General features: G+C 38.6%; 5 protein-coding genes and 1 long non-coding RNA gene across 22 annotated transcripts in view; 2 read left to right on the top strand and 4 right to left on the bottom strand.

Moving 5' to 3' along the window:
- vapal (VAMP (vesicle-associated membrane protein)-associated protein A, like) overlaps nucleotides 1–712 on the top strand; it is a 19,949-nt gene extending 19,237 nt beyond the window's left edge. The window contains exon 6 of the mRNA XM_055058340.1: nucleotides 1–712. This exon is cut by the window's left edge and continues 2,616 nt beyond it. The gene's annotated coding sequence lies outside the window, so the exon portion shown is untranslated.
- On the bottom strand, nucleotides 670–23,596 carry LOC129378062 (protein APCDD1-like). Its single transcript, XM_055058335.1, has 5 exons — nucleotides 23,278–23,596; nucleotides 15,638–15,809; nucleotides 14,221–14,746; nucleotides 3,967–4,288; nucleotides 670–3,368 (listed from the first exon to the last, which is right to left on the bottom strand). The coding sequence occupies exons 1-5, from the start codon at nucleotides 23,315–23,317 to the stop codon at nucleotides 2,911–2,913; spliced, it is 1,518 nt and encodes a 505-aa protein (XP_054914310.1). The 5' UTR covers nucleotides 23,318–23,596; the 3' UTR covers nucleotides 670–2,910.
- LOC129378071 (uncharacterized) lies at nucleotides 5,016–5,983 on the top strand. Its single transcript, XR_008608024.1, has 2 exons — nucleotides 5,016–5,224; nucleotides 5,314–5,983. It is a non-coding gene; the product is annotated as an uncharacterized LOC129378071 (long non-coding RNA).
- A 27,978-nt stretch (nucleotides 23,597–51,574) lies between the features above and the next one.
- On the bottom strand, nucleotides 51,575–57,118 carry LOC129378064 (zinc finger and BTB domain-containing protein 14-like). The gene is made up of 2 exons (XM_055058338.1): nucleotides 57,023–57,118; nucleotides 51,575–55,039 (listed from the first exon to the last, which is right to left on the bottom strand). The coding sequence occupies exon 2, from the start codon at nucleotides 55,014–55,016 to the stop codon at nucleotides 53,841–53,843; it is 1,176 nt and encodes a 391-aa protein (XP_054914313.1). The 5' UTR covers nucleotides 55,017–55,039; nucleotides 57,023–57,118; the 3' UTR covers nucleotides 51,575–53,840.
- A 2,048-nt stretch (nucleotides 57,119–59,166) lies between these two features.
- Nucleotides 59,167–121,256, bottom strand: LOC129378058 (protein 4.1-like). Of its 16 annotated transcripts, XM_055058319.1 has the most exons (27): nucleotides 120,861–120,984; nucleotides 110,287–110,352; nucleotides 95,596–95,771; nucleotides 93,117–93,260; nucleotides 89,538–89,642; nucleotides 89,269–89,311; nucleotides 89,104–89,179; nucleotides 88,665–88,883; nucleotides 87,883–87,970; nucleotides 84,797–84,949; nucleotides 84,119–84,216; nucleotides 82,745–82,920; nucleotides 81,821–82,023; nucleotides 80,936–81,526; nucleotides 77,329–77,382; nucleotides 75,255–75,290; nucleotides 74,890–74,955; nucleotides 73,434–73,634; nucleotides 71,646–71,693; nucleotides 70,739–71,338; nucleotides 69,792–69,824; nucleotides 69,385–69,450; nucleotides 67,128–67,211; nucleotides 65,968–66,066; nucleotides 65,659–65,739; nucleotides 64,074–64,189; nucleotides 59,167–60,135 (listed from the first exon to the last, which is right to left on the bottom strand). In XM_055058319.1, exons 3-26 carry the CDS (start codon nucleotides 95,758–95,760, stop codon nucleotides 64,079–64,081), a joined length of 3,540 nt encoding a protein of 1,179 aa, XP_054914294.1. In that variant the 5' UTR covers nucleotides 95,761–95,771; nucleotides 110,287–110,352; nucleotides 120,861–120,984; the 3' UTR covers nucleotides 59,167–60,135; nucleotides 64,074–64,078. The 16 variants fall into 16 exon arrangements, with proteins under 16 accessions (XP_054914294.1, XP_054914290.1, XP_054914298.1 ...); XM_055058315.1 differs by lacking the exons at nucleotides 110,287–110,352; nucleotides 120,861–120,984 and adding an exon at nucleotides 121,029–121,256; XM_055058323.1 differs by lacking the exons at nucleotides 110,287–110,352; nucleotides 120,861–120,984 and adding an exon at nucleotides 121,029–121,156 and having other exon boundaries at nucleotides 95,596–95,738.
- A 2,963-nt stretch (nucleotides 121,257–124,219) lies between these two features.
- Nucleotides 124,220–131,373, bottom strand: part of LOC129378061 (transmembrane protein 200C-like) — a 12,719-nt gene continuing 5,565 nt past the window's right edge. Inside the window, exons 2-3 of one of the 2 annotated variants that reach the window (XM_055058334.1) lie at nucleotides 129,387–129,544; nucleotides 124,220–126,961 (exon numbers count right to left, since the gene is read on the bottom strand). In XM_055058334.1, coding sequence (XP_054914309.1) covers nucleotides 125,399–126,928 — 1,530 coding nt within the window. In that variant the 5' untranslated portion in view covers nucleotides 126,929–126,961; nucleotides 129,387–129,544 and the 3' untranslated portion in view covers nucleotides 124,220–125,398. The remainder of the gene's footprint in view (nucleotides 126,962–129,386; nucleotides 129,545–131,373) is intronic. The other variant, XM_055058333.1, reaches the window with a different exon arrangement.

Raw genomic sequence — 131,373 nt, forward strand, 5'->3', positions numbered from 1 at the left:
TAATCTTAGAAATCTGAGAAAAAGAAATCTTGGAAATATCAGATCCAGAAGTAACAAATGTTTGACTACTGAAACTTGGAAAATGTCTGGAAAAACCTAATTCAAATTTGTGACCTTTGAAACTTTCTTTCCTTTGGAATATTTCTCAGAATTTCTAATTTTTGAACTCCAAAATTTCCATGTTTTTCCATAAACCTTTTGAGTTCTTTTGGTGATTTATTTTTCCTTTCTAGTAAACAAAGAACCACATGAAGCAATGTTTAAAATGTCTAACTTTGTGACCAAAACAATTTTTTGTTTACAGTTTTCGTTAAATGATCAAAACAAAACCATTAATACTGTAATCCAATATTCCTGCTTACCCGACAAGAAATTCAAACGTTCCACTTGGCAGAACATCATATCCTGGAACAATCTTGACGTCATTTCCTGTCATGTGAATAAACTAATTAAATAACTTTGTGCTCAAATAACAGAAAACGTTAATTTCTGGTTCCGTTTAATGATATTATCTTCATGTTATGATTGCTTAAATCTAATAATTTTGGAAGGAAACGTTGAACGTCTGTAGTTTTATTGGCTCAAACATGGCGGAGCTCGTGGTCAAGCTGTTGAGACCAAGGATGCAAAACGGCGACATGTTCGGGAAGAAGCAATGACTTGGACTGATCACGGTGTAAGTAAGCTCTTTAATAAATGAGAATGGCAAGTTTGCAGCGTTTCGTGAGTTTATAAAATCTCCGGCTGTCTGCGAATAAAACGTCTTTCAGGTGAATCCAGGCGACTTCATTTATTTCAGCAATTGCTTTCAAAAAGTTAATTTCAATATTTGTAGGTTCACTGTGAAATATTTCTGATTTTGATAATTACACAAAATGCTCATAAAAATACCAAATGTAGTGGCTATTAACCAATGTGAGACTGCTGACTGTTTTTAATAACTAAAGGACTTTTAAAAAAGTTTTTCAACAAAAGCCATTTTAAAAAAGCTTGAACAAAAAACTAATCTTGCCAATTTAAGACTTGATGTAAAGTTGTCTTTAATCAAGTTAAACACATTAGTTTTTTCTTTGACATTGGAGTAAAAAAATAGTTATTACAAGTAAGTTGCTACTGATTTGGTACAGAGGTTTGTTGCTTTGAAAGGAAAGTTTAGTGGAAGGAAAAACTGGTAGAAAAAACAGCTTACGATTCTGAACCAAACCTCTAAGCTGAATCAGAGAGCAGGTATCATCCTGGGTGTCTTGTTAGAACATCTTAGCTTTTCTAATGCTAAAGTGCTACACTAATACAGTATTTAGCTGAAGCTAACGCTAAAGCGCTAACTTCAATTAAAATATCTGCCCTTGAAACCTTCAGCACCATTTTTATTTTAACGTTATGAATTTATCTGAAGTATGTTTAAATCTTTTATGTTTTTCTTGTTTAACATAAAGTTACAAAAAAATGAGAGGAAACAGAACTGCTGCACACCCCTTTCAAAATAAGTGTAAAAGTGAAACTATTTGAAAAATTTCTAACAGTAAAAAAAAAAAAAAAAAATTCAACATAGATTCCAAACTTTATTCAACTTAAAGTTTATAAAACAGTCTTGTAAATTAGCTGGAAAATTTCATTTAGTGAAAGCTAAGAGAAAAAATAAATTTAGTGGAAGTTTAGAGAGTTAGCAAACATTAGCTCTGGTGTTAGCAGCTTAGCGGAAGCGTGACCACCACTAGTTAGTTTTCCACCTCCTTTACTGGATAAGTAAAAGTTTAAATTGAAATATGTATTTTGAAAAATCCTGGTTATATGCAACTCTAACCCCAACTTTCTGAGAAATGGTCCAAAAATAAGTTTTACTTTTTGAATAAAATTGCTGAAACAAATGGACTTTTTATATCCTTATCTAAAATTAACCTGTGAAAATCCTGCGACTCACTTTTTTTTTCTTTTTTTTACAGTAAACAGAATTTATTGAGTTTTTCTCCTGAAGACATGATTTGTCTAGAATATGTTTCCACTCATCAGCCTCTTCTTTTTGCTGTAAGAACCGACAATGTGACGTATGCTGGATAAAAACGATGCAAAAAACAAACATAATCTCAGTTCTGTAGGTATAAAGAGATTTTTTAATCTAGTTGTGGATCCATAGTCGCGTGGATTCACTCTAAAGTGCAGTTCCTGCGGAGCAGCAGTGCCAAGTCTTTGGTGGAGAGGAGGTCAGTTCTCACCCTCTAGATCCAAACAAACATTTATTATGTTTCCTTGAACAGGTTAGAATAAGTCTGTGGCCTAGTCAAAACATGTCAATTACATTTTTCTGCACAAAATCATTCTATTATGAGCTGCTTTAGGGCCTCTTGTCACTATAAATTCAAGAAGCAGCTACTGGCGACAAACCCAACTGAACCTTTGCAGTCACACGTCAGAGTGGCTACAAACTTATGCTCAATTATACATTAGATCTTTGAAAAGCATTAGTAGAGCCTCCTGCACAACCAACAGGAATGCAGCAAGTGGTTTCTGGACAGTGTGTCAACAACAAAAGTCTTGTCCAGGAACCGTTGCCAACAGTAAAACCAGTAAAACCATTGCCCAACAGTAAAACCAGTAAAACCATTGCCCAACAGTAAAACCAGCTGATCAAACGGGTTGGAACTCCGCTGGTGTTGCTAGGTAAAGGGTCTGTTGATTTCCGGAGGTTTTTGAAACGGCTCATTTTCCAGAAATCAAAAAGCATAAACTTATTGTCAAAAAAAAGTCTGGTTGGGTTTTTGTTTTTTGCCGCTTTGGGTTGTTTTTAAAAGGCGTTTAGGCCCAAACTGAAGTACAAAAATCTGCAAAAATTAGAATTTTGCATAATGCGTCCCTGCTAAGTACATGAGTTGTTGTTGTTTGTGTAGAAAGAAAACGCCTCTGCTGCCGTCTCTAACTCTGACAAAGCCGCATCAGAGCCGTGACCAGTAGTACGGCGACGCATCCGCTGCGGCCGGCGTGCCGCCCCGAGCCGCCGTTGTGGCGCAGCCGAGTCTGCTCGGCGTCATCGTCCCCCCGGCCGCGGTCGGACCGCTGGCTGCTGGACGAGCACTGTACCAGGGGCATCTGGTAGGAGCTGGCTCTCCTCTCGGGGCGGTCCGGGCTGGTGCCGTCGCTGGGGCGCTGGCCGTTGTAGAGCAGGTAGCGGCCGTGGGCGTCCTGCTCCATGCGGAAGAGCTCGTACTCCGTGTGGGGCAGCCGGATGCCGAGCGCCACGCAGCCGTTGGTGACGGTGACGTCCTGCTCCACCCCGACCTGCCACGAGCCCTGAACGCCGCACTCGTCGCCGTTGAAGACGTTGAGGAGGGAGGTGGTGGCCACATCCATGGGCGTCACTCTCATGTGGTTCACTGGAGGACGGAGACGGGAGGAATCAGCTCTGTTGAGTTTATCAAGGCTAAAACTGAAGTATTTGGAAAAATGCAACCTTTATTTATTAGTTTATTTGTAATTTTTGTTACATGAAAGTTGTGCCATCTCACTGAAAAAAAAACTAAATCTGGCAAAATAGTTTTGTTTAGTTTCTAGTGCAGATAGTTTAGTAAACTAGATTAAGACAAGACTAATTTTGAATAAACTTTTCTGCAATATATACAAATACAACGGAAACGATTAATTAGATTAATTGTGATCAATCATTTGCTGAAATAATCTAATAATAAATCAATAAACTGCCAGTTTTTACAAACTCAAAACGAACCTTTTTCTGTAATAACAAAATAGTCAAACTCAAAAATGACGCAGATAACTTTTTAACAATATATATGAGTATGGCTGGAATGATTAATCGTGATTAATCAGTAATTGAAACAACTGTTAGCTAACAGAGGAGCATCTTTACTCCAGATGCGTCTTGTGAGAGATTTTGGTTGGGAAATACGACACCAACCAGTCGAACGCTTTTCGTCTCTTAATTACAAACTAAAGTAAGAAGAGAAGTTTGCAAACCTTTGAAGACAAAGTCGGTCCCTCCCATGACGCGGGTGGAGGCCAGGCCTCGGCTGTAGCGGCCCTGGGCGTAGATGTTGAAGGTGGGGTGTTTGCAGGTGGGGTCGGAGTAGTGGTAGTAGTGTCCCTCCCAGGTGTGGTTGCTGTCGTGGAAGATGAAGTGGCGGGTGAGGAAGAGGACCTCGGGCCGCACTTCGCAGCGCTGGCTGACCCACTGGCCGTACAGGCCCACGGTGAGGTCGGCCCGCGGCGGCAGGATGGGCGGATGGAACTCGTCCGAGCGATAGATGATCCGACAGACGATGCAGCCATGGTCGTGGTTCTGGAAACCAAGGCATGATGGGCTCAGTTAGTCAGGATGGAAGACAGTCATTGTGATCCAACATGGAGGCAAGTTACGTTACTGGCAAATAAAAAATGTATACCTCACATTTACTTTTTAAACTTTAATATTAAATACATGCATTGACTATTAAAAATGTTGTTCTGGTAAAAAGGTATAAATACAATAACTTTAAAATAGACTTGGTTCACTTTCAGCCGGCGTGGTTGCACTGTGTCAAACAAACCAAACTGATTAAAAAACTGTTCCCCTCCTCGCCTGTTGGGGCACTGCAACAATAACTCCTAAAGGAAATGTCATGAAAATCTCTGAAGACATTGAGCACAACTTCCTTCTTTGCTAAAATGGATTAACGTCAGATTTTAGTGATTGTTTTGGTAAAAGTCTACAAGCCATTTCCAGCACTACTGTGTTGTTGTGATTGTATTTACCCAGAATGCCTTGCACTGTAATCTGTTTCCTATTGAGCGGTCTCTGGTCTGCTAGGTGTTGTTGTAACCCACATAAAGTGGGGATAGCCTTTTGGGAACTAGAGATTGGGTAGGCGGGGTAGTCTGCCTGGCCAATGGGAAGTTTGATTCCCATGAATGTTTAGACCAATCAGAGAGCGGAATGCCACAGAGGCTCCACCTTCTTTCCCGTGTTGGCAGCATTGATTGTGAGCGGGAGATCCGATCCTGAGCAGACAGCTGAGCCAGAGTGAGAGTCTTTTGGTTTCTTTCTAATATCATTTATTGACTTTGAAGGAATTTTTTTTGTAAATAGTTATTGTTTAAATCCAACTTATAAGTTAGAAAGAGTGGTAAGTTTCAGAAAACTGAACTTCAGTTTTTCTGCTGTTAGAACCACTAAGATCAGTTGGAACTGTTGCACTTTCTGGCAGTTGATTGGCAGTTGTTTTCAGTTCAACTGAAGGTAAAGCCTATATAATAATGTATTTTTATTTTACTTAATTCATTTTCTTTAAGTTAAAACTTAAAAAATATGCATTTTACACTGTCTAGTGCCCTCCGTGTCTGGAATGAGAGTCCCTGTCTAGTTGTTTTGAACGTGCTGCACTGAGCATATTTTGTACCTTTCAATTGGTTTTTATTCTTTTATCTTGTTGTCAAATAATGATCTTTATTTGACCTACTTAGTTATTAAAACGTGAACCTTTGCTGAGTTTGTGTAAAATGTAATGTTTTATTATTGTTCTTGGAAAAGGATTTTTCGAACAGTTATGAAACATAATAAGCTAGAATGGTTTAATAATAATTCTATGTTTCTGCTGGTCTTGTCTGTTGACAGATCAGGTTTTTTTTTTTTTGTTGTGTTGTTTTTGTTTTTTTTTGCTTTTTCTTCTCTTCTCCTGGATTGTTCCTGGAGTGGATTCCCCTACTGACTTTGATGGCGAGCCTTCCCACCTGGACTTAGAAAGATCTGGATTTCCTCCCATGTTGAGTGAGACCTGAACCAGGATTTAATTTGATTCATTTGTCATCTAAAAGAGATTAGAGCGCAAACTACCAGGGTGCACCCAATAGATTTAAATTTGATATTTAGCACTTGGCCAAGTATTGTTGTTTTATTTCATGTATTTTATTGTGTGTAATTTTATTTTCTTAATTGTATGTCTTGTCCACTTGTGAGTTTATGATTCATGTTACTAAAGCTAATTGTTTTTTAAATTCACTCAACTGTGTATGTGTGTCATTTAAACACCCATCGTGCTCCGACAGCCGAACCTATTGGCCCATCTACCTAAAACATATTGTACCCTTCTCAACTGTGTTACATTCACATATGCATTCAGACCACACCAGCATTCACTTCAGCCAAATCAATCTAGTTCAGTTGGGAACCAAAATTGCAACACGTTACGTTTTCACCTGGTGTGGTTTTCTTTCACACTGCACTATCAAATGAACCAAACTAATGCAAAAAGATGTTCCCCACGCTCCCCTTTATTCACCCTAACCTTGAACAAAGTGTGAGAAGTTTTCCTTTTTTTTGTTCTCTTCTCACTATTCTCATATTAGTTCATCCAAGGCAGCACATTTGTCAGCTTTATTTTTGTATTTATGGTGTTTTTGCAAATCAATCAGTTTCCTAAAACACCTCTGGCTGAAATAGCTCCAGGGATTTGCTTGTTCAAACCTTCTGGCGGTCTCTGGCTTCGGCCCGGGAATAATTTGACACGCGCTTCACTTTCGACTCCGACATGTTTGAGAGGTTTCTTCTATGTCCAACCCGTTTCTCATCTGGATGAGCTCAAGATCCAGGCTTTGACTCAGACCAGGACTTTCCAAGGAACAGAAATGTGTTTTAAAAGTGTCTACTGTTGTGAAAGTCCAGATGTAAAGGTGCAATTTGTTCCTGATCTCATCTGCGCTTTAATCTGGGCCTTGAGACAGATAAGAGCATTTACTCAACAGACCTCAGCAGATTGAAAAGATCAGAAGTAGGAAGGTGCCAAAAAAAAAAAAATAAAACCTTAAAATCAAATCTAAAGCTAACCAACAGCTGGCGACGCCCTCTCCTCTCCAGAAGGTCGCATAAATAAGATAACCATTATGTGCTTTATAGATTAATTTATCAATCAAATCAAAGCAGGTTTTACTGTTTGCCAACTTACAATCAGTACTCCAGTTTTTAGCAATTTTGCAAACGTAGAAATTCATGCAAAATCAACATTTTTTAAGACTGATCTAAGTCTTTTCAAAAAAATTTTCAACTTTTCAAACTCACAAATGTATTTTTTTTAGCAAATCAAGCAAATTTTCATCTTTTCAAACTCAGAAATTTACTTGCTTTTTTGTTCTAGAAAATTTCTGAAACCAATCAAAACGTTTCTGAGTTTTTATGGCAAGTTTTTGATAAGTCTGGTTTGTTTTTGACTATCAAACAAAATATGTTCGTTTTCTCTAGAAATTTTCTAAGATTATGCTAAAAAATTATGAGATTTTTCTAGCAAGTTTCTGACTTTTGGAGACCAGACATTACTTTTTCTTTTTTTTTAGAAAATTTCAGCGATTAATTTCAGAGTTTTTGGACTCCATAAATTTATTTATTTTTTCTAGAAAAGTTCAGAGATTAATTTAACATTTTCTGAGTTTGTAATAGCATGTTTTTTTGACTTTTCAAATGCAACTTGTTTTCATCTAAAAATTTCTGAAAGTAACCTGAAATTTTCTGATTTTTTTTTTCTAGCAAATGTTTTACTTTTCAATCATGGGAATTTACTTGACTTTTCTAGAAAATTTCTAAGATTATTCTCAAAAATTTAGAGGGTTATCAAGCAATTTTTTTACTTTAAAGTTCATAAATGTTGCTGTTCTAGAAATTTTATGTGATTATTTTGAAATTTTCAGGTATTTTTGTGTAAGTTTTTGACTTTTTAAGCTCAGAAATGGTTTCTGATAAATATCTTTGATTAATCTCAAAATGTCCTTGTTTTTTCCAGAAATTATTTGACTTTGTAGTTTAGAAATTTATTTTTTTGTGTGTATTTTATTTTTAGAAAAATTCTGAGATTATTCTCAAAATTTGGGAGATTTTTCAAGCAAATTTTTGACTTTTTATACTCAGAAATTTATTTGATTTTTTCCTCAAAAATTTCTAAGATCATTTTTCATATTTCTGCGATTTTTCTAGCAAACCTTTGACTTTTGGAGTTCAGAAATTTCTTAATTTTTATATGAAATTTCTGAGTTTTGGGATGGAAATATATTCTTTTTCTCTAATCTTGTCCTAGTATGGCATCACTGAATGTGACGTCAGAAAGTTGGGGAGCATAACAGAAAAAAATCCTGCAACATGATGGGAAAAAAACTTGCATCCAAATATGTTGGGATAAATAAATCCATCACAGCATGCAAGAGTTGAAAGAAGAAAACTCAGATAAAGATCCAGCTTCGCCTCGGCGTGATCGCATCCTGTCCAGATGTCTGGATGAAACGGAGGAAGCCTCAACACCTCGAGTGAAACTGAAGGTCGCCGTGTTGCAACAGCATCAACACGAACATACTGTTCAGATAAAATCATGTCTGCTGCACAGACCGGACAGCTGCGGCTTTCCAACTGCAGAACAACTGGAAGCTTTCAAGCGCTACTCAAGAAAATGTCTTCCAAAGACCGAACTCCCATGAGGCTGGTTTGACTCCGTCATTGCAGGGTGGGTAAGGTTTAATACCCAACCTCCTAAACTCGGTCACTGTTTTCCCAGACAACCTGTCTGCAACGGCCTTCAGGAAGAACAAATGAAAAGAAGGAAAAAGGAGGAGAGAAATCTGCAGATGAGATATTCCCAGTGCAGCTCCATAAACGCCTCGGAGTGAGAGGTTAATGAGAACACTGGGATTAAAATGTTCTGGAAATTTGTATTTTTTATTAATGGTTGTACCACCATCATAGATGTTCATGTGAGCAAGAGTTGATGCAGACCTGCATGAAATCAAAAAACAAAAACAAACATTTGTTCTGGTTGCATTGTAATCCTGTCAGCAGATGATAAAGAATAAGACTGGATGTTTGTGGCTGCATTTCCCTGAAGTTTTGGTGGAAATATTTTTTATTACTAAATAAAATAATTCAGTGAAGTGTTAAATCCAGCTGGGAGGAACTTGGACAAGATTTTTGTTTTCCAGATTGCAAATAAAAACGTTACAGGCACAGTGACACAGTTTCAAATGAGTCGGTTTGTTTTCTTTTGCTTTTGTAAGGATTCTTCTTTGTTGGTTCCAAGTTTATTCTTCCACTGAGAACATCTGGACGAAACCCGAGCAGAAGGCATGATGGGAAAATGACAGACCAATAAAACTGCAAAATGTGAAAAGGAATGACGCTATTTGTTAGCATAACATTGAAAGAGGAAATTATTTCCTTGTAAAGTTCTGGTTAATGATGCTTAAAAATATACACAGCTGTTCATACTGTTGCGATTGTTATTTTCACAATTTTTCCCCCAATATTCAATAAAGGTGAATAAATAATTACCAATAACTCAAAATGAATATGATTGAATGTATTTTAGCGAAACAAATCACACCTCGTTATGTGACTGGTGTCCTAAAGAAACGTACTGCAAATGGGAATAGTTTTCTAAACCAGTATTTTATTTCCCACCCTTCTAACTGGTGGTCCGCGGGTGCCCTCTAGTGTTCGACCAGGTACTGCATGTAAACGACCGTTTATTTGCCGTGACGTCAGAGCAAAGTGAGACGCTACAGCTAGGTAGCTGGTAAGCTGGCTAGCTTACCAAACTATTCCGGTTAAGTGGCTTAAAAAGAAAAGCTGGAGATACCTGTGTAAAGTTTTTAAACATTATTGAAGCTCATGTTTATTAATATGAATGCAGATATCGGCCTTAATATATACGGCTTTTCTTGTGTGTGATTCCCGAGGCAATTTCTAGTTGGGTGGACCGTTAGTGGAACAAATGACACTTCTTTATGTCACAGGTGTCCGAAAGAAACATTTTAACAAATGGGAATGTTTTTCAAGAGCAGTATTTTTAAAATGTTACCTATGAAAATCAGTAAATACTGAGTCTGTTCTCTATCTGAAACAGTAGGTGGAGCTATTGTCAACAATAACTGTGTTACTACTGGTCAAACGTTTCTGTTTTGTTGCATCTTTATTTTAAAAAAAATGAAACAAATTGAGATTTTTCTTGAATTTATATTTGAACTTGAACGTTTGTGATTTTTCTCATCATGTAAACTAAAACAAAAACAGAAGTTTATGGAAACTACACAGCATCAAATACATCAATCAAGCAAGAATTGCATAATGTGGGAGGTTAAAGTAGTTAACTTAATAACTACTGGCACAAAACAAAACATTCTGAGTGCAATTAGTGGTTTGACCAAAACATTAAAACAATGTTTTTTCATTTATTTGCTTAATTACTTTTTTTTTTAACTTCCAATTTGTTTGAAACCTGTGGCCTTGAGGTGATGAAACTGATATTAGCTATATTGTTTGTAGCTAATTGTGTCTGTAAGACCTTAATTTAACAAGAATATAGTTTTAAAGCTTCCACTTCTGGAAACAATTTAAAAATGTCCAGTTTTACAGCCCAAAAATGCAAGAAGATAAAAAACACTGAAACTGATTTTAACTGAGTTAATTTATCATAAATGAGCCTGTAATAAGCAAAATTAAAATGAGCTAAATAATTTTCATTCTGATGATTAATGCTTTTTGAAGGGCAATTTTGTCAACAGAGACTTTATAAACCATTTAACTTATGGTGTTGGTTGAGTATGGTTTTAATTTATTTGTTGTTTTTAGTCATCTTGTTGATTTATTTCCGGGATATTTAACATATCTTAATCAATAATGCTGGTTTGATAACATTTTCAACTAATAACCTTTAATTTTATGAACTATGGAACAATTTATCATCCAGTAAAATGTGACAGGCCTACTTATTGTTGTAACTTTTTTTTTTATCTTAAATTAAAAATGTATATATTTTGAATATTGTGAATATTTTTTTGCACCAAATAATCATTTTTATCCTCCTGTTGATTAATCAGCTCCTTAAATAGTTGATGATTATTCCAATAATCAATTAATTGTTTCAGCCCCAACTGTAAACCATCTTGTTTTCTCTGTTGCAGTTTATCATAAAATAAATTAAGGAAATATCTATGGATCATGCTGTTTTAATAGTGATAATAACATTTTATAAAATGTACTTTACCTGCTATATAGTGACAATAAAAGCAATTAACAATATAAAAATTATAAAAAAATTTTAAAACATAATAACATTTGATTTATTAATTGAGCTTTATAAGATATAAACTAGAAACCAGAAATATTAAAAACTACATTGAAAAAAAACAACCAATTATTAAGTAAAGGGAATTTTTAACCCTAATTTCATTTAAATAAACTCCCACAGACACTTAGAAACAGTATTTTTTAAAATATAAATGATTTCCAGTGAAATTTCTGGATGTAAGCGACAAGATAAAAGTAGCGGTTGCGTCCCAGAATAGATGATTAAAAGCCGTCGTTCGTCTCCCTCGGTGATGTAACGCTGCAGCCAGGCGAGAGAAAATGAAAGAAACAAATTTCTCTCTTGCATCACCGCCGAGATCCACCCAGTAACCACAAATGAACATGCTGGCACCAGTAAGGGCTCTGGGCTGGAACCAGTTCTGGGTACAGCAGCTTAAAATTAATGGATTGGATAGTCACTAAAAGCCCCTGAGTAAAAATGAAAAATGTTGCAGCTTAAAGAGGTGGGTTAGCCGAGCAGCAGAGCCTTTTTAATCACAAAGAAACAAGACAATTAGAAACAAATTTACTGTTTGTTCCCATGATTAAGCAATACTTTCTTTATATAAATAAATATTAATAGGATTTTAAGAAAAGACGGATTAGTTCATGCATTTTGAGTTTAAAAAAAGAACTGGAAAGCATATCCAGATATGTTTGTTGGCGAATTAAAATGTTAGCTTAACGTCGTCTGTGCAGAGATAAATCTAACTCCATTTATCACTCTTTTTTTAAAAGAGGCAGTAAAATGTGTCTTCAAGGCACATAGTGTTACTTTACAGTTAAGTAACCAGGCTTGTCACTATAACAATGTTTGCTAGATGATAAATTTTCAAAGACTTTATTGCAATAAACAATAATATTGTTATTTGAAACCATTTTCAATAAATATAATGGTAATAGAATAATGCAAGAACACATTCTCAAAGATGAATAAACTTTAACTCTAACAGAAACTACAAATAAAACTAATCATAAAGTCTCTTGAGACCAAAACACTGAATTGAAAACTTTCACCATACAGTTTTTGGTAGAAACAGAGAAAAGAGAAAAACCTTTAAAAGTTTAAAAAAGATTAATTAATTTATGAGAGGTCTAAAAATAATTATGTAACTTTAAGTCTTTAAAAAAATTATATATAAAATATGACTTAAAAGATTTTACTTTACTCCTTTATTAACGCTCTAACAATGTTTTTTTTTTTAAATCAACATTTCAAGAAGAAGTAGCTCATATAATGAGCTTAGCAGATATTCCACCAGGGGTTTGCTAATTGCTGCTGGCTAGTCTGAAGGAGCTGAAGGAGGGAGGGCTGCTCTGTTTGGTAGATCATGGGAGGAGTTGTGCCTTGGAGGCGGAGCTTAGTCCACCCAGACGTTTTCGACAGCTTTATAAGATATAAAATATGGAGACTAAAGGATTTCTCAGCACTCCAGCTGTGTTTTTGATGAGTGGATGACATTATAATATGATGAAAATCTCAAAAAACGCCAATTTTACATATTGGTGCTCCTTTCACTTCGAGGTTCATGACGAAACCAAGTTTGGAAATACTCTTTGTCTCGAGCCTGAAACCAGACCCAGTTTTCTGGAGGATTTAAGGCGACTCCAGTTTCTATGAATGCGGCATTTTTAATTGTTTCCAGAGATATTCCCCGGCTTCACACTGCGCCTCTTCAGGTCAAAGGGGGTGTCAGTACAGCTGTGGTCTTTTCGGCTCAACAGGGGAGACCGTGTGATCCCTCCACGCAACACCGAAGCCCATTATTCCGGTGGAAAGGGGTATTTATTTAGATAGCCGACTCCAGCAGGATTTCATTGTAATCTTAGCGGACTGTGACAGTGAAAACATAAGTCAGGAGTTTGTAGCCAGCAGGGAAACTCCTGTTCAGCAACGTAAACAGAGAAATTACATCCTGTCAGCACAGCAGAAGTTTTGGATTTGAGATGAAATCAACACAGTTTCTGCTTAGTTTATATTAACACACACTGACATACAGAGTTGCTGCAATTCCTTTGCATTTGGTGGTGAAAAGTGAGATTCTTCTGACATCTAATGACACCAGGGAAAGCCTTCCTCCATTTATTTGAACTACATATTGAAGATATTCAACAAATAAGTTTATAAACACTTTCATTTCAATCCCTAAAGATACAGTGTGTAACTTTTATAGAAAAAAATGTTTTTTACTTATTTGTTGAAACTGTCATGACAGTTTAGTATGAAATCACATTTATGAAAAGATTGGACTCCTCTCCCTTCTCCCATTACTAACTAGCAACAACCAATCAGAGTTGGCTTTAGTGCTGTCCATCATCTTGTGTAGGCGCAGCTCACACCCTCCCCCTTTCCATATGTTTGCCTATGTTAGGTTAGCATGGTCATTCAAGCTAACGTTTAGCGAAGACTGAATTCAAGTTAATGTGAGTCCTGGCTATCATTTAAGCTAACTTGAATGCTAGCTTCAATGCTAGTTTATGGATAAACAGTGTCATTATTTGTCTATAAATAAACAATATTTTTGTTTATCTACAATGATAAAAAATGAGCATCCATGATTTTAGTCTTTTAGCGAAGAGTAAATTCAAGTTAGCTTCATAGCTTTAATACTCGTTAGCTTCACAACTGGTTTGTACTGAAGCTAACTAGGGTCAATGCTAACTAGTTTTCAACTCCGCTAGCTTCAATGCAAACCAACATGGATTGAAAGCTAGTTATCATTCACCCAGTTAGCTTTAGCTAATTACCCTGCATGCTGGTTAGCTTGAGCTAACATTCAAGACAGTTACTTCAGTTATTAATAAATAGCATCATTGTTGATGGTAGAAAAAAAGTTTTCCTGGAACAGCAAGTTGTTTCTGTGCCATTAGCACATTAAGCAGCATGAGAATGATAACGTGATTGTCGTACTTGAGCTTGATTGACAGCGCTAAGAGATGGAAGAGGTCAATCTTTTCACAGACTACACATATTCTGCAACATCATAATGACAGTTTTCTTTATGAAGGTTCCATGCCCAGTTTAAAGGGTCAGCATGGCTACTGGTTATGGGTCAGTATTTGTTTAAAAGATATCCAAATAAAGACTCAAAAACAGAACAAGTCACCCTTTTTTGTTTGTTTTTAAAAGAACCAACCTTGGCGTTCTGCAGGGGGATCTGGTAGCTGGACGGTTTGTAGTAGAGCCTCTGCGACGGCTCAGTGTGGATGTCTCCCAGAAACAGCTCCTCCACCAGGTGATCCAAGTTGTGATGCAGGTACTGCTTCTCCACCCGCAGCAGCTGCAGCTCGTGCATGGTGAAGTTCAACTCTTTGGAGCAGTCGAAGCCTCCCTCTTCGTTCCACAGCTCGTACATCACGCCGGGCTCCCAGGACCCCCTTGTTGCCCCCCTGCAGCTGCGGCCGAGCCGCTCGCTCAGCTCTTTGGCCTTAGCGGCGGTGTGAGGCACGGTCTGGACCTGGTGGAGTTGGTACTCTGCCTCGGTGCCGCCCCGGAGTATCCAGGAGGCGTGGCGCAGGCGGAGACGGCCGCTGATGACCAGCGTGTAGGTGGGTTTGGTGCAGTGGTTGTCTTCGTAGTAAAACTGGTGGGCCTGGAAGGTGTTGTTGGGGTAAAACTTGTAGGAGCGGGTCAGAAACTCTGGGCCAGGTCTCACCTCACAGCTGCAACAAACACACAGGGAGTCACATGAAACTCATGAAAAATTACATTACACTCCACATTTTTAACCAGGGCATGAATTAAAACGAGGGATGAAACAATTAATCGGTTTAATTGTGATTAATTGATTATTGAAATGATCATCAACTTAGTAAATCGATTAATCATTAGCAGATGAAGAAAAGTAAAAGATTGTGATATTTTAATGTTTTGCTCAGTGCTATGAAGGCAAGTATGGAGGGCCAAAAAGGCCAAAATTAGCTAAATACATTTATTCAAATAAGTAACTAAATGCACCATTAAGTGAATAAATGTTTTCAGGCCAGAAGGATTAATGATGGGCCATGATTAATCAATTATTGAAATAATCGTCAACCAAGTTAGAAATTGATTAATTGTTAAATAAGAGACTAAAAAAAAGGACATTTGCTAAAAGAATAACATATTCAGAACCATAATTAAACCAAAACTGCAAAATAAATTTATGCATTAAAGATAAAAAGACCTTCTTTGTCTGTAAATACATTTTACCCAAAACTCCTCAAGTTGCATAGTTTTAGCTTCATCTGGTTAAAGCTAAAACTAGCTTGTGTTTGCAAGTTAGCTAACCTGTCGAAAAACTACCATTTGCTGCTAGCTAAGAGCTAGCTTAGAAGCTAGTTGTATTTTAGCATTTCCTATATAGGCAGTAAAATCTTATTTAAAAAGAAATTTCTTATACAAAGGCTCAAGTGGTTAAATAAAAATTTGTAGAATGTGCCATTTTAAAAAAAATCTAATGAATCAATTAATTGTCAGAATAATTGGTAGATTAATCAATTGATAAAATAACCCTTTCTTGCAGGCCTAATTTAGACCTTTGTGTGAAATAGCTAGCAGGAAAAGCAGCTAACCTGGTGGACACCCAGTGGCCCTCCACGTTGGGAGGCATCTGCACGGTGATTCGGGCTCCGTTGTGGAGATGCTTCAGCATGTGGTTGCACAGCGAGTCTCTGGACGAAGGGCCGAAGGTTTTCTTCAGAGAGCGATGACTGGAGTGAGGCAGAGAGGAGCCTTCAGCCCAAACTGAGGGAAAAACAACACAATTACATTTAGAGGATGACCCTGGGGTAGAGCTGAATGAAATGGTTCAAAAATAAAATTTCCGATTTTAATCAAATTCGTTTTTACACTCAATTTTATATATACACATATTACAAATGACAGAAAATATTTTCAACTTATTTCAGTCATCCCTTCTGTGAGTTGTTTTAGGAAAACGCTCCAAGAATTGTAGTTTAATTTTGAGAATATAGTTATTTTAGCAGAAAAAAAATTATTAAAATCTGTTTTAATGAAAATAAACAGTTCTTTGCATAATTGTTTTATAGTCCTGCTACTGATAATAAGTCTCGCTGTTGTGCTAAAAGATTAACTATTCCTATGAAGTATTAGTTGTAAAACTTAAACCAAAGTATAACTTCATAAGATGATCCATGTTATTTTAATTTTTTGTCATTTTTTTGTGTAGGATTTCTTATAGACTTACTACTTTATTATGGTGATAAATAAAATAAAAAATTGTGGCTCTAATACTCAACATCCAAATAAATAATAGAACAAGATTGTCAAACAAGATGGCCGCCCTTGGCTTGCTGACATCTCTGTGAACTATAGAAGCACAAGGAGTAAATTGGTGTAAAAACCCCTGATTTTCCAAAACTAAATCTTCAAAAACAGAAAACTCAATTCATGAATAAAATTGACTTATCGCTCAAAGCGACTCTGGGTTTTTATACTCTTCTGAATTAACTGTGCCGGACTCATAAAAGGTAAATTAGAGCAAGATCAAAAAACGAAAGAACCATGGTTTAAAGCTTTACTCGTGGTTTTAATTGACTGAGCAGCTTTGAACTTCTTTTGAATTCTTAATTTAATCATCTTACACCAAGCATCAGTGGTGCTTCTTCTAAATAAAAAATGTGTCTGATCGAGATGAATAAACAGTTTAAAGGTGTGATGCTTTATGCCCGAGTTCTGCCGGCCCGCTTTCCGTCCAACCAAACGGAAAACAATAACCTCAGCGCTGGAATGAGCCTGTCGGGATAAAATGTCGGAAATGAAAGCATTTTCAAAGCCCACAGACAGAGACCGGCCCTGAGGCTCACATTCCTCTGAGGTTTTATTCCATGTAATGCCCCATATCATAAAAATCTACCTTGAAATATGAAGACTTGGCTCTAAACTCTTTCTGTCAGACCCGACTGGCCTGGAAGGATCATCCAACGCGCTAGAATGCCACTGCAGGCTGCTCTGTGTTTTTAATTTGAGACTGATGAGACAAGAACGGGAAAAACCCCCATTTCATTAAAAGAAACCAAAAGCCCAGAGAAAGCCAAAGCTGCCTCCAGCTGTTTGACACCAAATTGGCCCGAAAAATTTTAAAAACAAACCACAATATGGTTTTAAGAAGCTGCACTGTTTGTTGTTCGCGCCTTCAAATTATTTCAGAAAACACAAATAATGACGATGTTAATCTAAAATAAGTGTTTTCACAGCTGATAGGCTGGTAAATTTGGTTCCATTTGGGACCAAAGTTGTAACCTTTGTGACATTTTTTGCTCTGTGGCTCTCTTTCACACTGAGTCAAACAAACCAAACCTTTGGAAAAACCTGTTCCCCTCCTCGCCTGTGGGGGCGCTGCACCAAGGACCACTGAAGAAAATTACATAAAAAACCTCAGAAGAAGACATGAGCACAACCTTCTTCCTTTCCTTTTTCACAAAATGTAAACAAACCTGAAGTCGTGTCAGTTTTTAGTGGAAGAGCCATTTCTTCCTGTAGCACAAGATTTGTGTGTTTATTTTTGGTTGTTTTTACCCATAATGCCCTGGGCTAGTCCATTTCCTGCTTTTGGAGCAGTCTGCAGCCCACTTGGCTTTCACATATGCATTCAAACCGCACCAGAGTTCACTTGTAGTGTTACTAAAGCTTGCATTTTTGATCTGCATGAGAGTTCGATTATACATTCACACTTCCCCAAATGAACCGGACTTTCTAGACAAACGAACGAGAGTTTGATTAAAGTGAAGTAAACAGAGCTGGTGTGAATGGCGCTGTGATACGTCAACACATTTTTACTCAAGTAAAAAGTAAAAAGTAGCTATGTAAGAAGTTGCTCAAGTAAGAATAAAAAAGTATTTGGTCAAAAAGAAAACTCAAGCACTGATCAAAACGTCATTTAAATATTTAAAACTTACATCATCAGATGGACCAAAATATAAAATTATGTTAAAGGTTTGATATGTTAAAGGCAAAAATTTTAATAATTAATATATATAACATAATTACAAAATAAGAAAATAGGCAAAAGTTTTTTTTTCCAAATAAATTTCTTTCAAAAACTGCAGGTGTGTTTCCCTCTCGTTTGAAGTGTCTGATCTTATTTTCTGGCAATAAGTGAAACATTTTGTCTAATTTATCTCCTTAAGCTGCGATCTAAAGTTAGCTGCACCGTCCAAACCTACTAAAAATTTCAGCATCATAATGAGATGTAAACTAGTTTTAGATTAGAGTAACAAATCTTTTTACATTAAAGCCAAATGTGAACCAACTGCTAAATGGGAACCAGACCGACTGGGAAATAAATGAGGAAATGATTACAAGGAGCCGATATGTTCCCCGTTTGAAGTCTCATGTGTCTTTCTCAGGTGACGGACGCACCGGCGAGCGGAGCGCCATCTTTTTTAACTTCTCCCTTCATTAAGGCAATACTCATAAGAACTGAGACGTTTTCTGCTGCCGCTGCTTTCCCAAGCTGCAGCACTCTACCTCGAATCAAAGTGACCACAAAACTCCCAGAGCCCTAAACCACAGCGAACATTTCCAGTTGGCCTGATCCCACTGGTGAGGTAAGAGCACTGGGAGCTCTGACAGCAGCCGAGTCAAAAAAATAAAAAAGTCCGAAGAGCCGGAGTGGGAGCCACACAAAGGACTTTTGTTTGTTTTATCTGAGAGCAGATAGAAAGTAAAACCAAGTTTAAAACATTTAATTTATTGCTGATATTTAGACTCTACTGGAGTTCAAATGTCTTTTTTTAAAGAGGACCTAATGTGTAAAATTCACTTTTTTAAAAAAAATTTCCATTTGAGTCTCAACTGCTGCTAAAAACAGCTCCAGCTCTTAAAATAAATCCACACAGTTCATGTTTTTTGGTGTCTGGAAAACGAGCCGTTCCCGATTACTGAGTCACAATGTTACCTAGCAACTCCAGCCTGTTACCTAGCAACCCAAGCCTGTTACCTAGCAACCCAAGCCTGTTACCTAGCAACCCAAGCTGAGCTCCAGCACACTTGGTCAACTGTTGTTGACTTCCCATTCAGAAAATACTTGCTGAATTCTTGTTGGTTGTGCAGGAGGCTCCACTTTTGCTTTTCAAAGATGTACGGTTGTATAATTGTGCATCTGTCTGCAGCCATTTTAACGTGTGAGCGTGAGCATTGATTTGTGGGCGTGGCCAGCAGCAGCTTACTCGGATTTAAAGCGACAGGACGCCCTAAAACATCTCATTCTGAAAGATGAGATGTTTTAGGGCGCACTAAAATCTGATGAATATCATTTTAAAAATATTAATAAATGTTTCCAGCAAGTCCAAGTTTACAAAATCAAAACAAAATACAGAGAAAATCAACTGTGCTACATTTGTGCAGCAAAACAGTTTTGTGTTGTGATCATTTTTAACATCTAAATAAAAAAATAAAAAAAGGTTCCAGGGGTCACCAGAGGTCAACATGTCATTCCCGCCCACAATAACAAAATTGATAGAAATTAATTTAGCTATGTTTGTGCAGCAAAAATTTGATAGACACAAAATAGACACATTCGTAAATGTGGGGGTTCGGATTGACCTTTGATGACCTCTGGAAACATTATTTAGATTAGATTAGATAGGACAGATGGGTCGGCTAGCCAGTTAGCTCGACAGACAGATAAGGTCACCAAGTGTTTTTCATACCGTTAGCCAATTTATTCACCATTCTTGAATTGTAGTTATGGCCAAACAAAATCATTTCAGGGGCTACAAATGGCCCCCGGGCCACACTTTGAACACCATCGAATGATGTGTTACATCTTTAAATTACTCTGAATTTTTACAAAGTCAATTTTTTACCCTATTTTACTTATTTTGAATGGGGTTTTTTTGTTTATATTTTGTCATTTTTTGCTTCCTGGTGTTTTTTAATCAACATTTTTATAGCAATAATTACCCAAAAAGTGCCACAATATAATTTGTGAATTTAGATGCAAATGTCAATTAAAATTTGAATACGTATTTGTAGTTATTACAGAACAAAACATAGAGATGTTTGCGTGGCTTTTATTATTTTGATGCAAATAATAAACATGAGTGAGTTCACTGTTTACGCAAAAGCAGCAGGAATATTAAAGTTTCTGTTTTTAATTAAAATGAGCATAAAAACTTTAACAATAGAAGCAAGACATAAAAGCTAGAAATTGTATTTTACCACATTGATGTCAATACGAGGCTCATGCTGGGATGAAACCCTCCCATCTGTAACACGTGTTTGCACAGAAACAGACTCTTCTCTGGTGTTTGGTCTCAGAAAACCACTTAAGCTGAAAACTTCACTGCTTTTATAAAATCTGACAAGTTAAGCCCCATTTAGACTCAAACTTAGTTAGTGTGGATCAAAATAACATTATCTAAAAAGATTCATTTGGGCTCAAAAAGCTGACTCAGCATTTCAGTCTCTCAATGTTCCTGTCAAATATGCTGATTTTTTTTCTTAACCAAATAAAAGTACTTTAAAAAAAAAGCAATAAAAGGTTAAAAGTTTGGTGTTTTCATCATACAACACACTAATAAAGGATAGATGTGGTTAAAGCAACGCAGACTTTGTTTTAGAAAGAGTTTTAGATTTCTTGGTTAGATATTTTTTGCTTTTAGGAAAATTGTGAAATTTTGGGTCACTAATGTGTCTCCACTGTTCAGAGTGATGTCATCGCGCCCAGGGCGGCCATCTTGTTTTCAGAAACATGTTGTACAGCTTTTTATTTATTTGGAATTTGAATTTAGATCAAGAATAGGACAAAATATAAGCATCAGGCAAATGTTTAATTTTAATTTTTATTTTTTTAACAAAAATAAAGTCCAAATGTGAAAAAATAAAGTTATATGAAAATAAAGTCCAAATATTAGAGGAATGGATAAAATTTTATAAAAACTCGACAAAAACTAGCAAAAATCTATTATCCGCACCTTTCTCCATTAAACGTTTTTCGTGTAACTTTGATACATTCTCTTGGTGAAATTGCACCTTTATTCGGCTATTATTATGACTATCTTCTTGTAATTAAACAAAAATTACCATTCCCTGGCCTTATTACTACACTGTACAACTCACAGAAGGGACGACTGAAAGAAAAGCCACTTTTTAAAAACATTTTCTGTCATTTCGATTTTGGAAAAAACAGCAGAAAAATGGATTAAAATTGGGAATCGGATCCATTATTCTTAAGTCATACAATCCAGCCCTATTTAAAGGTTCATGAAAAAATGATTTCACAGTCTGTTAATCTTCCATTTCTGCTTTTAAAAACACTCTGCATGCGAGCTCTGAGGTTTTTCTCCTCCAATAAATTTCCAGCACACTGTAATCCACACTGACAGAGCATTTTTGTTGCAGCTGTGAAAACCTGCAATAACACACCGCTTAATTGAGACTTTAAGACACTTAAACGCACTTAAGAATAAGTGGAACGCCAAGGCGTCCTTTTTATCTCCAGCAGTTCTTTAAGTCCGCTGCCAAAACGCTGCTTTGTACTGTCAACTGCAGCAGATGGAGCGGGTCAACGGCGGGCCCATAATCCAGCGCCGCTCAGACACGGGTTTTTATCAGGAAGGGATGTTTAAAGTGGCTCTTAAACCCGCAGAGCTTTCATCTGCAGAACAGCCTGAGGGAGGCCCGGCGATGCCCTCTGACCTTCCAACATGATTCACTGAGGAGGCGTTATCATTCAAACCTGCCAATAAACAGGTGCAACAACCACCAGTTTACTGCTGTAGTTCAGGTCAAAGGTCAAATCGCACACTGATGTATTTCAACCATTTTATTGTGATTAATTAAGTCTTTTAAGAAGATTTTAATCTTACACGTTACTAATAAAAATGTTTTGAATATGTTTGAATATGTCAGCCTGATGAAAAAAAGAAAAAGTTGCATCGTACTAAACTAAATGCTGAGTCAGGAGGCTGGCGGTAACCATGGAGACCGCGGGACGTCAGACTCTCGGCTCGAAGCTGATTAAAAGCCTTTGAGTTGAGCAGGAAGCATTTGGGGCTGCGGTACAGACGCCAGAAACCAAGAGCCTTCATCAAAAAGGTGGTGTAGGGAGTTCCAGAAGTGCCAAAAAATAGGATGGATTTCAGGGGGTTTCTTTTTTTTTCCCCCCACAAAAGTGAGTCGATTTGTTTTACTTTTTTTTCTTTTGTTTTACTTTTTTCTTTCTTTTTTTTTACTTACACTGAGTTTGGAGTTAAATATTTTCTTATTGTTCAATTGTGAGTAGATGTTTTTTTTTTTTTAATAAAAAACAAAAAACAAACTATTTTAGACATGTAAATATAAGTTTAGTAAGTAAAAACACCGGAAATCCCCAGTTTGGCAAAACGCTTAGATTTCTTTTTCTTTTACTAAAACTTCTGTAAATTGCTTTATTTTACCTGAGTTTTATCAGGATCTATGTTTTACAAATGTCTGTAATCTTATATTTCTAAATCATTTTATGTTGTATCCTTATTTTCTTTTAAACTATAGCAGTTGCTGCAATTTTGATACCAAGATTATTGGAGTAGGAAGTTTTGAGTTGCACAAGAAACAAAATTAGATAAAATCTTTTTTAAACACGTATTTCAGAAAATCTTATCGGGCTTTGAATTGTTGGATTTAGAGTCTCATCTTCCTCTTTACAACATTATCTGATCAACATTAGCTGAAACAGGTGCTTGACAGCCAAACAAACAGGGTGGAGATGAAGCTTTGTTTATTATGTAAACAGAAATTAAACAAGCATTTCACCACCATCCATATCTTCATCAAACTTAAGTCTCAAAGAAGTTTGAACAGTAATGGCTAAATATTTTGTCACTGTTTCTGGAAGATATATTCTGTTTGTGCACATTTTGCCAACACATTTTTTCCTTCCACTAAATTTCCCATTAACACACTTGGCTACAGCTCTAAACTTTTTGAACCACCTCTGCAATCTTTATTATGACTGCTAGTCATAGTAACATTTTTGCTTTGAAAATATGTTTTTACGAGTCTTGTGTTGTATTTTAGTATAAATTAACCATTTTAATAATAACATCTCTGAGGGCAATAAATTATATCAACATACAAGCTTCAATGATTTCTATGTTTCTGCACATGGGAATTACAGGTGGATAAAGTGGAATTCAAGTCTCTTCTTTGTTGCAGCAAATCAAGATAAATCAAAAATAAAAGTGAAATAAAAAATAAAGTTTCTTACCTAAAAAAGCAACAAGCAGCACTGCAGGAGTAAGCTCCATTTCTCCAGCCTGTAGCAGCTTCTCAATAGGCAGGTTTGCTCTGTTTCCTTTTAGTTATTCCCGCAGAAATCCCGGATTAATCCAGAGTTTGGAGCAAATTCTCCTGCGAAATCCGAGCATCATGGCAGAGAACAAACCTCCGGTCAGGCAAGAAATAACAAAACCATCCAAGGTTCGCAGGAAAACCCGCGCACATAGAAGCCAGAGGTGAGTCCAAACGCTTCTGTGCGCTGCAGCGTTTTAAATGAGGCAGCGCGGTGGATGATCGCGTCCTGCATGCGTCCTGCGCCCCGGAGGAGTGTTTAAAAAGTGAGTCCAGACACCGGAGTCATCGCCCCGCCCGAGGAGAGACTCAAAGGGCGTGGGCGTTGTTCTTTAGTGGCCCATTTAAGGTCCAGACTGCGAGGGGGAAATGGTATACATGTTTCTGTGGCGGTATGGAAAAGAAAAAAAGCTCAATATTTAATGTTTAAAGTGCAGCGCTATCGACTTGTGACAATTCTATGGAAGTCCAGATGTGCCAGAATTTGATCAATTAAATTCAGACTGAAATGCACAATAAACTTTTAATTGACACATGCATTTTGATGAATTAGTTGCTTAGCTTAATATATTGTGGTACTCTGGAAAAAAATTGCTATAAAAATGCTGATAAAAAGCAAAGAGAAACAAAACATGTAAGAAACCCCTCCCAAAAATTTAAAGCAAGCAATAAATAAATAAAATTCTGAGAACATTTTTATTGAATTAAAATATTATTTGCCTATGGTTGGTAAAAAATAGTGCATACATGTCATTATTTGACATGTATGCATTAAACCCACGAGTGATTTGAGAAAAAGTTGCTGGATGTTTGTGGACATATATAATATAAAATTTAAAAAACCACTTCAAGGGCCACATGTGGCCCACGAACCGCGATTTGGGCACCCGTGATTTAAGGCACAAGTGTGGACAGAAGTGGATTTTATCTTCTGTTTCTGATCCAAACACATTTTGTGCCATACAGTGCTGGGATATTGTTTGCAGTGTGAGGTCTAAGTGCATGTTTTCACTCAGACGCTGAAGTCCGGGAGACGGAGGCCCCACCAATTCAAAAACAGTATTTCATGTGCTAAACCTCAAATCCTCCTCCTCCTTAATCAGAAGAGCAAAGCTCCTCTGAGGGACTTCTAATTAATTTCCATTGTTTGGAGTCTTAAACCCCTCACTGCCACCTTCCTTGGTCCTTGCTACGCTCCACAGTGTTTGCTCTTTTACTCTAATCCTGGATCCTCGCTCTGGGAGACTGAGTCCAAGCTTACAAAGTCCTTCTTTTCTCATTCACCGGAAAAGCCGTTGAGCAAGATCCGGACAAACGCGGGATTTAGAAGGAAGCCCATGAGGGGTATTAATAAGAAGCTCTGCATTGAGGAGAGGCTGGAGGCTTGTTCTGCTGTGCTGACCCCTCTGTTGTCCTCTGTGGCTAATCAAGGCATCGCTGCACCCTCTTTGTGCTGCAGCAGGAATGAGATCTACATGAGGTGGAAATGAGGCGGCTTTGATAGTCAAAGTCGCTCAAAGGGACGGTAAAACCTGCTGCATTCGGGTCAAACAGTGTCACAGAAACTCAGTTGCGCTGATTATGAGTTTGCCTCTGATTGATGGATTTCTCTCCAACATGTTTTTCGCATTAAGCCGTCTTCATTAGTGTCGCCAAACATGCCAGTGCAGACGAATGTGTGCGGGGACATTTCAAAGCTGCTGTCTCTCTGTTTCTTATTAAGAAGAACTGGATGACTTTGCTGTTTGCTGTTTTCTGTTTTCTTCGCGTCTCGCTGCAGACCCTCGCATCATGTCTATAGGGTGCCGTAAAAGGCGGAATGAGGAGGGAGTGGCGCACGTCAAGCATAAAAGTTCCACTGAGTTATGAGATGTTAAGGGCGATTATGCAAAACCCGCTTTTTGCGTGTTTTCGTACTTCCATTTGGGTCTCAGCTGCTTCTAAAAACAGACCAAGAGCTTAAAGAAAACACGCCCAGACATTGTAAGTTAATGTTTTCTGGTGTCTGGAAAAGGAGCCATTTCAAAAACCTCCAGATTGTTAAGTCACATTCGAAGGGCACTGGACCGTTATCTAGCAACCCAAGCTGAGCTCCAGCACTTTTTGATTTTTACTGCTGCATGCACTGTACAATGGTTGCTGGAAAAGACAAGTGTTTTGTTGTTGACTTACCATCCAAAAGTCACTTGCTGCATTCTTGTTGCCTGTGCAGGAGGCTCCACTTTTGCTTTTCAAAGATGTACAGTTGTACCTGTTTGCAGTCATTTTCATTTTTGCTGTAAACATTGAGTTGGGGTAAGTGGCCTGCAGCACCTTATTTAGGTTTAAAGTAAGAAGAGGCCCTAAAACAACTCATTCTGAAACAATAAGAGAATATTTTTCACTTTTTCTTGTAAATATTAAGAAAGCGCCTTGCAAGAGGGCATTGAACGTACAAATCTAGAATCATACTCCAAAGACGGTGCAGCTGTAGGGAAAGTGTCCAGACATTTGCCTTCGAAGAAGTCGGGCCAATTGAACTTCTTCTTCTTTATTAGATTTTGACAGAAACTCACATCCATTAATGTTGCACTGCTTGGATTTTGATGCTCTGTATCTTTATTCAAACTCTGCTAATGAGAGTTGTTCAAAAACACTAAATATTTTTCCTTTTGGCTTTTTTTTAGCTTTCTCTTTGTTTTGCTGCTTTTCGCGCCCGTTCCAGTGAAGGGTGCGTGGTGACGTCAGAACGTCCCGTAGTTACAAAACAGAGCCCGACAGCTTTGTTTTATTTTTTAAAATCAGTTTCGGGGACATTTTAAATCAATTCAGAACCATAGAAACAAAAATCCTGATTCTTATGTGAATCGATTTTAAAACTGAAAACAAGTGTCAGACATGGGCTGCAGTGAAAGAGCGAAACACTGAATAACATGAAGAGGATAAACCTTCAGGATCACATGTAGGTCAGAAAATATACAGACAGAGGATGATGTCTGGGCCCCCTTCTGTTTCCATCTGGAGACACCCTGCAGTACAGAGTAATGCAGTTAAGTTTTTGTGCTTTCATTGGGTTTTGACATTGTTTCAATGCACACACTGCATATCAAGCAGTCATGGTTGAGTACAAAAAGCAACAAAAGAAATATTCAAAACCCCCAAATAACTTGATGAAGACAACTTTAAGAGATTTGCTGACTCTTTAGAAGCAAAATACATGGAGATTATGTTGCTAATATTTGCTTTTCATGAGTTTCTGCATTCTGAAGGAGTCCTTCAAACCAACAAGCCCTCTTAGATCATTTGTTTAAACGCATCAGAAAACCTGTGATTCTTTAAATTTTTTTTTTACAATAATCAAACATGAGAACGTTCTCCAGAACTCGTCTGGCTCCAAGTTTCAACACAGCCAACATCTGCTGCCTCAAAGAGATATTATACAGTTAAATCAATCCAGGCTGGGAGCTGAGAAACGGAGAGAGAAGACAGAGGAGGGAGGTCTGGCTCAGAAAATGTGCAAAAAGAGATTCTATTGTGTGAAGCTCCTGTGAAAAAAGGAAAAGCTCCCTGGGTCAAGGATAAACTGTCCCTTAGGATGAAGGTGTCTTGAAATCGAAATAAAAAACAAGCATCACTGACATGTTTAAATATAGATAAGGTGAACCTGTGAGAGGGAGACCAGGTTTATTGGCCGAGTTTGAAATCAATCTGTGATTATTCGTTACTTGCTGTGACATTTTATGGGTTTAACACCGTCATGTTCAATTGATGACATCACCTTAGGAAGTCACCTGGTGACATCACCACAGCACCGACCCCCTCCAATCAAACTTCCTGGAACTCCGCTTGGGTTGCTGGAACTCCATGCATATGCATGGATTGTGACTTAATAATGCAGAAGTTTTTGAAACAGCTCTTTTTCCTGACACCAAAAAAACATAATCTTATAACTAAAAAACAAAGTTGGCTGTTTGTAGAAGCAGTAGAGAACAAAATGGAGTATAAAAACATGCAAAAAGTGAATTTTACAGAACAAGCCCCTTTTTGGAACCATGTTGTTTTGGTATAACACACAAAATATGACTAAAATACACTGAAATTTGTGATTACAATTTGAGAAATCTGATCAAAGTAGAGCAGCGTACATCAGTGTGTATAATGAGGCAACATAAGCAGTTTGGACATGAATGATTATTTCCTGGAGTTCTGATTGACAGAAAACGGAGCGAGATGTGATGCAACGCTGACAAGAAAACACCCGGCTTTGCAACAGGAACCTGACAACAAACCCGAATCGCTCACAGAACCCATTAGCTGTCATGTTTCCTCTGATGGATCGTTTACCTTGGGCGGTTTTCATGACTGCTGAGGCCGTTTTCCAGATATGGATGAGAACCGGCTGGCCCCTGTGGCTCGAATCAGAAGAACAAAGTGAAAGCAAAGGAGAACTGATGGCTCCAACTAAAGCTAAGATCAAATACTGTAAATGCAATGAAAAGCATGATACAGCATCGTCGTTTTTTCATTCAAAAGGGACCCAAAAGTGAGCGAAGCCGTGGCAGTCCCACGGTGCAGTGAGGATTTTTGTGGTTCCTGTGGGCTCCGTGCCGCTCGAGGGCCTCTGACCTCATCTGACGGGCCCCTGTCTGTGATGCCAGCTGCGTGGTGAACATACAGGCTGACTCCGCAGCTCTCACAGGAAACAGCCTGTGATTTACACTACGCATCCAACCAAAAATACATACAATGCATTATTTTGGAGCAATGAGAACATGTAAAAAATAAAAAAAAATCTATGTACAGCAAAAACACAAAATCTTGACCGAGTATTTGTGATTTACTTCTGGTTCAAATATCTTAATTCACTTAAAATAAGAGAAAACTGACTTGCATGTATCTTTTAACCAAGATATCAGAGTTTTTTTAAAGTCAATAATTCCTTATTATTGACAAAAAAGTGAAAGTTCAACTGGCAGATCATTTAATTTATAACAAGATATTTTTCCCATAATATAAGAATAATAATCTGCTAGTGGAACTAGCTCTTTTTCCTACCATACCAGTTAATTACTAGCTTAAAACAAACGACTATATCTTGCTGAAAAGTTACTTTTGTCTTGTCTCAAATATACCAAGACATTTGCATTAGAAACTAGACAAAAATACTCGATAAGTTTGTGTTTTTGCAGTGCTGGAACCAGCACGGGTTAATGTTGCAAAAGAGGCAAAAAGAGAATTTGTTCAATGGATGGAGGCTTCTTTCTACAGAAACTGGACCCTTCACACAGGTAAAATGGAGGAGATTCGTTAAAACTAAATAGATTAGGAAGAGATGGTGAAGAGAAATCTATGTGTATGTGTCGTTTGTGAGCATGAAGTTTCTCAGGTATCTGCTGATGTCTGGATCTTGACACTGAAACAAACCCATTTTAAAATGAGCCTGCTGTGCATTTGTCCAGACTGCTGGTGGGACTTGGGTTTTCTCACTGCCTGAATATAAATAAAAAAGAAAATATGTCAGCTTTAATGAGCTCACTGGCGAGACTCAATGAAAGAGAAAAAAAAAAGAGAAAGCGTATAAAACTGTTTGCAAAACCTAGATGTGGTTAAGAAATGTTATAAAGTGCGAACTGTTTCCAGTGTCTCATGACTGAGAAAACAGATACTTTGGCCTTAAGATACAAATTTAAAAAGAATATATTTAAAAGCATCCATTACACTACCAGCCATGTTTTCTGCCTTTCAATGCCATAGAAAGATACGCAGCTCTATGTACATTTTTATTCCGCATTTCTATATGTTTGCATATAGTGTCAATAATATGCCTGGATGCTTTACTCTTTTTGTTTTTACAAATCAAACATAATCAACTAAATTTGGCTTTTTTGACCAAAATTTACAAGTAAAAACTCAATTATTGTACTAATAATGTAAAACTGATGTTGAAGTGAAAACAAAATAATAATTAAAATATTTAACAGAAAATAATTTTCTCAAGTGTTTCTTTCCTGTTGCAGCAATGATCTGATAACAATTTAACTTTATCTCATGCCAAGCTGTGCAGACTCTCAGTCTACAACCATGAAGATTCTTTCTACTCGGCATGCTGAATGTTTGAAGAAGCTGACAGTTCAGGAGAATCGGATCTGGCTCCTGAAAAATTCAGCTACTTAATAATTACAGGACTGAATTTTCAGCTCTAGGTTCTTAGTTCAAACATAAAGAAAAAGACAAAAGACAAAACAAAAACCTCTGTGTTTGAGAATAATAATAATACAGTTTTATAACTTTATTACAATAAATATGGAATAAATGTATCAGAGGCACAACAAAAGTCACACATGCTTCACAAGTTGCATTTTCATTGACCATAAAATTGTGCAAAATTGAAATTACAAGAAATAAATTCAGATGATGGAAACACAATTAAAAAAAGAGGCAGACACTTGTTTTTAATTACGTATCATCTGAACAAACTCATTTATGTGTGATTTTAATTGGGTATTTTATTTAATGGAAACACCACAATTACAAAATTGTGGTTTCTCAATATTTGTGGAATATAGTGTAAATGCAGCCAGTGCCAGAACCGCAAATCCTTCCTTAAAAACTTCAAGTACTTTGAAAATAGTTTAATATTAGACTAAATTTCAACTGATCTAAAAAAACATAAATCTATGATTTATAGAAAGGCATAAAGAATTAATTTCTAAAAGCAGCTGGATACAGATTCTTTACACTTAAGAGTTAGAGGATTACAAATAAGTCAAATACAATTTATCATCTTATTTTTGTTCAAAGCATTTTCTCCTGGGTGGTACAAGCAGCTGCATGGCTGATAAAGGCTTTATGTCCCTCAAGGAGATTCTGCTCACTAAAGGAAGAAAAGAGGCAGTGAAAAAGACTCTTGGGACGTTTCTGACAAGAAAGAGGCGCGATTGTGACGGTGGGAGGTAAGAAGGCGTCCATCACTCAAACTCTCCGTCTGTAACGTTGGTTTTAGTGGATTTATTAGGTGACTTGATTATTTTATTTATGTCAGCGCTTCACAGAGATAAAATCTGATCTAAACGATATGACTGAATTTCTGTTTTGACAGTGAAGGCTCTTGCAAATGTTTTTGATTTATATGCAAACATTTGGGAAAATGAGATGGTTCCTATTTTACTGCAAATCATCACTGTTTCTCATCTTGCTATGGTTTGTAAAATATGTCTTGCTGAGGTCTGATCATGAGGAAATGAAGAAGCTTTTGTGGAACATCAAGTCCAGACATTAGGCTTCAACACACTCCCGTTCTGATTTATGTATGTTTATGAAGGGGACTCACAGTGTTCCACTATATAGGAAAGGACAAGGTTTGTGAGTTTTTGTTCTTATGTTACCTTCTCATTTACATTTTTTCATGTTAAAAGATTGGCCCCAGAGTGGTGCATGTACACTGGTACATTGCAAAAACAGGTTCTCAGTTCAGATCCTTGCCGTTTTCTTTCTGCGTTGAGTTTGGGTTAATTGCTCACTCTAAACTGCTCTTAGGGATGAGTTTGTGTGTTTAGTTATTTGTCCTGTGCGCCTCTTGACCTGTGATAAACGGCCTAGGCTGCAGCTTTTCTCAAGCTAAATGACTGCTGAAGATGCAAAGAAGATGGATATTAGAAGATCAACTAATTGTCAGGGAACTGAATTGTAAGGCTTTCTGAGAAACCAATGACTTAGAAACTTAACTGAGTCATCAGTCTAGTGTGCAGGTTCAAGCATTCAGCATCCAGAGGGGAGTGACTTATCCAGATAGAATTGTGCTTAATTAAATAATGTTGTCAATGGTGCATATTCAAAAATTTTTTCATTTTTTTAAAAAAGGCGACTAGCAACAAATATTTTGATACCTGAACATGAGGATGTGATGAAATTTTAGCAAACTGCATTGCTGAAACCAATAGAAAGTTTCAACAACTTAGGAAACAATTGACCTAAATAAGAGAGATGAGTTTAGGCAAAATATTGTACAACCCAATACATTTAGATACAAATGCCAAAAGTCACATAGAAACATAAAGACATAACCTTAATTAAACAGATTATAATAAAAAAAGTTGATTTGGGGGTTAGCTGCACTTTAATAAAGAAGAAAATGAACAGAAAACAAAGCCCTATACCGCAGGAAAGAAAGCAAAGCAGATCTATAATTAAAAACCTGACCCATGCTTAACTTCTTCAGCACATTTCACAACGTGGGACCCAGAGGTTTCTGCCTTCCTGCTGACAGCGTCCACAAATATGCCACTGGATTGTTAAAGGGGAAAATCCACAATTAGGAATCAGTTTTTTTTTGGTGCCAAAATGTTCTTTCAGCTTTCAGAGAGATTTTAATGTGTTTCATGTGGTTCTGGTACAAACGGCACAAACAGGTCATTGTTTATATCTGAGATGTCAGTACGCCTCTGCTCAAATGTCAGCAAGACAAACTCCTCTGTGTTTACGACTCGACGGTAAAACAGGTTCTGATCCTGCAGCTAGTTAAAACAAACAAAAAAAGAGCCTGATCTGTCTTCATTTTTAATAAACACAATCAGTCAGTGTTTCCTCTCCGTTTATTCTACGCTGGGTTTGATTGTTGTCCAATCAAAACATCGCAACACTCACCATTCTGCGTCTACTGCCCAGTCTTTCTGCTACTCGGCTTTGGACTGGTTTTCTGTATAAACAGTCACCTGATGTGTAAAGATAAACACTTCACATCATGTACACCTTTGTAGGAAAATGTAAATGAAAACAAGAGGAGAAATGCAAAAAGAGTGACTATTTGGGACAGTAGTGTCTTGATGGAAGTGGATCTAATTTGGCTCTGCTCACCAATCGCTCAGGGGAAATTCTTAATGTACGGTTTCATGTTTTTGTGGCCGTGGCTGGAGATGGAGCAGCGTGGGCTTCCTGCCAATCTGCTGTGTCACATGACGGTCATAAATCATAACTGCTGTGAGGTTTCATGCTATGGTGCAGTGCAGGCCCTTTCTGGAGAAGGAGGGATTTGATTCGGCTTGCGTTCGGCGCTGCTGCTGATGCTGGTGTGGTTGTTGGTGGTCTGGCGGTCAGACGGAACGGTTCTCAAGCGCAGGACCGATGAACATAGAGAAACAGCTGCGTCATCACATGTTCAGAAGACTTCACAGTCCTTTAGAGGAAGCATCAACATCTGCTACTGCAAAGGTTGTGTTTTTAAAATTCATTTTAGTAACTAATCAAAATACCAGTAAAAACTGAAGTTGCAACAGCAACCAGTTTGGGGTTTTGAGGTGCATTTTTACAATAAAACAATCTTAAAGGGGCTCTATTATGAAAAATTTCACCGCTGCTTATAAACACCCCCTGTTGTCTTTTTGTACAAATCAGCAGGCACTACACCTAGCAACGCCCGCGAGGAACAGTCTGTTACCCAACAACCTGCGTAGAGCTCCAGCATGTTTGGTCAGCTGGTTTTACTGCTGTATGTGCTGTACAATGTCTGCGAGAAAAGAAAAATAATTTGTTGTTGACTATCCAGAAACCACTTGCTGCACTCTAGTTAGTTGTGCAGGAGGCTCCGCTTCTGCTTTTCACAGATGCATGGTTCTATAATTGTACATCAGTTTGCAGGAATTTTAATGTGCCAGTATAAATGTTGAGTTGCAGTTTATTTGGATTTCAAACAGCTCATTCTGAAAGGAACTAAAAATAGGCAGCTTAAAATATCATTATCTAACAATGACTTTGTGCAAAACAATGTAATGAACATGTTTTGTATCGCACATAGACTCATTCTAATCTGTTCAATCTTTAACAAATCTTTAACTTTAATAGCAGGACAGAGAGAAGAATGTGTAATTATTTCTAGCATTACATCATCCGAGTCACCCAAGTTTGTTTTTTGGATTAAATGAAAAAAGTTTTATGGACTTCAACCTGTGATCTGCTGACCTTTCACTGCTTGGTTCATCACAACTGTGCATGTCTAGAAATTTAAAAATAATCCTCAAGTTGGCTTCCTAAGTAGCTTTGTTTTACCACTACAAAGTTTCTTCATTTTCATGTTTCTGGCCTCAAATGTTGATCTTTCCAGCTTTGGTTTTAAAATAAAGCACCCATCTATGCCGACGATGTTATGTTTTGTGCCAAAAACAAGCAGTCACACAAAGAGCATTTCCAGCTCATGTCTCCATTAGTCTTTTCTGACTTTTGGTGACGATAATGCTACTAAGTCCTGCTTTAGTGTGGCTCAATTTACAGTAAGTCAACCCCCACCAACACAGCCCATCTTCTCTTTCTTCCTCTTTTTTTTTATTTATATATTTGCCAATCTACCACAAGCCAGTCCAAAGAGCATCTGGTTCCTTTTGGGCTTGTGGTCACAACACTGAGAATGCCACATCAAAGCTTTTTTTTTTAATACAGCCAACAGAGAGAAGAAGAGGGAGGAAGAAGAAGAGAGAAAATCTGGGACAAATTCTGTTTCACACACATGAACCACAAATCTGTCCGTCCACATGGAAAACTGCAGCACACTTCAATAGCCATGCTTTAAGAATCCATCAATCTTCATGCTCCCTCATACAGATAGTCTGGCTCCCACGCTCATCTCTTTCTATGCTTTAGGGGATGTTCCAAGAAGTCTAAAACCTCTGGAAGTTTATTGTCAGTTTCTATTAGTGAAACGTGATTTTTAGGAGATTATGTCAATAAAACTGTGTATGCCAGATTTAACCACAGTCTTCTTTGTGTATGTGTGCCTAGAAATCCCTGCACAAACATGTCTGCTCATGAAAAACATCAGCACTGATCAAAACAATCCTTCCTGACTTCAGGGTTGGACCCTCAAAACTGTCTTTAGATCAAATGTAGAGAGTTGCTCCCTTTGGAAACATGACCTTGGAGCAACATCCTCTGTCAATCAGTGGTACCAAAACACAAACATGTGTACATGCCAACTCCTGCAGCTTTTAGACAGCTGAGATCTAAAGGTACAGATTGCATTTTGTTCAGACAGGTTTGAACAACTAATGCAAAGGGTAATAAGATGCTATCCAATTACACTTTGATCTGTAGTTGAAGCAATCAAATGTCCTAAGAAGTATCGCCAAGACGGGCCAGAAGTGTTGGCTCATATGTCCTCATACTGACAGAAGTCACTTAATAAGAGGTAGTGACCGATTATAAACCCAAGAAAGGTGAAGGAAATTAATGTAACATGTATTTGTGTGAACTTGGTGGCTTTGAAGTGTCGAGAGTTAAAAGTCACTCACCAATAGCTGCGTTTCAATTACAAATGTGAGCAAATCTCTTTCCACATTCTGCTAATGTTGAAAAAAAACAACAACACAATTTTGCAATTGCAACTTTTTAAATATTATTTTGGCATCTCAAATTTTTTTTATGGTCCAATTCTCTAGTGTGCGTGAATATTTGAGAGTCACTGTGTGCAACCATCTGAACAGCTTCAACAAATCCACAAATGAGTTTCGTAAAATAAGAGCTTAGTCGTTTTTGCAGATGCATATTTAATTTCCGTCCTATTTTTGGCTTTTAAATGAATGGAAACAGTTGCAAGAGTAAAAGTACAGTTTTATAACAAAGGACCAACAAGGTCAGACCAAAACCCTCCTTGTCCTTTTTTGTCATGTAGATGTTTGCAGTGCAAATATATGTAAAGCATTATGTTTAATTGGTCTACTAAACTTTAAAAGACGGGTCTTGACATAAAATATAAAGTACACAGTCAAAACTTCAATATACTGCCTTTATGGATATTCTTTTAGCTCTTTAACAACATGTCTGAATAAAGAGCAGCTCTTTGTCTCCCCAGAACAATTCAACATTTCCAGCCTCAGACAAAGAGTTTCTTTTTAAACACCCAAATTCTTGGTTTTAAAAGTTTTAAAGAAGAGATTTCTTTTCCAGGCTTCGAGTCAGATGAAAGCTGTCGACAGAAAAAACATGCCAGTGGTTTGTTTCATGTGGACGAACTGAGGCAGTTTAAGGATCTTTTTTTGGTTTTCCTCTTAAAGATCAAAGCATTTGGGATGATCTGTTTTACTGGGGGCCCTTCCACAACAACAAGATCACAGACAGGAAGCCTTTTCTTCCTTCACGGTGCCCTTGTCATCAACAATGAAGCCACTCAGCAGTGTCTGACTCTCCCATAAGTCACAGCACATGTGTACATGTGATTGTTTGCATTGAAGGGAAATCTGACACTACAGAGAGCTAAACATTTTCATTTGCATGCCATGTATTTCTGCTATGTACAGGGTCATGAATGTAGCAACAAAGTCTCCTAACCCACAAGTGTTTGTGCGATGTGAGGAAGTGTTGAGGTGACGGTGACCCACAAGACATATTTAAACACGGTTTTCCTGCATTTCTGAAGCCTTCATTACGATCCCAGCAGTTCATTATGAACTGTCACGTGCCAAAAAAAAGAGAAAAGGGATAATTATGATATAAAAGTCCAGTAATGTAAAAAAAAAAAAACAATTCTACCCAACTATGAACAAAAAGCAACAAAAAAACTATTTTGCTTTGCATGTTCAGCAGAGAGATACCATAGCAATAATAAATTAGTTTTTAGCAGTTCATTTAAGCTTAGCAAACTTTTCCATGAGTGTAGGATGTAAAAACACTATTACAGCAATATGGAATAAATATTACATACAGATGAACTATTTGTCCTCTTATTGCCACCTACTGGCTGGAATCAGCATATCTGCATCTTATTAGGGGAGATAAATGTTCTTCCCTTCAGCTGGGATAAATAAAATAGTAATAACAAAAATAAATATTCAATTTAGCCCTGTTAATATATTTTTTAATAATTTATTTCCCCATTAACAATGGGAGTTAATTTAAGCATTTTTTGCAGGGAGGAAAAAAATAGAAACAAGATGGAAGAAGATAAAGTAACCCTGTCAGGCCAGAAGGTGAAGACAACATTTTCATTAAGACACCTGAAATTAAAAAGGCAAATTTTATTTCAGTAAACCTAAATTAACTAATGTTGGAGGTCCTCTGATGTCACTGGCGACCCATAATCCATTGTGGGACATTCCGGTGGTGGTGAAAGGCCAACAAAGGTTTCCAATATACAGGGCATAAGTAACATAGTATGGTGAGTGAATTTTGGTAAGTCGTGGTCAAATGTTGCTTTGGATACGGACCCATCCCATCATAGATCCTGAACAGTGAGGACTAGAGGTGTTTCCACACACCGAACCAAAAAGCGAGTCACGCTGGTTCCAGGAGGATTTAACTCCCCACATGGTGAGGAGTTGGACAGGAAGGGATATTTGTTGCTGTGGTTTCCAAAAACTGTACACATGCACAACTTCATGTGTTTAAAAGTCGACTACAACTTGATAACAGTCGAGTCAGCGTCGACTAGTCGCAGTGACATCACAGCGGAAATGTGTCACAGAATACGTAATGAGGTCATTTGCGGTCTTCGAAGACTTAATCCTGCATAAGTGTGTTATGCAGGATTAAAGGAACAAGAAGCAGAACATCATCCTGCACTTATTCTTCAGCAGTGGAGAAGAAAAGTTGCACAAAGTCGGGTTAGATGTTTAAACCATAAATACAACCTCTACGCACGCAGCGCCCGCATTAACCACTGCATTGCGTCCATTCTGGTTGCCTTTGCCCCTAACGGTGCGTCACACTACGCACATTTCATGCATCAGGTGCGTCTGGTCACAATCAAAGTCCACCTGGAAGCTCGTTGAGGGCCCATCGTTTCGTGCTTGAAGCGTTTAGCGTGACGTGATTTGAAGCGTTTCACACATCAAATGTGTCCAACAAGTAGACCTGCAGTAGAAGACAACGGCTGACACGCCTTGACTTTGAATGTAAACCAAAACGCGTTTGGTGTGAACGCACCACAAGATAAGGACAACTACATTAAAATACCACCTTTCTGCCTTACTTCAATGACATGTTCACTTGTCTTTCCTAGTTTGAAGAATGGCCTTCATGTGTATTTTTGTTTACATCTGGAGACAAACCAACACTCACTGAATCTCCCCCCCTGCAGAAACACCTCAGCTACTGAACTCAAGACTCTGACTAACCACCTTGCAGCTGGACTCAGCACTTTAAGTTAAGACTATTTTGTACCTTCTAATGGGCTCTGAATCATCTCGGATGCTTGTTCTCCTAATAGAACCACAGGAATGTCAGTTTACAAAATGGAAACGAGCAAATTTTAATTTAAAAAAAATGTAATTTAAGAAATCCCTCATGGTTGAACTCTAGACCATCACAGCGTGTTCCTGGAACTAAATCAGCGTCACGACAAAGCAGGTTCAACAATAATTCAAAACAAAACTTTATGAGAAGTCGTTTTAATCATCTCCTTCAAAGTTTCCAAAACTCTAAGTTCGTTTTCTTGGAGCTCGAACGCAATGTGTAAACCATCATCTAGCCTCTCCTTAAACCCAGTTCTTGATGAGAACATTGTGTCTGTGTGTGCGTGTCACAGGCTTTTTGTTATCATCAGATTGTTTCAAGATGATGGCGAACAATAAGATTTGGATGCCCACAGGCATTTACAGTCCACAGAGGAATGTGGAATCTGTGTCTTATTAAAAATCTGTTTTAATCGTATGAGTGAAAGACGGATCGAGGCTGTGAAAGCCGAGCAGATCAGCTGCAGCATATTAGGACGTAAAGCTCGACAGATCTCGCTCTTCTTGTTTAAAGAAGTCGATGCCGTGACGTCTCTGTCACCAGATTTATTTCTCCTCTCTCCATCTTGTTTGCATAACATCAAGAGCTGAGGGAAGTAGAAAGATAATCCACTTTTTTAATGAGTTGCTATGGGGTGTATGGTGCTTTATATTATACCCAGTGTAGATGATTTGAGTTCTTGTGTTTATTGAGGACATAAACATGACCGCCTGATGTGAACTGTATATATAAATAATAATTTAATGGATTCTTTGCTGGTTTTACTCTGTTTTTGTATAAGTTGGATTAGCTTTGCCCATGTTTAGACAGTTATTTTTTTATTTTAAAATTGAGTAACATGATAAAACATGCTTTGCAGATGATCAATTGTCATTAAATTGCAGTCAAAGACTGCAAAATATTACACTGAGCAAAATGCACCTGAAATAATAAACAGTTTTTCTTGATGCATGTAAATTTAAAGTTTTGGAACTAATAATTTTCTGCTACTAGTTTAAGACATGTGTTTGTTTAGTGAACATATTGTCAATTTGCGCCATTGTACAGGGCATAAAACCAGCTGGGTAAGAACCTGGGCTTCCCTGAGGTTTCTAGGTGAAGGCCAGTGCCTGCGGATTTGTGACGTTTTTTGAAGCTGGTCATTTTCCAAAACATTAACTTATTGTCCAAAAATACACCTGGGTTCTTATTTAAGTGCTTGAACTGTTTTTAGGAATATTAGAGACCCAAATGGAAACATAAAAATGTCTATTTTAGCCTTTAACCTTTTATTCTCGTTTGTCCTCCAACTCTTCTTCTTCTACGCTATGAATCCATGTCATATTCTTCTCCTTTCAGCCCAATTGATTACTTTGATTACATTTTGCCAAATCAAATGCAACCTGTGCAGGATGTTGATGAGGGAGGAAAAGTAGGTTTAACAAAAAAAGAAACTTGAATATTTGGGAACCTACAAGGGCAACACAAGACATAAAGAAAAAAACAAAGTATAACTGGGAGGAGATAAAACAGGTGGACTGATTAAGAATATAAAGTAGATAGTAAAATGGAACAAGTACAAAATTAGAAACTGTGGCTACTTAGAGAACACTGCATAAAAAACAAGAATGAAAATGAAACCCAGACATGGAAAAAAGTAGCTTTAAGTTGGTGCGATGCATTGTTTTCAATTAACCCCCACAGATTTGTAAAGTAATTAGCTCAGGATCTCAGAGTCTGCCAGAGTAGAAACTCCTTTTCTGCTCTAATCAGCCTCAAGGAGTTATGCTCCAGCCTTTTGCATATTAGATTAGATAAATGCTCCCTTTCAAAAATGGTTTGCAAACATATAGAATACATGTGTCAAACTCAAGGCCCGGGGGCCAAATCTGGCCCGCCGTAGCTTTTTATGTGGCCCTCTAGACTCCAAATTACATCAATAAGTTCCTGCAGTTTTTCACAAATATGCAACAAAATCAACAGATCCCTGCATTTTTTCTCAAAATTTATCAAAAACCTCGATTTTTAGTCAGTGTTGCCTCAGCTTTAGCTGATATCAAATTATAGTCGGTGATCAACTATATGGCAAGTAAAAATAAGTAACTTTTAACATCATACATCACGTAAAAATTCTTTGTGAACATTTAATAAATTAGCACCATAGAATATGTAGTTTTGAATGCAAAAATAAACAAAACACTAAAACAATTATAAAATCCTGGAGAATCTGATCACTGTGGAGAGATGTTCATGAGTTTGGTGGCCCTGATGTAAAACTTCAAGGTACAGAGTTTATTGGATGTTTTTAAAATAAATAGATAAATAAATAAAAGCACATTTTAAAATAAAATTGAAGCACAAGTGCCTTAAAGAGCTCTGTGTTTCACAATCTGAGCATGCCCAGATGTGATTTTGTTATTGACACCCTCTAAATGAGGATGGACCAGATGTCATTTACAAAAACAAAAGTTTTGGAGGCTTTTAACTTTATTAATGACCAAAAAAAAAAATGGTGCGTGACTTTTTGAGCCATTAGAAACATGCAGAAGATTTGTCACGAATCCTCTGGAACTCGTCTATTCCTCCGCTTTCCCCCTCCAGACATTTCAAACATTTCATTACTGATGAGATGTGAGGCAATGAATTTTCAAACATCAGTGACATGTCTTGGCAGGGTCGGTTCGTCTCGGCTCACCAGCATGTTGGAAACAGATGGGAGGAGAAATGCAGGACAATGTCTAAACCATCACCAACACTTCTGTCATGGCCTGCCTTGTTCAAAAAAAAAGGAGAAATTTTGCTGCAAATATCTGTATCTCCTTTTTACATTTAAGAGAACCAAGATTTTTCCCCTTTTAATTATTTTATTTCGATCTTAAAGAAATCAGTGGTGGATTTAGTATTAGATTAGCTGTATTGTCAAAAAGTCCAAAAAATACTAAAATACTTTGTATTATATCACTGAAAGGAAACAAAGAAAAGGTTTAGGTATAAACATCATTTGTCATTTAGTTAATTTGTAATTATGCTATATGTTAGCTCTAAATTTTAGTCTATAAAATACACATATTTGTGCTCAACTTTCTACTTTTATCAGTCTAGTGACATAATTTCTAAATGTTTAATCAGGTGTCATCAGTAACTTTTTTTGCATTAAAATAATTTTATGAACAGCTGCTTTTTACTGTTACTTTAGTAAAAATATTTTTTGAAGTATTGCTGCTTTTACTGGAGAAAAGTTCTTGATATTTAATTTTAAGGCTATCAAAGGATTCTGGACAAAAAAAATTATGAATTGATCAAATTTGTGGGTCAAGGCTCTACTGCAGGGAGGGCAGTTGCCCCCTCTGCCTACCCCTCTAGATCTACCTCTGAAGGATAGAAACTTCAACTTGAGTCTGTACAAATTTGTACTCCCGATATTCTGAATTTCTTGTTTTCTGCTTTTGTAACAATAAATATCCAATTTTGACTGGTAAAGTTTCATAAAACCTTTTTTTTGTTTGCATTTACCTCATGAAGGTTATGGAGCGCAGTTCTTCAAAGTAGGAGCCACCAGGGGGCGCCAAGGCTGCCTGAAGACGAACAAAAGTAAAAATTTAAAAAATAAATACTTTTCTTTAAACCAAAATTTTAAATATTTTTTAAATCATAAAATCGTATCTGTTTCCAACCATTGTAGAGTAAAATAACATTGAACTGTTATTTGTCATGTTCATATATTTCTGATTCATCTAGCTGTTTCGCTCTTTTAGCTAGCAACTAAAACCAGAAAATACAAGGCAGTATTCTTTCCAAACCAATGGAATAATAACTGAATAGAGACTAAATGTTGGTGCTTCTTCACATATTTTGTCTGTGGGTTTGCTGAGAGAATCTTTGCCCAAAAGCTAAAGTTTGGGAACCCCTCATTTAGTGCAGTACAAATTAACAATTGACTGAAAACTTCTGGAAACTGGTCCAGACAAAAAACACAAAACAAAAACAAAACAAAAGCTAATAGTTTCTTTGTTGAGTGTTATTTTTTGGGGTTTACTGATACTTTTTAGGCCCAACAAGTGTATTTGCAGGTGCTGAGTTTTGGTTTTTGAGAGCCAAATCAGATATGGAGCAACAGAGCAATTTGTATGAGCTACACAGACCAACTTTCAGCATTCTTCCTTTCAGAGTCAGACCACCCAATAGGACCCACACCCTCCTACTTCTGCCCCTGCAGCTCGCCTCCCCCCTTCTGTCTCCGGTTACAGTCACCGGGCTCCAAAAGAAAATGTCACAGAAAAGGAACTTGGACTTCAAAGAGCGACCAATCTGAAGTGGTCCGAGTTAATCGTGTGCATCTGTTTTCCAAAGCTCAGAGACTTCAGACCTGCAGGAGGGTTTAGGCAACAAGCTCCAAACACAAACCGGGAGACTCCTGAAATTATTACCACTTGGTGGCCGAGAGAAAGGAGCTCAGTGGCGAATGCTGTTGATCAGGCCACATGGGAGGAGGAACCCATGTGAAGGGTCTGAGATTTCAGTTGAAGAGGCTGTTTTTAATTTGTTGTCTTGACCTCAGTGTTGCGCTGAGGTTACCTTCAACGGATAACCCAAATCAGTTCAGGCTAAATGAAACATTTGGCACGTTTTTGTACTTTCACTTGGGTCTCAACTGCTTCTAAAAACAGCCAGGGCGCTTTAAAAAAACACACCCGGCTGTTTTTGTTCGTCAATAAGTTAATGTCCGTTTCTAAAAGCTCAAATAGTTCAGTCACATTCCAAAGGCACCGTGCCGTTACCTAGCAACTCCAGCAGAGCACAGCCTGTTGCCCAGCAACACAAATAGCGGAACTCAAGCGTGATTGGTCAGAAGCTGCTGGAGAAGCAATTTAAATAACTAGTTCTGAAATATTGTTGTGAGGAGTTGCCAAAGTGCAAAAGAAGAATCTGATAACATGCACAGTTTAAGCAAATCGTGTAGAATTTCTCAAAATGGTTTTTGCAAAAAGAAAAAAAAAGAAAGAAAATGCAAATGTTACTGTTCAGCGTAAAACATGTTCTTACCTTGCAGTTCGATTTTCAAGAAACAGGAAGATAAAAAAGTTAATTTTAGTGGGAATTAACATGAGTTTCAACAATATTTAATCTCCCTTTGGGATCAATAAAGTAATTTGAGTTTGAAATTGGTCGAAATTGAGCTGAGTTGCAGTGATTGATCAGAAAAGGAAATACAAAAAGCATTAAGGTGATTGATCAGACTTGCAATGACTGGTGAAAATTGCAATTTGTGAGTTTCTGAATAATGAGTGAATTTGAAGTGATAATTGTGATTGCAAAGTTGCAACTTCCAGGAGGGGCTGATTAACCATGGCGGTGGCAGTGTTATGCTGTGGGGGACGCTGTGTGTTATCACAGATGCTCTCTGTCAAATCTAACTGACCTTGAGCTACTTTGCAAACACAAACAGGCAAAATTCCAGTTTCCAGACATGAAAAGCTGTTTTTTGCAAAAGGAGGTTAAGATGTGCTCGGATTTCAAAATGGCGTCAGATGGCGGTCACACAGTTCCAGTGTTTAAAACTCAACCTGCTGCCATGAGAGTGAATGTTTCTGATTTGGATCGCCCCACCCAATGAGTTGAACAAAGACAAGATCGTTACAAATGGCTTCGCAGTGATATATAAGTTTGCACAGCTAACCTAAAGGTAAACACGTTACTGCTAATGATGACGAGAGACCTCATTAGCTTGACTTTTATCCGACTGCAGCCCAGAAACAGATTTTGGGACCTGAGCTTGGTAATTAAAACACACCCCTAAATCTACACACACACTCACTTAGCGCATGTTTTTTCCTGCAGTGTACACACACCTAAGACGCTGCCTGGTTAGTTTGGAGAAACCTGGATGATTAAAAGCTTCCTGGGGCCTGATAAGGCTCTCTGTCCACCGATCACAGATACCTTGGCCAGAGACACAGATACTAACCCGCAGTAAATGTGTGCAAAGGTGTCGGGCAACAAAACCAACATCTGAGAAGCTTTAAATGTAAACAGGGAGATGAGGAGTTAGAGGAAGAGGATGCGTCTGCCATGACTCCTGACAACTTTATGGTCCAGGTGGTCGAGGTTTGCAAAAGGACAGACCGGGCAGAGCTACGGTGCTGCGCAAAACTCTTAAGTCAGCCCATATTTATTGTCTTATTCAACAGTTATTTATGCTTTTCAGTCTCAGAGCTGCCCTCCTTAGGTTGAAAGTGGCTACTGCAGTTGAATTTTCCTGCAAACAGCACCAGAGAAGTGATGCTTCATAGTGAAATTACCCCAAAACTGTACTGAAGTAAGAGTGACACAACTTCAAAATATTTTTACTCAAGTAAATAGAAGCCGTTCAAGAAATTACTCGAGTGTAAAATAGTATTTGGTGACAATGCTGCTGGTCATTTAAGCTTTAAAAATTACATCATCACACCGACCAAATGTAAAGTTATGTGGAAATTCTTCTGGTTTTTTTTAAAAAGATAAAACCTAATATATTTTATATAATTACAAAATAAGGCAAAAAGACATATTTTTACAAATTAAATTTTCAAAATAAAACTTGTGAAATTTTCTTATTTTTTCTAGAAAATAATCTCAAAATTTCTCAGTTTTTTTGTAGCACATTTTTCTGTTTTGGAGCTCAGAATTATTATTTTTTTTTTTTTAGAAAATTTCAAAATGTAATCTCAAAATTTCTGAGCCTTTTTTTTATTTTTACTTTTAAAGCTCAGAAATTTACTTGAGTGTAATCTGAAATTTTATTATTTTTGGCTGAAATTTACTCTTCCTATTTTTCCCCATACGCCATAATATGGTTATGCTTTCACAGGGGAAACTACACTTTCACTTTAACTTTGTAGCATTCCCATAGCATGATGCTGCCACCACCATGCTTCACAGTGGGCCCGGCTGGATTCAAAACTGGGTTGCTGCCAGTTTTGGTTCCCGCAATAACATACAACAAAATTTGTTTGAAAATAGTATGAATACTTTTGAAAGGTACTGTATGAATCATTGAAAGAGTAAAGATAAACATAAAAAAGATATATAAACAATTTTAAATTTCAACTTTTACCAGAGTGAGATCTCCACTGTGAAAGCAGGAGCTGCAGGTAAAACTCAGATATTTTTTTTTATCTGCGCTATTAGAGAGGAGAAAAGGAGGTTTAAGATGAGAAGATAAAATCCTGAATGAGTAAAACAAGGATGAAGCAAAGTGACAATGTGGGAGATAAAAGATCTAATAAAGACGGCTAAGAAAAGCCAGAAGACAGGATGGGATTAGATGGAGAAGAAAAAGAGTTGGAAGAAGAAAGCAGTGAGGTGGAACGAGTGAAGAGAAATCTGTAGGAGAGACGGAGGAGGAGGAGCTGGGCAAGGAAAATGAAAGAGATAAAGAAAGTCAAAGGAGAAGATAAAGAACATGAAAAAATAGATGGTAAGCTAGAGGGACAAAAAGGAGCAGGAATCATCTGAAAGTAAGAAAAGTGAAAAGGAGCAAAAGGAATGCAAATGAACGGAAAACAATTATTTAAGAAAGATTTGGAAAAGGAATCGAACTCAAGGAATTTATGAGAATAAAAAGAAAGAAGAATAGGAAGGAAAGATGAACAAGATGAAAAAACCCCTGAAATTAAATCATTTACTTCAAAGATGTAGAATGTCAGAGAAAATAAAAATAAACCCAACAATAATAATAAATACAACTTTCATGTCCAGTTCCACAGAGAAACTAAAGCTTATTAAATTACAATCATAGAAAAGGGTTGAAAAATAACAGAGAAATTGATGTAAATATTGTGAGAAAACAGGAGAACAAGAAGAGCAAAACTGAAAATAGATAAAAGAAGAAAGTTACAGACGAAAGATCAAATAAAAAGAAAGAAAAGAACAGAGATGGAAATGAGAATAATAGAAAAGGAAGTTGTGGAAGAGGAAAACAATTTAAAAAAAACTGTCAGATTAGCAATAACGTTATCAATATTTTAATGTGTTTCCATTCAGAGATTCTGCTTTAACTGTCTTTGGCTGCAGAATAAATCTCCCTGCAGGGCTGAATAAGGCATCCTGCGCAGGTTTCTGGAACCAGAAGGAAACGGTGCAGGTGGGAGATAAGAGGCAGCGCAGGCGGCGAGGCCCGGACTCCCCGCTGCGGAGGGACGCGATGCAAATCTAGCTGCCGGAACATCTGGTCTGGGAATCGAACAATGGCTCCCGCAGTCAGATCCAGATGACTCGATAACCCGAATCCAGCCACGTGACGTGGCGGGTCAGCGCAACGGCGGCCAACAAAGACGCAGCCTGTCTGCGGGCCGCAGCTAATAAAGCTGGAGGTCAGAGGTCAGAAAGGAGCTCATGTGTTCAGGGTGATGAGTGAAAACACCGGCACATTCCTGAGAGAAACACCTGTCATATACATGAAGGAGTGTTTATGAAGGGTCATTTGTTAGAGACACTTTTGATGAAAAGTTTCATTAAATTTTTGACCAGTTGTATGATTTATTTTCATTTTGACCTTTATAATTCCACATTTTCTCCTTGACATAATTTTTTAATATGAAATAATTGAGTTTCCTTTTTACCAAATACTTTTTTCTCTTGAGTAATTTCTCGGACAGCCACATTTTCTTTTATTTGAGTAAAAATATGATGAAGTAGTGATACTCTTACTTGATTAAAATCTTTTTTTGTACTCTACCCACCTCTGCTCTGCTCCACAAATCATTCAGCAGGCCAGCAGTGCACCAGTGGAGGACAGTAAGTGGAGATGCACATTTGGGAGAGGATTTATGGCTTTTTAAAATCATAAAAGCAGAAGACAGATCATGAAGTCTCTTAAAAAAGGAGAAGAATTTCCAGATGGTGCTCAGGCGGAGAGGACGACATTATGCCTCATGAATGTCAGCAACTCTGATTAAAAGCCATCATGCTGGCTTAAGAAAAAAAACCCAATATATATATAAATAAAGAAAAAGCCATGAGCCTTCTCCTTTCACACTCATCAATCATTTCATCTTGTTTGTACACAGTCGTTTTATTCTCTCAGAGTGAGACAGAGATGAGATGAGTGTAATTAAAGTTTTTTTTCTTTTTAATTAGATGCTGTTCTTTTCTGGGAAGCCTGTGGCGGCGCTGGGTGGAGCCTGAGTGGAGACAGGAGGCTTGTGGTCTGGCTGATGGAACCCGGCCGGCCCGGCGTAATGGAAACCGGGTGTTCACTCTGCACATAAACACACACACGCACACTGAAGCTGGAGAGAAGCTGTGTACAAACGCACATAAACCCGTGCAGACATGACTCTTAGGTCACAACCCACTCAATACTAATATGTACCACATAACGCTCTCATGCTGCGCTGTGCAAAAGTCTCGAGTCGTTAGGCCTGTCGCAATAAGCAATAAATTAATTAATGGTGTCACAAACTAGCTCGATAATTTCCATTTGAATTTAAGTCGCTCTCCTTCTACCGAAAGCTGGATGACAAAAGTCTTCAGCATGGTGCATCAGTCTCAACTGGCCCCTTTTTTGAACGGCCCAGTCAAAGTCCAGATCCAAATCCAACAACATTGAGACAGTCATTGAGTGGTTTTGACAAGAAGTGACATGGAAAAAATGTGGGTTTTACATGTGTGAACGAGTAAAACGAGTCCATCAAAGAATGGACTGAATGCAAAAGCATGCCACACTTTTCAGAAATTCACTGTCATTTTTTTAAGACTGTGCACTTTTTCCATTCATATTTGCATGGAAAACCACAAAACAACCACAGAAAAATCCAACTAAAATACATTGCAGTTTGCGGCCAGAACTGTCACAACTCATTTCACTGAATATTTTTAAAAACTGTCTTAAATTGCCAGTTTTTTTTTTTATATATGTCACAACTACTACATGATATTGTCTAATTGTTTGCATTTATATACTTCTACTGTCTATTTTTGTTATTTCCATTTGTCTCGTCAAACAGATGTATGTCTTATGATGCGTGTTGCTGCCGTTTTTGGCCAGGTCATCCTTGTGAAAGAGATTTTGATCTCAATGGGTTTTTTTTTTTTGTAAAATCTGGTTTAGTAATAAAAAATTGTCCAGAAATGTGCAAAAGCACAAAGGATATTAATACTTATGCAAAGCAATTTATGCTGCCAATGTCAGAATCTAAAATTTAAAAGAAAATTTTAACAGTCAGTCTGAATGTAGGCCAAGAAACAGGAAAACACAGGAGGGATTTAAAACTTTTGCACAGTTGGGTATACATGCATTTATGTAAAGAGAGCAAACTCTTCTCAAACACAGCTCAATAAATACTGATAATGTGTTCATGTGCGTGCACAAGCATGCATGCATGCATAAAGCAAATGAAGACTGACACAGGGCGACCTGCATGAATGCACGCTCTGTGCATTCATCCCTGCCTGCCATTCACACAAAGATATGTGCATTTGCACAGATGCATGCAAATATAGACAAACACTGTGTGGAGCGCACACACACACACACACACACACACACACACACACACACACCACACACACACACACACACACACACACACACACACACACACACACACACACACACACACACACACACACACACACACACACACACACACAGCCTGACAGTGATGCAAACCCATATCCTGCCTTTGTTATGGGTTTTAATGCACCCACTCTCTTTCTCACCCTCACACACATTTATATACGTCTTTCTATATTCACAAGAACTTTGCGAAATTTTTCATCCATTTCTATAATTGAACCCAGAGCTGGATTTACAGGGTTAGGGCATCAGTTTGCTGTGCTCTGCACTTTGCTAACGCAAACAGATACAGTTACAAATTCAGCCTTTTATCAGCCAAACAACATTTCCAGGATGACAAGACGAAAGTCCCATCCAGATCTAGAGCACAGATGTCAAACTGAAGGGCCATGGCCAAATCTGGCCCGCTGTAGCTTTTAATGTTAACTTTATTGATTAGTTGATTAATATTACTTGCAGACTTTTTCCCATTTATGACATCTTCCCTGTTTTACGTAAAACGAGTCTGCCAGTGGAGCTAATCCTTTTTGAAAAATCTACATCTAATAGTTATTGACTCAAAACAAGCTTAATTATCTTGCTGAAAAGTTACTTTTATTATCTTATTTCAAATTAAATGTTCAAGATATTTGCACTAGAAAGCAGACCAAAATACTTGGGAAGTTTTATTGATCTGAGGATGTTGCATTAACTTGCATTTATTTTAGTGACTGCATTTATGCCTAACTCAAACACTAACTTTACCCATTACCAACATATTCCTAACTCTAACCGTAACCACAACTTAACTTGCGCCACACCTCTAAACTTAATCAGGAGAGCTCAGTACAACAAAAAAGAATCAGAGGAAAATTCCCAGGCTTTGTTGGTGTTTTTGGTTCTCTATATGTTGCATGTACAAACACACGCACAGAAACAAGAACAAGGTCAGGAAATGCAGAAAACAGATCTCAGGCATCCACCGACAGTGAGGTCAGGGTTGCCTTTTCCATTATACACTGATGTCATTTTTCCACAAAGCTGCTTCAAATCCCATGTGTTCAAACTCTGCTCCTGTTGGCACGCAGCAGGTTGTTCTCCCACTGGGCTGTGAGGACGAACAACCAAGACAAAGGCAATTTTATTCCCGAGTCTACAGCGCCCTGACGCTCCGCTGGCATCTCTCCAAGCGCATGTAAATGCATGAAAACACTGAGGTGTGACAGCGCATACATTTCACTCAGACAGCCCGTGTTTTTCACTCTGAACTCAACTTCCTTTAATAAATACTGCAGGTTTTTCCATCAAACCAGCATCATTTCTGGCTCCCACAGTGATGGACGGTGGACACCAGCAGGTCAAAGTTGGACAGGAACGGGTCAGTCACTATGAGCAGGGCACCATCTAGTGTTGCATGCAGAGTATGGGACAACGCCGAGGTTTCTACTGATTTTTTTCCCTCCAGGTTTAATTATATTCAAAATAAAAACAGCTTTGCTGAAGCTGCAGAATGTGACCTGAGATGGCTGAGTGGTTGAACCTTCACAACAAACCAAAGGCTGAGTCAAAATGCATAAGTTAATTTATACAATATGACTACATAAATAAGCTGTTTCCTTTCCAGGCATTCTCAGTCAAGTCACAGATTGACTCCATTCAAGTTGTAAATAGGCCTGTAGCAAGAAGCAATAAATCAGATAATCACTTGATAAATTAAAAGGAGCTCAATGATTTTTGTTGTTTGTTTAATTTAGCGTTTCTCTCTCATCAAAAACTGGATGGCAAAAGTCTCCAGTTTGGTGCTTTGGTCTCAACTTTGTTTACAGAGTCTTCATAAAAAAATTCCTTTGTCGTTTTGCTTATTTATTATGTCTTTAAAAAGACTTACAGTTAGAATTTAAAGTTTATTGATCTTTGGGAATAAAATAATCTGGTATCATTTTGCCATTAACGTTATAGTACTTGAAAACAGCCTCAAAACAACAATGTTATTCTTTATCACAATAATAACACATTTTCGTCCAGCAAAATGTGTTATTGTGAGCGGCCTAGTGATTACTTGGGATTTGTATTTATTGTGAATAAATAATATAGTAGTTTTTGTGTAGAAAATAACAGGAAAACAAATAAAATATACTTTAAAATGTATAAAAATATATGCACACACAACAGCAATGTTCAAAACAAATATTAACTAATTAACTACTAGTTGCTTGTTTTGAACAATGTTTTGTATTTCCTGTTTGCAGTGGTTGCATTTATTCACAACATTTGGATAGTTAAGTCATTCAGTATGCTAACATTAGCATATAATGTAAAATTACCCAAAATCCTAAGGGTACCTTAAATCTGAGGTGTCCAAAGAGGTTCCTGGAGGGCCGGCATCCTGCATGTTTTAGTTCTCTCCCTGGTGGTTTAACAACCTTCTCAATGTTCTTCTTTGGGGTTTTAATGAGAGATCATTTGATGCAGGTGTGTTAAACCAGTGAGCGGAGTAAATCGACCCTCCAGGACCCACTTTGCTAACGGAGGGTGTCACCAGTATGTTGATTTACTTAGACCTACGCCATTCAGTATGATTAACCTAGCTAATAAATGAAAAATTTGCTAAAATGCTTAGTTTATGTACAAAGCTAACGTTAGCATGAGGTCAACCACTAGCAAGCAGAGTGAATAGCATGTTGACACTAGCAGTGGGATGAGGATCATCAGCAACATGTTGACCAACAAGAAATGACTCCATTCAGTGTGCTAACATTAGTGTACAAAAAAACCCAAAAAACAAAACAGTGTACAAACAAAAATGACCCAAAATGCTATGGCTAGCTTAAATGCTGCCAGTAGCACATGTGCGTTCACCAGTATGTTGATTTACATTGACATAATCCATTCACCTTGATAAACATAGCTAAAATATGTAAAATGCTTATTTTGGCACAAAAGCTTATTCTACTGGCATCTACAGCGAATTGCTGGGTTGCAGATGACGTAGTATAGACGTCACGCAAAGCAGATGGGGTCAAGAAGTAAATGCACCCCTTTGATGCAATAAAAAAGTAGTTAAACTAAATTTAATATTACTGAAATAATCATTTGTGCTCCATTATAACATTAAAATATCAAAAAAAAAAAAAAAAAAAAAAAAGTAAACGTACCCGTTTAGGCGTGGGTTTAGAATTTCTACCAAGCCAATCAGCGAACATCAAGGCAAGACGTGAACGATGACGTCGATTTTCTGCGCCGTTTTAGAATTGTAGTCTGCCTGTAGTTTTAGCAACGGCAGCCGAGGACGTGAACGAATCCGTTCAATCCCTGCTTCCCAATTTTGACATTAAAAGCCATTTCATTCAGCTTGGCACGTCTCTTCTCGCAGCGCAGACAATTCCCGATAATCTTCGTAACGTCGAACCGGCGCATTGCATACGTCACGGGCAGACGTTAGCCAAGCCGTACCGTAAAGAAACCTTTGTAAAAGTTCTGTCGCTTCCACAAACAGACAACAACATTAAAACACAGCAAATGGTGTTTATTGTCAAAGTGTAGGAGTAGGACAATGTTATATGTGCATGATTTCAATATTGTGAACTCTAGTTGTGCAACAAACTAAGCTACAGTATATACAGACACCGATCATTATCTGTGGAAAGCCCCGGATGACAGTCGTACTGTATAACAGTAAATCTAGTTGGCCGGTTCTGCTCGGACAGGACAGTCTCTGAGGACGATCCGTCAGGAGTCCAAGACTTTGGTTTCGTCTGCGTCTTACTTTTACAGTGTAATATCAATCAATACAACTAAACACATCCATTTAAAAACATCCACATGAATATACTCAATGCAACAAATGTTATGCAGAAAATTATTTTCTCCCCTATTCCCTCTTTCCTTCTTGGACTCTGTTTTTATCTCCATAAAATCCATAAAAGGTTAAAAGAACATTTAAATGTTTATTTTATTAAAAAGAAAAGAAAAAAAAATAACGTTATGAGAACCCCTCCGGTCTAGATAGCGACGATGCTTTGTGAAAAATATATGTATAGTATAGTGAACTAAACATTTACATGACTTTACAGGTGGAAGGACATAACTCTTTAGAATTATAATAATAATCATAATGATAATAATAATAATACAGCCTCACAGTCTTTATGAACATGCTCTGCTCTCCTGTTCTGCACTCCCATCACTGTCCTCGTGCTTGTGTCAGTGTGTGTAAGTGGGATTAAAGTGTGCATGTTAGCAGGTCAGTCCACTGGCATCTCAATCAATTACAATATCATCAAAAAGGTAATTTATGTCAACAATTCAATTAAAAAAAATAAAGTTAAAAAAGCATTTTTCTAACAATTTGACACTGGCTACAACCTGAAATTCTCATAAAATCACTTAAGATTTTTAATACAGAAATGTTATGAACGTTTAGTGGAAGGAAAAAGTGTGATAGTAGGCGATGTAAAAACACAGGAAACACCTGATGAATGTTACACATTTGGCTATTTCTGAATCAGGCCCAAAATTCTTCTTTAAAGGAAAGTAAAATTTGCGTCTTCAAGGTTAAATGAGGTCCAGTGTAAAGTTTTCACAGTCAGTGATGATGATTTGACGTGCAATGTGCATCTACTTATCTACTCTGGTCCTCTGTCTTTCATCAAACGTGACTGACTGAGAGATAACTCTAAAGTTAGCAGCTACATAAAATAACCATCTGTTAAAAATCTTATAAAAATAGTTTTGTGTTCATTTTAATCCTTAAAATTATGTTACTTTGTGTGAACTGTAGGGCTGAAATGATTAATCGGGTTAATCGTGATTAATTGATTCATCAAATAATCCTCAACTAAATTAGTAATCAATTAATCATCAACTGGAATATAATGACTAAGAAAAAATGTCATTTGCTGACAGTCACAGGATTAATTAAGCTAAACTGTAGAAAAATACAAACTCTTGATTGCATTTTAAGCAAATTTAACTCATTTAAAAATTTAATTAGCATTTTTAATACTGCATAAAAAAAATAGTTTTTTTTCCCCAATCATAAGAATTTTTAATTATCAATGGTCAGAAGAAAAACAATAACTAAAATAAACATTACGACTAGTGGAATACATTTTTTTACTACAGTTGTTTGTGTAATTAAAACATGTTTTGACTACAATCCTCTAAATCAATTATATAAAATAATTTTGGGTCAGACTGAAATCATGAATGCTGATTATGATAGTATTAATAAAACTACATACTGACAAACTTAAACTATTATATATTTCTCTCCTTTTGATTTGTGCTTTTTAAGATAAAAAATATTAACAATATTTATCTCAAAATGCTAATTATGTGGCCCTCTAAACTCACGAGCCTAGAGCCACAAAAATAGCTGTGGTGGGCCGGATTTGGCCCACAGGCCTCGAGTTTGGCACCCTTGCTCTAAAATAACAGAAATTAACATTTTAAAATGTTCTGTGTGTAATTAATTGTTTTTTTCCAAACATGGAGTTTAAAGGCCATATTGAGAAAAAGACTGAAAAATAAAATTACGAGAATAAAGTTGAAATAATAAAAGAATAAAGGAATTATATTTTGAGAATAAATTCATAATATTATTGACTTTATTTTCGTAATTTTCTTTGCATGGCCCTCGTCCTCCGTTTTGGACTAAATGACTGAAATAAAATTACCTTATTGATTATATTCCTATTGACTGAGACGCCCCTGTATGTCAGTGTGTGTGTGTGTGTGTGTGTGTGTGTGTGTGTGTGTGTTCGGATCGCTCAGCAGTCCCCAGAGTTGTGCGAGTGTGACCCGGTCTCCAGTTTCCAGTCTCTCTGGTCGGCGGCCTCCGCCTGGCCGTGCTGGGAGGCGGCGGGCGACAGCGACATCTGTCTGCGTGGGTTGGCGCTGTGCATCGTGTTCCAGTGGCGCTTCAGGTCCGACGCCTTGATGAACGCCTTGTCGCACGAGCCGCAGTTGAAGGGCCGCTCGCCCCGGTGCTGCCGCTCGTGGTCCTTCAGGTGGGACTTGTGCTTGAAGGCCTTTTCGCACATCTGGCAGGCGAAGGGCCGCTCGTTGCTGTGCACGCGCTCATGCCGCTTCAGGTCTGGCCCTCGGATGAAGGCCTTGCCGCAGACGACGCAGCGGTGCGGCTTGAAGCCCGAGTGGATCTTCAGGTGCTCCTTGAGGTGTGCGGCGGTGGTGAAGGCTTTGGGGCAGTGCTCGCAGCCGTACGGGCGGTTGGCTGTCAGCAGTCGCTCCTTCTTGGCGTTGTGGTCGAGCGGCTTGGCGCCGGCGCTCTGGCAGGAGTTGTGGTCGCGGTGGCCGTAGAGGAGGTACTCCAGCTTCATGTCGGCGGCGGAGGTCGACGACCCCCAGCCGTGGGCGTGCGGGTCCTTCCCCAGCCCCGTGTTGTAGCTGTGCGGCTGTGAGACGTGGGAGCCGCCGGGGCCGATGGCGTCCATCCCCTGGTCGTAGAAGCTGTTCTTCCTCACCTCCTCCATGGCGAGCTCTTTCAAGATGGCGTCCTGCGCCCGCATGCCGTGGTCGTCCGGCGCCTGGTTCTCGCGGGTCTTCATGTTGGTCAGCTCCCGCTTCTGGGTGCAAAGGTTGTCCAGGAAGTTGATGCCGAGGATCTGTCCGGACGACATCATCATGTTGATGTCCTTCTTCCGGACCGCCAGCCGCGCCGTGTACATGTAGTTGAGCACTTCCTCGAAGATGTCGGAGCGGATGAAGTCGAGCTCAACGATGGAGTTGTCCTCGTCGTTCTGCTTCTTGAAGAGCTTCTTGAAGTAGTTGCTGCAGGCGGCCAGGACGCAGCGGTGCGCCCGGAACTCGATGTTCTCCACCACCACCACCACGTCGCAGTGCTCGCCCTCCATGCGCTGCTGGTTCAGCATCTTCAGGAAGGTGGCTTTGTGGTCGTAGTCGATGTATCTCAGCAAATCAGACATGGCGCAGGTCAAACTGGAGCAACCTGCAGGCGACAGAGACGCAGGTTAAAAACTTCTTAAAGGGGCGGCATTAACCCTGTCACCAAAGCAGCTGTTGCTGGATGATAAATAGTCCCAGTAATTATTGCAATAAACAGTTAATATTGTTGTCTTTAGATGATTTTCAATGGCATAATAGTGCAAGAACACACTCTCAAAGATCCATTAACTTTAAAATATAATTAAATGAAAGAATCAAGGCAAAACTGACTCCAGGAATGTTTTTGATGAAGAAATAACATTATAACATGATGCAAACGCAAAAAAGTTGATTTCACAAAGTACTGCTTGTTTATTGACAGGATATTATTGTCTGTGGCAACTAATAATACTCTTAGTAATCAATTATACCAATAATTAATTGGATGGAAATGTTGACACATTCTGCAGACATTTTTTTATTTAACCACTTAAGCCTATTTTTGGAACTATCAAAAATACATTTAAAGATGCAAATATACAAACTTTTTAAAACAATTGCCTAAAAGACAGTAACATTTGTTATGTGATGCTAACAGCTTAATTTCTGAGCAGCAGACATAATCCTCCACAGTAATATGAAATAAATTAAATGCACTGCTGCTCCACCACCTTTGCTTTTGTCACTCTTCTCTTTAAATCTATTCCACCGTATGGACAGAAAACCGGGCAGAGACGTGAAAAATATTCCAATTTATGTTTATTACCATCATAATCTTGTGACCACCATATGTTAGCTTTAGCGTCTCAAATGCTAAAATATAAATCCAGTCCATAATAAACTGAGAAAGCCTCCCATCGAACAGAATAAAACATTAGTATGCAAGGAGTGAATGTGTAGTTCATGAAATACATTAACTTACAAAACTGCATCAAAGTATTCATTTGAGATGAAAGATTCATTAGTGAAATTCACAAAGAAGCTTAAAAATGTGCAATAAGTTCCTTGATGGAGGTTGTAATCTCAAATCCAGCAGGAAATGAAGTAATTAAAAAAACTCTCTTATCTTTATCTTTTATTTGATCAAAAAATAATCTGCATTTGCTGTTTTACTTGTTTATAAACAACAGGTGGATAAAGTTCTTAGTTTTTATGACTGAGTTGAAATGTAATTGAGACATCAGACTATAGAAAATCGGAATTGAAATCTCAGTCAGGAAATGTCAGATCTTTAACACAAAACAGAGAAATCACTGAGTAAATAACTCAGCTGATGTGATCCCGAGTTTTCCTTTACCTACGTCATTTCCTGGATTCTACTTAGGTTGACGTTTTTAAGCTGTTTGATGAAGAAACCGGCTTAAAATCAGCAGAAAATAATACTTTTAATATAACATGTGAACATTGCAAAGCTTTTTATGGGTGTTTAGGTGTGGAAGTGGTTTTACGAGGTGATTACAAACTAAAGATGCGCTTTAATTTCCTCACCAGAACAGGGCTGCATGCAACAGCAGAGGGGTGGAGCTCTGCTCGCATGCCTCTTAATTGTAAAACAAACAAACTGAAAGGCAACATTTGATGCAACATGCAACTAAAAGCGCTTTTATTTACAAATAAGATGCGAAGAAGAAAAAGAAGCGGCTAAATCAATCATGCAAAAAGCCTCTGGAAATGAGAAAAACGCGACAGGCCCCAACAGCGAGCTGAGCCTCGGTTAAGCTAATCAAAATAAAAATAAAAACACAAACGGAAACAAACACACGCACTGTTCTGCGGGCCACCGGCGCATTCCCGCGCCGGTGTGTGCGTGACAAGCAACGCTGTGTGCAGGAAAGAATCAACCTTAGCGAGAATATTTCACATTTCACTGCGCCCAGCCATCTTGGCCAGCCAACCAGCCTCGGTTAGTGTTTCTGCAGCCCGACAGGCAGCGCTCCGACAGCGGCGACACCGCGCGGGGCACGTACCGCTACAAACCGGGCGGCGAGGCGGCCGAACCGCGGCGCTCCGACGCGACAAAGAGAGGAGAAGGAAAAAGCGCCAATACCCGAAGTCTGGACGATCCCTGTGTTGTCACGCAAGGCAGTCGACGACGATCCAGATCCAGAGTTGTCGTTTTTCCTCTTCCTCCTCTTGTTGTGACTGCGCGGCTCCGTAGGAAACGGGGCATCTTTCTACTGCCACCTAGCGCACCGGAGAGGGTACTGCACCCACAACATCGTCTATATGTGGACAGAGGAGTTACTCTGATTTGGAAAAAAATACAGCGCCTGCGAAAGTGTTCATACCACTTGAATATCTTTCATATTTAACAAGTTACTGCCATAGCATATTTTAATAATTATGCGACAATCCAACAAAGATAAACACAGTTGTGAACTGGAAGCAGTGGCGGATCAAAAAAAGCGACTGTTGTTTTGTATGCAAGTTTTCGAGTAACAGGTGAATTTACAAATCCAGTCCTAGTTTGGAGCTTTTTTTTTTTTTTAAAAACTGAAACAATTATTGTCTATATTTCAACTTTTTATGATTTTCTTTTGTTATACCAATTGAAATGTTTCATGTTTTATGTTTGCATGCTGAAAAATGATACACAAATAAACTTCTCTTGCCTGAAAACTAAAAAATGAGGTTCACTTCTACCAGCTTTTGAACATCTAGAAAATAAAGCTGTCAGAATGGATGGAAAGCATCCATAAACATTAATTTACAAGTCTCGCCATGAAATCTTGATCAGATTTATTTTTGTACTTTGACTAGGACATTTAAACAGATGAATATGGCCCACTCTAAACCATTCATGGTTGTTTTTCTTCTAGAAGGTGATTGTTCCTGTTCTTGCTCCCCACCATGATGCCACCACCGTGCTTCAACATGGAGCCGGTGTGTTCAGGCTGCCACACATTTATGTCGGCCTACTGCGAATTGATGACAGTTTTATTAGTTCATTTGCATGTAAATGACATACTAAAAATAAATTATCGCTTAATAAAAAGACTGACCTTTCTAAAAGATATTTTGTATTTCTGAATTTCCACATTGTGGGACATTTAAGGGATACTTCTGTTATTAAATACTTTCATTGCTGGGTTGGTTCCAGATAATCATACATGGGTGATTGTTTTAATCTATATTGGGATTAAAGAAAGTTTTAAAACAAAAGGAAAGTTTGTTTTTGGCCTAATTTAACTACTAAAATCCACAAAAACAAAACATCACCACATTCACCATAAAGGGGGATATGAAAAAAACAACTTAGTATAAATGACTCCATAATGAACTATTTCATATAATCTGTTTGATGACCAAAACCATATGAAACAGTTTAGATGTTAATGCAACAGGTGCTTCATAAAATAGATAAATTAATAAATAAATTATGCGCATTTTAAACGTACTTGGAGCCTTCCAATGTCTCCTGGTGTGACGCCTCTCACCAATTCACTACTCTTTGGCTCGCAGACGATAGGTGCTGACGTCATTACGTGGTTACAATAATAAAAACTGCTGCCGTATACTTCTTCAACTAAAACAGTAATGTATGTTTAAGGCTTTATAAGTTTCTCAGTTACTTGAGCATAAACTAATAAATTTCATAATTACACGTAGAAATGCACAATATATCGACATCAACATCGGTACTGACCGATATGAGCAACAAATATTTGTTTTTATCTGATTCTGGTTGGGTTTTTGCAAAGTGTCAACACTGTTGTGAAACATCTAAAATATTGGTAATCGGCCATAATAATGCACATTATATGTCAGTTCAGTTATTGACTGTATGGTGTTTGGTTTGTAACTTTCTGTTCTTATTTTGTAAAGCACCTTGAACAAATAACCTTGACAGATTGACTGAATTGTCGTTGCTGAAAATGTGCCAAAGAAATAGTTACCTCTTATCAAAGAGTTTTATATAAATTAGAAGGAAATGCAACAAAATGACAAACCAACGGAAAGAGCAAAAGAAAAAAGAATCCAAAAAAGTATAACCCCAGGTTTAAGAATAAGTAGCTTGTGATTTATAAACTAGGGGTTTCTCTGGATTCTGATAATGTTGATCTAAGGTATCGAGTCGTTTCTCTAGATAAGCTAATAGGAGCAAAATCAATATCCCAAATTTCCCAGTTCCAGGTTATTCTGCAAGATTCGAGTCATTTGTTTTGCACAGTAAATGGACTGAAATCAGAGTGTCTGAAAGCAATCAGAAACAGCAGCTGCTGTACTGTTGTCACTTTATTATTTTAGGAGTAAACTGCAAATTAACAAGAAATGCGTCCGTCTCTGTTTTCCTCCCCTACGCTGTGGAAAACGCGGCTGCAGGTGAATCGGAGGAGCAGATAAAGGCTGTGGATGTCAGGGGAGGATAACAGATTTCTCTCTCTGGGCTTTGCGTCTCTTTCGGGCGGAGCTTGGCCTTCTGAGCCCTTTGCCCCGCGGCCGCGCCGTTGCCACGCTGACGCGGAGCTTGTGCTGTGGCCGATCGTCCACGCCCTGAGAAAAAAAAAAAACATTCCCAGCCTGCACCGGCACGTCAAAGTCATTTTGTTTTTTCGTTTTCCTCGCCGAAAGTGGAGCTCGAGGGGGAGGAAAAACCAAAACGTCACAATAAAAGTGAGAAACAAAAGACAAGAAAAGTGAAATGAATCCAAATGACACAAATCAACCTTAAAAAGATCATCGTAAGCTGGCTTTGCTGGAGAGGCTTTGATATGTACAGTGGCACCGGGTGGAAAATCATTGTGTGGGGGTGAAGCAATGCTTGGTTTTCTTCTACATTGAGGTTAAATAGTGTTTGCTCTCTAACATGTACAGCCTACAGCAATTACAAGTTCCTGAAGTGATGGCTTTATCTCATAAATAAAATGCTGCTACAGTAATTATCCTCAGCAATCATAAAAATGCATCAAAGTCGTAATAAGGCAGTGAAAGCAGAAGGTTTACTTCGGATTCAGGACCATTAAAAGGAAAACAAAAACGAATCAGACGAGGCCGTTTGGTTGGTGATGCAGCTTGGCGTCCTTCTCATGCAGAGTGTGTTTGTTGGTTTTGCAGGTGATGTTTGTGAGTGGAGCGGCGAGCTGCAGCGTCCGTAGAGGAGGAGCCTTCAGACAGTCCGGACGGTGAGATGTGATCGCAGGAAGAAGAGCTCGGTTATTCCTGGAAGAGCAGAGCGAGAAACAGAAGTGAGAAGCTGCTGCGTGTTTTATTACCGCTGAGGCTTTTTAGCCTCAAAAACACAAAAAAAATACTGCAAATATTTCTGGTCCAGGATCCTACTGCAAATATTTAAGTAACTTGAAATGAGACAAAACTAACTTTTCAGTAAGAAATATTTGTTTTAAGTAGATGATTCCTTAATACTGGTAAGAAGTTCTTGTTCCAGTGGCAAATCATTTAACTTAAAATGGAAAAAAGTGTCTTGTTATGACAAAATAATCTTAAACTTCAGCTACTATTTTTATGAAGAAATTATTGACCTAAAACAAGCTCACATACCAAACTGAAAACTTGTAAGTAAGCTCTGTCTTATTTCCAGTGTACTAAGATATTTGCTGTAGAAACTGGACCTGAATATTTGGTTTGTTTTTGTGTTTTTGCAGTGTGAGAGCGAACAAGATGAAGGGTTGCCACAGGTTCACCCACATCAACAGAAGCAGAGAGACAAAAACAAACAGACGCATAAAGGTTAATGGAAACGCCAAAATAAACATTTCCTTATTTCAGTGACTCTGCAGTGCATCACGCTTTACGCAGCAGAAGAAAGAAAGAGAACAAATGTAGAAACTAAAACAATAATAGGACAAAATATCTACTTTTCTTTTCATTAGTGGAATTACTGACTAAACAGTAAGATACATTTTCAATTCAATATTATTATTATTCATTTATTACTGTTAATACATTTTAGTGACAGTAAGGAAGGGTCTCTACAGCAGAGAGAAGGTAAACTAGAAAATAACAAAATTTCATGTTTTGAAATCTCACCCTGTAAGCCTGACTGATCCGAGAACAAAACACCAATTTACCCCATTTCAATAACTTTAATGGATAAAATATAAGCCAATTTTTATTTTAATTACCCAGATCAATAAGTCATTGAGCCATCAGGAAAAATAAATATGAATTTATAAAAAATAAATATGAATTTATAAAAATAATCCAAATAAATCGTGATAAAGTAAATAACCTTCCTGATCAAATAAAAGCAGGAATATAGAATATAGAAAGAAAGTCATCAACAAAACAAAGTGTTCTGGTTTTTAACTAATAATTCTGGTAATTCTAACTGACTTTAAACAAGTTTAACCTGATTTAACTTCAGACAAGAAGAAGAAAAACAAGTGTATCTGGTTTCAACTGTAAATAACATTTTCCACATTCAGGTTTTTCATCAAACGTTTATTATAAAGCTGTGCAGCTTTAAAGTCAAGCACTTTCAAGGACTTTATTCATAAATTAATAATTTTCCAACCTTGAAAATGTTGAAAACACCTTATATAAATTCAAGTATTTTCCGGAGGACACGTTTATAAGTATGACCCAAAACATACCAAAAACAACGCCTACCCGGTGTTTTGGACAGTACAGAGAAAATATTCAGTACAATGGCGCTAATGCTATTGAAACACTCATTAAACAAACCTACACACACACACACACACACACACCCACACACACACACACACACACACACACACACCACACACACACACACACACACACACACACACACCCTGACATGAAGGCTGCAGAAACAAAGCCAAGCGTTCCCATCTGGTGAGTCATGCAAAGCGTCCTCATGCATGCCTGCGCCTCGGGATCTGATCAGCCGCTAAAGGAACGAGCTTCAGAGCAGAGAGCGGGGCGGAGCGGCGCGGAGCAGGGAAACGCTCAGAGAAGTGAAAAGACAAGTTTCTTCAGGCGCAGTCACACCTGCCGAAACCTCAAGCTGCCGGCGGCAGGCCAGTTCAAACACATTTGAGAAGTTTGCAGACACAGAAACGAGGATCGATGATCCATTTTCCACAGAGTCAAAAACACAGTTTGTTTTCTAGCTGGAGGTCAAACTCAGTTTCTTTACACTTCAACTTTGAAATCCTACAAGTGCTTTCATCACTAAAATGAGATTTATTTTATGGATTAGCCCAAATAATAATGTTTATTTGGTCGTTTTCGTCTCCAATCGCTCATTAAAAGACTTTGGACTTTTCCAGAATCAACATTTCAGAGTTCAGTTCTTTACGACAATTCTTAATTAAAAAAAAAAAAAAAAAAAAACTGAAGTGAACTCTGAACTATTTACATTTACACAGCGGGAAGAACTGAAGGACTTAAGGAAGAAAAAAAGTGGAAAAAAGCAAAAGATTAGGGCTGCACAGTGGTGCAGTTGGTGGCACTGTTGCCTGGCAGAAAGAAGGTCCTGGGTTCGACTCCCAGCCCGGGTGTTTCTGCACGGAGTTTGCATGTTCTCCTGTGCATGATGAGTTCTCTCCAGGTACTCCGGCTATAAAATAATAATCTGGTTCTTTATATTTTATTCAAACGTCACGTCTCCTCGCTCAGAGCCGAGGATAAAGAGTTCGCTCCAGTCAGCCATAGATGATTATTTCACAGCGCTAATAATACAAAATGAAGCCGAATTAAAGTCACCTCTACTAACTAACAGATTTTAAAAACACAGGAACATTAATGACTCTGCTTCTCTGCAACTAAAAGTCTGTCAGTGATTTGCAATCCTGAGGATTTTTGATCGTTTAAATTCTTTTTCTAAACTGAAATGGTGAAAAATATTCTAACATTACTGGATGATACGACTTCAACTGCTGCTCAACATAACTTCATCAATGTTCCCTCTCATATTAATTGATTTTATTAATATATTCAGTGTGAAAACACTGATATTCAGCATGTGATTTAAATACGGTGCAAATAAAAAAAAAACTGTAAAGTTTAGGTGGAAAATGTAACGGGTTGGGAGATGAGGTAGATTTCTACCCTGATGGTCTGATCTGGTGCCGTTTCCTGCAGGAGGAAATAAACCCCTCAGGTTTGTGGATGAGGCGTCTCCAGCCAGATTTTCCTCAAGCTTTCCGAGTAGCACATCGTGTAAACGGGCGTCAGGTTTCAGAGCGTGACGATGCGCTTGCAGCCCGGAGCCGAGGCTCTCTGAGGATCAGCAGCCGGTTGAGCCGGTATTTAATCTCCACTTGTTCAGACAACAACAGGAACGCAAATGGTTTATTCTCTTCTTTGTGATCAACGTATAATTATTTTTAATTGCCCAAATTATCTTGTTTTAAGCGTCGTAAATTAAATGAGGTTTGGTTTTTGTCCACCAGGGGGGAGTGTTGGACCTAAATCCACATGACATTAATATATTATGCTCTCTTGGGCTGTATGAAACATGTTCATTAAATATTTTGGACAACATAATTATTAGAAAATTAGATTTTAGCCTGATCAAAACACACGCACCATTATGCAATTGTACATCTTTGAAAAGCAGAAGTGGAGCCTCCTGCACAACCAACAGGAGTAGAGCAAGGGGTTTCTGGATGGAAAGTCAACAGTAAAACGCTCGCCTTTTCCAGCAGCCATTATACAGCGGTAAAACCAGCTATAAAGGTGATTGAGGTCAGTTTGGGTTACTGGGTGACAGGCTGCGTTCCGCTCGGTTGCCATGTCACATTTGGGAGGTTTTTGAAACTGCTAATTTTCCAGACACTAAAAAACATTAACACAATATTTTTTTTCTTTGTTTGTTCAGTGATATATATATATTTTTTATTTTAACTGCGATCACATGCATTTTCTACTTTCATATTAAATAAGTTATTATTAAAAAAAGAAAAACACAAAACAAAACGAGCTGAGTGCTTATTTTTTTAAGCGCTTGGACTGTTTTTAGTAGCAGCAGAAACCCAAATGGAGCAGAGGTTGTGTTATCCAGCCTGTGTGAGAACAAACACAAGCAGCCCAACACGGCGATGCAACAAGCTGCGAGCGCGACAGAAGCGCGACAGAAGCGGCTTGATCCAAACCAAATGAAAACCAGGCAGGCTGGGGAACGGGACCCGGGTCCGGGTCGGTCTTACCTGGGTCAGTCCTCCCCCTCCTCTGGCGTGATCTCTGTCTCTTTATGCACCACTACTTTGGTCACTGACATGTCAGGGTGCTGCTCTTTGGCTTCCTTTATGGCCTGAGCCAGAGCCTGAGTACGGAGGGTGCAGTGGCAGGAGGGGAGCACCAGGGGGAGACAGAACGGGGAAGAGCGGTTGCATTGTCAGTCACCTTACAGTCAGATCTGCCATTAATCCAGAACTCAGTCACACGGTCACATCATATCACAGCTTGAAAAGCTAAACTTGTTATCAAAACTGAATCAAAAAGAAGTTAATTAATTCAAAAATTATACAGAAAAAGCGCTGATTTCTGTTCATTCTGATGATTATGGGTTACACTGATTAAAAACAAAACTCAGTTAATTAATTAACAAGTGAATTTTACACAAAATCAATAAAAAATAATTTCAACAGAGAAATCTGGTAGCAGAACCACGACGAAGCCCAGGTGGATTTATAAACCTCTGTGATGCTTCAAACTTTGTTTATTTTAGGCTACAGGGTTCCTTCACATTTTTTAAGAAAGAGACACAAGGAAGGAAGAACAGGGAGGACATAAGGGAGGAAGGAAGGATATGAAAACAATAAGGATGAACACAAGGGAAGGACACAAGGAAGGAAATGGAAAATGACCCAGAAGGATGGACAATAGTAAAAAATGTAAGAGCAAAAAACAAGGATGGAAGGGCAGAAGGAAAGAAAGGCAAGGCACCAAAAAGAGAACAAAGACAAAAGGAAGAAGAAAGGAATAGTGCAAAAAACAGACATCAGGAAGTTGGATACAAAAATAACAAGACAGAAGGAAGGAAAGGAAAGGAGAGAAAGTGTGCAAGGGCACAAAGGAAGAAAAGAATGACAGCGGGAGAAAGGAAGGATAAATGAAGGTAAAAAGGAAGTTAGACAAAGAAAAAAATGAATGAAGGACAGAAAAAGAAAGGCAGGATAAAAAACTAAGAATAAACAGAGGAAAGGAGACAAGGAAGGACGCAACCTTTGACAATTGGGAAGGGGAATTAAATCTGGAAAATTATATTTTTCTATAAGAATAATGATTGTTATTTTTTGTTTTCTCGTAGCTATTGGAAAATACTCTAATTAAATCCCAGACTGAATAGAAATCCTGGTTTTCTCCTCAAATCTCCAAATTAAAACAGAAAGTTAGAACTTCAAATTATGCAAAAAACTCTTTTTGTTCATATTTCATAGACACTTTAAAGTAGTTTGATTTTATGTTTGTTTTCCTACCCATCAAAATATTAGTGTGATTACCAATAGGTTACCTATTGATGACATAAGTGTCACATTATGATTCCTGACAACATGGCTTCCTTATAAAGAAACCATGTTCCTTCTAATAGGAAAACATATTTCTAATCTGAATTTATCCTGCATTTCCTGCAGCCGTGAACCATAATCATGCAAAAAAAAACCAGAAATAAACACCTGAGACGTATCTCTGAGTGTAATGACTGTACTCAACAAATAGGTTTCACTCTTTGAAATGTATTTTTGACATTTATTAACTTTCCAGAGGTACTATGGTAGAAACGAGACAGACCTCGTCATGGTCGATGTCTGCGTCTCCGGTAATGACGATACGCTTCTCGATTCGAGTCTCTGAGATTCCTCCTTTCACCGTCTGATCAACAGAAAACAAGAACCTCTAAAAACTGAATCAAAACATTTTTAACAAATACAGAAGATAAGTTTTAGTTCAAGAATTTGCCTTTAAAACGTCCATAAAAAAGACCAGAGTTCCCAGAAAAAATCTCAACTTGTTGCAGAAACTTTAAACAAATGTTCTGAAGAAATCATTTGATTTCGGGTTTGGCAGGCGGAGGTGAAGAGACCGCGGATGCCCTCTGACCTTTGTGATGTGTGTGGTTGTGGTGGTGCTGGTGGTTTCCGAGGTGATGGTCTGAGCGCTCAGCAGCACCCCGGGGTCAGCGTCTCCGTTCGTGTCAACCTGTTAGACAAAAAAATAAATAAAATAAAAAAAACCCCAAAAAACATTTTTTCATACCATTTAGATTTTGCCTATTTTCTTTTATAATAAAGAAATGACAACATTTTATGTTTTGAAATGTTGCTCATCAGCCATAAACACTAATTTAACAAAAAAATTCCCCAATTATAATAACTGTTGAAAGTATAAAATGTAAGATCATTAAGTCACTGAACCGTTAGGAATAATAAATATTCATTACACTGAAACAATCCAAACAAATCACATTCAGGTAAATTACCTTCCTGCTCAAATTAAATGCTTGTAATCAAATACAAAGAAAGCTACAAACAAATATAAAAATTTTATGCTAGGTTTTCTTTGCATTTAGAAAACAGAAATAATTTTGGACATTTTGATTGATCTAAAACAAAAAAAGTTTACTCTGATTTAACTTCAGACTGTGGGAAATGAAATGCATTTGTCTTTTTATTAGGTGTATGAAAATATCTGGTTTCAACTGTAAAATTTTCTTTCCAAATTTAAGCTTTTAATCAAACAATAGATTAGACTTTATATCAAAACTGCAGTTTGAACATCAACCACTTTCCAAACCTGTTAACGTCACACATTAGAAATTAAACGATGCTAAAGAAATTACAGATTAATAAACCGAATTCGGTGTTGAGGTTCTCCTGATGAACCAGCTCAGCGTCGACTGAATGTCACATAAAAAGCTGCAGAGGCAGTTTCTCCTGCCCGACCGATGCACACGATGCTCCAGTTGGGTCAGAGCCATGAGGTGGACATGATGTCACCAAGTGCCCAGCGGAAACATCCTGCAGCTTTAAGATCGCTGTTATTGATCGTAAAGAGCCCAGCTGCGGAAAGTATGGAGCTCTGACTGGAAACGGCCAGACAGACCATAACTGACTGAATCTATCCAGCAGACTCGATCATCCTAGAAGCTAAACGGACTCATCTAAAGAACCATTACTGAACGCTGCAGCGTTTTGTTGTCAACGAGTCGAACATTTTCTCTCCAGGACAGATCAGCAGCTTTCACAGAGTGAAAGAAATACCTCGGCCGACTCGTAGGTGATGGTTTTTGTCTCTGTGTGGACCACAGGCACGTCTTTGGCAGCAACCTCCACTCCGTCAGGAGCCTGAAACATTAAAAAAGAAACATAGAAAACAAAAAACCATGAACATCTAAAAACTATCTGGGATCCAGCATTCCTACACATCTTGGTGTCCGAACTGAACAGTTTTCCAGGCTCTAATTCCCACAGTTCTTCGACCATTTAGGTGAAAATTTTAATGTATAAACACTAATATTCACAAATTATGAGACATTTTTATTGAGGTCAGACTGGAAGTACAAAACCTGCAAAAACCAGAAGAGAAAGAAAGAAAAGAAACAAGTAAATACTGAAGGAAACGAGTAAAAGGAAGTAAAGAAACCACTAAATGAAACTAACGGAAACAGAAACAAGTAATGAAGAAAAAACTACAGAAAATAAGGAATGAAGGAAACAAATAATGAAGAAAAGAACTGAAAGAAGGAAGAAAACAATTAAAGTAAGGAAAAAAACAAGTAATGAAGGGAAGAACTAGAAGAAGGAAGGAAACCACTTGAAAAAAGGAAACAAGTCATTCAGCAGGAAAAGAATGAAGTCAGAAAAGTAACAAGTAAGAAGAAGGAAATTAAATTACTTCCCTCTTTCCAAGTAAGACATAAGAAAACAAACAAAACAAGCAGCTAAGAAATGAAGGAAACAAAGTAATACGGAAGTTAAAAAAACAAACTAGGAAAAATAAGTGAAGGAACTACAAAATGAAAAATGGTGAAGCGGAAGAGAAATTAAAGAAAGGAAGGAGTAGGGAAATAAAGCAAAAAGGAGAAAAAAAAGGAAATAAAGGAGGGACTGTTGGATGATAGATGGAACATTTAAAATATCACTTTTTTTTGCCCTTTCTGTGTTTTGTGATAAAAAACAAACAGTAGGTTGAAGCCACCTGGGGTCAACAGAGGTCATCGCAGCTTCGACTTCCTGTTTCGAGGATCACATGAAGTAAGAGGGAGCAGCAAGCTGCCGACTTTACAGAACATCGGGCAAAATCACGGGGAGAGGCGAGTCACTCCTCCCCCCAAACACACGATGGCTTTTTCTCGACTTACTCAGAAAAATATTTAACTCCTATTCCAGATCCTTCTAGCATCACACATCCCAATGGAAACAAACAAGTGTTCACTCCATCGTCGCCATTCGTTTTAAAGCAGCCTCCTCTCTAACGCACATGACATCAAATTAGGATAAATAAGCTCCACATGTCAGCCAAAGACGGAAACCGAACCACTGAAATCTCCAAACAAGCAGGCAGTCATACATTACTCCCTAATCCAGCGAAGAGGAGGCTGCTGATGAGCCAAAATCACAAGGTTTCCATTAACTTTCTGCACCACAATCACATTACAGGCCCTCTGATCTGAGCAGCTGCAGAACGGACAGATGCCACGAGTCGATTAGTGGTAACTGGTCAGACTTGGTCAACTGGAGAGGAACTGGTGGGAAGGACGACAGTTGGAAAGTTGCTTTACTCTCTGAATCGTCTTCCTAGTAGAGAAATGCAAAACGCCCGGCAGGACTTAGGGAACATCGTCTGATTTTGTATCCAGTGTGATTCAGTAATTAAACATTCTACTGTTTTTTTTATGTTACCACCTGAAACTCCTTTTACCAATAAGGTGTGTTTTTGCAGAAAGAAAACACAGAGCATCTCCTCTAAAACTTAGGTAAAGTCACTCAACTGTAATGACAGTTAGATGATTAATATGAACTCTTAACCTCATCTGTGGTGGAAGAGAGACAAGATGTCTGGCTGGGATTTTCCTTCCAGTGGTTACATTATGAAACATATTTAAAATTGCTCAAAACTGTGTGGAAATATTTATAATTTACAAATGATGAATACATTTCTTCAAATGGAGATGGTTTATTTTTTTTGTCCCTCTGTTGTAAAAAAAAGTATTGAAAATATAACTTATACAGGATGAAACGTTCAACACCATCTTCCCTCAAAGCACCTCCCTAAAATTTCAGGGCAATAACAAAAACCCAGTCTTTAATATTTTCTGACTGATTTCTCTTCCACTGCTCCTTAAAGTACTGAAGCTGCAGGCATGGTTGAGTTTGAAAGTTATATTTGCAGCCAGGAAAAGTAGGAGGAGTGGCATAGTTTGGTGGAAACACACACATAGAAACAAACATTTATGATCAATAATGTCTGATTTTAACAATCCAAACTAAGCTGAAGGCTGCAGTGCTCAAAACTGACCTTTGGTTTAGCGGACTCGGCTTCGTTTTCAGGAACGACTACCGCCTTCTCCTGGTCAGCTGATGCCTGTGAACGACAGACGCACCCTTGTTCAAGTTTTGCATCGCAACTTCAAACATCACAGTCTTGATTCTTATCACTCCTGATAAGGGAAAAAAAAAATCTTCAATTAGTTCATTTTCACTGGGTAAAATGAAGATGCAGTGCCTTGCAAAAGTTGAGATGCAGCCACAAACTTCTGTTTTATGTGATAAAACAAAGTAGCAGAGAGATGAAAGAAATCCTGAACGCTTGATTGGAAAAGTCTGATTGTATTCCCACAGCAGGATGCTGCCACCACCGTGTATTACATATAGCTTCTCATAGCTTTGCAAGGCACTGTCTTAATCCAGAGAGCCGGCGTTCACCTTGTGAGACGGAGTAACCCATCCAGGCGCAGACTGGTGAAACAGCGACGAGTGATCACAAAAGACAGAGAGGAAAGGTAAAAAAAGGACAGTAAAACATCACAGTGAACAGAAACAGGTCAGAACAGGAGGAAAAAATAAAGATGTGAAGGCAGCTAATTGTATGGAAAAACCAATATGAAGCACAAAATCTGGATTCGGAATCTACTGGAAACATTTCACAGATTTTTCAGGTAGATCCATACAATAGATTAATGACCTGTCCTTCAGGGTGGAGGTGGGGATTTTGGAGGATGTGGGGGGAAAAACTACAACCAGAGGTATGAAGTAGGGGTGCACCAATTTATCGACCAGCTGAAACATTTTTTGGGAGATCGGCCGATACCACTGTCTGCTCCTGATCCCTGCGAGAGCAGAAGATGCAAATATGCACGTCATGTCTGCATGTTTGCAGACTTCACTGTTGTCAACTTAGCGACTTTCTTGCTATATTTAGTGACATTTCAGATGAAAAAAAAAAAAAAAATGGTACTGGCCAAAATTTTAATCAACAGGTCTGGATTTTTAGAGGTTAATTGGCCGGAAAACTGCAATCAGTGCACCACTACTATGAAGGGACCTCTTTAGGGGAAATGAGAACAAGGAATAATTTAGCTGGAAAAAAAGAAAAAACAAACAAAAGTCAGTCAGAGCTCCTGGTAGGTTCCTCATCGATGGGAGAGCGCTGCTCAAGCATGTAAAGCTGCTCAATAAAATGCAAAACAAACCTTAAAAAAAGACTTTGGGTTAAAAAACGAGCAACAGAAAGTGGCGGTTAGCCTCCTGAAGGGTTATTAGCCATGCTGGGTTGTTCTGTTAAACCGATGCAGCGATGGGGGGGAGGCGATGGGGGAGCCGGTGGGGGGGGGGGTATGAAGGGCGGATTGCTTTGGGTTTTCATACAGTACCACAGCTAAGGACGCAGAAACCGTAACGTGAGTTGGGCTCGACTTCGGCTGGATTCCTTCGGCTTTCTGCTGCGGCTCATCCAAAGTCTTCAGCTCTTCCACTTCCTTTGTAAACACGCCGACGACCTCTGAACTCTCCACTTTCTCCTCAGAAATCCACGACGCCATCGCTTTCTTCGGCGAGTCGACGCCTCTAATCTGACTCACGTCACCATTTTTAATCTCAGCTTTTAGCAAAGCTTGGCGTTTCTGCTCCTCTTTGCCGTCGGTTTCCGATTCCGCCCGGCCCACCAGCCCTCCTATTTCTTCGTCCTCTTTGTTCTCCGCCTGCTTAAAGATGATGAGCGTGCCTTTCTTGTCGCTGATGGCCTGCGACACTTCCTGCCTCACCGCTCCAGGGCTGAGCTTCGTCGCCGATGCCTCTTCATCCTCCTCCTGGGAGTCCGGGGTTTTGCCCCCGGCCTCCTCCCTCAATGTCCCGTCCATGAAGACGTCGTCGTCCATGGTGGTGGACAGGCTAATGCCGTGGGGTCCCGAGGAGGTGACCCCGTCTGTCACAACGCTATCCGCCACATATTTCACCAGATATCCCGCCGCCGCCTCGTTGGAAAAAAGGAACGGCTCAGGTTAAAAGGACAGAAGGCGTCACGCAACGAGAACCAGGCGGACGCACAAACACAGGCAGAGCACCACAAGTATCCGGATACAATTTACCTTTCAATAATAAAAATGTAATTAACTTCATCTGATCAGAACGTTTGGCAGTTTGGGCCTACTTTCACATCAGATTGATTAACTGATTGAAATCATATTCAGAAGGATCTACATGGAAAGACACAAGAAGAGCAAAAGCAACATAACAACAAGTAGAAACGTCCAAAATGCCCAGAAACAGGAAGTAGCTCACCACAGTGTCTTCAGGTCCCGCTTCCTCCTTCGTCTGCTCATCTTCCGCCTGAAAGGACACGGAAATACAAAAAGTTTGAAAACATTCAGGATTTAAATCTCCACCAGGAGCGCTACTACTAAAGAAAAAAAGATGACCCAGCTTTTAAAAACATAGTTAATTTGTTACAAGTAATCTAATTAGGTGTATCCAATAACTGTATTAGGTTTATTTTTACAGTCAGTTTTAGTCAAAATGTGAAACTTATTGCTTATATTAGATTAGAGACTTTTTGAGTTGACAAATTCATATGATAACCAATTGCCAATGAGATAATGTGACAAATCCAGTACTAAAACTGAAAACACAAAGTGCGAAGTGAATTATATTGTTAACACTGTAAAAACAAAAACAAAACAAGCAAACAAAAAACACCACAAAATGTTAAAACATAGAAGAAACATTAAAATGTGGAAAACCTCTGATGTGAGAATATTTATTCACTGTTGGAAAAACATTTCATGTGAAAAAATGATTTTTTAAAATCTTGTAATTTCAGAAACTTCATTAGAAATCCTTGACTTTTGTTTTCCTGTGGTATGGATAAAGCAGGACAGATGTCGAACTCTGTTAGTCTGTTCAAAATTAGAAAAACAAGAGAACATCCAGTCATACCATCCAAACAAAGCAATGAAAGAAATTCAGAGCTTCTTTTGTGAAACAGTCAACATAGGCAGAATTAATAATGCCGCGCTCCTCCCATAACGGTCTTATGTCCCATTGTTCAGAAACTAATACTTCGAAGCGAAACCCGACAGACCAGCTGGCGATTCGAGTCCAGATCAGCCCTAAAGTCAAACAAACAGTCAGACAGACTGCTGGTTGTACTGGCAGCTACACTTACATCCCGACAAAAAGACACTAGAATCCAGAAACACTCAAAAGTGAGAAAATGTGATGAAAAAGAAGGAAGTCTGAAGCTTGTGTTAGTTTTAAAGATTTAGCATTAGGGCTAGGTGGGGAGTCGAGTTTTTGGCTTTTGAAGATTTAATTTGTGGAAAATCTGGATCTCCCCCACCTACCCACCCACCAAACGTTGTCGGGTTTCCAGCGCGTCTGAGACGGCCATCTTGTTTGACAAGTATTTTACAACTTTATTTGGACTTTGAATTCAGGTTGATTTTACAATTAGGACTAGGACGAGGCTTTTTTTTTTAATTATGAGAATAAAGTCTGAATTGTATGAGAACTGCAGTACAATTTTTTTTAAATTAAAGTAGGGATGACAAGCTTTACAAATAGTAATTAATAGAAACACTTTTAAAATATTAGCATTAAATTATTATCAATAGCAGGACTTCATGCAAGTAACTGCATTTCGAATAAAGATCTACATAAACTGACCTGTAATATTAATTACAGGTGAAATAACCTGCCAATGGAAAAATACATTTACTAATATCATAAGTTAAAAAGTTTTGCTCCACTGACAGATTGTCTTATTTAAAACTAATGCGTCTTTCCTAGATATTGGGGAATTATTTAGTTAAAACAAGCTGCTAAAAAGTTATTTGTAAGTTAGTTTTGTCTTGTTTCAAGTGTATTCAAGATGTTTGCACTAGATTTTGTGTTTTTACAGTGTATAAAAACTCTTGGAAATCAGACGGATTCTGATGCCAAATAGATAAACACTCCCATAAATCGGAGCTCACCACCCTAAAATGTACTCAGCGATGATTCCTACTGCTTGTATTTCACTAAAATAAAGATGCCCCACACAGACATGCCGTCATTACGGCTGCAGCTTACGTCCTGCAGCTCCAGCGGCTCTATCATCGGGGCTTCGTCTGCTCTGGGCGAGCGCAGAGGCGACGACGACAGTCTCTTCTCCCACTCCGTCAGACCCGGAGAGCCGCCGCCGCCGCCATTGCTACCGGTCTCCAGGAAGGAGCGCTTCAGCTCGCTGATGTTGGTCTGGTGCTTGGCCACCTCGGATGGAGGCTCAGAGTCCTGCGGCCGACGCATCGCGGCACAGGGAGGGAATGAGGAAGGGAACGGAGTCAAGCTTTATATAAGCAACAGCAACTCGTATCTCCAAATGAGGTACGAGGTAGAAAAATCTGAATGCTGCTTTTCTCTGGGTTCCTACACATGTTCATGCCAAAACACTACAATATTCAAGATTGTCTGCAAGTACAAATACAAAAGCTCAATATGAGTTTTTGGCAGATATTCTACAGTGAGACAGATTGGATGAACTGGGGGACAGATGAAAAGATATCTGCATTAAAACCAGATGGATGGATGGAAGATGAAACTAACATACAAGTAACTTTTCAGAAGAAAACAGAGCTCGTTTTAGGTCAATAATTCCTTAAATTGATTTAAAAAAAAGTACTAGTTCCTCTGGCAGATTTTATAACTTATAAGATGGGAAAACGTCTTGTTAATAAGTGAAATAATCTGCCAGTGAAATTAGCACTTTTAAAAACAAAACATCAATATTAAATATTTACTTAAAATAAACTATATCTTGTTTAAAAGTTACTATGCATGAGAAAACTAACTTATTTTCAAGTTATTTTTGTCTTTTTTTTAAGTGTATTAAGATATTTGCAGACCACAAATACTTGGGTAAGATTTTATGTTTTTGCAGTGTTGATATAAAAATGGATGGATGAATGAATGCAAGCTGGAATGAATGGATGAACAAGGATAGTGAATGGATGGATAGAGAGATGACGAAGTGATGGATGGATGGTCGGCAGATGGATGTTGAGCTTTTGAAGAATGTGACAATCTGAATTTATCCCAGATTTCTCCCTCATCTTATTAAAAGTAAAGTTCTGGGTTTTTCCCAGACTGTGTAGGAACCCTGATTTCTGCAGACTTACACCACAAACACACACACACACGAACACACACTTTGTTACTATGAGGGAAGTACTTGTAAAGGCTCTGCACAGCCTTTAAACAGAAATATAAACTTAAAAGCTTAGAAGTAACTTATTTAGAGGAAAAAAGTTAGAAAAAAGTTTCGTGCTTTGTATTTAAGCACAACACTCCCACATTTCAAAACAAACCTACTCCAGTTTAATTTGGTTATTTGTTTTTAAAGAGCCTGAAAGATCACAGCAACAACTACTTCAAACTGCAGTCAAGAAAACCGTTCGTAACTCTCTGATTTATCTGTTGATCAGAAGTATTAGTAATTCCTTAAAAGCACCTGCATGCATATTTCAGATGTGCTCCGTTTCTTACCAACCTCTAGCATCAGATTACTGTGCCTGATAAAAACATTTTCCCCTTTTGCTCGTTTTATGAAACTATACTGCAAAAGATAGAAAAAGGGCAAAGGAGACATTAGGCGCTGCAGTTCAACTCTTATCTGGAGAAAATGGGAGCTTTGGCTTCTGTTGCAGGGAGAAACTAAAACAATCATGCCAAAAAATAAACAACTTAAAAAGGACAAAATCCCACTCTTGGGTGTGGCTGAATGATAACCCAGACAAAATGAACAATTAGTTGGCTGTTTGAGGAAAACCAAAGTAGAAAAGAAGGAAAACCAATGAGTGAAAGCTGATTTTGGTTCCTGTCACCCAGCGGGGTCACACAGCGACCCCGGTGTACCTGAGTCCGCATCTCGGAGTCTTCATCGGCTTCCGACTGACAGCGAGGAAAACAGAGAGAAGAAAGAAAGTGAGAGAAGGCAGAAAACCGTTGTGAAAGAGAGGCGAGGTGGATGGTGAAATCAGAAAATAAAGAATTACATGCAGACATTAGAGAAATAAAGAATCTGCTTTTCAGATTTGAAACACCACAGACACAACTTCTGGCTGTTAAGGTTTTAAAGCTCTAACATGAGAAAGATTTCACTTTTAAAATGGACATAAAACCGAGCTGCATGAAGTCAAGTGCAGGTAAAACCAGAAGTTTAAACACTCTGAGTAAAAACTCTTCCTCACTGTCTAAAGTTAAATCAGACCAATTTAACAATTTTTTTTATTTTGCTATCATAGAAGTGCACCAGTTCCTCCTGATGTTTTTCTCTCTCTCATTATTGTGACAATTAGTAAATAAAAATAATTTTGGCGATTCTAACCAGTAGCGCCAGCAGCTGTACGGCTCTATGCTTTGTAGAGACTTTAGATTTTTATTATATAATTATTGTACTATTTATTATATTTCCCCTTTGCTATATACAGAATTGTTGAAAAAAACTGTCTTTTGTGCCAAAAGTGGACACATATCCGTCCTAAACCTGAATGTTATTGGTCCATTTACTTTTATTTGGCGGCTTGGCGTTTTCTGTAAGCTAAACATGAATTAGCAGATTTTTAACCTGCAACCAGTTTTAAGAGGGATCAAGTGAATCCCGCCTGAACTTTTTATCCTGTGTACGGTCTGCCTGCGCTTTCACAAGTTATTTTTCTGTTCGGGAATTGAAGCGCTGACGGGACACCCTATCACTACTCCATTGACTGACCGTGACGCCTTCCCCAACGTCACACTAGACCGGGAGACGTAAACAGTTAAATCTAATCAAAACGTCCTCCGTCTCCTCTCGGACATCACCTGAACCTGGAAATCTCCATCCTCATCGTCCCGTGGATCATATGGGGAGGCTTTGCATTTCTGTCTTGGTTATTTAGCATATTTTCCTCAAAATTGGGCATCAAGTGGGTCACATCTGCTGTTTCTGTACTATGCGCATCACGTTCCTGTATCATATTTGTGCGGCAGGTTTTGTGAGTTTGATCCATGTTGGGGATGCAGCTGCGTTCGTGTGAATCAGGTAGGTGTGCTTATCCTCTGATAATATCCTGTATGCGCCCCTGACTAACTAACCTAAAACAAGAAAAGTTTGGTCTGATTTGACTTCAGACTGTTGGAAAAAAGGTGCAACTGCCTATTTATTTACTTACTTCTGATTTCTACAACTTAAAATTTTAAATGAAAATAAATGTGGTAGTTAAATTTTTCGTATGCATCTGTTTTTTTTTTCCAACCAAAAACACAGCATTTTTTTAGATAGTAATTTTTTATTATTTTTTTTTACTTGTGCTATTTTATTACAGAATGATGCTGTAACTTGGAATTTGGCTGGATTTAGTGCAAACAAAACAAAGCAGGAGAATTAAAGTAAATTACTTTGAACATGCTTAAACAGTCTTTCCTGCAAATTCCCATTAGCTAAAGGGGTCACAGTGGAAACTCTTATTATCTTTAAATAACATCTCACAGTGAGTGGAAAAACTGTGTTACAACTAAGGCATGCTACAACTTGAACCCCTATTGAGCAAGGTAACAATTTGTTGAGTTCAAATGAACAAAAATCCAAAAAGAACAACAGAAATGGTCCTGGCTGCTATAAATGGTTTTCTGCTAAATGCATTTTATATTTTAGTTGGTAAAAACTGATGAGTAATACAAAAGTTTTATTGTAGCATCAAACAAATTACAATTTGTGTTATAATGCGCTTTTAAATGGCATCATAAAGGAAAGGCCCACAGATCAGTGAAATTAAACTAAAAGAACTTATAAAAAAGGAAGACACTCGAAAATAAGAATTGCAAAAACAATAATACTACAAACAAAAACAATAACTAAATTGTGCAGACCAACCATTTGAGTGACCATCAAACATTTGTAGAAAAAAAGCATTTCTTTTGCATTTTTCTACTCTCTTTTTGTCGTACAAACCTCCGTGGCGGTCATCTCTCCATCACAGGCAAAGTCCGTACGTTCGCTGTCAGTCTGCGATTGCAGACAAAAGCAAAACATTCCGAGATGCAAACGAGAAAAAGAAGAAGGACCCAACTTGTAAAAAAAACTACATTAATAATCAACACAGATCTGTTGCGACCACACATGAGAGGCTGTCAGATGATGTCACTGATGTCAGACAAGGACCACAGCTAAAGTCTGAAACTTACCAAAAACAACACCAAAAAAAAAAAAAAAAAAAGAAAAACAAAGCAAGCAGAACAGACTCAGAGGAAGCTGATCGGAAAGTGGACTGTCGCTCAATTTGTTCTGAAGAGGCTGCAACCTTGAACTGCAGGGTAGAAGTTTACATACACTCATCTTTAAATTTATAAAGTAGCATTTTGAACGGTTGTTTTTATAGGGTGGAAGGGTGACCCAACAATTTCAATGGTTAAAAAAATTTGGGTTTCAGGACGACAGAATTGGGCTGTTGAAGTAGTTTTACGAGAAAAGACAAAATGTGTCTGACTTCTGTTTCAAACCCCTCTTATGAAAAGAACGCCACTGATGAACACTTTTATTCTTAGCTTGCATAAAAAAAAAAAAATCACTTGAAGCTTGATAAGAAAGCTAAATATCCATAATCAAACGTTCACAGGCTGAGCCTGAAATGATCAATGCCACCTGCATGTCGGGCAAAATGACAGGTAAAAGTGGCTGTTTTGATTTGACAGCTTGAAATACATTCAGAATAAATACACAGATTCATGGGGGTGAGGATCTTCTGGCACACAACTGAATGCATTTTAAAAATGAAGGAGTTGTGTCCTGATGAAAGTCACTGATTGAACTAGTTGGTCTAAACCAAAGACGCGGCTTTTAAATACGGCTGACCTGCCGATTTAAAATTTTGCTGATACCGATTTTAAAAACAATTTTTAACTGAAAAGACAGCAAATATTGCGACGCCGCAGCAGTGGGGCAACTATTTTCAACCACTGATGTGCAGACGTGACCCAGTGGGCCGATCTACTTTATTTTGGGGTTTAAAATTGTTAGAATTATTTGTTGCATCACCTTTCCACACTGGAAAAAAAGAAAATAAAAATCAAGACCAAGTTATTTTAGGTCTCACTGCTCATGATGGCTGCCTGTAAACTTCTTATCAGCATTGCGTACACCTGTGGATTATTTTGCAGTAAGACACGGTATCAGAATGAAGCTCATCATCAGATTTGATGAGCAGATTTTGTGGCTGTACAGTCGCCCGACTTTCAGGCCCTCCCCCTCCTCTCCGTGCATGTCAACATGGCGGTGATGTGGAGGCGGCTGGCGATCCTCGTCTCTCTGCATCGCTTCATTAAGCTCATTGTTGCAAAGCGCGCTGCTGGATGTGAAATAACACATCCTGACAGCGAAAATCGACAGAAACATGATGCCGATAAGTGGTCGATTTTAAAAGTTTGCGGCTTCGGCTGAGTTGGAAAGAGATGCAGGGAGACCGAGCGGAGAAATGATGTTAAGTGACGATTAAATATGGTGTCTTACAAAACTATCCATATAGACCAACGCAAAGTTTGCAAAATTGTGAAACGGAAGGTCTGGCTTTCAAAATGTTTTACAATAATATCTGAAAAGTGTGGCATGGATTTTTACTTGCCAAACAGCTCGAGCTCAGGCAGACTGCATAGAGAGCACCTGGGAACATCGGTTTTCAAATTTCTCAGATTGTCAGTTAGATTTCGACTCTTTCACTCAAATACATGAGGAGACTCTGATCTACGTTCTAGATATTTGAAGAATCGATAATTGAAGTAAACATCAAATAATATAGTTGATAAATGGAGTATATAAGCAACAAAATTAAAATTTTCTGACAGAATAACACACACAGAGCAGTAATTAAACTAAACTAAAAAACAAATATGTACATTTTACTTTTAAGATAAAAAAAACTCTGTAAATATGTTCTACCCAGAAGTCGTTAAGTGGCATTTTTAGTTTCACCTGGTTCAAATTCTGCACAATAATAACAAACAAAAAAAACTTCTATTAAGCAACTTTTGTAATTCTTTTGTAATTATTGACCTGATAATCAAAAAAATAATGAGTGCTACGTTGCTATTTCAAGCAGAAAGAGTTGGGCTTTTGTTTATGTTAAAAGTATTTTTTACCTGCACATGCATCCTTTGCTACAAATGATGAAGCATTCGCTAAACATTTTTTGTTTTGCTACATTTTAGGCAGTAAATGTTTATTCTCTTATTTAAAAAAGGAATTGAACTTTTCTACAACTTTGCGTTGGTCACAGAAATTTCCAATAAAATACATTAAAATTTCCGATTGCAACATGAAGAAGCAGGAATGTGAAAACATGAATATATTTACATGATGTTGCTGTTTTCTGAGTTCTCGCTGAACAGGGTTAGTCAGAAATTAGGAGATGGGTTAGGCACAAAGAAACCAAGTTATAGGAAGATTTGTCTCCAAATAACAAAAGTCCGCTTCTAGAAATCTAACTTTCCTCAACAGGAAACCGTCTCTTCAGTTGCCGCGTTTCCATCACAAACGCGTGCAAAGTTTTTTGATATGCTGATGTCGAAAAAACAATTTTGCAATTGCAGTGTTATTTCAATGACACAGACATAAGATACTGCGCACAATAAGTCATTAAAATCATGGACGTAAACACTTGCATGAGATGTATTTATAATTCAGCCACAGCGCCATTGCTCATCATCCATCAGGAGTCATTGGCGTCTTATTCAGGCACTGGAGCCACAAGCCCTGCTTACTTGGGGGCTGCGTTTTGGGAAAATTGTAGAAGAGTTATGGCTTCTATACGTTCGAATGTCAACATTTTATGAACTGTGCAATACTGTCAGAGCTCTCGTGGAGCCAGCTGCACATTGTGCCAATGCCTGCAAATAAGCTGCATTGTGCAAATTGGCACAATGCGGAAAAAAAAAACATTTCTGTTGAGGTTTGCGAAAACCATAAAAAACCACCTCATCCTAGCACAAAAGCATTTTATCAAAAGATCGTGTTTGCATTAAGTTAATTTATTTTAGTAACTCCAATTTGCGCAACTTTATGGTCAGTGGAAACAGCTAGTAACTAGCTAATGGATGGTGTCACTGAGTCACAAGGGCATCTCTGTTGCAAGAATCAAACCCGCCATTTAAAAAAACTTGCAACAATGACTCATCCTCATCCCAGCTCCAAACATAATCAAAAAATGGAATTGCTTTTAAATTGGCATATTTATTTTCATAATTCCAATTTACACAATTTTATGGTCTGATGGAATCGTAACAAACTAAATTTGACGCCACTGCAGGTAAAATAATCCCGTGTTTGTGTCTAACCCTCTCATCATGGTGAAGCAGCCAATCAGAAATGAGATGGGGAGACTTGCAGGTTCATCTCTGTCGGCATGAGTGACGTTTGATGGTTTCGACAGGGTGAGACGGCAGAGATGAGGCTCTGAAAGTAGGAGACTGACAGACACTGGGACACAGACGATGTCCAGGTCGGATCTGAACAATTACGGGACAGAATCAGGTGTGAAAAGGTCACTGGGGTCAGCTGGAACACACACCTCCTCTTCCTCTGAACTGTCATGGTCATGGTAGCCTTGGGCTATGGAGGCGGTCAGGGAGGCTGCCTTGGGCTCCAGGTAGCAGAGGCAGAGCGCCAGCGGGAAGGACAGGGTGAGGGCGTAGGGTACTGAGAAGGAAGTGGTGAGCAGGAAGAAGAAGATGAACAAGAAGCAGGGGATGAGGGATGGCGACTTGATGGGGAGGAAGTTCTGCGCGCACTCCGGGATGAAGCGCATCTCGGACAGATCGGGGAAGGTGATGTAGCCGTCCTCGTCCAGGACGGAGGACAGGTCGGGCAGGTGCAGGGAGAAGGAGAAGAGCGTGCCGCCGCCGGCGCCGCGCCGCCCGCCGTGCTCCAGGCGCAGCTTGCGGGCGGACAGCAGCAGCGCCTGCTCCTGCAGCAGGGCGGCCTTGCGGTCAGCGTGGGCCTGCCGCCGCCGGCAGCCGCCGCCGCTCTTGGCCGGGCTGACCGACGACGCCCGCTTGCGGCCGTTCTCCCTGCGCCGCCGCCGCACTTTGGTCGAAGAGATGGGGGACGATGGGAGGGAGAGCTCGGAGCGCAGCGGGTCGCTGGCGTACGCAGCGGGGGGCTGGATAACGCATGTATGGATGGAGAGAAGCGAATGGGGGAAGGAGGCGGTGAGGGGGACACGCATGAGCACACACGAGTAAAATGTGAGGGTCAAAGGAAGGACAAGAAAAGAAAAGCGAATTAGTAAAGCGGACAAAGGATGAGAAGCCTGACTACTGCAGAGGGTTAAGCTGAAAGCAACTGGGAGTTTTACATCAGCCATCAACAAAGTGATAAATAAATAAACAGGAAACAAGATAAAACAGGAACTCTGAGTATACGCCTCGGTGAGAGCCGGTGGACAAATCTTTACCTTGGTGTCGTGTCTGAGTGGCGTCGTGGTGGCGGTGTCCGCGGCAACTTCCTGAGCATCCTCCTGCGCCGCACTCTCCTCCTCCTCCTCAGCCTTCCTCTCTGTCGTTACCGTGGTGATGATGTCCTCCTTGGCTATGAGTTTGGGCGCCCCGTCTGCGGCGCTGCCCTTCACGGGAGTCTCATGGTTCTCTGTGATGGGAGCTGAGGAGACAGACGGAGGAGACGGTCTTTAATCTGGGATTATCAGGGAATACGACAGTTTTAAAGAAACAAAGTATCATTTTTACTCTTAGCAAAAAAATTAAAATGAGATAAAAAATAAAAAATGCAGAAATGTGAAGTTACAACATTAAAAAACAATGTACTTTTTGTCATCTTTACTTAAAAAAGTTAAATCACCAAAAGAGGAGTGATTTTGTTTTTTTACCTGCTTAACAATATTTAATTCAACAAATAAGATAATCAGACTTTTTTGTAGGAATGAGATTGTAGATGCAAAACTTCAAATAGGTTTTTCTTGTGAAATAAAAGGTATCATTACTTTCGGCTAGATTTCAGAAAACTGAAAACAGGATCTCAGTCAGACTTGATTTTAAAAATATTTGCTGTATTAAAAACTGCCTTTTTAATACTGCTATTAAAAGCAGATTTGGGTGAAACAACTCATTTGTTGTAGTTTTGTCCTAATTTGTGTAAGTTTTGTGCCCGGAGGTGGGAGGGCCACACAAAATTAGTGCAATGACCCCAGACGGCCCCCGAGCCTCACTTTGAACACCTTTTGTCAAGAGGAAGTTGAGAAATTCTCACTAAGCTTCCTTCAGTTCTCAGCAAAGGGTTGACCACCTCCATGCCACGTTGCATTGATGCAATAATAAACACAAATCAAGCCAGAATCCAGAGTTTCCCAGCAGGACAATCTGACCTCCGTCTAAGCTGCGGGACATGTTGTAGCGTTTGCTGGACGAGCGCTCAAACAGCGGCGCCGGCCTGGCGATCTGCGCGCTGGCCCTCCGTGTCTGGGCCTGGGTTCTGCCGCTGTAGCGAAACTTTGAGCCGAGGCTGAGGAACTTCTTTGGCGGAGCCTCGGGAGACACGAGCCTGTGACAAGTTACAAACAAGCACATGAGTCAAACCAGAAATAAAACACCGATTTGAGCCACAGCACCAAAACTCCTCATTTAAATGTGTCTCCAGGGAGCCCCCAGGGTGGTTTCGCTGCGCCAAATGACCCGATTGAACGCATTTTAGCTTGAAGTAGCAACTTTACATCATGAACTACGACGAGACTCGGCAGTCTCTTCTTCCCAGGAAGGAAATTAAGTACAGTGACACGAGGAGGAAAGTGCAAAGCAATTTTGGCTCCCTCAAATTTAAATACTGCCACAGAGAGAACTAATGTCAAACTACTTCATTCAAATTTAAAACCCAGGATGTATTATTTTTGTACTATTTTTCCAAAGTTTGGTGTATTTTATTGGGACTTGATGTAATATATCACAAAAACATGTACATAAACATTTGTCTACTGAACTTTGATCCCCCTAAATAAAACATCCACTGCAACTAATTGCTTTCAAAAGGACAGACTTATTCTCTGCATAAATAGAGCTGCTTTGTGTACGAGTCATATGTGTTTGTTTGTACTTCATTTATGAGTATCAGATTATCCGGGTGTCTTTAAATAGAAACTTTTCACAAGATAAAGTAGTACAGAAGTCTAGCTTTGAAACACCAAATGCATGATCTAGTTACTCCTGGACAGAATATTTCTAATATTAACAATATTCCAAAAATGAAAGAAGAAAATCCAAGAAATATATTTATTGTAGGACTTAAATGACATGTTCTGGGCAAAAATAAAAGAAAAAAAATTGAATATTCAATTTTTGTTTTCAGAGGTTCTGATTTTAAATTCACAATTTAAAGGAATAAAATTTAATGGCATCCAGGCTTTAATTTTTTCTGCATCTGCATGTAATCTACCTAAAACTTTGGATTCGTCAGGATTTATATGTAGATATAGCTGAATATCATAAGCATAACAGGGAAAACAAGACAGTAAAAAAACACTGATCCAAGCACAGAGCCCTGCGGTACTCTACAAACAACCCTGGAGTGTGAAGAAAATTTATCGTTCACATGAACGAACTTGAATTTTTGTGTTGATCTATTACATAAAATCTCAATAGATAAGCAGGAGTTTTCTGTTGCAATGCATAAACACATTTTACCAAGACGCTAGACGAGGCAGATTTTGCAAATAGTTTTTAACGTGAAGGAAGCTTTGTGCCGTTACCTGAAGAAGGTGTGGTGCTCCACACAGACCTTCCATAGCCTTTTAGCAGCGCGATGGTTTGGGAGCTTGAAACCAATCGTACTTTCAAACTGCTCAAACTGCAACCGAGACCACAAAAAATGCAAACTTCAGTCCTTGTTCTTATTTTCATTAAAACCCTGAAGAATATTTCCTAATGATATTAGGGCAATTAAATGACTAATCGTGAGTAATTGACTAGTGGATTAATTGTTAACAAATTTAGGAATCGATCGTTGATATACAGACTGCAAAAAAGGCAATTTGCTAAAAGAACATTTTCAGAGTTGTAATTATGCCCGAACTGAACAAAATACCTACAAATTTTCCATTTAAATTATTTTTTTTATTCGATTGACTAATTGCCAGAATATTTCATTATTAAAATGACTGATAGCTGCAACACTGTGCTAGTTTAACTTTCTCTTTAACCAAGTCAACAAAGCCCTACCTTCAAACTCAACGTCCCAATTCAACACTTAATGATTAAAGAGGCAAATGATGATAAATTATGAAACATTAACATTTCTACAATGTCATTACTAGAATGTTTGACAGAGCAGTTTTCCATTTCACCCAAATTTTCACATTTTAAGAACCTCTGGATTCATATTTCCTGAGGAATCATGGATGACTTTAGCAGTCTGTTGTGGTTTTTACCTCGCCGGGTCGGATTTTGATGTAAAAATTGTTCCTTTTGTAGGAGATCTTGAGGATTTTGGGCCACGCGAACCTGTTGATCCGCAGCCTGTCTCTGTAGATGAGGAGGCCGCTTGCACAAACTCCCAGCATGATCTCTACGCCTTCAGAGTCCTGCGAAAACAACACGGTGAGAAAATACATGAACACATCTGCTTCAGGAGGCCGGAGGAAAACCCGCCCAACTGCATCACTCCCCTCTGTAATCCACAGCAAATAAACTTTCATAAAGTCTTCAGTATGTACGGGAAGTGTTCAGGCGTCACAGCAGGACAAAGTAGAAATGTAAAAGAAAAAGGTTTGTGGCGATGACAGGGGGTTGAGCAGGCAGGCATGGAGCGGAGTAAGGCGTGAGGTTCTCTAATCTCCTCTATGCACGTGGCGGTGACACTGAATGGCAGCCAGAGGGGCGCCGACCGGCAGCAGTGAAGGTTTTTAGGAAGAAATAAAGATGATGCTCTTCACTGCACAAGCGTGAAATGGCTGGCTGAAACCAACGAGGGATCCGAAGTGGGAGCAACCAATCTCGTGTGATAAATGGGTTGTGTTGTGTGGAGCCATGCACAAGTGGAAAACACACACACTCAGGTAGTGTAAGCACATGGGAAGCGGCCTCTTACCTCTCCCTCAGCTGGAGCCAAGCTTTCATAGAGATTCCCTACCAACTTTGCATTTCATGAGAGAGGAGAGAAGACAAAAGAGGAAGCTCTTCTGATATGTACATATTTTCTTGTGTATCAAAACTGTAACTAACGGAGGCGGAGCTGATCCCCGACGTCTATTCAGTTCGATCAAAGCCACTTCCTCTTCTCTGTCATCTCCTCCGCATCGCTCACCTCCAGGCCCATTCTGACTCTCAAAGCTCTTTTTGATAATCCGTTTTATGCTCCCTCTCTTTCCTGCCTGATGTTCTGATGCTGCTTTTGATGCCGGTGGAAGAAAAACAGTAAAAAAATAAATAAAAATAAATAAATAAATAAAAAACAGAAACAAAGAAAGAAAAAATAAGAAAGTCAAGCTGGGCTCCAGATCTGCTCAGGCAAACCCACAGAGACGGCAGTCAGACAGTGTGAGTCGACCGGTGCAGAAGCGACGGTAAACGATGTCAAACCGAGGGGTTACTGTGGCAGCCATGATGTTTGTCAAGCAGGTGTGCTGTGAGGCATCGCAAGTAACAGCATGTGTGAAATATGTGTGGGAAGAAACAGATAAAAGTATTTTTGGGACATCTCATATTTAGGAATGATTTGTATCGGATTTTCTGACAAACCTCAACTCTTTACATCTAAGCCTGTCTCACTAAGCACGACAAATTGAAATAAGTTCTATCATTTCCATTCTTATGGTTAGTTAATTTTTATTAATCATGAAAAACTTTGTTTACAGAGACTTCAAAATACATTTTATTTCTGGTTTCATGTGGTTTTTATTTCTGTTTTATTTATTGTTTTTGCTTGTATTTTATTTAAGATGTATAAAATATATTCTGGCTCCAGTGATAAGAGTTGCTCAAAGTTTAGTGATCTTTTTGAGGACAAACTTGCATTATTAAGCTATTATTACTTTAAAATTGTCTTAAAACAACAATATTATCATTTATTGCAATAGAGTCTATATGCTTCAATTTCATCAAATTTGTTATTGTGACAGGCCTACTGCTATCAGCTGTTGGTTTACTGGGATTTTAAGTCACTCAAACAAATAATAAACAAAAAAAGACTCCCTAGTTATATGTGTACATCTTGTGTAACTGGAATATAGTCTATTTATGTTATTTTTAAGTAAGCAGAAGTTTTCCACTTCATTTACAAATATTGCTAAAGAGACTGTATTGGCTGCTGCAGTTTTCCCAGACAGCTTTGGATTCAGGAAAATGCTCCACAAAGAGCAGCTGAATCACAAGGCATTACATTTTATGATGTTCAGAGAAAGTGTCTCAGTTTATTAAGCAACTTTTTCTAGACATTTTTATCAGAAGATGATTAACATTTTAAGCCTAAATGTCCAATCGCACAAAAACTAACAAACAAACAAAAAAGGCAAAAATGTTTGTGTTTTCTTTCTTCTGCACCAAAAAGCTGTGCATAAATATACTGTCAGCAGGAGCACATCTAGAGTTTCTCTGCAGCTGTGTTGAGTCAGATGAATGTAGAGAGGGATGGACAGATAAGACTGCAGTGAATCAAATTTAGAGAAAAACTCAATAGTCCCCCGTAAGCAAACTAACAAAGACATAATAAATATTTAAATAATGTATAGAAAAGATAAAAATCTAATTTTTCACTCTGCTATCATCTTCACTTATAGTGGCAGAACAAGAGCAACACAAAAAGTGGGAGTGGTGCCAATGTGTGACCGATTCTCTAACAATGGCTGAAAACAATAAAAGGCAAATGGTTGTGACACATGAGTAAGAACATGCTAATAAAACATGTTCATTTTATGTTGATGACCATGTGATCAGCAGGTGGCGAGAGAGCGAGTCATGTAATGACCAGAGTGGACAAAGAAGGGGCAGCTGTAAACAATATTAACATAATTTAAAAAAAAGAAAAAATATTTAAATAAGTTCCTTCCAATTTAGCTCCTTGAACTCTGGAGTCCTGACAGATAAACTAATATAGTTCGGACTTTAAAATTTTTTTTTTTTTTTTTTTTTTTCAAATTTTAGAAATAAATCACCCAAAAGAAATGCTAGTTCTGGATAAGGAATACCAACCTGCCATTAGAAACAAACAACACATTTTTTTGAAAAATTAAGAAACCGCCTCAAAATCCGTGTACAGATTGTAGCTGCTGATTCTTTTCCCACACAAACAAAACCCAGAAAAGTATTTATCTGGATAACAATAACTTTTTATAACAGTTACTTTTTATGCATTTTAAAATTAAAATACCAGTGCAGGTGCTTTTTGAGTTCAATGTGTATTTCACTATTAATTCAGCAGTTGGCTGTCATGCTGCACAAAGGCATTTATTTTTGTGTTGAGTGATAAAGTAAAAGAAGGAATGATAAATGAGGAGTTACCACTTTGTCAGCTTGTTACCTTAGCATGATGGAGGTCAACCCCGTACATGGACAGCTTTTTGGCATTTTCCAGGAAGTGGATTTCGGCTTCTGCTGGTGTCATCCCCCTGCAGCAAAAACATAAAACAAACACTAGTTACCAAAATATCTTCGTGAATCAAAACAGAAAAACAATCAGAGTCACTATATTTAAAATCCAACAGGTACAAATCAATGAATGAGGATATATGCGGCCATCTATATAACGTTTACTGTGGATTTTTAATTTTATTTGGCCTCTCAGTCCACAATTTGACAATGGAGTGAATTCGCAATTAATTTGAGAGTTGTACAAACAAATAAAATCTTCTTAAACATTTAATAACTTGGATATAAGAAAAAAGTATTTTTCTGTATTAATTAATCCTGTTTTTATTGATTACGGTTTGCTAAAACAAGTAAATGGTACATGTTTGCTGCAAAAAAAAAAAAAAAAAGCTTTGGAATATATTTTTGTCATTTAAAACAACAACTGTGCCAGAGGATGTGTATATTTTGGATCAACAATGATTTACAAATTCCAAATTAAACTACTTTTCTGTATGATAATAGTATCTGTACAGTAGGTTATTGAAGAGATAAAAACAACAAATGTCTTAAGAAATAAGTCTTTAATTCAAAATACAAAATGTGGCCATCGACTGCTCTCCACTTGACAATATTGGCCCAAATGGCAAAAGGTTTGATTACTGACTTAATCAATAAATGTTTCATTGGGGAATAAAGCATAACAAAACCATGGCTAAAGAGTCAGACACCAACTTGTAGGTCTTGTGGAGCTCCATGACCTTCTCCTCCAGCTCTTTGGTCTGGTTGGGTGCGAAGCGGATTTCACTGATGTAGTCGCTGCCCAGTTCCTCCGGATCGTAGTCTCCGAGTTCAGACTGCACTGTATAGGAGCCCAACAGTGTGTGGGTGGCAAAGGAACAAGGCAGGCGACCCGAAACGACGTCATCCCTCAGCTGCAAGCACAGGTAGTACCTGGGAGGAGATAAAGAGGAAACAGGTTTCAATCCACGGCAGTATTCTCATGTCGAACGGTTTAACTCAAGCTCCAGAACAGCATTACATTTTTTTTAATTAGCTGCAACATGGATTGTCTTCGTCACTTAAATTATCTTCCAAACAGTAGAATAATTAGTCCAAGAAATCAGTAATAATTAGAAAATGCATAACCTTTTTAAATCAGCAGCTGACTCACCTGGTTATGTCCTCGATCAGTTGCGACGGGTCTGGCGGGTAAAACTTCACGTTAAAAGAAAAGTTCCAGGGTCCGCCTGCGACGCAGAAAGAGTGAGAGATAATCACAGTTAGGATTTAGCAGGACAGTGGTACAGCAGGTTAGTCACTGGGACTTAAGACATACTCCGGATCTGCTTCTTAAGCTCTTTGGAAGGGTCCAACCAATTCTGCAAAACCAAAGAAGAAAAAGTCACAACCAGTTTCTATTCAAATTACATAAAGATGTAGTTCTTAAAAGTAAGAGATTTTCACTAGTGTGTCTCACTGACTTACTTTCAAAATGTAATCTAGGAAGAGTTACTGTACTTCAGCTTGAATTATTATGTTATTGCTTGTGAGCAGCTGTATAGTTTCATAAGGGGGGAAATCACAAGTTAATTTCTTTCAGATTACCTTCTGACTCTCTATGTCTCTGTATGTGATGCCAAAATAGTCCTTCTCCAGCAGGTTGAGGTGTTCACACACCTTATCAAAGAGCACTTGGCCTTTGGCTCGTTTCTGTGAGAAGAAAACCAAAAACCTGGTTTAAACTTGAAACAATTAATATATATCCTTGAAATAAAAAATAAATAAATAAAATGTGTATTTTTATATATATGCTTTGAATATTGGAAGCATGTTGTCAGCAGTTCTTAGAATAAAAGAACAATGTTCATTTTACTCAAATATGTACCTATTTAACAGTAAAATCAGAGAAACTGATCATTTTAAGAGGTCTCTTAATTTTTTACAACTGAATATCCTAGCTGTAGTGAGGATAAAGGAAATTTAGTGTATTTTTGGGTTGTAGGTGAAACACAAATTATATTTGTCACGATAAAGAGGTCATGGCAAACACATGCTGTCCACTCGATTAGGAAATTTCACATACAGACAGAATAAATGTAAAAAGAGAAAACTTGTCAGGGTTATGAACAGAATTTTAACTCTACTGGTTGCAGGGAGACAATCCTATCCAATCATCTCTAAGGAAGTCAACACAGACATGTCAGATGACTTCTGCCCAACCTCTCAAACGCGGCACTTTAAGCCGACTGTACAGACACGCAAACAAAAAACGCTGTGATGTACAACACCTCTCGGATCAGGCAAGCAGCTATGGAAAAAGATAAGGACCCAGTAACCAGAGTAAGCAAGCGGTGAACTGTCTGGATGTCTTCGCCAGGGGAAAACAAAAGCAAGCTGGAAGGTAAACTGACCTCAAATCAGATGAGGAACATTGATCTTCATCAACTGTGTCTAAACATAGAACGTAAACAGGAACAGACTCAGAGTGATCTTGTAGGAGAAGTGAGACTGCACAGTCAGACACTTATTTGGAAAACAAAATACCATTTTCATAATCCGTTTCGTCGGAAAGCCACTTTCTGCATAAGTCGCTGCACAAAGAGAAAGTCAGCAAATATAGTTTTACATTTCTCAGCTGCACCACATTATAAATTCAAGATGCTTGACTAATAGAGGATAAAAATATAGAGGATTATTACGATACTTTCATTCTGTTTAGTCACATACTGTCCAGTAAATACAGAAAGAAAAGCCTGAAGGTAAAAAGACCTTCACAAATTTAATGTCATCATCTGGGAGATGTCGGGGATTTAATTTTCCCTTTATCACAACCTAACAGAGTGAGAAGTGCAGCTGTGGGAGCTTCAGCAGCTCCGTGTCGCAGAAAATGATAGGAAACGATTAGCCTGGACTACTTCCCACAGGGGCCAGGTGAGCTGAGCTGGAAAACTACAAGGTCAGAGGGATAAAAGTGTCAAGACTTGACATCCCGGACCAGTCTCAGATGGGGGATGGAGGCTGGGAGGAGGAAGCCTCTCTGGTAATTAGTTTTCCGACCTCAGCTGGACTGGTCCTGTCTCATCTCTGCTGGGTTTAGACTGAGCTGGGAGGAAGATTAAATGAAGATGACTATACACAATAACACATCTTCACAATTCAAAAAAAAAAAAGAGAAAAAAAAAACAATAAAAAATGTAATGTATGTCAGTATTAGAGCCTCACGTCTTCTCTTGTCAAGTCCACATAATTTTAAAATAGAATACATCGTACACACAGCATTGATTTCAGAAAAGTTTTCATCCACACGAGTCCATTCAAATCCACCGCTGTTGTTTTAAACATGCCAGTCCCATAGGGGGCAGTGTAACACAAAGCTAAAACCTATGTCAGCCAATCAGATTGCTTCAAAACAAACACAACTTCATGCTAGAAATTAAACATGGCGCCAGGAGGTTCATTTGTGTGGACAGACATACAGGTTGGATTCCTTTAAAGCAGAGCATTAGAGTATAAAGCTATTAAAACACCAAACATGAATGTCAATCAGAAATAAGGGTGTCAACCTCATCAAGATCAAGAGCATAAATGCTCTTAAAGGGCCGGTGTTAATGTGTTAATAAGACCTATTCACAAAATATCAATTAATTCTTAAAATTACATGATATTATTGAACATCTTTTCATGGGCCAGGATTTTGTGATTCTTTCAGTGATTTTTTATTTTGCAATAAAAATCTAAATGTTTGTGGAACTAATCTGAAAATATTTGCAATAAATGCGACTTTCTATTACTAGCTGCATAGATCATGATTAATAATCTGAAATCAATTAAGGCTGAGGCTGCTTTTTAGTACTTGTGAGCAATTTTGACAAATTCTTCAGAAACATTTGCAATAAACTCCAAATTATTAGCACAAAAAAGTGCAGGGATTTGTTGATTTTGTATGAATTTCCATGATAATTCTCAAGAAACTGTAGGGACTGATCGAAATGATTTGGCAGTAAATAGATAAAAACTGCATTGAAAATCTCCATTTTCCTCATGTACACACACAAACACAAATTTTGAGTTTTATCAAGCCTCCACTTTCGTTGGTTTGGTTTTTAGGTACATAAAACTGAGTTTTTATGGGGATGAAAGGCAAAATGTATTCTACCTTTAAACTGAAAATGAAACTACAGGAAATTCCTACAACAAATTAAAATGCAGGATCCGTCTCAAAGGTGCAAAGATAAATAAGCAATCCTTCCTAATATTTTGCTATAGTGGGACATCACAACAAGGTTTCTCAGCAACACAACAGGAACAGTCGGCTAACCTCGGCATCCAACCCCCTGCTGAGGAGGAATCTGCTTAATAAAAAGGTTTGCAGAGGAAGGTCTGAGCTCTTGTTCAGCCTGGACACATCCGAGAAATCTTCTAAGGTTTTCTGTCTCCAAACTTGGAGAAAAGCTCAAAGGAAAGCAGCATTAGTGAAATGCCAAACAAAGGTCTCATTTATTCCTGATATAGTGAGGATCCAAGAGAAAGATTAACTTCCCAGGCAGAAAGAGGTTGTTATGTTGTGAAGCTCAAATTCACACATTTAAAAGGATAAAGCTTTTTTGTTTCAGGCTTAAGTTGAATCAATACAACTGAAGAGCTCACTTTGTCTCATTTAAAGCTTCTTACTTAAGACAAAAAGACAGAAGTTTATCATTTATGCCTTTTTCACAGCAGCTCTGATGCGCTGAAGTGCCCCATGAGGGGCTTTTTCTAAAGAGAAAACAAAAAAATTAAGGGAAATACATCACAAGAAGTGACTCAGTGGACTAATGTTAATGTGCAAATCTATAAAATCACAGGTACTGTAAATCAGTGTCCTTAATCTATTTGGCTGCAAAACCTGTCCTGCTAAATATCAGGAAATGTTATGCTTGGATAGAACGAAGCTGTAGCGTTGTCCCATCAGACCGTCAGTGACCAAAACCAAACTAAAAAAAATTATAAAAGTGCAAGAGGGGTCAGTTCAAGCCCACCGGACTGCGCACAGCGAAAACAACTTGTGAAAAATTATTCTATGTCTTAAAACCGCCGGAGGGTTAATGAAAACAAAACCTCTCTTTAATCTTTTACATCAACCTCTACGCCGCTGTAAACCACATAATGAAAAACATTTCACCTCCGCCACCTGCAAAGACTCACCTCCACGTTGACGGAGTAGTCGGAGCCGTCCAGCAGAGCGATCTTACACTGCATCATCTTCACCTTCTTCACGCCCCTCAAGGGAGACCTGGACAGGCGACTTGTGGACGACCTGTGGGACTCCTGGTCCTCCTCCTGCTGCTCCTGATGGAAAGGGAACGAGTGCAAAACTTTTATAAATCCATGAGTACTACTAGTGGGGACTCTGCTTTTCTTTCCCATTGGTAGTATTCCTGGTTCAATGCTTCTGTGTGCTATTGATGTCACAAACAGAAAATAATTCTCATCTTTTCTAGTATAAAATGTACTCCAAGCACAATGCTTGTGTGCTTAGCAATGTCTGTTTCCTACAAAATAGCCAGTGAAGCATCATTTGCTCCCAATACTTTCCAAGTTTGGAGTTTTGTTCTTTTTCCATCTCTCTTTCATGTGACAGTGACAGCAGATGGTCTGCTGGCAGTTTCTAACTCTAAAAATTGAATCATTCCTTTAAATTGTTGCCACATATCTAATTTAGTACTAAATTACAATTTTCTCTCACATCTTAAAGCTGTGAGGAATTGTTGCACTCAGATTAAAACGCTTCAAAAGAGCAGATAAAAACTCTTCTGTTGCCATTTTATTGTGTAAATGTCCTTGGCTGGATTGTCACTTCAAGTTGTCTTTGAGGAAAGAATAAAACAAAAAACAATTTGTGTCACATTCCTGAAGCTATAAATAACTGGGACCATGCCGGAAATTTAATGAAGTCCCACAGAGAGGAGCTTGAGGTGTACCACAGTTTTTCAAAAAGATAAAATCCACTTTTCCACTTGACCGAACACAAGGCCCTTCCTAACTGAATTTATCCTGAAAAACAAGCTTAGAGAAGAGTCTTCATTTCTCATTTTTCATCTTGGCTTACATCTCAATCAGCTTGCTCTGAGTTTTCACTGAAACTCCTGAGGACAAACTGCCCAAACACAGCAGGATATTACTGGGAAACAACAAAAATGTGAAAGCTAGACTTGTCGCAATAACAAATATTGCTGGACAATAAATTATTCCAGAAACTGCTCCGATAAACAACAATTTAGTTGTTTTACGACCATTTTCAAGTGATATATTCAAAATGGCGTAATAATTCAAATCCACCATTTCAAAAGCCAACAAACTTTGATTTTGTAAAGAAGCTTGGATACTTTATTTTGACTTTATTTTAAAAATCTAAAATAACACAAACTGAAACCATAAATAAAATGGATTATGAGGTGTCTGTAAACAAAACTGCCCTTTAAAAATGATCAGAATTTAAATGATAAAACACATTTAAATTTTTTTATCTTGAGATTAATTAATTGATAGTTTATTGCAAAAGGCTTGTCGATATCCAAGACTGTTTTACAGATGTTGTTGATCAATGTCTGATGAGCAGAGGAGCTGCAGATGAATGAAATCGCAGCAGAAAAACTGTTGCTGGAGTCACTTCCTGGGGAACATGCGCCCTTGGCTGGAGTGTGTTTCACAGGGATGACAGTCGCCGCCGTGCCGGGATTTTCCTCCGGCTCGTTAACAGTTTACGCCATGGCAACAAGAGCAGCGCATCATCCATCAGTGGCTCTTTAGTGCAGCCCTGAACATTTCAGAGCTTACCAAGGAGGAGGAGGAGGATGTTACCAGGAAGAGGAAATAAAACTGGTTCAGTTTGGTCTGTTTTGAATATCCATGGAGAAAAAAAATACGAATGAAACTAGAACATTTACATCAGTGGTATCCAAACTCAAAATCGCAAAGTTGAAATTACTCAGGGGCCAAATAAAACTTTTTCTACCCAATTAAAAAAATATTGAGAGTTATTTCTCTTTTACCTGCACAATAACAAATAAACTGTAATATTTTACATTTTCTAATCCATTGTCTTCTGAAGAAGATGAAAAGTTATAAACTGTCCTTAAAAATAAAGTCAAGCTTACATGGTTTTACTTATTCCGATGTATTGAGTTATTTTAAGAACAATTATTCGGTCTAAAACCATCATCCCCTGAAAGAAGCTGAGCTTTGACTTCCAAAGTGCAACTTCAGTTGCTCCGTTTAGTCACTGCTCCCACAGTCAGGGCGTCGCTGTGTCAACCTGTTGGAATCCAGTTCAGAAATAGGAAACATCCAAATGTTGCAAACTGCAGCCAAATCCCACGTTTGTTTCTTGAAGAAATAAATGAATGGCGCAGCAGCTAAAACAAGAGCTGGCTACATCAGATTCACGGGTCGTAACAATAGAGGACAATGAAATCATGCCGTCACCGCAATTTTCATTTTCCTCACAAAGAACCGATTCATTCTGGAGTAATCATGTTGTGAAATGTTTCCTTTCTTTCAATGGATTAGCACGGTTTATCTAGAATATGAAAGCTGTTTATTGACAGGTTAAACCTTCGCTTTGTGTGTTTTTATGTCGCGTCCGAATGAGTTCCAAGGACGTGTGGAACATGAGGAGGCTGACCTGTTCTTTCCTGGCCGGGGTGCTGTGTCCGACTGCAGCTGGGAGCTGCTCCGGCTGGTTCTGGGGCGAGGCAGGGTCCGCCGCTGCTTTACTTTTCCCCTTCTCTGCCTCTTTCTTCGCCTGTGGCTGTTTGGCCTCAGAGTCTGCACCCGATTCAGTTGTCATGGTAAATCACACTGCAGTGGAGGGGAAAAGCAGAGTACAGGAGAAAACCCTGAGTCAGTCGACAGTTTATGAAATGATAAAGTGCCTCTTTAAAGGCCTGTCCACAGATGAGCTTCCCTCTGATGCTAATGCAGGGATAACTAAATAATGGCTGACAGCAGAAAAATAGACCAAACAGACGTCTTCAAAGTGTCTTTTTGATGATGTCTGCCATTTGGTTTGCACAAAGGTTTTCTTGATTAAATAGGGCCAAAACACAGAAGTTATAGGCTTTAAACTCAATTAGGAATCTTGAATCTGTATTGGTAATAATGCTAGTATTAGCATCTTGCTACCGATAGCAAACATTACCCATCCCCTTTAACTTAAGTTTAGGTATTAGCCTTCTATTACCACTGATATCCTAGTAACACTATTTGCTATGTTAAACAGCTCGTGACACAGCCATGCTCTTTTTATGTCAACTATCATTAGCCAACATGCTACAAATTAAGCAATACGATAGTATTTGTTGATTTAATAGAATTAGCCAAAATGTAGATCATGTTATCCTAGCTAACAGCCAGTGCTTCTCAATTCCAGTCCTCAGGCCCCCCTGCTCTGCATGTTTTAGATGTGCCTCTATTCCAGAACAGCTGATTTAAATGATTGCATGACCATCAAGTACTGCAGAAGGCTGTAATCACTCACAGCTTCAATCCAGGTGTGTAGCAGAAGGGAAACATCTAAAACATGCAGGGCAAGGTGGTGTGAGGGCCGGAATAGAGAAAAACTGAGCTATGGTATACTAGCAAGGAGGTACTGTTAGGTATGGCATCCTATCTAGCAGTAGCTAGCATGCTAACGGAAATTCATAGAATACCTTTAGCTGCATTAGGATGTTTGCTAGCACTTTCTAAGCTAACACACAACAAATGTCTCCTGTCAGACTTTTAGTTAGTAACTTTAGTCTACTAACATCTATTAGTAGACTAATAGATGTTACACCATCTATTAGTCTACTAGCAGTTTATATAGCATCAGTTTATATTACAAAACTGAACTAAAATGATCTGAAAGTTTATGAATTGCAAATGGTAAAGACTAATTTGTTTACGTAAACAAAGTTGGCTCTAAATGCATGTATTTAGCTTTATACTAGAAGGATGGATTATACCAGTTTAACTATTTCTTCTCATGTAAAACTCTCTATGTTTGGAAAACAATGACAATTTGAGCATATTATGGATGTCAAACCTTATTTGATTTTGACTAAGCACAAAACAGTGCATCAAAGCAAATGTTTTGAAGCCTTTTGTGAAGACTTGTGGATCACCAAGAACAGAGATCATTAAAGGAATGTCCACCAATTTAGATTTGTGACCAGCTATTAAGTACTTCTCCTCTATTTCACTCATGAGTACAAATGAATTACTACAAAGCAAAAGATGTACTTGTCTTTCAATTATATATAAAGACAGAGACAAAGAAGAAAAGAGGACAGAAGAACAATATGTGTAAGGACATATGAAATGACAGATAGATAAATGAAAGAATAATTTTTTGAGAATTAAATACTGAATAAAAATCAGGAAATACAAATATTTTAAAATAGTTTCTTCTCTTTTTTCTTAGAAAAACCCCCAAAAATAAAAATCCAGACTTTTCCAGAACATCATCTATTTTTGGGTCGTTTTAAAGCCAGACATATTCCACACAAAAAGTATTTTTAGAAATTATTACAAAATTAGTTTACAAGAGACTTAGTCTTTGTGTATCATCACCATTTCCAGTGTGAGAAGATTAAAGAACATGCAGAACACACTGGATATGAGCCCTTACTGTGCAGAATGTTTACCTAAAGGAATCTGAAGTATCGTCTGTCATCGTTTAACCTTTTCTTTTCTGAAACACCAACAGGCACAAATGTAGCGAGAAGACCTTCTATCCTGGTTTTCGAGAAGTCGGGACAGATCCCAGTAAGTTGCTGGGGTGAATGAGGGGTGTGTTTTTGTACCCCTGTGTATTGCTTCACACTCCACATCTATGCTGGGGTTGGTAGTACAAATGCCTGTCATTCTGCTGCTGGCCTGTTTCTCCTGCAGCTCTATTTATAGGGACGTGTTTTTACCGTCGGGGTGGGAGGACCTCTGACTTCCAGACGTCAACACTTTAGAACGAGGTGATCCCCGAAAATGTCAATGCGTGCGTCAAAACCCAGAAGGGTCGGATTATTTTTTAAATGATGCAGGAGTAGCAACCATGTCATCAATTTTGGCCATCTTCAATCTATGAATTCATTATGCTGCACATTAATGTGGTTCATCTTACTCGCTTCATGTTCTGTAATGGGGGATTATTTTTAAAGACATATTCCCTAATGAGCTGCTTCCTTGAATCCCACAGGAATTAATTAAAACGGGGATTGTTTGGAATCAAGAAGCCAAAGAACTTGACTACAGCAAGCGATTAAACGCTGACTGAAGGTAGCAATAAATCTAGAGTCTTGAGGAAAGTCAGAAGTATGAGTTTTCATTTCCAAGGGTCAGTCAACGCAACATGCTGATCTGACTCTTGGAAACGCTTTAAAACCCCTATAAAGATTACTGGATCCAGGCAGCAGGGCTTACTAAAATCAATGCGAAGGAATCACTGAGCCAAAAGATCCACATTCCAAGCCTGACTTTCAAAAAAAATGAAAAATTAGCAATCATAGCCTCTGAGTTGTTGTGTCACGTAGAAACCGGCTGACAGTCGACCTTTGCATCCATTAACCCCCGCAAGAAACAGGAACTATGGAGGGAGGGGTGAGAGGAACATCTTAGCACCATAGAAATAGAGGAAGAATACGTTCAGTCACTGGTGACAGGCGCTCTTCACAGGGCCACACAAGAGCATGAACACTAGTCCTGTGTGTTGCTCCTCGTCATGGGACCGCCGCATACATTGTGCACTGAAAAGCTGCATTCACAACGCATTTAATGCCTTTGATTACAGACGATTGTTTAATATTAAGTACAGACAAAGGTAAATCTAGTAAATGCTTGCTTGAGAAAACATTTAACATGCAAGTTCACTGATTGTTTTGCTGTTTTGAGGCTTCTCAAGAACACAGGAAAGTTTCACATCTAATGAACTCAGATCTATAATTGTGGAAAGAAAACTCTACTTGTAAAAGAAGAACTATTTCTGCAGCTTATGAATTAAAGCGGTCTTGTTTGGTTTGCTTTAACTGAACTCTGGTTTGTTTGTCTCGGGACAATTGTTTTGTTTAGGGAGGCGTGATTGTTTCATTGAACTCTGATGCAGACCACAAAAAATAAACAACAACTCTCGTCCGCATAAAAACCTCCGTCTCATATGTGAATGTCAAGTGGACCAAGTCTACAGATACAGCGCAAGGCATTCTGGGTAAATACACCAAGTTATTAAAACATTATCTGCATCAGCCCCTTTGGTGCTACAAGAATACAAACAGAGAAGAGACAGATGTCGCCTTCAAAATAAAAGCGGTAAACACTTTAAGGAGATGTAATTAAAGATTTTTCTGGGACCGTTTGTTGTGTCCCAGAGGTTTATATAGGACCAAATAGCATTATTCACTCATTTGGAAGCAATAAGATTGTAGTTAATTTTTTCCTCCACACTCTGCTGCCGCAGCTTAAATCCAACATTGACAATTTGCATGGAGACTTTTTGCATTAACTAACTGACTTCTCCTTAGTCGGTGTATCCTAATTGTAATTAAAGCAAGACCAGAGGAAGGCGCATAGTGGATGATACTCCTCTGATGAGACTCATCCATGTTAACAGGAGGAGTAAATTCACAGTGACTGGCGCCGCTGACTCGCCATTAGCTGGACGTCACTTTCGTGTCCTTCCTAACGCTGTGGCGGAGGCTGATCAGAATGAAGCTCCATTACATAATTGGTCACTGACACTAGACGTGCCGTCCATGCATATAAACCTCCATTTTAAGCTCCACTTGCAATTGTTCTGCACACTGCTGGAAAGCGGCCCATCGCGTGCGTGTCAATCCGCATGCGTTCATGCGAGGAACGTTGGCGCTGCCATCTGTGCTGGCCGCAATTAGGCAACTAAATCACAGCTGGACTGGTCTCTGCCAATTCAGGCCCCCCTGGCAGGTGGGGTGGAGAATGCTCATCGTTTTTGACATGCAGAGACCCGTCCTGAACAGGCCTAAAGTCCATGTTGAGAGCCCGTCTGCATGGCTGCAGGACGGACAGCTGTCACACCAAACGGCTGCTGTAACAGGAAACCGCCAGGCAGCGCTGGACGTTCAAATATGACAACTGTTCAGCAGCCAAAGGTCTACAAAACTCTCCCTTAAATAAGTGCAACACTTATTGGAATCGAGGCTTATTTGCAAAAGTTGTTAGCATGACTGATAAATATAAATTCAGCTCTGGAAAAAATGAAGAGTCCACTGCATTGAACTCCATTGAAAACCTCGTGGTTATCCTGAGTTGAAACATCAGTATTGTTGTTTCTAAATGAACAAAAATTTGTTTTCTTTGCATTATTTGAGGTCCTAAAGCACTGCATCTTTTTTGTTATTTTCTGAAAATAAATACAAAATTTTTCTTGTAATTTCAGAGAGATGTCAGTAGTTCATAGAACAAAAGAACAATGTTCATTTTACTCAAACATATATCTATAAAAAGTAAAATCAGAGAAACTGATAGTTTTAAATGGTCTCTTAATTTTTCACAGAGCTGCATATTTTGATTTCAATGTTGTATAACTTCATAATTTAGAAGTAGAAAAAATCCAAATGGATTCAAATGACAAAATCCTAATAAATCAAAAACTGATTATAGTCCTAAAACTGCAGAGACATTTAAAAAAGTTAGACAAGCAACAGGCCTGTCAATATAAATAGTGCCAAAAGTTACTGCAACAAACATTAATATTGTTGTTTTAAGAACATTTTCAAGTAAAATAATAGCATAATAATGCAAGTACGTCCTCTTAAAAAAAAATAATAAAAATACACTGGAACTGGAAGTAATTTGAAATATTAAAATTAATAAACAAAATTATCCTTCAAGAAAAGAAACAACAAGCTGATTGAGATCAAAACACCAAACTGAAGACTTTTGTCATCCAGTTTTTTGTAGAAAGAGAGAACGTTATTATTTTGTGACAATACTTCTGTGCATGGAAGTTTGATTGTAATCGCATCATTCAGTCGTAAGAACGACCATGGAAAAAACTGAGGAAATAATTGAGCATTAAGACCTGCTGCGTGAGCATAACCTTAAATAACCTCCAGGCATCTCGTGGTTCAGCCCTGCCTCTTTAAACTCAGACTTAAAACAACTCAGGCCTGTTTGCAGCGCAGTAAATGGAACTTTCTATACAACCAGCAAAGACAATTCATTACTCAATCACGGCTAAACACAGGGAAAAGTGACTCAGCAGAAAAACCTGCAGGGCTTTCTCCACAAAGTCAAAAGAAAAATTCACTGGGAATTTATGGAAGCCGTTCCTGCAGTAAACTGGCTTTAAATAAGAAACCAGCAAAAAGAAAACCATCTAGATGAATGAATGGATGAGCAGCCACTCAGGACAGACGGGTAGATTAGACTTTTACAAAATATATAAACGTTTTCCAACATACTTTTCCAGAGGTTGAAAACAACAAAAAAACATTTTCTGTTTTAAATCAGTTAGGACTGCAAAGATTACTTATTTTCGCTAAATGCCTGAATAGCAATTTATTTCTTGGCCGCACAATAAAAATGGTGTGGATACCAGTAAAATAGTTCAAAAAGACATTTTATTCCCAAACCTGATGCTTAATTTAGTGACTTAAATGCAGAATCTTTTTGTGGTGGGGTACGAACGCTGTGACGACAAAAAAGACAAGATGATCATCTTGGTTAATCACAGTTGAGAACATATTTTACTACTATTGTGCAGCTATAATTTCAGAATTTATTCAGTTCGCAAGATTTTTATTGTTATAATCTGAATTTTTTTCACATTTCTTCCAAGATTGAGTTAAGAAAAATATCACCAAACCAAAAGCTATTCAATTTTTAGACTTTGAAAAGCTTGTAAAGTCTAAAAATTTTAAGAATGTTGCATTTCTTACAATACTAGCAGAATACTGGCAACCAGAATGTATTAATTCAGCCGTGTAATTAATATCTAGAGAATGAGTCAGATGGATGGTGGTTTTTAAATCAGTCAAACTTTCATTAGGCTGCTCAGTTAAATTTCTGCCGTCGGGCTGTAAAAACCAGTGAAACTGGAACTGAAAAACAAACCATTAACAGCGAACTCTCACAACTGGACGCCGCTGCTCTGCAGAGTTAAATCTACCATCTAACCAGACTGAAGAGAGCAAGTCTGATGAGATTTTAGATACATCCAGAATCATGAAGGCTGTGCAGCAAGTTGGCACAGACAGAATGTCTTGTTTGCTTTCCCACACAGTTCACGGCCTTTTAACGCATTACACAGACAAAGCTGCACATTTGGAAGCAGCTCATAAACACTGCAGCTGCTTTTCTCCACAGCTGCAGGAACACAATGGAAGGAGAGCAAAGTATTCTCACTTTTAAATAAATAAATAAAGAGCAACACTGGTGATGATGTTTGTCCTACAAGTTTCTAGCAAGAATCTGAAAAGTAGCTAAACTTGGCAACAGGTTCAATCGGGTCAGCCAGACAAAGCTGCTGTGTGTAAACACCAAAAACTAACAGTCTCCTCAATCAATTAGTTGAATAAAAGAGCTTATTTGGTTATTTATTCCCCAGATTTTTGCTCTAACTCAATCCAGACATGTTAATTTGAGGCTGTGCCCAAACAGACTTGGAGTGGCACTTCTGAGAGCACATTTTCAGGGAAGGCAGTCTGGTCACATGAAGGTGACTCAAAGCAGAGCGCTGCTTTTTGCTGAGGAGGCCATAAATCCTGTCAGCTCACATTGCTGCGTTTACATTCTTAGCATTGCTGATTTTTGCACCGAGGCGTTTAGGGGTTCAACAGGGAGCCAATTCAAGCCGACTGCGTGTCGGAGGGAATGTGGAGGATCGCAGTCGACTCCATTCAGTCCAGCTGTTCGAATGTTTAGACAGAGAGAAAAGAAAAAAGATGTCTGTTTCTATGCAAGATTAGAGGTATGGATTTAAACATTGATGAGAAGCCAGTAACTTCTTACAGAGGAGTTGAGAGACGCCAGAAGGCTTTACACATTTCAGAAGATCAACTATAAGTAATCTGCAAAGCAGCTGTGACCTCACTGCTAACACCGTCAGCTGCTATTAAGCATAAAAAGCATTTCAGCGAAAGTTGAGCACATAAGGGAAACAGAAAATAACAAGAAATCTGAGTATTGAGGCCCTGGTAAGAAAAAAAGAAAACAAAATTAAGAGAATAAAGTCATAAAATTTGAAAATAGCCAGAAAATTACAAGACTGAAGAATAGTCATAGTATTATGTGTTTAAAGTCATACTACTACTCTATTCTGGTATTATTACAATTTTATTCACATTATTTTGACTTTATCCTCGTAATACTACAACTTTATTCTCATAACATGATTTCTTTTTTTCCCGTACGCGTTTATCCTTGTAATTTAGTTTTTTCATTTTGTTTGTAGCATAGCCCTATTAATCCTTTGTATTATCCAGTTGTGGGGTTGTGAAAAGTATTTGCAGCCTTACAACTTTCTATGTTTTTTGTTTAGTTTTTCAGCATTAAAATGTAGAAAATGCAGTTTTAAAATAAAGATTTGCTAAGGAGAAAAGCTGAAGATCTTCTATAAATCTGCTGTAGCGAGTACACGCTTTCCCTACCATCTTTTTTACAACAGAATGTCTTTCTTTAGTCAGAGGCTTCTTTAGAGCCACTGTGACACAAGCCGCTGCAGGAGATCTCTCCTGCCCAGAGTCATCGGCATCTACAACAACATTTAACTTCCCTTTGAGCTTAATGAAGTATTTTTGAACCCAACCTGAGTGAATTAACCATTAAACCTCTCCAGACAAACCCCACAATATTTCCTCTCTCTCCCCCTGGATTGCTGCTGCAACAGCATGTTACCGTGCATTTTAATGAAAGCGTGCAGGCGGAGGCCGGGAGCTGCAGCCTGCAGCCGAGCCTTCAGGGATGGAGGGATGCTAAAAGAGGATTCAGACCGTGTCATCCCGCCGCCGAGGCCACGCCCACCGCACTGCAGATCAAAAACAGCCCAGCACGTCGCTTCAACCGGCGGTAACTCGCCACTTCCATCGCCCCGAGTCTAAAGCACATTTTCAACATCCTCTCACTGAGACCCAGCTGCCTTCCGTGTTTACGCGTAAATCCGCGGCTGAAGGTGCGGGAAAAGCGGCGTTTTGCCCCCCGCTGTCTGCCTGTCTGCCTGCCTCCAAACTTGAACACGTTAGCTCACTCCACCGGGCCGGACTCGGACTTTCCTCAGCTGGATACCAGGCGCTGCGAGCCGCTGAAAAGCCCCGCGTCACCTCCGTCTGGCTCACAGCCGCACTGAACAGCCCGAGTTTTCTGAGCAGAAGACCACTCGAGTTTATTCCCGATGGAAATGCTCCATATCATGTTATATATCACGTGTCGGCGGCCGCGGCAGGAAACAGGACACGACGAACCGGGAACGTCTCATAAAACCAAAGAAAAACAGCGAATGTAACAACAGAGAGGCTGGTTACCAGACGGAGCGTCCCGTTCAGCTGCATTCATTCAGAGTGGGCTTCTCTCTGCTTCCTGACAGCGCCGCTGACTGTGCTGCAGTTCCCCTCCTCAGCAGCCTATCATGCTCCTCTGTGGGGCTCGCAGAAGGATTGTGGGATATCAGGACAGCCAGGGCATTATGTTGGCCAGCACCACCAACAATTTGCCCACGCTCTCTCCTTTTTGGCAGCCGAGTTTCCATTAAATGGTGCCGCATGTGCAGGGAAAGTGTTTTTGAGGGTTGAGCAGGCTGAGAAACTCCACAAATGCCTCCTTCCAGCAGCAAACAGCTTTTGGTGGAGGTAGTGAAATAACATGGGGGGGAAGGGGGCTCATTAGAAACAATTACAATGCATAAATATAAAGGTTAGATTTAGCAAAAAGGGCTAATCTACACTGTTGGGGCGAATTCACACCAGTCCGGTTTAATCTGCTTTATTTATTTGCCTAAAAAGTCCAGTTCGCTTGGAAAGAGTGAATTGAACAAGGCGAACTCTGGTCACCTTAAAATCTCGGTCTCTGTTTGGTTGAAGTGAACTCTGGTGCAGTTCAGATGCACATGTGAATGCCAAGTGGACCAGAGACCACTCCAAAAGCAGGAAGTAGATTATCACGCAGAGCATTGTGGGTAAATGCAATCTAAGCAAACTCTTCGGTTGCTTATGTTGTAATAATCCATTTCTGCACTAGCAGAAGAAATGGATTGTGGTTGAGAACTTCGATACTTTCTTGATAGATTCTTCTGCTAATTATCAACAAGTTTGACACACTACTACTGCGACATGAACAGTTTAAAATAAGTCTGCGGAGAATGCTACATCCACAAAGGTATAGCTTAAGGCACATGTTTGTTAAATTGATGTACTGCTAAACTGCCAACATGTCTTGTTTCCTCACACTGCAATCGTCCAAACCAATAAAAAGCACTAAACAAGACTCAATAACAGAATGAGCTGCTTGGTTTTGGCAGATAGGAACTGGCAAGTTTTTCATGGGCTCAACCCACAAACTCAGCTCTGCTGCTCAACCCACAAAACACAAATGTGGCCCCATTTAAGGGGAAATAAACAGGTTTCCCAATGGTAACAAATTTATTGCCAAGAAGCATTGTTGCAATAAAAAAAATAATTAAAACAAACATACATTTTACTAATTTTCTTGCTAACAACATTCACACTGAGCAGACTAATTTATGGCATGGGGCCGGCTGCATCTGTGGACAAAGACAGCCCCAGTCATGTCTATTTAGGGACAAGTGATTGGGTTAGACTGATTTATGTGTGGAATGTAACAGGTAATTTTTAAAGTCGGTTATATCACTGACCGCCGGGCCAAATGAAGTAGCAGAAAAGAACCTTCTTCTCATTTTTTTTTTTCACATTATAACCACAGACTTTGCTGTTTCACACCCTGTCTGTTGTGCTTATTGTTCTTCATAATGCTGTTTGTTCTCGAATACTGTGTATGAAACCTCAGACCATCACAGAACAGCTGGCTTTTTACTGAGATTAAATTACACACAGGTGAACTCCATTTACTAATTAGATGGCTACTGAAGGGAACTGGTTGCACTGCGTTTTATTTAGGAGTATAAAGATTAAGGCGGCTAAACACAAATGTTCCCTATACTGTTCAGATATTTATTTACAACAAAACATCCTTTTCTATTTGGTGCTAATACTCTACTTGGTTGGTTGTTTGAATTGTGTTGGTTGATCACAAAAATCCCAATAAAAACACACAGAGGTTTGTTGTGATGTAATTAGGGTGTCCAGTTTCCCTAATTTGTCTGCTTTTCGTCTGATAAAAGAAACAAGAGAACCAAATGGGAAATGATGGAAACTGGGATCTGGAACCCCAAACTTTCTTGCTGTGTCGTAAAAACCAAGAGATCAAACTGCCCACCGTCAAACACTTGCTTGACGTTCTGATTCCATTAAATAGTCGATACGACTCTGGAAACAAAATGTTGCCAACACCTAGGTGAAAATCCAATTTCACGAAACAACAGTCGGCTTTAAACAGAACCAGGTGTGCTGCGCTCTTTCTGAATGGAAATAATACGGCAACATGTTTTAGAGATGGAATCAAGCCATAATGACAAAGCCCCCTGCATCTGAAAACAAAAACAATCATCCGATTTTCTCCAATGTTATTATTCAAACCCGACAAGCAGCTCAGTCCACTGCGTTTTAGACACAACTAAACATGAAACAGAATCCCCCATTACAAATGTTTAAATAGTTATTTAAATTTCATTTTTTAACAAAAAAACATTGCTAAATTTCAGTCCCTCATAGTTGAAATTCAGTTATCTTTTGAGATCATTTTCTAAACTTTATGAACCAAAAAATCTTAAGCATTAATTTGCTTTCTTGTGGCATTTTAAAAAAAATTATTATTTTTTGCAAGAATCTAAAAACTGAGAATTTACCAATGCAGCTTAAATACAATATACAACTTTATGTTAAATCTAACTTTAGGGGGTTTATTTATTTTTAATACAAAAATGTCCTTTTAAAGTTTGACATAAAATGTATATTAATGGGATTTTTCTCATTCTTTATCAATGTCATTAACTTTTTAATCCTGCCCACACAAAGATATTCAATATATATATAATTTTAAACATTAACCCTTTAAAGTGCCAGCTTAACAACTAAAGTATTGGTAGATTTATAGTACATGAACTGTAATCACAGAGCATTCAAATGCACATTTTAGCATTGAAATTCTAAAGGGAGAGACAAAAACATAAAAATTCACCCTTCAAGTATACAGCTTGATCAAATTTTTTGCACCAACATAGCTGAAGTTATGCAAATATGAAATAAAACCACAACTGTTAAGGGACCCAAGATAGTTAGTCGTATTTATCTCACAACATGAGGTGGTTAGCGCATAAGCATGTCTGTAGGAGGAAATAAACATCTGCTGCTCTCTGTTTCGTTTGGCCATGTTTGTGTGGACCTGAAATCACAGAAGCGAGTTTTAATTAGAGTGTGGGCTGCTTCTTTTGAGGATTTTCGGGTCTCGCCTCCCGCCACATGGCTGGAGCCCGCTTACTCTTCTGACTTCTCCTTCATCTAATTGCTTTCATGCGCTGCAGATTATGCAGACACACCACCAGCCATGATCAGCACAGCTTAAGATATTTCACTTCCGCAGATGCAAATTCCTTGAACGGTGACAGGGACCCGGGTTTGCTTTGCTGAAAGGTTTAGTGTAATAACAAACGCAGTGAAGCCTCTACTCTGCAGCCTCTTATTATGTGTAGCTGGGCTGGCGCAGCCAGCCCAACCACAACAACGAATATTCAGATCATACACACAGGAAAAAACATAGACATTATAGGTTTACGAAAAGCAAGTTTAGCTGCTTAAACAGCTATGAAGGCAGAATTTTATATCTGCAGTTGCTGTAGCTTCAACAGTAAGTGCAATTTTCTTTTGTTCAGACAGGAGATACCTGTGGGAGGCTGTCGAAATGATACCAGACTGTGTAATAACTGACTGAGCTTTCATCCTATAATATAATATGATATACCTATTAGCCACTTTAAGGCTGGGAGTATGTAAGTGCTTTGAAAAGTATTCATACCTTGTGATTTAACAAAATTACCACAAAATATACCAAACTTTTATGTTGTAAGCCAACACAAAATAGTGGAAAATTGTAATAAAAAGAGATACAAGAGCTTCAAAATTTATTTTACTAATAAAAATTTTATTTTGATGTGTGTTTGTTTTCTGTCCCCTTTGTCATGGTACCCCAAAATGAAATCTAGCATGCAAATTGACTTGCACTGTGCTTTAAACCGGACGAAACTAGGAAGCTTTACGCAAAAAAACAGAACATGGGTTTGAAAAGGGGTGCCAATACTTGTGTAGGACGCAGTCTGCAAGCTTTCAGGTAACGAACACCATCAACCTAATTTAATCAAAAAGATTCAATTCGCTTGCCTCACCTTCAATCTTCGTCTTCCTACATTTGATTTACTCCCAAGATATTTTGAGCCTCTGAGCAACAAAACCCACTTCAATGACCTTTCCCTTCAAATTTCATGACATTTGCAACATCTCAAGGAAACAGAATCAGAAATCTTGTTAAAAAAATGTTCAAAATGTTGAAGCACAACATTTCTCGTTGTCACATGAGCTTAAAATAAAAAAGCAACATAAAAAAGACGTTAGTTGTTGCATTACAAACGAAACACTACACCAAGTTCAGCCAAAAACAGGGTGATATAAGACGCCTGTAACTCAATGATCAGTTTTCAGAAACTCTGATGTGTCTATTTGCTAGCATACAAATCTCTATGAACCGTCAGTCAGCCATAACTAACAGCAGCAAATTTATCATGGCTAACAAATTAATTGAGCTTATTAAATGTTAATTATATTTGGCCATGCTTGCTCTCTATCTCAGAAGTAAAAGCTGTCAACTGAAACACATATCATGTTTAATATGTGTTTTAAACATGATATAAACACATGTTTCATGTGAGCAACTATAATGAATATATTTAAAAAGTCTGCTATAGTTAGTAAAAACTAAAACTATTTTGCACTACCAAAGTTTGCACTAAATACAGGCCTTAAGTACATTTAATTAAGGAAGCATTATTTAAGGACCTAATTACAAGTCCTTAAATATCGCTTTTTAAATCAAAAATCAATATTTCTTTTGGTTTATGATAACAATAAATTATATCTAGATTTTGTGTAAGATAGAACGTCCCCCTATCATGCAACCATACAGAGTTTGATGCAGTTACATTTAAAATTTGAAATAGAGCAAGTAAACCAGCAGTTTTATGCAGATTCAATGCAGCATAAAAAACAAAAACAATGTTCTGGATTTAAAATGTGCCGTCACATTCACTTCTAAATTAAAAAAAAGAATCAACTTATGATTGGAAAGCAAATCAATAGCAATATCAATAGATCAGGATGCCCAACTTTTATTACATTTTCAGCGGTGTGGTTCACTTTCACACTGCACTGTCAAAATAAAAGCAGACAAGTAATTAAAGTGTAGATATATTGCTTGCAAAATATTGTAAATATTTAATATATGTCAATTTACTGCATGTAAATATTTATAATGTGATGCGAGCTCAGAGTGCGAAGCTACAATTAGCTTACCATAGGATTGTGTTCAAAAATATCAGTGGACAAATGGCTTAAGGTTGTTAATACCACAGCAGGTATGGAAAACCACAAATGCAAAAATTAAATCATATAGAAATCTATTGTTGAATAAATAAAATATTACTTATTTTTAAAATATTTAGTCATTATTTCAGCTTGAGTCTTGCAGAACTGATATTATCGTTGCCATAGCGATGACCAGAGGCAATACCTTGCCCTTGAAGTCCAGTGAGGTCATTGATGATGTCATCAATGACAAAGAAATTCAAAGTAGGAATCTCAGTGCTTCAGTCAGGATTCAGACAGCTTTCAGAGAAGAAGATTTGCCAACGATAACAATGTCTACTTTGAACGCACTCGTGCCTTTATTCATCCCACTGGGTTGGGGCTTGGGATATGCCGTTAGCACCGGCATGAAAAAGTTATGGGATTCTTTTCTTCCTGGGAAGGACGAAGGAGGATGTCAGGACTTGAAGGATTCACAGGAATCAAAGGACTTTGAGGATTTTCAGGAAGATTTATTTTGGAGAAGGGATGCCAAGGAGCAAACCAACCCGGCTGGGGAGGTTTGTTCCAAACCAACGGACGTCATTGGGACCGTAGAATTAGACCCCATCGAGACCCTACCAGAGAGTACCGCAGACAACGGTACTGTCTCCAGACGAACTGACCCGGCTGGGCAGGATTGTCTTGAACCGATGGCTCCGTGTGTTGTTTGTGAGACAGCAGACGGAGACCTGACGACAGGAGACAGTACTGAGTTTGATGGTACTAACTCGATGGAAGACCTTGCGTGCCAGAGACGGGCTGCAGAAGCATCTGCCCCGGCTGCGGAAGATCTATCTGCGGCAGACCTTGCAGCCAAGGCTTTTGCTGAATTCACAGCAGAAGCCTTGGCTTCAGTGGTAACAGGTCTTGGTTCATTAAAGAGGTCTCTGAAAGGCACCATTACCAGTGCCTTTGAGGTACCAAGTACCCCGGCTGGGGAACTTGGTACCTCAGAAGCACAAAAGAGGTCTTTCAGTGGTAGGGTCAAGATTTCTTTTGAAATTAATTGTGTACCGGATGAGGATCCGAATTCGGAAGAGAGGGTCAGCTCAGACATGACAGATGGAGGGAAGACAGAGGCTGCAGGATCCAGACAAGCAGGCATGGAACGCTACTGTCAGTTCTCCAATGAACTGAACAGTAGCTGGATGAATGCCACGTTCCAGAGCATCCTGAACCTGGGTGTCACCGGACGGTGTCTTGCTCGGGAACGGGTGTTTCTGGAGGCTTCATCCATTCCATGCTGTGCAAGGCTGATCCTTGCAGCCGTCCGCCATCCGGGCAGACATTTTACAGCAGCAGACCTCTCCCCAGCTCTGGTAGAGTTGAAGGAGAGAAATCTGTTTTCGGACAAGGGTAGGGATTACGCTGTAAAATGTTTGCTGGAGTCCTTCTTAGTTTGGCTGGACTCACTTGGAGGGGAGACAGACAGAGAATTGTACTGCTCCAACAATTGCTCTGTCTGTGATACCAACTGCCTGGAGCTCCTGAGCAATGGCCCCGTGGTTGCCCTGCCAGCGGCAACTTTTCCAACTGATTTAGTTACTCTTTTTAACGATTGGTTGGCATTGGGAGGCAGACGCCATTGCTCAGGCTGCAAGTCTGCCTTGGAGAAGAAGCACCAGTTGGGGGATAACAACGTTCTGGTGTTTTTTCTCCCGAGGCGGACCAGGATACATCCAGTGACGGCCAACCAGACTGTGGATGTGCCCGCACAGTCTGCCTGCGGGACGGAGCGGTTCTGTCTGTCCTCCGTGATCTGTCAGGGTCCAGAGCCGACCCAGTTTTATACCTATTTGCTGGGAGAACAGCAAATTCTGAAGGCAAAAAATGATCATGTCTTCACTGCAGATGACCACTGCAGTGAAGACATGAATCAAATGGGAGTTTTATATGTTTATGAAAAGGTAAGGAGACATCAGCTACTCACTGATGTCTCAAGTTCTCCAGCCCCTCCTCTCCAAGGCGCGTTTGGAGAGGAGCCAAACATAATGAATTTGGATTTTGAGGAAGTTGAAAAAGATACAATTAGTGACCATTTGGAGGCTGGAGAAATCTAACCGGGTCTTATCTAAATTCATATACTAAAAAGATTAAGACAGGTTTCCTGTTTGCAGGTTTTTCTCCGGGCGCTCCGGCTTCCTGCCACAGTCTGAAGTTAATAGTTAATTTGGCTCTAAATTTGCTTACTGTGATTAAAACATCTATTTTTGAGAATAGAACGATTGCCTGGGTTCTTCTGCCTTCATGGTTTGCATGTTCTCCAAGTACATCAGTGGATCCTCTCCGGTTCGGTCCCAAAAGACGACCGTTAGTTTACTTGGCTTTTGTAGTTGACCTTTTGCCCAAGTCTTCTCTGCTCTCGTTTGCTTAAAGTAGTTTTGGCCACTAGGATTTGACTTAAATCAAACCCTCTTTTAAATGTGCCAAGTTTCATAATTCTTGGATAAATCGTGGCTTGTGGATGATTTTTAAGGATATTCTAGGGTGTGTTGTGGAGGAGTTGGTCTAAATACATTCCTGTAGGTGGGTGGACAAGGATCGATTTCAGTGAGTTTGGTGCAGCGCGGTCAAAACATGAGTGATAGGTTTAAATTAATAACTTGTATAAACGCTATTCATTGTCCTTATGAACAGTTAGATTGTTTAGTTGTTCTAGAATGTGTGATGTTTCTGGAGGAGCAGGAAGCGTGACAAATTGCAAACAGATGCCAGCTACACATCAAAGGCTAGGTTAAAATTTATTAAGACAAAAAGTCAATCTTTTTTGATAACTTTTGATGCCCCATGCCTTAAATCCCTAGGAGGACTTTGTTAAACTTCGACGTGATTAAAGTTAAAATCAGGTAAAATTTGACATTTGACCCAAAATGGCCGCCTCCCTGTGCATCTTAGGGGTTACCGTCAACAGACTTCTTTCTAAATGGGGGGGAATCTGCCTACGTATAGAGTTTCAGATTTCTACAACGTACGGTTCTTCCAAACTCGCAATAGGTGGCGCTGTCAAGCAGATTGGCCACGTCCGCTTGCGACTCCATCCAAACATTTTCCTCGGGGGGCCATTTTGGGTCAAGTTTGGTGAGGTTTTGCATGTGATAAAGTGGAGGGCATTGGTTGTTTTCGGTCGTGGCCGAGTTTCTGAGAGAGTGAATTTACGTGTAAAACAGGGGTGCTCAAACTTTTTGAGACCAAGATCTACTTTTTCTCTCACCAGCCGGCTGAGATCTACCTCATGACATGAAGACATACAAATTATAAATGAAACCCTATTGACTATAATTAATGTAATTTGACATAATTATTGTGGTAGAAGCCATTTGTTTGTTAAAACTTAATCAAATATATGTGTCCTATTTGATGTTGGTTGTGACGTTTACTGCAAACGAACAAGGTACTTAGTCCAAGTCTGTCGTTTATTGAACGTTCAGAAACTCCAGTGGCTGTGATGAACCACAGCGAAGGAAAACAAAGGTAAAATAACCCGAACAACTCAGAACCACTCGCACCTTTTAACTCTCTTTCTCTCTTTATGGTTAAGCACACCCATTGCCGTGGCAACCGCCTGTGCCCCGCAAGCCGGGCAAAGATTACGTTAAAAACATTCAGTCCGTTACGAGATCTGGTTTCAGGCTTTATTATTATTTAATGAAGCTACAAACGTTTTGGATCTTAGTGAATATTTTTGATAAGCCTGTCAGAGAGAGGAGGAAGTTCTGCTCTCAGCGTCCTGGAGGTCTTCAGTTTGTCACCTACTGCCAAGATCGACTCAAAACCTGCCCGCGATCGACGTATTGAGCACCCCTGGTGCAAAGGATCAATACTTAATATTGTCACTTTTCTTACAGTTCTTCTGTTTTTTCAGATTTGTTCGCTGTTGTTATTGGTTTAGACGTGTCCCAGTTTTGTTGTGTTTTCTTAAAGCGTAAAATGTTTCTGTTCTCCTTTTACCTCAAAGAAAGGACTTGCTGTTGCCATCTAAGACAAGAACTCTTAGAAGGTTAAGGTAGCTTTTTTTTGTTGAAAAAGCAACTTTCACTCCCAAATATCTTGCAGGTGATAAATCATCTCATGAAACTTTAATTAGGCTGATAACTGGACAGATAGCTGATAGACAAAGAGAAATGTTTTGCACACCTTGGGGTAAATTTCTACTCTAAGATCATGTCTTCTTCCTGTTGGGCGACTCTCTTTATGACACGTCCCAGCCTCCAGGACAGAGCTTGGTCAGCAGAATGATTAATTCCAGACAGACAGCATGTGATCTCTGGACTCTCCTTAGCTTATGCGGTTGCTTATGTCTTCACTTTTTTCTGCTGCGTACAAAAGGCAGAAGTCATCTGTACCATGCAACGCTTACCCCAAGAGTTTTGAAACCTTGTATTTTCCCAAAAATATACATGGTGCCCTGGTTAAAGATTTATTAAACAAGCATATTCAGTAGATAAATCAATTATAACTTGTTAGATATACAAGGTATTTGGCTGAGAAAGACATTTTTACTCTTTAGTTTCTGTAAACTTGTGGAAATGGGCAACGATGGGTAACCTTATGAACCTCATTAGGGTAATCTAATTTCCACAGCAGCGGACATGAGCCTTCAGCTGGCACCTGGTCAAAACATAATTATATGGAAGCGTGTTTCTGACAGTGTCAAACAAATAACCCGTATGATCTAATTTTGAGGAACAGAAATATGCAGGCCAGCATTTCCTGCTCGTCCCTGGAGGCTTTGTGAGGGTTATTCCAACTGTATATTCAAATAAATCCTAACAAAAAATAATGCTAGATGGCCCTCACACACAGAACTAATGTCTTAAAGGAAAATATCAATGCATTTATAGTTTTTAGGTCCGTTTTCAAGCTATGAATGGAACACTAATAGTTAGGACTGATTTGTTTTGCTGCTAAATCAAAATGAATCAGTCCTAACTAAGTATTTGACTATTTAAATCAGTCAAATAGATAAGACCTATTTGCTTTGCCGCTAAATCCCAATTTGACGTCTTCTGGTTTCAGTTCCCAGTAAAAGACTATCGTCCAGCTTCCAAAAGGCTGCGGGTCAGCCCACATGCAGGAGAAATTAGAGCCTTATTTCAGTGCCTCTAAGCTGGCCAAAGCTCCCAAATCAACCCCCAACCTCGACAACACCATCATCCGATCATACCTCACAGTGGACGAGTTTCCAACATTTCTACTCTTTTGCCCAAAGCGAAGGTCACATTCAGAGCTGCTGATGAATTCAGATTAGTTACAGACACTCCCTGCTCACGTTCAACAGATAGGAGGCACAATCAGAAATACGCTGTGCATTTGTAACCTTTGGAAAGTTGAAAGGTCATTGTTTTCTAATTTACGATAAAATGGAAAGGGAGAAAATTTCTAGAAGCATCAGCACAAGCATTTAGGGTTGAAAGAATTAATCGAATTGATCATGATTAATCGGATTAATCAACTATTGCAACAATCAACTAACTGAGGAATCAATTAATCATTAACCCATGAAAACGGACCCCACCAAAAAGGCCATTTGCTAAACTAACTACATACTCAGATCAGTGTTCAGTCAAACCAATGTAAAAATGTGAAAATATAAAAGGTTATATGAAGATTTTTACTGATGTTCATGTGAATGGGGTTGAATCTCAACTAAGAGTAGCACTACTTCAACATATTTTTACTCAATTAAAGGTAAAAAGTATAACAAATTACTCAAGATTAAAAAAGTATTTGGTAAAAACATCCATTTAAATACTGATCAAAGATGGTCATCAAACCAACAGGAAGTGAGTGAAAATCTGAAATATTCAACAACTGCTGCACAACATCCCATCTGAGGACGGAAATTAAACTCCGCCTCTCGTCTATCATTGTCAAGATGCTCTCACTCGCCGTCGCTTTTCAGCTGCAGCTTCATTGGGATGAATCGGCTCAGCGCCGCTTTCAAGAGATCCAACAACGGCAGGAGATAAGAATCCTTCCAACAAGCTTATCAGTTCACTCAGCGAGATTGAGTCATAGACGTTATCTGCTCAGGCCGACCGAGACAGCAGGAACCGGAGACGATGACCAGAGACAATGACCAGAGCTTCATTTGGCTTTTAGTGTGCAGAAAAAATATTACATTTATTGAAACATTGGAGGAAGCAAGGAAACAGGAAAGGAGAGAAATAAATGCAGGTGGGATACCAGGAAGGAATGAAAAAATAAAGAAGGGAAGGGAAGACAAAGAAAGAAATTAAAAGGTATGGGGAAAGAAAGAAATGGGGGAAGGGAAGGAAAGAAGGGAAGGAAGGAAGGAAGCAAAGATGTAAAAAACGAAGGAAGAACAGAAAGAAAAGGAAGACAAAAGGAAAGAGGAAAAGGAATGGAGGAAGAAAAGAAGGAAAAGCAAAAATGAAGGATGAAAGAAAGGAAGGCCAGAGGGATAAAAAGGAAAGAATGAGGCAGGAAAAAAAGAAAGTCAGTAAGGAAATGATTTAACAAAGAAGGAAAGGATGGAGGAAGAGAAGCAGAGAAGGAAAAGAAGAAAAGACAGGAAGGAAAAAGATAAGAAGAAGGAATGAGACAAAAGGAAGGAATGAAGAAAGAAAGGAAAGTAGGAAGGAAGTACAAAAAAAACAAAGAAATGAAGGAAGCAAACAAGAAAGAAAGGAAGGAGGGAGGGAAAGAAGGAAGGAAGGCACTAAAGGAAGGGAAAAGGAGTGAAGGAAAGAAATGAATGACAGTAAAAAAGGAGGGAGAAAGAAGGAAGGAATGAAATGAGGGAAGGAAAAATAGAAGAAAGGACAGAAAGAAGAGAGTTGGAATAAAAAGATGAAAAAAAGAAGGAAATAAAAAGAAAGGATGAAGGATGGAAGAAAGGACTTGAGGAAGGAAAGTAAAGATACAAGGAATGTAAAAGGAAACATGAAGGATGTAAAGAGAAGAAATACAGAAAGAGGGAAATAAGGACAGACTGACAAGAAGAGGGAAAGAAAAAACAGAGTAAAAGGAAAGACAAGAATGAAGAGGAAGGATGGAGAGAAGAAATAAAAATAAGAAAGGAGAGAGGGGGAAGGAGGAAAGGAAGGATATACTGTTCATACAATATATCTCAAATCTCAGACTTTTCCCGTCTCTGTTTTTAATTGAATGAAACTGAATTAAAGGTCAAAGGAGACATGGAGCCACTTCTTTCCTCATTTATCCAAAAATAAATTAAAAGATGACACATTTAAAGCATCAAATTCAAGCCTTTTGACATTCAAGATGTCAGAAAGGAGAATTTCTCTCAACATAATGATATTTAAGCAGGATTTAAAAAGGTCAGTATGTATCTACATGCATTTGATTCAATCTAATTGGATTATATTTGGCATGATTTGCTTTCTGCTGCCAGCATTTAGTGAATCAGTCCTGTAAGTCACACCCCTAAAGAGCAGCAGCAGCAACAAGAGCTTCTTTTTCCTGGAAAATGTCTGATCCATTGATCAGGAACTAACCTGAAGCTGCAGCAATTACATCAATTTCCAAGGCAGATTTTAAGAAACAAATGGACAAATCTTTCTTGCAATGAAATTAAACACTCTTGTTTTAAATTTTTAAAGTGCAAATTGTCTTACCCAAACCAAAACATCCAATCTAAAAGCATGTTTCAGTTTAACAAAATATTAAAGGAGCTAAAAGGACGATCTTCAGCAGACCTACGTCTTTAACTGCTCAAACTGCAATGTTTTTTTATTACCTGCTTGGTCCTATAGATATATGTTTCATTCCACGTTCAGTCTGAATTTGGAAATTCCCGGCTGCTCAACCATAATTACAGCCTTCCTGTGTTGCATTGGTCCATCTTGGAAAAACCAGGACCAGAAACATGGTCACCCGCAACATCTTTCACATTAAAAAAGCAAGAATGGCATAGTTTACAGCCAAGGAATCCCCTTACAAAATGGCATATTTTCAGTTATAATTTGCAGAGCAGCATTACTATAAGTTTAACTCTGACTATATGCAGAAAAGACAACATTTTGTACATTTTTGTTTCCAGAGAGCACCAATCTACAATGAAATATTAGATCCATATTAAGAAAAACAATGAAAAAATAAAAATACAAGAATAAATTCAAACTATCACAAGAATAAAGTCAGAATATTATGTATATTCTAGTTATACTATGACTTCTTTCTTGTACGACTTTATCCTTGTAATTTTATTACTTTATTCTTGTAGTTTTATTATTATTTCTATATCATTGGCGTGGCCCTAATACTCCATCATAAAAGACTTTAAAAGGCTCAATCCAATCGTTTTCCTCCTAGAACAATGAGAGATGAGTGTGACTTTGCTTTGAAAAAGTTAAACTGAAACTTTGGGGTTTTATAGTCCAAAAATAGTTTAAGCATCGGTGTCTTAACTTTGCTACATCTGCTTGTTTATGTTGCAGCAGAGATACTTCTAAAATCTAATTTTACGACACTAGCTCTAATTAAATTCACCAAGAAGTAATTAGAAACAACTACAGTGCTTCACTGAAATGTAGAGGAAAACTAACACGGTAGAGTTAGGCAATAAATCAGTCGCAATTGGTCAGCAGAATGATTGTGTGTCTATTGCAATGTACATTGCAATAGACACACAGTCAATGTCAATAGATAATAGATTATTCATTTCACTGAACTCTGATGCAGAACTGCCCAGCTGAGGAAAGGCTTTAGCTGCTCAACCTTGCAGCCAGCTAAGAAAGGCAGATGGCATCAACTAACTTCCTCTTTGGTTGGTTACCTAGGAACTCACTCACTCTTTGGTTACCGAGCAACAACCTGCTGAGTAACTGACGCAGCAGCAGTTTAAGGTTTTGCCACGAAGCTGCTTAAAAATGGAGTGAAGTACAACAGCTCAAGAGGAAATTGTGAATTAAAGAGAAATGGTCTCGTCACTAGTTTAGCAGAATTTCAGACATTTAAAACAAAAACCTAATCAATATTTATCAATATAGACTGACACGCTACAAAAACAGAAAATCTTACCAAGTGTTTTTGGTTTAGTTCCTACTGAAAACGTCTTAGTGCCCTTGAAAAAAGACAAAACTAACTTCCAAGAAACTTTTCAGCAAGATATACGAGCTTGTTTTAAGCAAATAATTCTTCAGTATTATTTTTAAAAAGTACTATTTCAAATGGCAGATGATTTCAGCCATAACAAGACACTTTTACCATATGAAACAATAGTATGCTTTAATAATGTACAATATCCAACCAGGGACCAATAGAATCGTTTAGATCTAGGCATTTATGGGTTTGAATGGCCCAGTCAAAGTCCAGACCTAAATCTGTGCCAACACTTGATGCAAACTGTAAAAAGAAACAAAAGAAAAATGATCTAACCCTGCAAACATTCGTCTCCCTCAATCTCCATACGAAACATTTTGCACGTTAACTCTCCACAGTAATTCACAATCTATAGTTACCAGTTCAAGGTTGCACAAAACATCTCGTAATGAATCAAGTGAGACATGAACTGAGGACGAGACATTCTCCTGATTAGCTGGATGGGACAAACATGCGTCTTGTTTATGGTACAGCCAAGATGTCAGGCAGGTATCTCCAGCTATGAATTTTTTTAACTGATATCAGTGCAGAGAGCACAGGCGAGTAGAAGAGATTACATTTATTGTTTCTGTGAATCCTCAAGACAAATGTCTGTCCTGCTCACATGTGCACTCGTTGGTACATTTATTGGACTTTGAAATCTGGCAGAGTAAAGTCCAGGGTTCTTTGCATAAATCTATTTATAATCTAGCATACAAGAAGCTGACTTTATGTGCACAATTTCCTCAAAGACTACAAATGCCACCAGTGGTCCGTTCAAACAGGCGAGACTGCACATGCTGCCACCAAGCAGAGAACAGTTCAAGTTTCACGGACTATGGCCCAGTTTTATCTCCCCGGTTCCCCACATTCTCTATTGTGATTCAACCTCGTTGACCTGGTGAAACTGTTTTTGACTGGGAAACAAACAATCGACCTGAAACTTCAGACTCTTTGAAAGAGGACAGTAAAGATACTTCCCAGAGTAATGTCTAAGAGAACAAATTTGACCACTTTCCCTCTGGTTTTGTCACACTAATGTTTACATTTTCTTTATTTTAAACAGAAATGACAAAGAAATGAATTAAAATATGATATTAAAATAGAAACAAAACTATTCAGGCCCAAGAACTGACCTTGTTAGGCCTAACTGGAAGAGCCTTCTACGTAATAGTGTAGTTATTATCACCCAGTCTTCTTTGAGAATTGTTTTATATCATCCCGAAGGGGCATTTTTCAAACATAAACAGACAATTTAAAAGCATTGGGGTCCCAAAGCCATTAAAATTGCTTCCTAAACCTTTCCAGTGTGACTGGGACATGAGATTGGCGTTTTAGTCTACTTCCTATTGCCAGACAGGTCCTATATTTAAAGGGTGCTTACTTTCTCACAAAGAGACAGTTGTTTTCATTTAATAACTGACATTATTATTTGAAAGCTGCCTTTTGTATTCATTCGAATTTGTTTGCAAGAATAACAGAAACGAAATGGTCACACTGCAACCCAAAGTGAGTTAGACAGATTTTCTAAAAAGGTCTGGCCTTCAAAATGAAGAACCTTCCCTTCTCTGATCCATTTACATTTCTATTCTTAGTCAACTTCAAAAAGGAAACCCAAGCTGTGACAACTTCCCATTTCCGAACTGCCTGCATGTGCCCAGCACAGATTTTTATGTAAATCAGGTGACAGCGTGTGTGTATCAATGAAGCCAAGGTTAAGTGCTTTCTCAGCAGTTGTAAAAAGAAGAGAGTTAAGAAACCTCCTTAGAGAAGAAAACAGCTGATAAAGGCGAATGGACGTGACAATCAGCACTTTTAAGAAGCCTGCAACGTGTCATGGACTTTAATAGTCCAGGGATTTGCTTGTTTTTTATTTTTATTTTTATCACAGTCAGCATATTTTATATTTTTAATTAACAATTAAGTTACCTTCTTCAGATTCAGATACATTGAATGTGTCCTTAAATGCTAAATTAGAAGTGATCACTTTTCATAAGTTAAAAAGTGACGGTTACTTCACACATGCTCAGTGTTGACCGACAGGAGACATTAACGTGTTTTTAACTGCTGTCTGGGACTTGCGTGACGTTTTGCGTGAAACACTTGTGAATGAACACTCGCTCGCTCTCACCGTTTCACGTTCCGTGGCCCCAGGAGAACAGCGACCCCGTCACGGCGCGTGGGGGAAAGCCCGGTGGGTTTTGCAGCGGGAGGACAATCACGAAATGTTAGTTAGTAACGATGACCCACAGTGCTGTCTCTTAACCGTTTTGTGCGAAACCGAAACACAACACTTTACCTGAGTCTTGGGGGGCGCAAGAAGCGAAATCCCTGAACGAGCAGCTGTCACACACCGACCGGAGGGAACGGGAATCCCGGCGTGGGGCTCGACCGAGTCCGGGCGTAAAGGACCGGGCACCTGTAAGCGCTTAGTTTTGGTTAACCTCCCCCAATGAAGGAGCGTGTTAACCCCGCCCCTCGCGCTTGAAACGCCGGACCTTGTAAACACCCACGTTAGCAACGGACTCCTACGTCATGTTCCGCGCAGTGACCCCTGCTGGCGGCCGCCGGCAGCAGCAGCAGCAGTGTCCTTGATGTGGAGCAGAATGACACATGACCACTAGGGGGCGCATCAGGCTGGAGCCACGCTTTAGTTTAAGTTTGGAAACAAAAATGAGCTTAAAGATAAATATTTGAACGTTTCCTGTGAATATTTATCTCACTTAGCCGCAATTTCTGTTCTGTTTACATCACCGTAACAGTTATTTCATAGGCATGGATAAGCAGAATTTATAATCATTCAACTGTGCATTGTATTTGAAACGTAATCAACTAAAAATGTAAAAACTTGACTTAATGTATTGCTTATTCTATGTTGCATGAGTTTGTGTTTTTGTGTTTGTTATGATGTAAAGCACTTTGAAATGCCTTCCTGCTGAAATGTGCTATAGAAATAAACTTTGATTGATTTTGAGTGATTAAAATGAGTGAAATTCAACCCAAATAACAGAAACCAGTTTTTAATTTGAAGAATATTTTCTCATTTACTGTTAGCAAAAGTAAAACCTTTGAAAAGGAGGTATAAAGTTGGTGCCTTGTAAATATGTTCAATTGTTTTCAGTTGATGGCAATAAGAAATCATAGTTTAGCTGTTCTTTTGAATGTTCTTATGCAACATCTGCACAGAATATTCTCAACTGAAGGAAATCAATTACTTTTATAAGTAATTTAATGTTTAATAACTTCAAACTCTGTGTTTCATATTTCTCGATTAGATACCAAACTGTCATTTTTACAATATTTCTGGAAAGATAAAATAAGAATTTTTATCATTTTTTTTCAGTTTTCATGTAGAGCATTTTTTGCATGTGTATCAAGAAGTTCCATTTTCACTCTTTTGCTTTGTCTGGAAACATCTGGAAACATTTATGTTTATGGCTTTCTTCTGATTAATGCTCCCCTTGCTTGCAATTTAGATTTATTTGTTGAAAAATGTGGAAAATAATCTGTCTTTTCTTCACAATTATGTATGATTTTATGTTGGTCTATCACATAAAAATTCCAATAAAATAAAATAAAATTTGTGGTTATGTGGTAAAATATTTTCTTTTTAAACTAATGGCCTAAGTAAGCATTAACCCTCTCAGGCTCAAATTACTTGAAGAGAGTGGCTAAGTTGTTGAAAATCTGCAACACCTGCCTGGAGAGGGTTAAAAAAAAGACTCAGGCCATTATTTTAGAAAGGTAATGATATGAAAGAGTTTATATACTTTTAATTTCAGAACTAATACTTTTAATCTGAATGGTGACATAATTTGCTCAAATTGTGCTCTGATAGATGTTTCTATGGGATATTTTATGAGTCATATCCATAATCACTTTTTTTTCCACTCATTTCATTTAACGACACCATTTTAGAGGGTTTTTGATTCAACAAAATATGTTTTAGTTTCCTCGGTTCAATTTTGCTTGGATGCAGTTCCTTCAATGACAATGGCTCTCAGATATCCTTGTTAGGTCATTCTTTGATTTCCCTTTCCAGCACTACCTTTGTTTATAAGCCAGTGATAACAGCTATTTAGCAACTGTTTCAGCCAAGTCCTCAGCTTCCAATGAGACTTTCCGCCCTTCTAAGTATCTTAATAGCATTGTGTAACCTTCAGCACAATGCTATTAAGATCTGACTCAAAACAAAAAAGCACAAATGATATAAAAGAAAGCATATGAGCCCTTTCTCAACTTGTAAAAAGATTCAATCCCTGAGGAATGCTCCTTTTATAGACATAAGCTGTTGCCAACTAACTCTCTTACAGTGGCTGTAAAGTGTTCTTAGGTATCTTTTCTTGGTCTTCTCAAAAAAGCCAAACAGAAATATGTATTGCACAAAAACAAAAAGATGCTACTATGAACATGACATAAAAGAGAAAAAAAACTGAATAATTTAATTAAAAAATGCTAAAATTTGTTAATATTAAATGCCTTGTAAAAAACTTAAATATTTCAGCTAAACAATTAACAGAGCTGAATGAACAGAGACATCCTCTGAAGATCCATCAGGGGCCAACTGACATAGTAGGACATTTCTATTCTCTTTGGTTACCAACCATCTGAATCAGCAGACAATGTGCTGATCTGTTTGTTTCTGCTAAAAACAACAAAAATAAATGACTTCTTCTACCCAGAAAGTACTGTCATGGCTGTATTTTCACTGTGTTTGATGACTCAGCTCTATTTCTACAACTTCTACATTTTAAAAAGCCTGCTGCCAATTAACCACAAGTTCCAGTTATCTAGCAGTAATCTCAAAATGAGGCTTCTATATATAAACAACAGTGAAGACTGTAAATAAAAAAGTTATTATGTACGGTTTTGGTAAATAAATGGTAGGAGGTGTAACTCATTCTGTAGTAATAAAGAGTTGCTAATTTAAACAGACTCCAAGTGGACTCAGCAATAGCATACTTTAACATGTAGCCTACAGAACAGTTAGCATACCAACATATTCAGAGTAGCAACATGTGTTGTGAAAACCACAAAAACAAGCTATTATTTGAAAATCTTTGTAGTTAGCATAGGAAGATGCTAACTTTTAATGCTATGTTACACATGAGATATGACACTTTTTATAGCTTTGTGATTCTCTCAAGACAAGTTAGCATAGCAACATCAGTTCAAGAAACTACAAAACAAATAATAGTTGTACTTGACAAAACTGTAAAGGTGCAAATCTACTTATCCCCTATAGTTAGCATATTATCATGAGTTAGCGTAGCAGGACTAGCTGAGAGATCTGTCTCACACAAATGTGACAGCGTGAAAATCAATTTTTGGGGGATTTGTCCAAACTAGGAGCAACATTTTTAGGTGATTTAAATGGCTGAAATATGATCTGTTCCATATGATCCCACTTTCATAAAATCATGGTAAAACCTAAATGAATTAGACCAAAGAACATGTATTCACTCTAATATCATACAAGGACCCAACAGAGGTGTTACAGTCAGATTTATTCAACCAAGTATGTTTTATGTAAACAAGTGTGCACAAAGGGAAGACCTTGTCATGAAGGTCTCAACGCTATACCAAACGTCTACCTGAGATTTAGTTCAATTCACCAATTCACGTATAATTCACAGAACAATGCAGAGAAACAAATCTAGACTATTTCAGTTTTCTGTGGCACATGTTGATGCTACAGTACAACATGTTGGACAGCAGTTATCGGAGACATATTTGGTAATCTTACAAGCTACGATGTCGGCCCTAAATGACTCTTCAAATTGAATTTTCTTCACTTTTTTTCCCGCTCTGTGATATTTATTTTTTTTTTTTACAAAGCTTTACTAAAGCTCCTTTAAAGTCTTTAATATTGCTCTTGCTACATTGAAAAAATAGAAAAGTTTCATTTGAACATTGAGAAGTGGATGTAGTTTTAAAGAGGACCTATTATACAAAGTTCACATTTTGCATGTTTTTATGCTTCCTTTTGGGTCTCAGTTAATTCTAAAAGGAGCCGAATCACTAAAAAAACACCCAGCTGTTTTTTTTTTGTTTGGTTGCTTTTTTGGCAATAAGCTAATGTTTTTTGTTGACTGGAAAATTAGTTGTTTCCTGAATCACCGCGTGGTTACCTAGCAACCCCAGAAGAGCTCAGCCCCGTTCCTTAGCAACTCCTGGTCAGCTGGTTTAAGCTGCACTTGCTGGAAAAAGACGAGTGTTTTGTTCTTGATTTACCATCCAATGTTCAAAGACGGTCGTATAATTATGTGTCTGTTTGCAGCCATTTTCACACGCAAGTGTAAAGTTGAGCTTGGGAAAGGCTATTTTGGATTTAAAGTGACAAGAGGTCCTAAAACAGCTCATTCTGGAAAAGGTAAAAATGGTCCGAACTGAGCAGACGAAAATCTTATTATCTATGAAGGATTTTTTGCAAAAATGTAGCATAGCCCATGGACCTATTCTACCTGTTCAAAGAAGCCTTTAATATAGAGTGTTGTTCTCAAGTGTTCATGGCTGTGTATCAATAGTCCTTATCGGTTAAGTATTTATTTTTTATTTCCATTTCCTATGCAGCCATCACATATTCATTACTGACTGCAGAAGAATGTACAAATCAAAGAAGAACACCATAGAGACATTAGGGAGGATTGTAAGCTGAAAAAGAAACACCTAGGGTTCTGTCACTGAAGTGCTGGGTGTCACTGAATCGTCCGCTCCCTGAGCTCCTTCCTCTCTCGTCGGTGTTGCATCTGTTTCTGCTGCCCGATCCATCGAAGAAGATGTGTGCGTGTCGGACGCGTCGAAGGACTCGCCCCTGAGGTCAGTCAGTTTGATGTAGCCCTTGCTGTTTGAGCGCTCCAGTCGAGGGCAGCTGAAACGCCTCACTCTGTCACTTTGACGTCCCCCAGACACAGACAGGCTGCAGCGCCGGGCGAGCCTCGGCTGATCCGCCAAGGAGTTCAGCGACGAATTTGAGCCCATTGCCGTGGAAACAGGCTGCAGGGGAAACAGCTGGGTCCAATGTGGATGAGGCCGAGACTGCAGCGCCCCCTGTTGATTACTTGTCTCTGTGCTCATGTCCTCATGGCTCTGATGAAGAGGCGGGGGGTCAGTCACCGCTGCATCCATCTCAACACAATGAGTGTTGCTGCTGCCTTGTCCTTCCTCCTTAATGTTCTCGGCCGTAGCCTCGATAATAACCTCTTCCTCCGAGCGCCCCTCTGCCTCCTCCACCTCGCAGTTATTGAGTTTGATCACTGGCAGCGTGAAAGCATTTACAGAGGACGTGACGATAGAGGTTGTCTCCCACTGCCGAGGCTGCGGGGCCTGCTCGCTACTATTGCTGTAGTCTTTGTAGATGCTGTAGACAGTGTCCGTAAAGCTCTGCACATCTCTGGAAAAACTCCGTGGCCTGCTAGCCAGTGAGGAGCGTCTAAACATCTCGTTGGTGTCCAACTCCCCCTTCAATTGGAGTCCGGTGGAAGGCCAGGAACTGCGTGTGAGTGCCCCACTCGCCGGGAATGACACAGAAGGACCCTCGGCGCTTCTGGATTGAGTGTAGTTCACCAAACCGTTCAGAGGAGAGTACTCCTTTGAGCGTATGCTATGCAGATCAATTACCGTGGAGTAGATATCTCTCAGGTTAATGATTTTGGTTTTCTTGTCTCGGTTTTCATGGAGGACAGCATTGGCACAGATGAAGAGGAAAATACCGATTCCCATTACTAGTGGTCCGAAGACCTTCAGGTTGTCTGAGTAAAGGTAATTATCCAGGAAGTCACAGAGGATGCCACAGTGAGGAGTGGGGTCGGGGTTGCTGCTGTTGGAATGGCTCTGGTTTGACACATTGGTCTGCCTTGAGGAATGCTTGTTATGGGTCGAGTTAGATGGTGTGCTTCTGGTGTAGCTCATCTTGCTGTTGTGGAAGGCACCGTTTCTGCGGCGCTCCTGGTACTCCTGCTGACTCTGACTGGGCCAGTAACCCAGAACGGCCATGGAGATCCCAACCATGAGGATTACAATGCCAATGGCAGCCACCAAACCAGCCGGCGAGCAGAGATTGAGCTTTCCTTTCACCACCACCACATCGTTCTTCTTCTTCTTCTTGGATTTCCGTTTCCGCTTGTTTTCGGCTCGGTTTTTGGAGCGGAGGGAATCCTGCCGCCTGTTCATGCGCAGCAGCCCACCGGTGGCAATCATGGTGGCGACTGGACAGTAGGCTCGTCACTCAGTCTATAAAGACACAAAACAGAACAGTCACCTAATATCGGAGAGAGTAAATCATTCTATAGACTTAAGTTTCTATAGACTTAAATTTCAACATTTGTAGTTGTTTTCCTCTTAAAAGACCTGTTTGTCATGACAGTAAACTACAAGATAGATAATCCTCCACCTCCTCCCAGAGCTACTATTGTGACCCACATAAATGTAACACACCCAGTCAGAGACAAAATTACGGCTATGAGGAAAGTCTTAGTGCTGTCAGTCATCCTCATGTTCTTGCTGCTTAACATATTAATGATTCCAAGAAAACTGTTTATTCACCGCAATTGGTGGCTATCCTAACTAGCCTGAGCATTCATGACATATTTTACTGTTGGGAAAGGACTGCAGCCTAATTGACAGCGCTAAGACCCTCCTCCTGGCTCTGATTGGTTGTTTTTGACCAAGATGTGTATTTTTGCAGTTTGTCCTTGGACCACAGGGAGAAGAAAAATGAGCTCATCCATCCATCCATCCATCCATCCATCCATCCATCCATCCATCCATCCATCCATCCATCCATCCATCCATCCATCCATCCATCCATCCATCCATCCATCCATCCATCCATCCATCCATCCATCCATCCATCCATCCATCCATCATCCATCCATCCATCCATCCATCCATCCATCCATCCTGGAGCATAATTAGGAAGGGGGATCTGAAAATTTCAGGTAATTTATTATATTTTGATAGGAGAAAGGAATATCAGTATAACTTTTATATCGTCCAAGCTGCAAGGCAAGTAAGGAAACTTGCCTTGCAGCTTTAGTAAAAAAAACCCACAAAAAATACAATCACAAACACAATTACTCTGCAACAGTAGCCAAATCAGTAACGCACCAGAAGCAATTGTTGTGGAAAAAAAACAAATCAACCGTGAGAAAGACTAAAAGTGTAGAATCAAAGTTTTCTGATTATTCTTTTATGTTTCATGATTGATTAAATCATAAAATAAAGGCGAGGCGACTGTTTAAATTGTTTGAGATGGCCAACAGTAAAACAACAGCGTTGCTCTGTCGTTGCTCCTTTGGTCACATTTTTCACTTCCCATTAATATCACTTCCTGTCTGAAACTATGGAAATCTAAAAGGTTGGGAGAGTCACAAAATCATAAAAAGAACATAAATATATTTCAAACTCAGACTATGATATCTTACTATAAATTAAGCTTACAAAAGTAAATAAACTTGAAAATCCAATTATGTAGCTTTGTTAATTAACATTCTAGGGGATGAGGTAGAGAATCTATTAATGGCTAGAACAGAAAAAGAGCAAATACGCTTCATTTTCCTGTATGTATGCGGTGAGATAGCGCGGGGGAATCAATATCTAACAGAACCAGTCTGAGCCAGACAAACCCATAGACAGAACCCTGTGGCCTGACTCCAGCTTGTCATCATTTGACATTTTCTTTTTATAAATACCACACTGGCTCTTAAATGCAATCACAAATAATCTGTCATATCTTATAAGAAAAGGCTGCCTCAGAACCACAATCAATGGAAATAGGTTATAATAAAGAATCCTTAGAACACCATGTACAGACCGATTCAATAAATTAGAACATTATTGAAAAACTAATTTATTTTAAGTACTTTATCACCGAGTGAAAGGCATCTTAAAGGTTAAATAATGACTGATTTTCCACTTACTTCAGAAAGTACTTTTAATCTGACAAATATTCATTGGGATATTTATTCTAATTTATTAAAGATGGCTGTGCATTTTTATTGTAGTGTCTCTCAAAATTTGATCCCATTAAAACTTCAACATTTCTAATTAGGATGATCATGATGTAGGGATGTTTTTCTCCAGAAGGGGTAAACCTGCAAAACTTACAAGATCTGCAGATGTATCTGCAGAAAAAAGATACGAACACAAAGTAGTGATACAAGAGGAATATGTATAAATCTATATCAAAATGAAATTAGTACCACATACTATATTTCCTTCTGATTCACAAATAACGCATAAGTTTATGTTGGTCCGGTCAGATAAAAGCCTAATGAAATAGCCACTGAAATCCATCAAAATTCTGCGTCAAGAGGTAACTAATGTGCAACAATTAGGCATTTGGGGCAAAATGGTTCATTTACTGGTAGCAAATAGAAATAGGTTGGGATAAGACGACAATGCGTAGGCATGTGATGAGGGGATAAGTTGCCAAAGGGGCAAATAACCACCATTCAAACCCTTAAAACAAAATATTAATAAAACAGTGAAGGACTCCAGCAACTATTTTACCAGCAGTTCTCTTGTGTTGTTTAGCAGTTATTCAACAGAGCAGCTGCTGCTTTATTTTTTTATTTTTTCCAAAAAAAGAATAAAAATAATGAAAATACTACATGAAAATCAGCATATTTTTGTAATTGGAAGACAAAAATCTTACTTTGAAAACCAAACAGTTCTTAAAGCTTGTTGTATCAATTCAGCTTTGATAGACGGATGGCATCTAGATTACGATCCCAGCATTGCAGTGTCAGCGTCCATTATGGTGAACATTGTCACATGTCGGCTTAGTACACATCAGCCTGCCGTCGAGTTATTCTGCAAAGTAAGAAACACGCAGCGCATGACAAGCAAGGAACAAGTTCTTTAACTGAAACCCTTTAAATAGAGTCAAATTATAAAGAAGTATTGAAAAGTTAAAAAGGAGCTGTTCGTGAAAAACGTGCAATTCTTCAATAATTATTAAAACGCCCCATCATGCATTACATTAGATGGACTTTGTAGTTGTTCTAAATAACCAGCAAACAAATAATCAACTTCTCAATAATAAATTGGCCCAACTGGCTGCTTTTTTATTAGGCAGATAATGTAAAACAGTTGACTAGTAACACAAAACTCATTTCATTAAACATTAAGTCACTATAGTTTTGCTCACAACAAAATTCCTGATCAGTCATAAAAGAAATAATTGTTACTTCATATTTTAATAACATTTCTAGGTTCATTTTGACTAAGATTGCTGATATTGAGATCTGCAACATAATTCATAATTTATCCTCCAGTCAGTAAAGGAATCTTTTATTGGTAAAAGTAGAACCTTAAATTCACTAGTTTCTAGCATGTTAGCATCTCCAACCCCCTAAAAACTGAAGTTTCGGTGTCAAAATCTCCAAAACTTCAGGATCATTTTTAGGCTGACTGTATAAAAAGTGACGCTATTCTAAAACTCAGGTGTGTAAAGTACTCAGAAGATCAAGTGTGTTACATCTGAAAACTACAAAAAATAGCTGCTGACTCAGTCCCACCTACACAAGCTGCAGCGGAAATACAGAAACATCAACTTAATCATCTATCCATGACCGTCTCATCAACTGCAATCATAATAAATCTCAGGAGAAAGAATAGAACATCACTGATTACTCTATATATATAAAAACAACAAAAAATGGATGTGAAATTGACAGAAATAGCTAATTTCTCCCCTGTAAAGGGCGATGTGCAGTTTTATCCTGCCGCGCATCAGAGATTGTGCAACAAGTAGAAAATATGCTGCTTCCTCACAATGACCCCTGGAAATGTATAGGTGCAATTCCAGCCAACAGTGTATGTCTAAAAATACAGAGATGTAGGAAAAAGCATGATGATAACCACCTAGGCTGACAGGAGGGAATAAGAAGTGCGGTATCAGGATGTGACAGAGTAATGTGTCCAGACAGGAAGCCAGCAGGCATGTTCCCTCCACCTCACTCCTGACTCTCCTCTCTCCCACCAAATCTCCCCTGCTGACCCTCTCCTTCCTGCTTTCAGATCCATCAACCAGCACAGCTGCACTTCGAGATGACAGCGCCCTTCACGATCGGTACATCACAAAGAAAAATAGAAACTATTACTCGCTTGTTTACGCACCAGCCCAGTTATGTAACGTATTCTTTCTACGGTTTTGTTTTTATATTTATGATTTATGACGAAGCTGGACGGAAAGCTCACCGTGTTGCATTGACGGAGATGTGGATTTTATAGCAAACGGTGAGATCACTAAAGAATAATTAATAAAGTTTAGTCCAGTGTTCCCATTTTGTCCATGCTGGTTGAAGTTTGATTTAAATAATTGTGCCAATATTAATTTTCTCAAAAAAGCTTTTGTTCAAACTATTTTTTAAGGACAAAACTCAAAATTAAACTTTCATTAAGTGTTAAGAGTCAGAAAAAATAAAATGAATAAAAGTTTGACACATAACTTATTAGTAACTAAATTTAAAACTTTCTTTTTTGGCACAAAAACAACATTTGGAGTAGGGCTGAAACAATTAGTTGAATTTATTGTGATATATGTATGAAAATAATTGGGAACTAATTTAATATATAGACTGAAAAATGGTAATCTACTGGAAGAATAACATTCTCAAAGCAGTAATTTAAACAGTAAA

This window comes from Poeciliopsis prolifica, unplaced genomic scaffold, assembly GCF_027474105.1.
Source record: "Poeciliopsis prolifica strain line A6 unplaced genomic scaffold, Auburn_PproV2 SCAFFOLD050, whole genome shotgun sequence".
In the NCBI taxonomy this organism is placed as follows: domain Eukaryota; kingdom Metazoa; phylum Chordata; class Actinopteri; order Cyprinodontiformes; family Poeciliidae; genus Poeciliopsis; species Poeciliopsis prolifica.

Coding starts and splice junctions, on each gene's coding strand:
- LOC129378062 (XM_055058335.1), bottom strand. CDS start 23,317: ATGGAGCTTACTCCTGCAGTGCTGCTTGTTGCTTTTTTAG. Junction 4,289..14,220: donor TCCCCCTGCAGAACGCCAAG/GTTGGTTCTTTT, acceptor CTTGGTTTCCAG/AACCACGACCATGGCTGCAT. Junction 3,369..3,966: donor GACCGACTTTGTCTTCAAAG/GTTTGCAAACTT, acceptor TCCGTCCTCCAG/TGAACCACATGAGAGTGACG.
- LOC129378058 (XM_055058315.1), bottom strand. CDS start 95,760: ATGACAACTGAATCGGGTGCAGACTCTGAGGCCAAACAGCCACAGGCG. Junction 88,884..89,103: donor CTGATCGAGGACATAACCAG/GTGAGTCAGCTG, acceptor ATCTCCTCCCAG/GTACTACCTGTGCTTGCAGC. Junction 71,694..73,433: donor AGCCGCTGGAGCTGCAGGAC/GTAAGCTGCAGC, acceptor GTGTCCTTTCAG/GCGGAAGATGAGCAGACGAA.
- LOC129378064 (XM_055058338.1), bottom strand. CDS start 55,016: ATGTCTGATTTGCTGAGATACATCGACTACGACCACAAAGCCACCTTC.